The 144,179-nt window shown below is 40.9% G+C and overlaps 1 protein-coding gene across 1 annotated transcript; it reads right to left on the bottom strand.

Moving 5' to 3' along the window:
• On the bottom strand, window positions 58,157-142,379 carry PRELID2 (PRELI domain containing 2). Its single transcript, XM_005683091.3, has 7 exons — window positions 142,089-142,379; window positions 127,069-127,126; window positions 124,634-124,707; window positions 122,941-123,101; window positions 99,678-99,783; window positions 67,007-67,076; window positions 58,157-62,556 (listed from the first exon to the last, which is right to left on the bottom strand). Exons 1-6 carry the CDS (start codon window positions 142,161-142,163, stop codon window positions 67,017-67,019), a joined length of 534 nt encoding a protein of 177 aa, XP_005683148.1. The 5' UTR covers window positions 142,164-142,379; the 3' UTR covers window positions 58,157-62,556; window positions 67,007-67,016.

The raw sequence follows: 144,179 nt of genomic DNA, 5'->3' as shown, positions 1-144,179 counted from the left end.
ACCCCACCTAAAGGCAGCCTCCTAATCCCACTTTTGAAAGAGCAGAAGAAACGCTCATCTAGAGCTGAGAAAGCTGTGAAAAGGCAGAGTCATTTAGGGCTGGTTTGAAAAACAAATTTTTTTAACATCTGGACCAATTTTGAAATGTCCTTGAGTTTCAGTTCAAGAAATGGGAAGCAGAACAGGGGCTCAGAACACCAATTACTTACCCCTTTGTTTCTCCCATTTCTTTGAGAAAAGTGTATTGAGCTAACTCTAGCATGCCAATGTAATAATGTACTCAACATTTGGGTAAATTATAGATTAGCTGCAGCAACTCTTCAGCTTTTTAAAAGAATCTTCCAAATAATTTTTTTCAATTTTAGTGCATTTTGTACAATGTCCTACAGTTTTGAAAAATACATCATAACAGAACTGATAATGGTCGTATGCATTTTACCCCCATTTAGTCTAATTTTCTTCATGTTTTTCCCAACCACTCTATTAAAGCAGAACAACCTGAGAGATGAAGACAAAAAGAGAGGTAATAAAAGAATTACAGATTTAATTGTCACTCAAACCTGGAGATGGTAGATGACAACCAAGGAAGGTTTACCTGGGAGAAGGTGTTCTCTCTGGTTATCACCACTTTGGTATTGCTGTTATTTAACACCCTGGCTGTGTAAGCAAGGCTCTTCTGGGCGTGGAGCTCTGGGGTCTGACCTCCATGTTTCCTGGAAGCTTTTAAGAGGAAAGTGTACAAGATAGAGGGTCAGGCTAAGCCCTGCCATTTGTTGGCTGCACGGCCTTAAAAGGCACATTGTCAGGAAACAAGCAGACAAACCCAAATTGAGTCATTCCAAAAAACAACTGGTCAGGACTCTGCAAAAATGTCAATGTCGTGGAAGTCAGTAAAAGGCCGAGGAACTATTCTAAAGTAAAGGCAACTCAAGAGATGTGACAACTGAACTCAGTGAGTGATTCCAAACTGGGTCCTGGGTCAGGGAGAAAATGCTTAATTTATTAAACTAAATATTAAACCAGCTGACAAAATTATTATTCTTCTGTTTATTGATATGTTATTTTTTCAAATTATTTAGAAAACTGACCTAATTTTTGAGTCCAGCAAAACATTTACCCTGCCCTAAGTAGATCCCAAATGTTTCTCATTAGTATTTCCTAAATACCTGGTCTTTTTTTAGTTTTTTAAAATTTATTTTTAATTGAAGGATAATGGCTTTACAGTATTGTGTTGGTTTCTGCCATACAACAATGTGAATCAGCCATAGGTATACATATGTCCCCTCCCTCTTGAACCTCTCTCTCACTCCCCACCCCATCCCACCCCTCTAGGCTGTCATGCAGCAGGGAGTTGAGCTCCCTGTGTTATACAGCAACTTCCCACTAGCTATCTATTTTACATGGTAATGTATATGTTTCAATGCTGTTCTGTCAATTTGTCCCACCAGTGTTCGCAAGTCTGTTCTCTGTGTCTGTATCTCTATTCCTGCCCTGCAAATAGGTTCGCCAATAGAAAAAAAAATGTCCTTTTCTTTATGGAGCTTCTACTGGGAGATGAAAAATCTGAAAAGATTACACATCAATCAACAAAAGAATAATAATTTTGCCAGTTGATCCTCCAAGACTGAAGGCAGGAGGAGAAGGGGACAACAGAGGATAAGATGGTTGGGTGGCATCAAAGATTCAAAGGACATGAGTTTGAGCAAACTCTAGCAGATAGTGAAAGACAGGGAAACCTGCCATGCCACAGTCTGTGCAGTTGCAAAGAGTCAGACATAACTGAGCAACTGAACACCAATAATAAAACCTTTTTTTGAAAGCAAAGGACATTTTTAAAAAATTTTTTTCTTACAGATCACTAGTATTTAAGAGATGTTCAATGATGGTTTTTGAATAGATGAAATAAATGAATGAAGCTGAGGAATCAGTTTTGCCAATCTGATCATTTTCCACAAATTACCAATGGTGTCCAAAAGTTTTGGGCTCGAGTCTTTCAATTTCCTCAATTAGTTCTCTTCAAATAAATACAGTGAAATAAATGCTATCAGCTCCATTTTACAGGTTAAGGATCTCAACAAGGTCTGTGACTCCATTGGGAGTTAGGGGCAAAAATAAAGATTTGAACTAAGTTCTGACTCCAAAGTCTTTGTTCTTGCATCACATGGTGCAGCCTCAGGAAAGCAGGCACATTCAATCTTCTCTGATCTGACGCTGCTCATTAGCATCCTGAAATCATCTGTGTAAGGATTTGACAAGGCTTCATTTTCTTCCACCGCTTATCTCTGACACAACGCCTTCAGCAGCTGTGGGCGACGGGAAGGCTTTTAACCCGGTGCATCAATAGCTGATCCCTGTCTACCTCCATCACTGCAGTGACATGTGGCAGCTCAGAGTCATCTCAGGTCTTTAAGGCATCTTGTTTGTTGCCCTTAAGTCCCACTTTGGCAATTTTCACAACATTAGCTTGTCCTTTGACTGGGAGAAGAAACCCCTGGTAATCACTCAGCGTGTAACTTGCATCAGCAGTAATGTTAGCTGGAGGTTTGTCCTTGCTCCAAAAAAGTTAGAAGCGGCATTGAGATTGTTTTGTCAAATATTTATTAAGCAACCTTTCAAGTTCCAGGTACTGCTTTCAAGGAGCTTGCAGTCCAGTGGGGAAAACAGATAAACAATAAAATGCATGCCATCATAGGGATAGTCTAGGATGCCATGGGAAAGGGGAACAAATCAGTAAAGGCTTCCCAGTCCCAGTGACATCGCTGCTGGCTTCTAAAGGATAAGTGAGAGCTACCCGGACAAAAAGGTAAAAGGTATCAGTGTCCTTAGCACAAGAACCTGAAGGTGAGAGCATGGCGCATCAGAAGCATTAATGGATATCCCACATGCCTAGAGTATAGGTTCAAGGTTGGGACAGCAAGAGTTGGGGCGCTGCAGAGTTCCACCCATATCTCTCAGAAGAGGACGCTGCCCAGCTAATAATGCTGGTTTCTCAGAAGTTTAGAAGAACTGTCAGAGCTGGGACTTAGACTTCCAAGGAGAGAAGCCGGCTGGCAGGTGCTAGTATCTGAGAGGGTGCCATGAGGCAGGTTCTGATTATCAGAAAAACAAACTGCAACCAACTGCTGTAGTAGAAGCAAGTGCCACAGGCAAGGTTAAGAAGCATTGTGGGGTTACATAAACAGAAGGGAGAAAACTCTTCTTCCTCCTCCAGCTTCATAATTTCTTCTGGCTCCCCTGCCCCACTGACAGAGCCTAACAGGAGCCATGGGAGAAAGGTGATAAGCAGAGCAGCAGCAGCAGCAACCCCGGTTCAACACACATGCCCCCTGTCCCCCACCAAGCCTCAGACATAACCATGCTTATGTTTAGGTGTTTGTGAATATTAGCAAAAGGAACATTTAGCCAGCTAGAGACTTTCTCTCCCAGAATAGCACCATGCACCAATCAGAAGAGTCTGAGCTGAAACTTCAAGAGGTAACAATGTTCAGTGTTTTTACCCAAAGGATGACATTTTGTCTAATGATGTTCATTTTGCATCATACACACTTTACCAAAAAAAAAAAAAAAAATTAATGCCTGTCAGGTTGACAATTACAAATGGCAAAGGAGAGATAAATTAATTCTTGCAACAGTGAGTTTGAATTATCTAGAAGACAAGTATTTAAAAAACAATTTGACAGAGATGAATTAGGTCTGTGTCTTCATAAAGCATGATCTGTTGTTTGGCTCCAATTTGGCTCCAAATAAACTCCAATTTGCTTGTAGTGTTAAGTATACAGATTCAGCTTACTTGCTCAGTTTCTAACTGAATTTTCATTCTGAACTTTTCACTATCACTTGTAACTCTTGCCACAGTCATAGTATCTCAGTTTTACTTGTACACGGTTGGTTACCAAGGGGATTTTCAGATAAGACATACAGGTTAACCTCACTTAGAGAAACTCACAGCAGCCACTGCCTAATAGTCAGCCCACCAGGCTCCACCATCCCTGGGATTCTCCAGGCAAGAACACTGGAGTGGGTTGCCATTTCCTTCTCCAATGCATGAAAGTAAAAAGTGAAAGTGAAGTCGCTCAGTCATGTCCGACTCCCAGCCACCCCATGGACTGCAGCCTACCAGGCTCCTCCATCCACGGGACTTTCCAGGTAAGAGTACTGGAGTGGGGTGCCATTGTCTTCTCTTAGTCCAGATGTAGAAAACTACAAAATCATTGCTTTTCAAGACTGTTCCTCATAGATTCCTTGTTACATGATTTTGTTTATATACCATTGTGAGAAATTTAACCTAAGGAAGGTATCATATCAGTGTTCCTTCAAAGATTTACATCTTCAAGCTGCTTTATTGTAAAATTATTCATAGTAGGCAAGAAGGGAGGGAAGGGAAGCAGGAGGAGAAAACAAGGGAGGAATTAGTGAAAGAATGGAGGGAGGGATGTTTCCTAAAAGTTCTTTTAAACTAGAAGAATTAGAATAGTCAAGTACAAAAATACTATATAACCTTTAAAACTATGTTAGAGAACATGTAACAGTTGGAAAATGTTCTTAAACAGTGACAAGTTAGGGGGGAAAAAGCAAGCCACAAGCTATATTTGGAGCAGCCAAAAAAAAAAAAAAAAAGTGGTTAAGAGCATGGATTCTGGAGCCAGACTGTCTTGGTTCAAACCCCAGTTCTACCACTCATTAGCTATATGACTTCAAGCAAGCTAACCTCCCGGTCCCTTAGTTTCCGCATCTGTAAAATATGGGTAATACTAGGACCTATATCACAAGGTTGTTGTGATTAATAAATATAAATCAAGCACTTAAAACAGTGGCTAACAGGGAGCACAATATAAACATCAGCTCTTATTAACATTTACAGTATGCTTCTGCCTTTATACACAACATATGAAACTATTACACACAAGAAAAAGACTTAGAAGACTATGCCCCAAAATATTACCAACGATTATTTCCATGGAATTAAGGGCAATTCTTAAATTTTTTTTTCTTTCCCTTTTCTTTTCCTTTTCTAGAATAAAGTTGCAGCATTTTTGTAATTTTAAAAGTTAATTTTTAATCAGGTCAACTTTTATATGCTTTCTCTCTTAAAATACTTTATCACTAAAACACCCTTTTTAAAAGTAGACTATATGACCATATAATGCAATAGACACCTACAGATTTTACTCAAGTACAAATCCGTTGTAGTTGAATGATTTGAAGTCCATGAGATAAAGTAACATATGACTGCAGTTACACCTTGTTTTCTTTTGCTTTTAATGCTTTATTTCCTGGGATCAAAGATCCCTACATGGCATTTAAAAGTGTCATTCATTGTTTACTTAAATATTTTAAGTGCCTACAATGTGAACAGAATTCACGAAAATCTTTGCCCTCCTACAATTTAAATTCTAGTGGGGGAAAATAATAATATTTTAAAAAAACATACAAGTAAGTTATGTATCATGCTAGAAGCCAGTAATTGGGTATGAAATAAATCAAGCAGTGTGGCAGGTAAGAGGGCATGGAAGGAGGCTGTCCTAGTTTTTAAAAGAATGTATCACTGAGCAAGCACTGTATGCCCAAAGTGATAGAAACTCCTACGATAAATACAAATGTCCATCGACAGATGAATGGATAAAGAAGATGTGCTATGTGTATATAATGGAATATAAAGCCATAAAAAAGAATGAAATAATGCCATCTGCAGCAACATGGATAGACCTAAAGATTATCATATTAAGTGAAGTAACTTAGACAAAGAACAAATACCATGTGATATCACTTATATATGGAATCTAAAAAATAATATAAATGACTGTATATGCAAAACAGACTCAAAGATATGAAAAACAAACTTACAGTTACCAAAGGAGAAGGGAGACAGTGACAAACTAGGAATTCGAGATTAGCAGACATACACTACCATATAGAAAATAAACAAGGACCTACTGTATAGTACAGGGAACTATACTCAGTATCTTATAATAACCTATAATGGAAGAGAATGTAATAGAGACTTACATATGCATGTACAACTGAATCACTTTACACTTGAAACTAATAAATAAACTATATTTCAATCAAAATTTTAAGAATAAAAAATACAGACAAATATTCACTTCATCATTCCACAAAGAGCTGCTGAGCACTTAGAATTTGCCAGGTCCTGTGCTGGGTACTAACAAGGATGCAGGATCTAGGGAGTTGTGGTTCTTGCCCTATCTCACAAAGGGTGAAATCTTATGGTCACCATGGTCTTCTACAGAAAAAGTTTCCTAACCCCTGCTCTTCAACATTACCTTATCTGAAAAATTAATTTGACATTTTAGGGGAAGTAACTGCAGTCTGTTTAGACAAGAAAGTCTCTTGGGTGTGGTTGTGCCTGCTTAGTTTAGATCTACAACAAATTGGGATACACAAACTGTTCCTTTAAGGTTTAATGCAGTTAATGCTTGAGGAGAATTACAACAAGACATTCTGTGACATTTGAAGCTGTTTCGATTTCAGCTGCCTGTTATCTGACACTCCAAAATAAAATTACTACAAATTTGCAGCCTACTTACTTCAAAGTTCACATATGAGACCTGTGATTCTCCTGATGCCCCTCAAATATGAAAAACCATTTTAGAAATGTTATGGTTTGCAAAGCAATGAAAAATATAAATCCAAAACTTTGGGTATTATTATCTGAAAATACCATCTGTGCATCTTTGCAAGCTCCATTATATAAATGTCTATTATAAGTCTAGAGAAAGTTTAGATTCTAATTCCAATTCACAAAATCCAGTATTCACTTGTTTAACAATTTTTTACTGAGGACTTACTGTAAGCCAGGCATTACTATTGCTTACAGAACAGTTACTTCTGAGGTATCAGTAGTTGGTCCAGTATGAATACCTCTTTTAAGTGAGATGACATTTTCATCTTTCAATTATATGAAAAAATAAATATGTCCCTATTATTCTGTAGTGTGTAGTCTACTGGAAAAGAGAAAATCCAAATAAATTCAAATAATAAATATATATATATGATTACAATTGTGCAGAGTGCATGAAGAATAGCCGTCTAGAAAACAGAGTGACAAGCCACCTCATTCCCATTGTTACAGAGCTCCCTAGAGGAAGTGACATCTCCCAGAAGAGGAGCAGAGCAAAGCCAAGTGAATTTCATGGGAAGAGTATCTTTACCCCTACCACAAGGGTCACATGTTGAAATGCTAAGGATTTCGGGGAAGTGGGACCAGGAAATAATATTTAGCATATGCAAGTATCATTGTTGCTCTCCTATACACACACATACACACCAGCTTTTAAACAGGACCCCTCAGGCTGGGAGGACTGCTGATTCATCCTTATGCCAGCAGTAAATGGTGAATCTGGGGATCAGCTTCAGGCTGGTGCGGAGACCAGAGCTTCTCAGATGCCTCATCATGAGCATCTCTTCCCTGCTCTGTGACACTAAGGAAACCCAGAAACCTTTGCACCACTTCTAGCTCCCATTTCAGTTCATATGATACTGGGCTGTTTTAAGGAGGATCTGATTTCAAAGCCATGTGGTTTCACTTTAAGATTTTCAACTTCAGGGAGAAGAAATGTCAGATGCTGTCATTTAAGCTAAGCTCAGCCCCATCCTCTCCAGGACTCCAACAACCTGTTTGCCCCACCCTCGATAACAAACTTCTGCACAAATTATTTTTCTAGAAAGAAAACATCACCATCCCTTCTTTGGAGTCTTGGAGATTCTTTCAGAAACAGACCCTGGTGCTCTGGGACATACAATCTCTCTTCACTTGACTTCACCCTTAATGGGGTCCCTCATTTCCTGCAGATACAATATCAAGTTCAGGAAGCTGAGTGTAGGTACTGGACAGGAAACCATTTTTCTTTTAGAGCAAACACAGAAATGGACAGACACAGCCACACATCCCTGTGGTCATTTCATTCTCACTTGACAGGTGATGAAAATTGTTGCAGTGGAGTGACGTGAGTACTACAACTCTAATAACCATTTATATGCTTTTTCCAAAGAAGAATTGGAACTGAGGGGTGTTTCTGGTCATCAGTAGAGCCCCAAACATTCCCTCCCTTTTAGACATTAACCTGTAATGATTTCAGAACCGATATACCTGGATCCAGCGGAGCTATTTCAAACCCTAAAAGATGCTGCTGTGAAAGTGATGCACTCAATATGTCAGCAAATTTGGAAAACTCAGCAGGATTGGAAAAGGTCAGTTTTCATTCCAGTCCCAAACAAAGGAAATGCCAAAGAATGCCCAAACTACTGCACAATTGCACTCATCTCACATGCTAGTAAAGTAGCACTCAAAATTCTCCAAGCCAGGCTTCAGCAATATGTGACCCGTGAACTTCCAGATGTGCAAGCTGGTTTTAGAAAAGGCGGAGGAACCAGAGATCAAATTGCCAACATCTGCTGGATCATCGAAAAAGCAACCGAGTTCCAGAAAAACATGTATTTCTGCTTTATTGACTATGCCAAAGCCTTTGACTGTGTGGATCACAATAAACTGTGGAAAATTCTTCAAGAGAAGGGAATACCAGACCACCTGACATGCCTCTTGAGAAACCTATATGCAGGTCAGGAAGCAACAATTAGAACTGGACATGGAACAACAGACTGGTTCCAAATAGGAAAATGAGTATGTCAAGGCTATATATTGTCACCCTGCTTATTTAACTTATATGCAGGGTACATCATGAGAAACACTGGGCAGGATAAAGCACAAGCTGGAATTAATTCTGCCAGGAGAAATATCAATAACCTCAGATATGCAGATGACACCACCCTTATGGCAAAAAGTGAAGAATTAAAAAGAGTCTGGATGAAAGTGAAAGAGGAGAGTGAAAAAGTTGGCTTAAAGCTCAGCATTCAGAAAACGAAGATCATGGCATCCAGTCCCATCAGTTCATGGGAAATAGATGGGGAAACAGTGGAAACAGTGGGAGACTTCATTTTTTGGCAGGGAGGGGCCTCCAAAATCACTGCAGATGGTGATTGCAGCCATGAAATTAAAAGGATGCTTACTCCTTGGAAGGAAAGTTATGAACAACCTAGACAGCATATTAAAAGGCAGAGACATTACTTTGCCAACAAAGGTCCAACTAGTCAAGGCTATGGTTTTTCCAGTAGTCATGTATGGATGTGAGAGTTGGACTATAAAGAAAGCTGAGCGCCAAAGAATTGATGCTTTTGAACTGTGGTGTTGGAGTTGAGAGTCCCTTGGACAGCAAGGAGATACAACCAGTCCATCCTAAAGGAGATCAATCCCGGGTGTTCATTGGAAGGACTGTTGCTAAAGCTGAAACTCCAATACTTTGGCCACCTGATGCAAAGAGCTGATTCATTTGAAAAGACCCTGATGTTGGGAAAGATTGAAGGCAGGAGGAGAAGGGGATGACAGAGGATGAGATGGTTGGATGGCATCATCAACTCAATGGACATGAGTTTGGGTAGGCTCCGGGAGTTGGTGATGGACAGGGAGGCCTGGTGTACTGCAGCTCATGGAGTCACAAAGAGTCGGACATGACTGAGTGACTGAAATGAACTGAACTGAACTGATACCTGGATCCAAATTCTTCACACATTGGCTATGTGAACCAGGGCAACTTGACCAACATATCTGAGCCTTAGTTTACTAATACCATTAGTTCCAAAAACAATTAACTTACTTTCCTATATCCTAGTTTGACTGATATTCTAGTTTTCACAAACAGGATAGTAGCCCTTTATAAAATATCAAGTATTCTTTAGTTTTAATAAATAGGTGCTGCCTTGAGCTCTCAAAGGAAACCCTCTCCCATTACCCTGAGCAGTATAAGCATTAATAACTGGCACATCCACTACCACCAGAATCCCACAACTGCTATTCTTTTTGATTGGCTGATGCACAGGATAGTCAAAGTGCCCAATGTATCTGTACTTGCTCCCCACCATAGATTCTCCCAGTAATCTCCAAGGGTTAGCCCTGCTTTCTCCATGCACTCCTCGAGGCCCTGGGGATTGCCGGTCATCCTGAAAGCCACATTTAAGAGCAGCCAATTCACTCTGTTCTCATATACGAATATTTGCTCCACCTGCCAGAGTTTGTCCTGATTTGGCAGAAGTTGGGTAGGTGGGTGCCTTTGGTGGTATTGCTCACACCTGGTGGGCAAGCCCTCCATGGACAGAGGCTATCACTGCCCATCTTGAACCAGCACTCCCTACAATCATCTGTGTGGCCACTTGTGGAAAATGAAGCCACCATGAGCCAGGCCCTGAGAGAACCAGAGAAAGATGGGGACCACAGATGGTCAGGCCAGGAAACAGTAAGAGCCCCTACAGAAGAGGAGAGTACTTTTGGGGAGTAATTTATTACAAGTTTAATAATTACTATGATTTCTCCCATTTCATAGATAAGGGAACTGTGGTATGAAGAGGCTATTTAAACACAAATTGTTGTTGTTGATGTTCAGTCAGTAAGGCATGTCTTAGTGACCCCACGGCCTGCAGCACACCAGACCTCCCTAACCCTCACTATCTCCCAGAGTTTGCCCAAGTTCATGTCCATTGAGTCGGTGATGCTATCCAACAATCTCATCCTCTGCCACTCTCTTCTCCTTTTTCTCCACATAAGTGACAGAGTCCAAATATAAACCCAGGCACTTCAGTGACAGCGGGTGTGTACTTAACCTTCACACTCGCCTTCTCTGATTTGGACAAAGTATATTTTCAGCTTAATTAAAAATGACATTCCAGTAAGTGATTTCATGGCTTAGTTGATAGGAGATAATTTGACCATATAAAAATCTTTGGCAACATTATAAAATCTAGGAAAAAGTTTAATATAATTGCTTAGTTAAGCAGAAGTTGAAAAAATTCCTAGGACCATGAAAATTATTACTAATTTCTAAGAAATTCTCTACTTTTTAAGACTGCATACCACCTGACTATCAATTGAATGGAGAGCTGGATAGAAGAGGTGCATGTGATTCAATATCAAACCACATGGTGCTGGGACTTCCCTGGTGGTCTAGTGGTTAAGAATCTGCCTGCCAATGCAGATCTCTGGTCAGGGAAAGTTCCACATGCCACAGGGCAACTAAGTCCATGTGCCTCAACTACTGAAGCCTGCACACCCTACAGCCCATGCCCCACAGCAAGAGAAGCCACTGCAATAAGCCCTCTCAATGCAATTAGAGAAGAGCCCCCTCTCACCACAACTGGAGAAAGCCTGCAAGCAACAGTGAAAAACCCGTGTGCCACAACAAAGACCCAATGAAGCCAGGAATTATTTTTAAAACAATGACAACTGACTGAGAAACTATTTCAATTAATGTGATGGTTCAGTAAAATGTCATGTAAAAGAAGGATGCATAATAACATATAAGATTTCCTGCAAGAGTTGTATTGGAAGAAAGATTTGATTCCCAATAGCGAAAAAAAGAAAAAGTAAAATATTTTTAAAAAACACACATGGTACGTGTAACATGTGACAATCATACCCAAAAAGATCATACCAAGTGTTCTAAAAAAAATAATGAATAACCCATAAATCATCACTATAATTTTAGTGAATGGTGTGCACTACAACTTTTGTCACTTGGTAAGCAGTTTTGTAAGTTTAGTTCAGACAATAAAAAGAAATGCATGTTTAATTTTTTATGTATAGCCTGATTTACATATTAACCTGTATTACTGTAATGCCTCAAGTATTTTTAAATACCACCCCTGCATTCACTTATAAAAAGGATGTTTCATAAGTATAAACTAGAATGAGCTGGCAGATTTATGGTAATCCTAGTATAGTTCCAGCAACATGACTTTGCACAAAATGCCCCTCCAAATGTGGTAGTCACAGACAACCTTTGTCTGTGGCTGGTGTTAGAGCCATGCACAGAAATTCATGACATCTGGATAAATGTTAAGAGTCTACAGTATATGTACTTTTCTTTTATCTTCCTTCCTTCCTTCCCTCCTTCATTTCTTTCCTTCTTTTTCATTCTTCTTCTCTCTCTCTCTCTTTTTATTTTGGAGGGGATAGAGAGTGGTTCTTAGCATCCCTCCCTGGGAGAAACAATGCTCCCTTACTTTATGTGGTCCTGGCAGAATACATCAGGATGCTTCCTGTAACATAAATTAAAAAAGAAAAAGAGAGAGAGAAGAAAATAAAAAACCTACACCCATGGTGGATTCATGTGAATGTATGGCAAAACCAATACAGTATTGTAAAGTAAAATAAAGTAAAAATAAAAATTAAAAAAAAAAAAAACCTAACCACCAGCCTCTCCTAGTAAGACCACATTAAGAACCATGAGGTAACAATCTCACAACATGAGAACCCAGAAGGGAAAGCAATTCAATAACACCAAGGTTCTCTGTTATTCAAAGAGCTAAGGAATGTTCCCTAAAGCAATCTCAGCCCCAGCAGACTTCATTTCTGTCTCCTTGGCCAGAACTGAGCCACACATATCCTTCTAAGCCAAGTACTCCCATCAGTTCAGTTCAGTTCAGTTCAGTTCAGCTGCTCAGTGGGGTCTGACTCTTTGCAACCCATGAATCGCAGCACGCCAGACCTCTCTGTCCATCACCAACACCCGGAGTTCACTAAGACTCACATCCATCGAGTCAGTGATGCCATCCAGCCATCTCATCCTGGGTCGTCCCCTTCTCCTCCTGCCCCCAATCCCTCCCAGCATCAGAGTCTTTTCCAATGAGTCAACTCTTCTCATGAGGTGGCCAAAGTACTGGACTTTCAGCTTTAGCGTCATTCCTTCCAAAGAAATCCCAGGGCTGATCTCTTTCAGAATGGACTGGTTGGATCTCCTTGCAGTCCAAGGGACTCTCAAGAGTCTTCTCCAACACCACAGTTCAAAAGCATCAATTCTGCGGTGCTCAGCTTCCTTTGCAGTCCAACTCTCACATCCATGCATGACCACTGGAAAAACCATAGCCTTGACTAGACGGACCTTTGCTGGCAAAGTAATGTCTCTGCTTTTCAATATGCTATCTAGGTTGGTCATAACTTTTCTTCCAAGGAGTAAGCGTCTTTTAATTTCATGGCTGCAATCACCATCTGCAGTGATTTTGGAGCCCAAAAAATAAAGTCTGACACTGTTTCCACTGTTTCTCCATCTATTTCCCACGAAGTGACAAGACTGGATGCCATGATCTTCTTTTTCTGAATGTTGAGCTTTAAGCCAACTTTTTCACTCTCCTCTTTCACTTTCATCAAGAGGCTTTTTAGTTCCTCTTCACTTTCTGCCATAAGGGTGGTGTCATCTGCATATCTGAGGTGATTGATATTTCTCCCAGCAATCTTGATTCCAGCTTGTGCTTCATCCAGCCCAGTGTTTCTCATGATGTACCCTGCATATAAGTTAAATAACCAGGGTGACAATATACAGCCTTGACATACTCCTTTTCCTATTTGGAACCAGTCTGTTGTTCCATGTCCACTTCTAACTGTTGCTTCCTGACCTGCATATAGGTTTCTCAAGAGGCAGGTCAGGTGGTCTGGTATTCCCATCTCTTTCAGAATTTTCCCCAGTTTGTTGTGATCCACACAGTCAAAGGCTTTGGAATAATAGAGTTTTGCCAAGAAAATGCACTGGTGATAGCAAACACCCTCTTCCAACAACACACAAGAAGACTCTACACATGGACATCACCAGATGGTCAACACCAAAATCAGATTGATTATATTCTTTGCAGCCAAAGATGGAGAAGCTCTATACAGTCAGTAAAAACAAGACCAGGAGCTGAGTGTGGCTCAGATCATGAACTCCTTATTACCAAATTCAGATTTAAATTGAAGAAAGTAGGGAAAACTACTAGACCATTCAGGTATGACCTAAATCAAATCCCTTCTGATTATACAGTGGAAGTGCAAAATAGATTTAAGGGACTAGATCTAATAGATAGAGTGCCTGATGAACTATAGATGGAGGTTCGTGACATTGTACAGGAGACAGGGATCAAGACCATCCCCATGGAAAAGAAATGCAGAAAAGCAAAATGGCTGTCTGGGGAGGCCTTATTGTCTCAATGATGCAGATTCATCAATGACACTCCTGAGATTCCAGGGCACCCCTAATGAAACTTCATCAGCCAAAGGGCAGAGAAGTTATCACTTGGGCTTGAGTTCTATCAATGGATTCATTAGAAAAATTCCTAAAGGCATTGATCTATATTTCTGTCTTTGGGCCAGTACCATACTGTCTTGATGACTGTGGCTTTGTAGTAAAGACTGAAGTCAGGCAGGTTGATTCCTCCAGCTCCATTCTTCTTTCTCAAGATTGCTTTGGCTGTTCGAGGTTTTTTGTATTTCCATACGAATTGTGAAATTATTGGTTCTAGTTCTGTGAAAAATACCGTTGGTAGCTTGATAGGGATTGTATTGACTCTATAGATTGCTTTGGGTAGTATACTCATTTTCACTATATTGATTCTTCCAATCCATAAACATGGTGTATTTCTCCATCTATCTGTGTCCTCTTTGATTTCTTTCACCAGTGTTCTACAGTTATCTATATATAGATTTTTTTGTTTCTTTAGGTAGATATATTCCTAAGTATTTTATTCTTTTCATTGCAATGGTGAATGGAATTTTTTCCTTAATTTCTCTTTCTGTTTTCTCATTGTTAGTGTAAATCAAAACCACAATGAGGCACCATTTCATGCCAGTCAGAATGGCTGCTATCCAAAAGTCTACACGCAATAAATGCTGGAGAGGGTGTGGAGAAAAGGGAACCCTCTTACACTGTTGGTGGGAATGTAAACTAGTACAGCCACTTTGGAGAACAGTGTGGAGATTCCTTTAAAAACTGGAAACAGAACTGCCATATGACCCAGCAATCCCACTGCTGGGCATACACACTGAGGAAATCAGAATTGAGAGAGACACGTGTACCCCAATGTTCATCGCAGCACTGTTTATAATAGCCAGGACATGGAAGCAACCTAGATGTCCATCAGCAGATGAATGGATAAGAAAGCTGTGGTACATATACACAATGGAATATTACTCAGCCATTAAAAAGAATACATTTGAATCAGTTCTAATGAGGTGGATGAAATTGGAGCCTATTATACAGAGTGAAGTAAGCCAGAAAGAAATACACCAATATAGTATACTAATGCATATATATGGAATTTAGAAAGATGGTGACAATAACCCTGTATGCGAGACAGCAAAAGAGACACAGATGTATAGAACAGCCTTTTGGACTCTGTGGGAGAGGCAAGGGTGGGATGGTTTGGAAGAATGGCATTGAAACATGTATATTATCATATGTGAAATGAATCACCAATCTGGGTTTGATGCATAATACAGGGTGCTCGGGGCTGGTGCACTGTGATGACCTAGAGGGATGGGATGGGGAGGGAGGAGGGAAGGGGGTTCAGGATGGGGAACACATGTACACCTGTGGTGGATTCATGTCAATGTATGGCAAAACCAATACAATATTATAAAGTAATTAGCCTCCAATTAAATAAATTTATGTTAAAAAAAAGAAAACAATTGTCCTTCAATAAAAAAATAAATTAAAAAAAAAATCCTAAAGGCAAACTGTGGGAAGAAAGGGAGTCATTTAATAGACTGGTATATAATTTTTTCCTTTCTATGAAAAGAAGCCAAATATTGTCAAATAAAGCAATCACTCATCTCTCGACACTGACAAATGTACATTAGCCATGCCAACAGGAAGCTCGGAACAAACTGGAACTAGAAGTGCCATTCCTTTACCAGACTGCACAGCACCCATTGGCCACCAGGTAAGTGTGTTAAGTCTTTGGAAGAAGCCAAATAACCAAGCAAACATTGTCTATTCAAAGTATGCAATTGGTAGTACTACTTCTGGGAGGGATTGGGGGCAGGAGGAGAAGGGGACGACAGAGGATGAAATGGCTGGATGGCATCACCGACTCAATGGACGTGAGTTTGAGTGAACTCCAGGAGTTGGTGATGGACAGGGAGGCCTGGCGTGCTGCGATCCATGGGGTCTCAAAGAGTTGGACATGACTGTGTGACTGAACTGAACTACTTATATCTGATAGGAACTGTTTTTTAACACAAATGATTTTAAACTCAGCTCAGATGTCTCAAGCATTCCACTCAGTATGGCTTTCAATGAAGCTTGCTGATTTAGCAGCTCAGATATGATCACCAAGAACCCTTGGCGTCTAGTCTTCTGCTCTTAGCTCTGCCTCCCATGGGGTCAGCCTTATTATCAGACTCAAGATGACAGAAACAACCCACACACTGATTTACTCTTATGACAAAATGGCTGCTTCAATTTCAGGTCCCATATCTTTAACCTAAATAACATATGGAAAAGAAAATTCCTTTTCCAATAGCACATACCCTGTTCCTGGGATCTTTCATTGTCCTAAAATAAGTCATCTGACTGTATTCTCTCACATCTGATTCCCTGCCACCCCATGTACTGCAGCCCACCAGGCTCCTCTGTCCATGGAACTTTCCAGGCAAGAATACTGGAGTGGATTGCTATATCCTTCTCTAGGCGATCTTCCTGACCCAGGGGTCGAACCTGTGACTCTTGCATCTCTTGCATTGGCAGGCAGATTGTTTACCATGAGTACCACCTGGGATTGAACCCAAATTAATAACTGCAACCCGAGGAAAGAATACATAGGTTGGATTGGATCCACCATAGCCTATTTTCTGAACTGACTGTGGGATCAGTCCCACTCCAAAATCACACAGAAATGGCCTATGATCAGGGCATACTCAGAGGGAGAAGGGCAAAGAGAAGAATGGTAATTGGAGTGACAAATGACAAATCCCCACCATGCCTGACCTTCTCACTGGAGTTTCTCTAGATACAGGAATTATTCCAACAAGCCTCCAACCTCCCGGGCTGTTCCAGAGCTTTGTTTTATAAAACCAAATGGCTCATTTGACTCCTTCAACTTAAAATCATAAAAATCCATAAAACCATACCCTATTTTATTCAACAAGTGCCCCCAGAGTCACAGTCATGGCACCTGGGGAGTCTTCCTCGGCTGGCACAGGAGTGAGTTTTGTGGCCCATCGCTGATGAAACACCATGCCATGGCGGTTTTTGGATTTGTGTGCACTGGGCTGTAACTATTGCTAATTGAGCTTGGAGATTTAGTTGCTGGCATTAGACACAGAAATGTGAGATAAAAGGCAGGCTAAGGGATGAGATTCATAGGTTGGTATGTGCATTATTTTCACGCAATTTCCCTCTGTGGGTAGATCAAAGTACTCTGAGCACAGCAGTCACTTGGGATAAAATCTTAAAACCTGCCCTTGTCCATCCAGCTCCCAGCCTGGAGACAAAGTAAAAGACACCAAGGGAATTCCCAGCTTCCATTAATACATCAAACAATGAGATGAAAATGAGTGAACCACAACTTGCAGCCCAACAGGATGGTACTGTTGTAACATCCCAAGTGAAAAGCAGTTAAACAAGAGTAGTCTGTTGTACAGAACATGCCTGGGATTGGAGTCTGTAAATTTATATTTTAGCAATTATTTTGCTACTTGGGTAATTTACTTGATATCTCTAAAATTCAATTTTCTCCTCTATAAAATGGGACCAATTTAATGAAGTTGATAAATTTTGAAGTAGCTGCATAATTCACAATTGCCCCATCTAACTCTCCCCAATGTATGGGGGTGCGATTTTGTAAATGATTCCTCAGCAGCTGTTTTCTACAAAAGTTTTAGGTGACTGGACCAGGAGTAAAATCTGGCCAATTTCAAGCCAACTACATTTCTCTTCCTCAAAATATTTAGACTTGGGCCCAAAAGGAAACAGAGTCCTTCAGAGTAGTGGGGTGAGTAACTTGGAACCTCACACTGTTAGCAACTAGAGTCCACTTGTACTGACCAGCAGAGGAAGACAATCTATGCAAAGAGATTAGAAGGCAGACTGACAAAGGGGCTGAGGGGACCAAGAGACTATTTTCCAGGACCTTCCAGCTACAGCCCTGCTCAAAGGTTTCATGGGAAAGTTCCCATAATCTTAAATCAATCCTCCTCAATCCCTTTTTCTTGTTTAAAACATTTAAGTTAGTTTCTATTACTTGTAAGCAAATGATTTTAATGAACTCATAATGTCTGTCTCACTGGGAAGTGGTGAGAATTAAATGAGATAAGAATGCTTTGTAAATGGAAAGTACTTATAAAAACTAGTAAGGACAATAAATTTGGTGACTAAGACATAGATCTGCACAAAACAAATATACTGGTTTTTTTTAGTGAAAAACTAAAATTATTTTTGGAGAGGGTAATTTCTTGACATGAAAAGATGTTTAAGATATATCATTATTCAATACTCTGTAATAACCTATATGGAAAAAGAATCTGAAAAAGAAAAAATATATGTATAACTAAATTACTTTGCTGTACCCCTGAATCTAACACAAACTATAAATCAAATATACTCTGATATAAATTTTTTAAAAATAAAATAAAAAGATATATCATTAAACAGGCGATCAGGTTACCAACATAGAAATTATTTATATCAGAGGCTAGCAAACTTATGATAAAATGGCAGATAGTAAATACTTTATGCTTTGGGAGCTATACAATCTCTGTCACTATATCACTGTTGGAGATAAAGAAGCAGCCATAAATATTATGCTAACAACTGAGTATGATTGTGTTCTAATATGATTTTTTCATGAATGCTGAAATGTGAATTTCATATAAACTTCACATCACAAAGTCATATTTTTCTTCTGGTTTTTTAATCCTTAAAAATTATGAAGTGTAAAATATAGTCTTAGCTGTGCACTGTACACACACACATATACAACTTTGCATATATTACTTCAATAAAAGCAAAAACAAACAAAATGGGACCCAATTAAACTCAAAAGCTTTCGCACATCAAAGGAAACCATACACAAAATGAAAAGACAAACTACAGAATGGGGTTAGTCTCCAAAATTTACAAACAGTTCATGCAGCTCAATATCAAAAAAAAAAAAGAGACCTAATCAAAAAAATGGGCAGAAGACCTAAATAGACATTTCTCCAAAGAACGTATACAGACGGTCAAGAGGCACATGAAAAGATGCTCAATATCACATGAAAAGATGCAAACCAAAACTACAGTGAGATATCACCTCACACCAGTCAGAATGGCCATCATCAAAAAATCTACAAACAATAAATGATGGAAAGCATGTGGAGAAAGGGAGCCCTCTTACACTGTTGGTGGGAATATAAGTTGGCATAACTACTATGGAGAACAGTATGAAGGTTTCTTTAAAAACTAAAAATAGAGTTACCATATGATTCAATACAGGACTTTCCTTGTGGTCCAATGGTTAAGACTCTGCTTCCAAGGCAGGGGGCACAAGGTTTGATCCCTAGCCTGGGAAATAAAATCCCACCAGGTCACAGCACAGCCAAAAAGTAAAATTAAGGTATTCCCTGGTGGCTCAGGCTGGTAAAGAATCGGTCTGCAATGTGGGAGACCTGGGTTCAATCCCTGGGTTGGGAAGATCCCCTGGATGAGGACATGGCAACCCACTTCAATATTCTTGCCTGGAGAATCCCTATGGACAGAGGAGCCTGACGGGTTACAGTCCATGGGGTCACAAAGAGTTGGACACGACTGAGACACTAATCACAGCACAGCACATATGTTGGGATATTACTCAGACATTAAAAAGAATGAAGTAATGTCATTTGTGAAAACATAGATGGACTTGGAGATTGTCTAACTGAGTGAACTAAGTCAAACAGAGAAAGACAAATATCATATGATATCACTTATATGAGGAATCTTAAAAAAAATGATATAAATGAATTTATTTACAAAATAGAAACAGACTCACACACCTCGAACAAACTTATGATGACCAGAGGGGAAGTTTGGGACTGACAGGTACACACTGCTATATTTAAAGTAGATAACCAATAAGGACCTACTGTATACCACAGGGAACTCTGCTCAATGTTCTGTAATAACCTAAATGGGAAAAGAATTTGAAAAAATACAAAAAATAATAATATATATGTATAATTGAATCACTTTGCTATACAACTGAAACTAACACAACATCGTTAATTAACTATGCTCCAACATAAAATAAAAATTAAAAAAATAAAGTACTACTTTAAGCAGTTAACAGAAAAAAACTGTTAATAGAATTTACCTTAAGCTTTTGAGTTTCAGAGTTCTTTATTTTCTTCTTTGTGATCACCTATATTTTCTTCTTTGTGATCACCTATATTTTCTATTTTTCCAGCATAAACATACATGACTTATAAAATTAATTATTTATTTTAAATAGAAAATGGAGTCATAAAATACAGTTCATGAAATATCGGCAAAGAAGGAGGCTACAGAATGGCAAGGTTGGAGGCTCCCTGGAGCCCTAGCACTCTCCCTGGGAGCTAAACTGGACACATGCCTCTCTGTGAAGCATGACTGCACCGCTGGCACAGAGCAGAGCATCCTGTGTAAGAAGAACTCCCCCTTATCACAGAGCCACCTTACCAACCACACCAGCCTCAGCTTTCCTGGCCTCCAGTTTCAGAAGTTATAATAAGAAGCCCACAGCCTGGAATCACAGTGTTTTCCAGAAGAAATGAAACAAAAACTAGTGAGCATCACTCCTCCTTTTTAGACCCACATGATGAATGAGTAGCTGATTTTGCTTACAGAAGGGAGCCCAAGGGACCATCCACTCAAACTCTCACGAGAGCCTGAATGCCTCTAGCAGCAACTGTTCCTGGTTTTCAGCCAGTCTCTGCCAACAGGAACATCACACGTGCAGCGCAAGTCAACATCTGTGCTTTACCTCCCAAGTGCCAGGCAGTGGGCTAGGTTCTATTCAAAAGACATGCTCCTTCCACCTACAGCTGCAGGTCATGTTTTCAATGTCAGTGTTATTAGACTTTGGTTTAATATGTTTAAAATAAAATAGCAAAAACAGGAATGGTACTATATTCCTGGTACCCACTATCTCATTTTAAATCTTCACTGTACCTGCGATACATAATCACTCCAGTTGAGAAACTTATGTTCAGAAAGTTGAAGTGACTTGCGCAAGATCACCTAGCCAGGGATTGGCAAAGTAAGGATTCATTCACAGGACTGACTTCAAAGTAACAAATTATCCATGTCCCATGGCTTTGTTTGCAGTTACTACATAGAAATATGCTGTAAATGCAGACTTTCAATCCTCATCCCCAGACTTGCTGATTTAGGTTTTGCATTTTGACATAATCCCCAAGCAAGTCAGGTTCCCAATAAAGTTCAGTTCAGTCGCTCAGTCGTGTCCAGCTCTTTGCGACCCCATGAATCACAGCACGCCAGGCCTCTGTCCATTACCAACTCCTGGAGTTCACTCAGACTCACCTCCATCAGTCAGTGATACCATCCAGCCATCTCATCCTCTGTCGTCCCCTTCTCCTCCTGCCCCCAATCCCTCCCAGCATCAGAGCCTTTTCCAATGAGTCAACTCTTCACATGAGGTGGCCAAAGTACTGGAGTTTCAGCTTTAGCATCATTCCTTCCAAAGAAATCCCAGGGCTGATCTCCTTCAGAATGGACTGGTTGGATCTCCTTGCAGTCCAAGGGACTCTCAAGAGTCTTCTCCAACACCACAGTTCAAAAGCATCAATTCTTCGGTGCTCAGCCTTCTTCAGAGTCCAACTCTCACATCCATACATGACTACTGGAAAAACCATAGCCTTGACTAGAGGGACCTTAGTCGGCAAAGTAATATCTCTGCTTTTGAATATACTATCTAGGTTGGTCTTAACTTTTCTTCCAAGGAGTAAGCGTCTTTTAATTTCATGGCTGCAGTCACCATCTGCAGTGATTTTTGAGCCCCAAAATATAAAGTCTGACACTGTTTCCACTATTTCCCCATCTATTTCCCATGAAGTGATGGGACCGGATGCCATGATCCAGAGAAGGGAATGGCAAACCACTTCAGTATTCTTGCCTTGAGAACCCCATGAACAGTATGAAAAGGCAAAATGATAGGATACTGAAAGAGGAACTCCCTAGGTCAGTAGGTGCCCAATATGCTACTGGAGATCAGTGGAGAAATACCTCCAGAAAGAATGAAGGGATGGAGCCAAAGCAAAAACAATACGCAGCTGTGGATGCGACTGGTGATAGAAGCAAGGTCTGATGCTGTAAAGAGCAATATTGCATAGGAACCTGGAATGTCAGGTCCATGAATCAAGGCAAATTGGAAGTGGTCAAACAAGAGATGGCAAGAGTGAACGTCAACATTCTAGGAATCAGCAAACTAAAATGGACTGGAATGGGTGAATTTAACTCAGATGACCATTATATCTACTGCTGCGGGCAGGAATCCCTCAGAAGAAATGGAGTAACCATCATGGTCAACAAGAGAGTCTGAAATGCAGTACTTGGATGCGATCTCAAAAATAACAGAATGATCTCTGTTCGTCTCCAAGGCAAACCATTCAATATCGCGGTAATCCAAGTCTATGCCCCTACCAGTAACATTGAAGAAGCTGAAGTTGAACTGTTATGCCCAAGTAGCGAAATCTCCCAATGACCACCAGGGAGCCGATATCTGATGCAAAAGCAAGAGAGTTTTTATTACCAAGCTCGAGCTGGGGCTCCCACCATTACTGACTCAGAGGCTAAGGAGAGGAGCCCCGAGTTTTGGGTTACACTGCTTATATAGGGAATATTCAGGTGAAAGGGTAACAAAGGGGGTGTTCAGGCTGAAGGACTACTGATTGGTTACCCTCTTCTATAGGGTTGTGTGTGGATTTCTGATTGCTTTTTTCACTTCCACGGTAAATCATTACTTCCAAGGTAAATCACAAAGGTAAATCATTACTTCCAAGGTAAATCACAAATTCTTGAACTTAAAGTCAGGAGGTTTAACCTAAGGGCTGATTGGCTCATGCACAGTGGGGCAAGTTTAGGCAATATCCAAAGTCTAAGTCTGTTTGCCCGGTACCTTTGCAATATGGAGCTCTTTTACAAGATGGAGTAGCTTAGGCTCTTCAGAACGGTTCTATGAAGACCTACAAGACCTTTTAGAACTAACACCTAAAAAAGATATCCTTTTCATTTTAGAGGACTGGAATGCAAAAGTAGGAAGTCAAGAAACACCTGGAGTAACAGGCAAATTTGGCCTTGGAATGCAGAATGAAGCAGGGCAAAGACTAATAGAGTTTTGCCAAGAGAATGCACTGGTCATAGCAAACACCCTCTTCCAACAACACACGAGAAGACTCTACACATGGACATCACCAGATGGTCAACAACGAAATCAGATTGATTATATTCTTTGCAGCCGAAGATGGAGAAGCTCTATACAGTGAACAAAAACAAGACCAGGAGCTGACTGTGGCTCAGATCATGAACTCCTTACTACCAAATTCAGACTCAAATTGGAGAAAGTAGGGAAAACTGCTAGACCATTCAAGTATGACCTAAATCAAATCCCTTATGATTATACAGTGGAAGTGAGAAATAGATTTAAGGGCCTAGGTCTGATAGATAGAGTGCCTGATGAACTATGGACTGAGGTTCGTGACATTGTACAGGAGACAGGGATCAAGACCAATAAAGTTAATGTCCTACAAAATTTATTCTTCAGATTTAAAGGAAATGGAGGAAGGAAACAAGATGTATTATGCAACTATCTGTGGGCCAGGCTCTGTGTCATTTTAACAGGATTCTTTGCCTTTTAATCACACAATGACCCTGATTTCAAGCCCATCGTGTTAAAATATAGGTGAGGAGCCCGAGGCTCAAGGAAGTTGAATCACTTGCCCAAGATCCACAGTCAGTGCAGGACAAATTTGACCCCAGTGACACGAACACAGCTCTGTCTGCAGTTTTTGCTTTGTGTTGGATGCTAAAGAGAGGTAGAGGATCACATAGCCAACTTTCAAAAGGTTCCATTAACCTCTGGGACTTGAGTTTACTGCTAATGTCGAAAAGAGGGGGATTTTCTAATAAGCCAGGTTAGGGGACAATTTCCCCCAGAAATGTTTTGTTTTTGTTTTTTTAACCTCTGTTAAATTGAGATGTGTGGTTTTCTTACAAAGTTTGTCCCCAAAATGCTGAAATGGCAGCCTTAGGAATTGCCTCTAATATTAATAAAAGTATAAGAGAAATGAGTCTCAAGGCAACTTCTAAGCCGACTGTCAGAGAAACGGATGACTCTGAGTCAACCATGAGGAATGTTGGATATTCTTAGAAGAAAAACCAAACAGTTATTCTAATCAAGTCAGAAAAAAAGATATGACTTTCAGGGTGTTTTAGATCAAGTGTTGTCCCTGATTCAATGATTGGGGGTATCTAAAACTACACAGAAGAATAGAAAAGGCTGCCATGGGCCAGCAGGAGATGGAGCCCAGGAGAAATGGCTGCACATTATACCACTCTGTTTCCCCTGCACACATCCCCGCTTCCTTCTATCTGTTATGTTTAAGACTGTAAGCATTCCCTTCACCTCAAAAGGGGCCAGGCATGTATTAATAGAAAACATTCACTAAACAGTTGATGAATGAATAAATAAATGAGTGATAATAATCAAAGTTTGATTATGACATGTATCAAATGTTGTCAGAAGATCTGAGACATTCTCTAGGGGCATCTCCAAAGAATTCTGGGGGTCATTGAAAATGGGGAGAAGAGACCTGCAGCTCCCCCTCTCCACATGCTCCCATCCGACAAGGACATTCGTGTTTTATATGTTGGGCTTCTAAGTAAGATCTGACTTAACAGTCTCATGACTAAAAGGGGAAAAAAAAAAAGAAATGTGAAAATTCCCAGTATAATATAATCATATTAATCAAGAAAGAAAAAGATTCTGAGTCTTATCATTATTAGCCATGTGACCTTGAATGTGTGGCTTAACTTTTATGAACACCAGTTTCATCATTTATAAAATAGTTTGTTGAGTTTGGTTATTTTATTTCTAAGGTACCTTCCAGCTCTAATGTAATCTTAGTTCATCATTTTCATTACAATCCAATTTTTTTTCTTTCTTTGTATTTTTCCCGATCTGTTCTAATTTCTTTACAATGAGCATGTATTCTTCTGTCAGAAGAAAAGATTTATTTTCAAAGACATATAAATTAAATTAAACTTTTAAAAAAATCCCTCCCCAGTTTTCCCTGCATTTGCATTTGCTTTTAACAAAAGCTAGAAGAGATATTTTCCACATTTTCGCCTGGGGAGAACAGAATTTAAAGTCATGCTGCAGGGAGAGCTGGAGCCTTCAAAAGCAAGTAATGCTTAATCTGTTCTATTTCTGAAGCACAAAATGAAACCAAACAAAAAAGAAAAATAAGCTACTGCTTCACCATTGCCAAGTTTCCTCATGCATAAATAGAGATCCATCCAGAAAAACAGCCCTCTCAGTCGGGTGGGACAAATCCTTGTGTGCTTTTGTGGAAAATTCCCCAGCAAACTGGCATCAAGGACACTGCCTAAAGCTGCCTCTGGGTATGGCCAGAAAACCACACAAAGGTAGTGAGATGCTATAAGCTCTGCCGGGGCAAGTGCCTGAGTGACAAAGTTGCTCTGTCTTGGGCCCCATGGAATAAACATAGCTGACACGTTCCAAGTGGACTACAAGACCATCCTAAGCATAACTAGTGTAGGACAGGTCTGATTTTATACCTGCAGTCTCCATGTTTTTGGTGTCTTCTCCTGGCCCAAGAATACTCCACCCCCTTGCCTTCCCACCAACTGTGAACCTTCACTGTGCTCAGTTCTGCTTCCCCAGGGATGTATCGTGAACACTCTCTCCTCCCTCCTCATTAAAATCTTACTCCAGAAGGGACCCTAGTCACCATCATTCAAAAATAAAATGATGTGTCTTCCTGTCATCATCAGGAGCAGGAGGAGCTTCTGGGTCCCTTCTTTTCCTTCTTTAGCTACATACTCACTCTAGTGGAGCCCATCCAAACCCCTGGGTTTTTGTATGTTTTTGTTGTTGTTGTTTTAATATTTATTTATTTGGCTGCATCAGGTCTCAGTTGCCGCACACAAAATCTTCATTGTTTCATGTGGGATCTTTCTCTAGTTGGGGCACATGGACCTAGTTTCTCCACACCATGTGGGATCTTAGTTCCCCAACCAGGGAACTCACGTCCCCTGCATTGCAAGACAGATTCTTAACCACTGGACTACCAGGGAAGTCCCCAGTCCCCTGGTTTTAAATACCACATTTGTATTGAGGACTGACTTCCCTGGTGTTTCAGATGGTAAAGCGTCTGCCTACAATGCAGGAGACCAGGGTTGGACCCCTGGGTCAGGAAGATCCTCTGGAGAAGGAAATGGCAACCCACTCCAGTATTCTTGCCTGGAGAATCCCATGAACGGAGTAGCCGGGTGGGCTACAGTCCATGGGGTCGCAGAGTCGGACACGTCTGAGTGACTTCACTTTCTTTCACTTTCTCTGTGTTGAGGACTTCTGTATCTCTCCTGGGAGTCTACTCTCATATAATCAAGTCTCCATTTGTCATCTCTATTTGCATATTTAATAGGAATCTTTACAACAATCAAAAAAGAGTGTTTTTTCCCCCCCAGACAGTCCTCAGTTTCCTTCAAAGTGCATAGCATCACCATTCACCAGTTAGTTCAAGACAAAATCTAGGAGTTATCCTTGGCTCTTTTACTTCCTTCATGCCCCACAATTCAGTGGCAGATCCAGGTAATTCTATCTTCAAAAGAATCGCGATGACCATTTCTTCTCCACTGCTCCTACCCTACCCTGAGCCATTAGCATCTCTTGTCTAGACCGTTGCTGTACCTCCCAACTGATCACCCTGATTCCATTCTCCCTAAAATCCATTTCCCAAAGGGCAGTCATATATTTTTTTGAAACATAGATCCAAGGAAGTCACTCTCCTACTTAAAACCATCCAGTGTTTCACACACTTAGAATAAAATCCAAACTCCCTGCCCAGCTTACCAAGCTCCATGCAATCTGATGCCTGCCTTCCTCTCTTACTTCACTCTGCTCCCACTTCATGCATCACTATCCAGTCATATACTGGCTCATTTTCTATACTTCCCACCCACCAAGATGTTTTCTGCCCTAGAGCCTTCAGGCATTGTCATTGACTCTCCTGAAATGTTCTTCTCCAGGGTCTCCTCACAGGTGGCTCCTTCCTGTCATTTAGTTCTCAATAGTAAACCTCTCTGTAGAGAAATCTTTCTTCACTATCAATTCAAAGTAGTCCCCGTGTCAAAGATCACCGCAAACTGTATTGTAATTATCTGGATAGCACTTACGATGGATATTTTCTTATTTATTTGTTGGCCTAAGTCTAAGCCTTGTTTTCTAATACAGAACTCAAGAACTGCACCAGTGCTCACCATAGTCCACTAATGTCCATCTAGTACCTAGAACAGTGTCTAACACACAGTGGGCTCTCAAGTATCTACTGAATGAACAGATTGAGAGTGTTGATAATACTGGCTGGCTGCAACGCATATATCTATCAATAATGGGATGCTTAAATAAACTAAGATGCATCTGGTCTGTGAATGCTATATTGCTATTAAAAATAATTACATAGAAATATGTAAGATGATCTGGAAGAAATATAAAAAGAAAAAAGAATCTGAAAGATATGTTTATTGTGATCCGATTAAAAGAATTGATGCTTTTGAACTGTGGTGTTGGAGAAGACTCTTGAGAGTCCCTTGGACTGCAAAGAGATCCAACGAGTCCATTCTGAAGGAGATCAGCCCTGGGATTTCTTTGGAAGGAATGATGCTAAAGCTGAAACTCCAGTACTTTGGCCACCTCATGCGAAGAGTTGATTCACTGGAAAACACTGATGCTGGGAGGGATTGAGGGCAGGAGGAGAAGGGGACGACAGAGGATGAGATGGCTGGATGGCATCACGGACTCAATGGACGTGAGTCTGAGTGAACTTCGGGAGTTGGTGATGAACAGGGAGGCCTGGCGTGCTGCGATTCATGGGGTTGCAAAAGAGTCAGACACGACTGAGTGACTGAACTGAACTGAACTGATGTATATGTGTAACTGAATCACTTTATACATCAAAACTAACACAACATTGTAAATGAACTATATCAGTTCAGTTCAGTTGCTTAGTCGTGTCTCGCTCTTTGTGACCCCATGGACTGCAGCACGCCAGGCCTCCCTGTCCATCACCAACTCCCGGAGTTTACCCAAACTCATGTCCGTTAAGTCGGTGATGCCATCCAACCATCTCATCCTCTGTCATCCCCTTCTCCTCCTGCCTTCAATCTTTCCCAGCATCAGGGTCTTTTCAAATGAGTCAGTTCCTCGCATCAGGTAGCCAAAATATTGGAGTTTCAGCTTCACCATCAGTCCTTCCAATGAATATTCAGGACTGATTTCCTTTAGGATGGACCGGTTGGATCTCGTTGCAGTCCAAGGGACTCTCAAGAGTCTTCTCCAACACTTAAAACCGCTAGACCTTTCGGTAAATCAATCATACTCCAAAAAATTAATTTTTAAAAAAGATCAACAGATATCATACAAATGAAAGGATTTCAGAGGAATGTTTCTGCTCCTCAGTACATGTGACCTTCAGAGGCTGAATATTTTCTCTTCTGTGTTACAAAGAATGACTTTTTTGGATTCATAATGAGTTTTAACATAATACTACACATATATATGTATATGTATATTGAAAGAGAGTTGGGCAGCACCTATAAACATTTATATACACATACATATATATATATATCACAGTGCAAGTAAGAACAATTCAAGTTCATGGACAACAAAGAATAAATCTGACATTACTATATTTTCTTATTTTTATTTCACGCAAGTACAAAATAAAATGCTGAAAATGTAACAGTGAGAAAGCAGAAGCACTACTTATAGATTATATATAATTCTCTACTTGGAAAAACAAGCATAACCTGAAGACAAACTACTAGAAAAAAAATCAGAGTTTAGTCATGCTGTTAATATTGATTGACCTACAAAAATCAACAGTATTTCCCAATATCAGTAATAACCAACAGAGAATATAATGAGATAAGCAAGAAACATCAAATATTCATGAATTCAGCTAAGCAACAGTTTTCAATACCACTCTAAAATATAATTTTAAAATCTAATAAAGAACATAAAATGTGGTCGGAATAAATGACAATTATAATAATCTTCAAATTTAAACTTTCCCATCACTAATCTATAAATTCCCAATAAAATTTCAACTTAAACACCTTTGAGAAATTCATCACATTTACTCTAAAACAGGAAAGGTCAGTTCATAGCTAAGTCAAGTATAAAACAAAATTAAAAACTGTCCACTATAAATAAAGCTATGATACCAGAAAAAAAGACCAGTGGAACAGAATAAATATATCTCAAAAACACAGTCATCTGTACATGAATACCTCGTATATGACAAAATGCAGAAAATAAAAAAAGAAAAAATTGATTGCTCAAGAGAGAATATAAGGAGAACTTCCCTGGCGGCACAAGGATAGGAATCTGCCTGCCGACGCAGGGGACACAGGTGTGCTCTGTGACTGCGGGAAGATCCCACATGCTGAGGAGCAAGCAAACCCATGCACCTCAACCTCTGAGCCAGCGCCATAGAGCCCGCCTGCCACAGCTACTGAAGCCTGCGAGCCCCAGAACCTGTGCTCCACAACCAGAAGCCCCCGAAATGAGAAGCCCACACACCACGGCAAAGAGTAGCCCTCCTTGCCACATCTAGAGAAAGCCCATGCAAAGCAACAAAGGCCCAGAAGAGCCAAGAGTAAAATAAATGAATCAAAATTTTTTAAAAAAAAGAGAAAGAGTATAAGGAAAACTTATTTACTACATGGGGAAAAATAAAACCAAAATCTTTCATAACACCATATACAAAGGGAGAATCTTGATAGGTTTATGAAAAAAGGCAACAAATGGAGTATAATCTGCAAAAACAGTGAATCACTAAGCTGGAAACCTGAAACTAATATTGTAAATCAACTATACCACAGTTTTTAAAAGCTATAAAAGCAACAGAGCCATTAGGCTAACTGAAGAAAATATCTTGAATTTTACAAATTAATAACAAATTAAATTAAGGGCTATATTATGGAGGGGGGAAGTGATTTATTTTGGTTGCTGCACATTTAAGGATTTCTGTTCCTGAGTGGACTGAGGAAATTAGTGGCACCTTACTCAGTCACAAGGGGTTCTCTCCAAGAAAAAGGGCATCCCCAGGAAAAACAAATGCAAAAAAGCAAAATGGTTGTCTTGTGAGAAGGGCTTACAAATAGCTGAGAAAAGAAGAAGAGGTAACGGCAAAGGAGAAAAGGAAAGATATACACATTTAAATGAAGAGTTCCAAAGAATAGCATGGAGAGATAAGAAAGCCTTCCTCAGTGATCAACGCAAAGAAATAAAGGAAAACAATAGAATGGGAAAGACTAGAGCTATCCTTCAAGAAAATTAGTGATACCAAGGGAACATTTCATGCAAAGATGGGCACAATAAAGGTCAGAAGTGGTATGGACCTAACAGAAGCAGAAGATATTAAGAAGAGGTAGCAAATATACAAAGAACTATACAAAAAAGATTTTCATGACCCAGACAACCATGATGGCGTGATGACTCACCCAGAGCCAGACGTCCTGGAGTATGAAGTCAAGTGGGCCTTGGAAGCATCACTACAAACAAAGCTAGTGGAGGTGATGAAATTCCAGTTGAGCCATTTCAAATCCTAAAAGACGATGCTATGAAAGTGCTGCACTCAATATGCCAGCAAATTTGGAAAATCTACCAGTGGCTGCAGGACTGGAAAAGGTCAGTTTTCACTCCAATCCCAAAGAAATGCAATGCTAAAGAATTTTCAAACTACCATACAATTGCATTCATCTCACACGCTAGCAAAGTAATGCTCAAAAATCTCCAAGCCAGGCTTCAACAGTATGTGAACCATGAACTTCCAGGTGTTCAAGCTGGATTTTAAAAAGGCAGAGGAACTAGAGTTCAAATTGCCAACATCTGCTGGATCATTGAGAAACCAAGAGAGTTCCAGAAAAACATCTACTTCTGCTTTATTGACTATGCCAAAGCATTTGATTATGTGGATCACAACAAATTGTGGAAAATTCTTAAAGAGATGAGAATACCAGATCACCTGACCTGCCTCCTGAGAAATCTGTATGCAGGTCAAGAAGCAACAGTTAAAACTGGACATGGAACAACAGACTTGTTCCAAGTCAGAAAAGGGGTATGTCAAGGTTGTATATGGTCACCCTGCTTATTTAACTTATATACATAGCATATCATGCAAAATGCAGGGCTGGATGAAACACAAACTGGAATCAAGATTGCCAGGAGAAATATTAAAAACCTCAGATACACAGATGACACCACCCCTATGGCAGAAAGCAAAGAACTAAACAACCTCTTGATGAAAGTGAAAGAGGAGAGTGAAAAAGTTGGCTTAAAGCTCAACATTCAGAAAACAAAGATCATGGCATCTGGTCCCATCACTTCATGGCAAATAGATAGGAAAACAACGGAAACAGTAGCTGACTTTATTTTTCTGGGCTTCAGAATCACTGCAGACAGTGACTGCAGCCATGAAATTAAAAGATGCTTACTCCTTGAAATAAAAGCTAGACAGCATATTAAAAAGCAGAGACATTACTTTGCCAACAAAGGTCTGTCTAGTCAAAGCTATGGTTTTTCCAGTAGTCATGTATGGATGTGAGAGTTGAACTATAAAGAAAGCTGAGCACTGAGGAATTGATGCTTTTGAACTGTGGTATTCGAGAAGACTCCTGAGAGTCCCTTGGACTGCAAGGAGATCCAACCAGTCCATTCTAAAGGAGATCAGCCCTGGGTGTTCTTTGGAGGGAATGATGCTAAAGCTGAAACTAATATTTTGGCCACCTGATGTGAAAAACTGACTCATTTGAAAAGACCCTGATGCTGGGAAAGATTAAAGGCAGGAGAAGGGGACGACAGAGGGATGACTGAACTGCACAGCTCACTCACTCCGCAGTTCCCCTGAACAAATGACACAGATTCACCAGAAGAACAAGGGCAACCACAGAAAACCCATCCCTTCAGCACAACTAGAAGTGCCCACTGAAAACATTAGTTCAGTTCAGTCATTCAGTCGTGTCCAACTCTTTGCAACCCCTCGACCCACAGCACACCAGGCCTCCCTGTCCATCACCAACTCCCAGAGTTTACCCAAACTCATGTCCATTGAGTCGGTGATGCCATCAAGCCATCTCATCCTCTGTTGTCCCCTTCTCCTTCCACCTTCAATTTTTCCCAACACCAAGTTCTTTTCAAATGAGTCAGCTCTTTGCATCAGGTGGCCAAAATATTGGAGCTTCGGCTTCAACATCAGTCCTACCAATGAACACCCAGGACTGATATCTCCCAGGATGGACTGGTTGGATCTCCTTGCTATCCAAGAGACTCTCAAGAGTTTTCTCCAACACCACAGTTCAAAAGCATCAATTCTTTGGCACTCAGCTTTCTTTATAGTCCAGCTCTCACATTTATACGTGACTACTGGAAAAACCATAGCCTTGACTAGAGGGACCTTTGTTGACAAAGTCAGCAAAAGTCTCTCCTTTTTAATATTCTGTCTAGGTTGGTCAAACTTTCCTTCCAAGGAAAAAGCATTATTGGAGAGAGAGAAAAGTTCAGGGAAATTGTGGGGGAGAGAAAAGGAGTTGTTTTTCCACATCCTTGAGAATTCCCCTGAAATTCAAAACTGTCTGGGTACAGAACTTAACACATGAGGCTGTCCTGGGCAGTTGACATGATAAGATCTGCACACTCACCTTCCAGAACCTTAGAAGTGTATACAGAGGCTTAACTGGGTTCAGTCATGTGTACCATCCGGATGTTCTCCGCATAGTGAAGAGTATATTCCAGGGACAGTGGAGGGACAAGGCCCCTCCAGTTGTCTGGATCCAGCTTAAGGATCAGTTGGCAGCCTCATCCTCTTATCCCCCTACAAGGGTGAAATTCTCTAAAAGTGAATGAAGATCACCAGAAAGAGAATTTTGTTGTTTTTGTTTAGTCATTAAGTCATTTCTGACTCTTTTGCGATGTCATGGATGGGTAGCCCCACCATGCTCCTCTGTTCATGGGACTTTCCAGACAAAAATACTGGAGTGGGTTGCCATTTCTTTCTCCAGGGGATCTTCCTGAGTCAGGGATCAAACTCTGGGTCTCCTGTATTGCAGGCAGATTCTTTACCACTGTCCCAGAAAGAGAAAATCTGTACTAATTGTGACGAAACTTAGTAATAGGAATGCTTACAGGGAAGAGACTTAAAGGTGACAAGGACCCAAGATAGCAGCCTCAGAAGGGCACAAAATCTGAAGAGGAAGAAAAAATCACTTTACAGTCTGGGGTGGTAAGGATAAAAGCATGTCAAAGAAATTTGGCATCCTACCTGACAGAGGAAAATTTTAAAATATTTCAAATTGCAGTGCAGGGAAATACACTGCAACTTGGCCACTTTGATAAACAGACATTAGAGAAAATGTATCTCACTTCACAGACAGAAGAGGAAGCTCTTGAATTAAACACTTACACAATCTGAATTGCCAAGTAGGTCTACAAAATAAAGATTCAATACACACCACTGTATATAAAATTGATAATCAACAAAGACCTACTATATTAGCACAGGAATTCTACTCAATATTCTATAATAACCTATATGGGAGAAGAACCTGACAAAATGAATATATGTACTTGTATAACTGAATTACTTTACTATACATGTAAAATTAACACATTATAAATCAACTATATTCCAATATAAAATAAAACTTAAAAATATAAAAAAAAATCCGAAATGATGTACATCTTTTGCAAACTTGGAAGAATAAAACTGAAACTTAAAATTGAAACAGACTGGTAAAAATTCTCCCACACCACTCTAAAAGCAATAAACAAGTAGAAAAAAACTATAGCATAATGCATCAAACTAAATCCAGTATTTTCCAGCAAGCATGTGGAAATATGAAAAAAAAATACCTTGAGTCAGATAACCAAAATCTAAGGAAGAGAAATGGCCATAAAGCTGGAAGAAATATGGAAAGAAATGGGAAAAAATAATTGTCTCAGAAATGAACAATTAAATTACCAGTTTTCCTAGAAAGATTATATTCAAATGAACAATTAATAAGAGGAAACAGAGAAACAATCAAGATGATAAGAACATTTTTTAAAAGGGTAAAAAAGAAAGTAGTTTAAATGGAAGCTACACAAGGGAGATCCAATTACACAGAACTGGACTTTCGGGGGGAAAAGCAATGGAAGAGAACTAATATTTTAAAATATAATCCATGAAAAGGATCAGTAAATTATAGAATATCTAAACCCATATACTAAACAGGCTCAGTATGAATCTGGGAAAACTTACCCAGAATCATCAACCCTCAGATATATCCTAGTAAAAGTGTTAGATTTTCCAGATACAGAAAGAAATCTCAGATCTCAACAGCAAGAAAATTAAGCTGGTATCAAAATTTCCAAGCATGCCATACAAATCAAGGCAAGAAGGAAACAGGATGTGCAAGAAACTCAAGGGAGGGAAAGGTGAACCAAGGATTTTATATCCAGCTAAGCTGTTGTTCAATTTCAAGACATAAACAAAAAGTAACACACACATATACACATAAAACAGCTTTACACATTTAAGAACTTGGGGAATACTGTGTTCACAAGTCCTTGATCTGCTAAACGATAAATTTCATCCAGCCAAGTAATGACTGAGGAAATCTGGGCAAAAGGAGTAATGGTAAGGATTTAACATATTTAATTTAATCAGAATAATATAAAATGCTATATGTTTTGACAAAGTAAATATATGAATAAAAAGTACAAGGGAATGGAGAGGGGTAATGGAAAGAATAAATTCATTGATGTGGCACAAAGGAGTCCTCAAATCTTTTGACCTCCCAAGTCCTTGCACTTGTAAAATTTTTGAGAATCTCAGAAAGCTTTTATTCATTAAGTTATAGGAATCAATTTATTCTGCTTTACAAATTAAAACTGAGAAGGTATTTATTTAAAAATAATAAAAAAATAAGCCTATTATGGAAACATAAATAACACTTTTCATTAAAATAATACTTTCCCCCAAAAATATAGTGAGAAAAGTGGTACCTTTCACATTTTTGCAAATCCCAAGGTCTGGCTTAATAGCAGACACCTGGACTTTCATAGGGCTTCCCTCATAAGAATCCACCTGCAATGCAGGAAACACTGGTTCAGTTCCTGGGTTGGGAAGATCCTCTGGTGAAGGGATAGGCTACCTGCTCTAGTATTCTTGGGCTTCCCTTACATGTTCCACACATTTTAGTAGCTATCAAAGGGATAACAGGCTTCCTTGGTGGCTCATTGGTAAAGAATTCATCTGCCAATGCAGGAAACACAGGTTTAATCCCTGGATCAGGAAGATTTCCCCAGAGAAGGAAATGGCAACCCACTCCTGTACTCATGCCTAGAAAATTCCATGGACAGAGGACCCTGGCAGACTACAGTCCATGGGGTTGTAAAAGAGTCAGACAGGACTCAGCAACTTAACAACAACAAAGGGATAACATCATCAAGTATCATGTAGCCTCTGGATAATGTTTGTGTGCATTCGTAAGAAAGTAAAAGTAAAAAGGTCATGTAAAGTCTTACTTAGTACTATTATGAAAATGGTTTTGACATCACAGACTCTCTGAAGGTTTCAGAGCCTTCAGTGGATCACACTTTGAGAACATCTTTTGTACAGATAAAAAGGAGGAGTCAAACGTACATTAAAAACTGACATACTAGTTAATAAAGTTAACTAAGAAAACAGCAGAGAAGGGCAGTTTAAAAGGCGTAAGTACAGAGGTTTTCAATAGATACCTAATCCTAATATCAAAATTTTTTTCAATTAAAGACCAAAGCAAATGCATCTCCTAGAGAAACAGAAATTTTAATAAAATGAGATAGTAATTATACTTGAAATGACAGAGACCCAACATAAAAAGTACATTAATATATGTGAGTTAGCTTAACTCATCTTTTAAAAATATTTCCAAAGTGATTCCAAGAAATAACGAATCTTTGCTATACAAGAGCCGCATCTGGGGAAAGGGCGATTCTGAAAGGCTAAACATAAAAGGATTGGATCCAGGCATAACAGGCAAATGAAATCCATACAAAAACAGTGTTTGCACCTGACATCAAATTAGGATGCAAGCCAAAAAATAATAATAATAATGTGACAAAAAGGACACTATTAATGCTAAACGCTGCAATTCAAAATAGAGATATAACATTCAGAAATATCTATGCACCAATAACACAGCAGTCTTCTTTATATACAGCAGAAACTACAGGAGAAGCAAGTAGAAATACACAAAACACCCTGATAATAGATTTCATCAAACCACTCTAATTATGAAATAAGTATACAAAAATTATTAAGGCTACAGAATACTTAAACAACATTCTCAGTAAAATACAGTAGATCTCATGGAATCATCAAACATTAAACCCTGATAATGGAACATACATTTTCCTCTCAAGCAACATGGGACATTTACAAAACTAATCAACTTGTTAAGTTACAAAAAAAAGCATGAGTAAGTGGTATGGAGAAGAAATATTACAAACAACACTCCTTAATTATATTTGCAATAAAATAAGCAATAAATAACAATATCTAAAAATAAGAAAACTCCTGAAATTAAATTTTTTTCTTGTAAAAAAATACTAAGTGAAAGGAGAAATACAACCCCAAATTTAAAATGTAATAATGATGAAATACTACAGATTAAAATCTATGGGATACATTCAAGCACTAATCAGAGAAAGGATAATCAATTTATACACTTATTGCAACCTAAAAATACATCTTTTTAACTTTAAGTGAGCCCAGAACCCTCCACAATATTCTGAGGCTTACTTTCAAAAATTATTTTTTAAAAGAACAATAGAGTTAACAAAAATAAAGCACCAAGAAGAAAATAGATAAAAGTAAAAATTAATACAGTAGAGAAGAAAAATACAAGAAATCTGATTAATAAATAAAACTTTTTTAAATGATTAATAAACTAGACATATCACTAATTCACCTGATTAAGAAAAAAGAAGGTACACATATATGAAGAAATGATGAGAAATCACCAATGAGACCAAAAAAAGCTTTCAAATCATGAGATTAATTTACATATTTCTATGCAAATAAATTTGAAAACCTGTATTAAATGAAAAACATTTGATGAGATTAAAGCTTATCAAAACTGACTCAAGTAGAGTTAGAAAGCAATTTTTTTTTTTTTTTCGGTCACACTGAGTGGCTTGCAGGATCTTAGTTCCCCAACCAGGGACTGAACATGGGCCTTGGCAGGGTAAGTGCTGATCCCTAACCACTGAACCACCAGGAAATTCCCAGGAAGCATTTTAAATGGACCAATGCTCATAGAAGAAAAAAAGAGAGAGAGAAATTTAGTCAAAGCTAGACCTCATAGAAAAGTTCACCAGGCCCAGATGGTTTTAAAAAGAAATTTTACCAAACTGTCAATAACCAGATAGGTCCAGTGCTATAAAAACTGCTCCAAACCATAGAAAATGAAGGAAAACAACTTTTAAATCATTTTATAAAGAAATTATAATATTGATGCCCAAATATGATATAGTTCAACATTTTTAAAAATCAAATTACAAACATATAATTTATCAAAACTAGCACAAAATATATTTATTATTCATCACTATGCTATGAAAATAATATACGATAACCAAGCAGGATTTGTTCTAGAAATACCATGTGCACTCAATATAGGAAATCCATTACCATAAAATACCATAAATCTGAAAAAAAATTACTGTTATTACTTTGATGAATCCTAGAAACTTTTTAAAAATTCAACATCTATTCCCAGTATATTCACACACACACAGCATGATTCTGAAGCCCCAATCCTACTTACTGTAAAAACACTTTGGACATGTACTTCTGAGATGGTCCCAACAATCCCCATCTCCACATATTCACTTCTTTGAATAGACCCCACCACATTGAATAACACTGATCTGTTTGAAGTATACAAATTATGGAAATGATGTGTAATATCCAATACTAAATTATATTTTAAAAAATATAGTTTCTACCTCATTCTCTCTGTGGGATCTTTTGTCCAGTGGAAGCCAGTTGTTACCATGTTGTGAGGAAAGCACCGAGTGGTGAGAGGCTGTGGCCTCCAGCGAACAGCCAGCCCCAACTTGTCAGCCACATGAACAAGCCATTCTAGAAACACCAATGAAGCCTCAGGAATCTGCAGCTCCACAGCCACCATCTTGAATACTACCTCAAGAGGGACCCTCAAGCATCACCCCGCTAGACTACTCCTGAATTCTTGACCTATAGAAAACGTGTGCAATAACAAATGATGATGATTGTTTCAAGCTATTAAGTTTAGAGGTGATTTGTTATGCAGCAATAGATAACTAGTACTGTGTGTATGTGAAACCTTAAAAACACCACTGAAAGGCAAAAAGTTAGATTCTAACAAAGAAGAGCCCTTGTTCTTAGGAAAACTAAGTGTCAAAAGAAAGATCACTTCTTCTTACACTAATTTATAAATTTAAGGCAATAACAAAAATACCAATGAGCTTTTTTTCATGAAGCTGGATAAGTTGTAATGGAAGTTCATCCGAAAAAATAAACATGCATGAATAGCTAGGAAAACACTGAAAAAGCAAAGTTATGAAAAGGGACTAATCCTACCAGATACTAAAACATTGTAGCAAGCTTCCATAATTAAAACAGTATAATGCTGGCACATGAAGAGGCAGACAGACTGTGCAATAGGATAGAGTAAGATGCCCAGATAGAGAACCAAGTACATATGGAAATTTAATACATAATAAAGATGGTGTTCCAACTCCTGGGCAAAGACACACAATTTTTTTAAAAAGGTACTCAGATAACTGGGTAGTCTTTTGGAAAAAGATACAATTAAATCCATTATTCACATCATATGTAAAAATAAGCTCTAAATGTATCCAGGGATTTAAATGTGAAATATAAAACTATACAAATACTAGAAGAAAACATTGTTGAATTAATCCATAACATGGGTATAAAAAGAGAATTTCTAAATAGGACAAAATTAAGTTGAAAAAATTTTAAGACAAATTTTACTATATAAAAATTTTAAATGTTTCTCACGGGAAAAAAATACCACAATCAAAGTAAAATGGCAGAAGACAAAGTGGGGGGAAATTTTTGCAAAATGTACCACAGACAAGGAGATAGTCTTAATATATTTTAAAACTGTTAAAATAAAGGGGGAAATGACCAAAACTTCAAAAGAACAATGAATTAAAGGCCCAAGCAAATAATTCATGAAAAAGATATACAATGGTTCTTAGTCATAAACAACTATTTCAATTTTATCCATAATAAGAATAAAAGCAAATAAAATTACACTGGATACCATTTCTCTTCTATCAGGTTGGCAAAAAAGTAAAAAATCTTGGCAACACTTTCTGCTGGCAAGGCTACAAGGCAGTCTCTTTCACTGCTGATGGGAATGCAGCTAATATAACCCTTATGCTGGGGAATTTGGCAATCTCTAACAAAATTACATATGCATTTCCTTTTAATTTAGCAATCTCAGGTCTAAGAATTTAGCCTGAAGCTAACAAGAAAATACAACCACATTAGGTTATCCATTGCAGCATTATTTGTAAATACAAAATCACTGGAAACAACCTAAGTATCTATATATAGGAGACTGGTAGAAGAAATGATACACACACTGGTACGCTTTGTAATAAATAAAAGAGATCCCTATATGAGTTACATGAAGTGAGCTCAGCATACTTGATCAGTGACAAAGGCATAGTGCATATATATTTATATATCCATAGTCACAAAGTGTCTTCATGAAACTTGAAGGAGGAGAATGGTCACTGATAGAGTCACCTTAAGTAAGTGACCAGAGTTAACATTTTCAGTAATGGTAAAAATCAGTATCACGTACCTTCTGACATGATGCCCTGAGACATAATATTACCTTTGTAGTATTTCTACAAAAAATAATTATAATCATGAAAAAAATTATACAGAATTGGCAACAGTCTATAAAATAAAATGTTAAAGCCAAGAAAGATAAAGAATTCTGAGGCAGAGAAGGAAAGAAAGGAGGGAGAGGAGGAGAAGAGAAAGAGAAGGAAGGAAAAAGGAAAGGAAGAAAGAAAGATAGGAAATAAGAGACGAAACAGGCAGGATCCTGGACTAGAGGGAGAAAATAGTTATAAAGCTCAACTTTGAGAACACTGGCAAAATTTGAAGCTGGAGAGTGGACTAGTCAGTGTTCAACCTCCTGATTTAATGACTGTACTCTGGTTATAGTTTATTCCCATTCTTAGGAATGTGTGTGTGCTCAGTCCTATCTGACTGTTTGAGACCCATGGACTAGCCCTCCAGGCTCCTCTGTCCATGAGATTCTGCAGGCAAGAATACTCGAGTGCCCTCCTCCAGGGGATATCCCCGACTCAGGGATCAAATCCACATCTTTCGCATCTCCTACACTGGTAGGTGAGTTCTTCACCACTGCGCCATGGAAATAACTAAGGTAAAGAAATAGATGCTTGCAATTTACTTGTAACTGGTTCACTAAAAACAAACTATGGATTGTGTTTGTGTATGTGTGCATATACATATATATACATAAAACATACAAAGGAATAAGAATAATAAGCTAATGGAGCAAAATATTAAAATAAGTGCATCTGAGCAAATAACATTGAAGTTCGTATGTATTACTTTTGCAACTTTTCTGCAAGATTGAAGTTCAAAATAGTGTCTTAAATCTGGAATTCTGTTTGGTAAGTGACAACAATGACAAAGTTCACTTGTGGTTGCAAGCATGGGAAAAGATATTCGGAATGTCTGAAACTCACAAGGCCTTGACTGAATGAAAAGAATTCTGCAAAGCAACAAGAAAAACCAGAAACTCCAACAGAAAGCAATACAAAGGCTTTCTGACCAGACAATTCACAGAGGAGGAAATCCCCAAAACCCCAGAATCATGGGTAGTTTAAGATACGCAAATTTAAGAAAAAAACAAGGAGATATCACTTAACCCTAGCAATTCACAAATGTTAGAGTTCTAAACAAATTTAAGGGTTGGTAGAAATGTGGGGATGTAGGAACCCTTAGGAATTGCTACAGATACAAATATGGAAATATAAATGAAATGGTCATCCCACCCCTTGGAATAGAATGGCACTCCTTAAAACTTTACTGGACACTTGTTAAAAATGTCAAGGCTGACTTTATTACAACAGAGGAGAGAGACTGCACTCAACTCTGCTGAAATAAAAGGCAGGAGAATCTTCAACTGCTGACGTGAACTAATGGAAAGGGACTAAAGAACATTATGGGGAGGTTGGTTGATGTGACTGGGCCACCCATATTTCCTGTCACTTTTCAAAGTTAGGCTTCTACCCTCCCACTGGTACCCTTCCATGATTACATTTCAAAGAGATGACTCTCAGGTCCTAGAGAAAGATGTTTCTGGGTGGTAGAAATTTTACAAGTATCAGTTTTCTAAAATTGATGCCCTAAGGAAAGGGAGGAGGGGCCTCCAATCATGAACAAACTTGCCTCAGTTTTAGTGAAGCTAAAGGGAGTATTTGGGCAGTCTTGATCAACACCTATCAGCAACTCCACACCAGCAGATAGCTGACACATTGACAGAAAGATGGACAGACAGACAGACAAGCAGATATGTATGAGTATGTCTACTGGAGATTATATTTAGGATCAGGGAGTTGGAACCCAATATAATACCCAAGAGTAGATAGGTCAGCTATGGCATACACACGCACATATTTAGCAATCATTCTGCACCATATGCCCTTAGCCGAATTTTTACATCAGCTATCGCTTTTCACACTGACATCTCTCACCCTTCCACCTATTTTAGACAGGTTTTCTCCCAAGGAGTAGGAATTACTCTACCCACATAATGTCCGGGGACTGGAATGCAAAAGTAGGAAGTCAAGAAACACCTGGAGTAACAGGCAAATTTGGCCTTGGAATGCGGAATGAGGCAGGGCAAAGACTAGTAGAGTTTTGCCAAGAAAATGCACTGGTCATAGCAAACACCCTCTTCCAGCAACACAAGAGAAGACTCTACACATGGACATCACCAGATGGTCAAAACCGAAATCAGATTGCTTATATTCTTTGCAGCCAAAGATGGAGAAGGTCTATACAGTCAACAAAAACAAGACCAGGAGCTGACTGTGGCTCAGATCATGAACTCCTTATTACCAAATTCAGACTCAAATTGAAGAAAATAGGGAAAACCGCTAGACCATTCAGGTATGACCTAAATCAAATCCCTTATGATTATACAGTGGAAGTGAGAAATAGATTCAAGGGCCTAGATCTGATAGATAGAGTGCCTGATGAACTACGGAATGAGGTTTGTGACATTGTACAGGAGACAGGGATCAAGACCATCCCCATGGAAAAGAAATGCAAAAAAGCAAAATGGCTGTCTGGGGAGGCCTTACAAATAGCTGTGAAAAGAAGAGAAGTGAAAAGCAAAGGAGACAAGGAAAGATATAAGCATCTGAATGCAGAGTTCCAAAGAATAGCAAGAAGAGATAAAAAAGCCTTCCTCAGAAATCAATGCAAAGAAATAGAGGAAAACAACAGAATGGGAAAGACTAGAGATCTCTTCAAGAAAATTAGAGATACCAAGGGAACATTTCATGCAAAGATGTGTTCGATAAAGGACAGAAATGGTCTGGACCTAACAGAAGCAGAAGATATTAAGAAGAGGTGGCAAGAATACATGGAAGAATTGTACAAAAAAGATCTTCACGACCCAGATAATCATGATGATGTGATCGCTAATCTAGAGCCAGACATCTTGGAATGTGAAGTCAAGTGGGCCTTAGAAAGCATCACTACAAACAAAGCTAGTGGAGGTGATGGAATTCCAGTTGAGCTGTTTCAAATCCTGAAAGATGATGCTGTGAAAGTGCTGCACTCAATATGCCAGCAAATTTGGAAACCTCAGCAATGGCCACAGGACTGGAAAAGGTCAGTTTTCATTCCAATCCCAAAGAAAGGTAATGCCAAAGAATGCTCAAACTACCGCACAATTGCACTCATCTCACATGCTAACAAAGTAATGCTCAAAATTCTCCAAGCCAGGCTTCAGCAATACGTGAACGGTGAACTCCCTGATGTTCAAGCTGGTTTTAGAAAAGGCAGAGGAACCAGAGATCAAATTGCCAACATCCGCTCAATCATGGAAAAAGCAAGAGAGTTCCAGAAAAACATCTATTTCTGCTTGATTGACTATGCCAAAGCCTTTGACTGTGTGGATCACAATAAACTATGGAAAATTCTTCAAGAGAAGGGAATACCAGACCACCTGACCTGCCTCTTGAGAAATCTGTATGCAGGTCAGGAAGCAACAGTGAGAACTGGACATGGAACAACAGACTGGTTCCAAATAGGAAAAGGAGTACATCAAGGCTGTATATTGTCACCCTGCTTATTTCACTTCTATGCAGAGTACATCATGAGAAACGCTGGACTGGAAGAAACACAGCTGGAATCAAGATTGCTGGAAGAAATATCAATAACCTCAGATATGCAGATGATACCACCCTTATGGCAGAAAGTGAAGAGGAGCTAAAAAGCCTCTTGATGAAAGTGAAAGAGGAGAGCGAAAAAGTTGGATTAAAGCTCAGCATTCAGAAAACGAAGATCATGGCATCCGGTCCCATCACTTCATGGGAAATAGAGGGGGAAACAGTGACAACAGTGTCAGACTTTATTTTGGGGGGCTCCAAAATCACTGCAGATGGTGATTGCAGCCATGAAATTAAAAGATGCTTACTCCTTGGAAGAAAAGTTATGACCAACCTAGATAGTATATTCAAGAGCAGAGACATTACTTTGCCAACTAAGGTCCGTCTAGTCAAGGCTATGGTTTTTCCTGTGGTCATGTATGGATGTGAGAGTTGGACTGTGAAGAAGGCTGAGCACTGAAGAATTGATGATTTTGAATTGCGGTGATGGAGAAGACTCTTGAGAGTCCCTTGGACTGCAAGGAGATCCAACTAGTCCATTCTGAAGGAGATCAACCCTGGGATTTCTTTGGAAGGAATGGTGCTAAAGCTGAAACTCCAGTACTTTGGCCACCTCATGCAAAGATTTGACTCATTGGAAAAGACTCTGATGCTGGGAGGGATTGGGGGCAGGAGGAGAAGGGGACGACCCAGGATGAGATGGCTGGATGGCATCACGGACTCGATAGACGTGAGTCTGAGTGAACTCCGAGAGATGGTGATGGACAGGGAGGCCTGGCGTGCTGCGATTCATGGGGTCGCAAGGTGTCGGACACGACTGAGAAACTGAACTGAACTGAACATAGTATGCATTGGCGTTTGTCTGGAAGTGACTCAGGTCTCTTCCAATTATATTCCTCTGGCCAAAGAAATTCACTTGGTCATGATCAATTTCAAAGAGGGGAAGAGAAGTACAATTCTACCATATCCCCCAAAGGTAGAGAGCAAGTAACACCTATGAGTAGAACTAAGGACTAGCACACTCTCAAAATGCCCAACTGAGGTGGTTTTGGCTACTCTTTCTTTTTTTTTTTTTTTTTTGGTTTTGACTCTTATTGAATGACATAAAGATCCATGACAAGCAGTCATTTGCAGTTTTACTGAGCCATGATTTGAATCACATGTTAATGAGGGTTGGAGGTTGGTTGGAGTACCAAAGCAAGTCTCTTATCCGCAAATGAATCAAGCTAACTTCCCACCATTCATATCACATCACACTACAACTTCATTGTTCTGTTGTTGCAAGTGCACTAATGCTTAACGTACACTTAGGTTTCACAGGAGAATCTAACTGCTATACATTTGAGGACTATCAAAGTGCTTGAGGGGCTTCCCAGGTGGCAGTAGTAGTAAAGAACCCACTTGCCAGTGCAGGAGATATAAGAGATGCAGGTTTGACCCTCAGGAAGATCCCCTGGAGAAGGAAATGGCAACCCACTCCAGTATTCTTGCCTGGGGAATCCCATGGACAGAGGATCCTGGCAGGCTACAGTCCATGGGGTCGAAGAGTTGGACTTGACTGAAGCGCCTTAGCATACATGTACAGAGTGCTTGAGACAGGTCCACTCACTGATTTGTCGATCCTGTCTATTAATCATAGCAAATGTTCATGTCAACTACTATTCTCGGTCATAATGCCTCCCCACTTATAAGAGTCACAGTGACTAAGATGCATACTGACTGGAATTCAGTGAGTCCAGTGTTATCAGAGAGAGACAGTCATGCCTCAAAGTGGACTGGGTACAGTGGAGTTTTTATTCCAAAATGTGGAATGGGACTTTGGAAAGAGCACAAGATTTGGAGCACGGAGGCTCACGAGCTGTGTAATCACAGCCATGTGATTGAATCATTCTTAACTTCATTGTCTTTATTAGAAAATGAGGCTATAAAACAGAAAATATGACTTTCTTTCTTGCCTCACTTTTTTTCCTTCTACCCCTCCCTCCTGTTGAAACTATGCTGTGAGAAACTGTCAAATTTAGCAGAGAAGGGCTTGCTTGTTTCCATTGGGTTATAAATACCTGAGCCTCCTTCTATGAAAGGAGGCAAAGGTTCTAAGGGTCTTCCTTCCCCATCTCAGCAGAGGACCCCAGGTCCCTGCTACCAGGATGGAGCCACAGCCCAGGAGAGGAGCAAACAGAGAAGGAGATCCAAGAAAGTAGAAGCCTCTGAATGACCTGAAGGAAAGGTGGTTGAGTGATGTAGAAAAGATACAAAACCTATTGTACGTCACCTTCTCTGTTTTCCTACCTGCATGTCTGAGTGGATACTCCATGTATGACCAATGGGTACAATAATAACTCTGTCACTCAAGGCAGCTGTAAATAAACAGCCTTTCAAATTATAAAGTGTTGCATGTAAATATAACACTGAGCTACAAGGAAAGCACAAGAATACTGGAGTGGGTAGCCTATCCCTTCTCCAGTGGATCTTCCCAACCTAGGAATTGAACTGGGGTCTCCTGCATTGTAGGCAGATTCTTTACCAACTCTGCTATCAGGGAAGCCCATACCTGTAAATATGAGAGATGACAGTTTTGAGCTCAAGGATTATAGTGTGTGTCAGTATGGAATTCCTCCAGAGGGAACTGGGTAGGGGCATATTTGAAGTCCTTTAACATGCTGGATCTAGAACCATTACTTAAAGTTTTCATATTCGGAGCCTTTCTTTTGTCTTCTCTTTGTCAAGGACTGTCATTTGAGGAATTAGTTATTCCACACAAGCACAAAGGCACACTTGATACAGAAAATGTCTCCAACTAGAATAATCCACAGCATAGAACTGAGAGAGTTCTTATAGATCATTTAGGACAATGTTGTCCCATGGAACTTTATACAATGATGGACATGCTCTATATCTGCACTGTGCCATACAGGTGCAGCCTCTAGTCACATATGGCTATGAGGCACTTAAAATGTGGCTAGCACAACTGAGAAATTTCAACCGTACATAATCTTAATTTAAATTTGAATTTTGAGAACAGCCCTCAGAAGATGCATAAATTATTCTAAAATTATATGTGAAATATTGAGTTTGCAAAACAACACTATCTTCCAGTAACATAGTTATCCAAGAATAAGTATTAAATAAACTAGGAAGGGTATCTACAGGGAGGATGGTATAGGGGTGGGAATGAAAATGGTGATGAGAGGTGAAGGTAAAAACAAGAAGATAGCTTTGCACACAAAAATGAGAGTTGAACACAAACTGAAGGATTTAGTAAGTCTCTGTACCCAAAGTACTAGAATGAAAGGAAAAAAAAATGTCTGTGTGGATGTTTTTCAAGGTTAGACTTAGCATTCACCAAATTCTCAAAAAGGCTGAAGACTTCCACCAAAATGTCAAGAATCTCTGAGCTAGGGGAGAATAAGCTCCAAACAGATGGGACAGGAATGGAATGTGGACTGATTAAATAATAAAAAGACAATCTTTTAACTAACCATGCGGTTGACAGTTCTCTGGTTAACCAACAAAGGGAGACATTTTATCTTACAGTGGGAAAACATTAAAAAATAGTACTCAAACATTTTAAGGAGAAGGCAATGGCACCCCACTCCAGTACTCTCACCTGGAAAATCCCATGGACAGAGGAGCCTGGTAGGCTGCAGTCCATGGGGTCGCTAAGAGTCAGACACGAACGAAGTGACATAGCAGCAGCAGCAACAAACATTTTAAGTATCTCACTTCAACTTATATAAATTACATGTAAGTGCCTTTGCCAGTCTTCTTGTATGGAACCAAGGACTTTTCGTGAATGCATCCATTGACTAGATTTCTATATTACATTTCTCCCATAAATAAACATAATGCATTTTCTGATTCCCACTCTTTCTCTAAATGAAGCAAGAGCATAGGGACTCTTCAGAAGCAACCTGAGTCCAGAATCCTTCTTGACTTTCTATAGTATCTGCTGCTGCTGAGCTGCTAAGTCACTTCAGTCGTGTCCGACTCTGTGCGACCCCATAGATGGCCGCCCACTAGGCTCCCCCGTCCCTAGGATTCTCCAGGCAAGAACACTGGAGTGGGTTGCCATTTCCTTCTCCAGTACATGAAAGCGAAAAGTGAAAGTGAAGTCCCTCAGTCGTGTCTGACTCTGTGCGACCCCATGGACAGTAGCCTACCAGGCTCCTCCGCCCTTGGGATTTTCCAGGCAAGAGTACTGGAGTGGGGTGCCATTGCCTTCTCCGTATAGTATCTAGCCCACATCTAACTCAAAGGCAATCTTTTTTCAATTTAATGCAACTAGTCTTTCCAGTGGAAGAAATTAGGTTTCATAAAAACACCCCCTCTCTGCTCCCTAATGTTGATAGCTATGGGATGCAGAATAATGATCCCCCAAAGATGAACATGAGCTCCTCTGGTGGCTGAGTGGTAAAGAATCTGCCTGCCAATGCAGGATATGTGGGTTCAGTCCCTGCATGGGGATGACCCCCTGAAGTAAGAAATGGCAACCCATTCCAGTATTCTTGCCTGGGAAGTCCCATGGACAGAGGAGCCTGGCAGGATACCATAGGGTAGCAAAAGAATATGACTTGACTTAGCAACTCAACAACAACAGCAACAAAAATGACCATGCTCTAATTCTCAGAACCCATGAATATAATACTGTTTGGCAAAAGATGACAGCAGATGTGATTAAATCAAAGTTCTTGAGCTGGGGAGATTATGTCAGCTTACCCAGTGAACCCAGTGTAATCATAATGTTCCTTGTGAAAGAGAGAGGTGATGAGGCAGAGAGAAATTTGAAAATACTGTACTGGTGGCTACTATGGAGGAAGGAGCCAGTCACAAGCCAAGGAATGTAGGAGGCATTTGGAAATTGGAAAAGGCAAGGGAACAGGTTCTCCCTTTGGGCCTCAGGAAGGAATGGAGTCCTGCTGACAAGCCAGTGAAACTCATTTCAGATTGACCTCTAATGAGATAATAAATTTGTATTGTTTTACTTTGCCAACAAAGGTCCATCTAGACAAAGCTATGGTTTTTCCAGTAGTCATGTATGGATATGAGAGCTGGACTATAAAGAAGGCTGAGCGCCAAAATATTGATGCTTTTGAACTGTGGTGTTGGAGATTCTTGAGAGTCCTTTGGACTGCAAGGAGATCCAACCGGTCCATCCTAAAGGAAATCAGTCCTGAATATTCATTGGAAGGACTGATGCTGAAGCTGAAACTCCAATACTTTGGCCACTTGATGCAAAGAACTGACTTATTGGAAAAGACCCTGATACTGGGAAAGATTGAAGGCGAGAGAAGGGGATGACAAAGGATGAGATGGTTGGATGGCATCACCAACTCAATGGACATGAGTTTGAGTAAACTCCAGGAGTTGGTGATGGACAGAGAGGTCTGGCGTGCTGCAGTCCATGGAGTCACAAAGAGTCGGACATGACTGAGCGACGGAACTGAACTGAAGCCAATAGGTCTATGGTTATTTGTTAAAGCAGGAATGAGAAATGAATACACCTATTTACATATTTAATTAAATAGTCATAACTGCAATGAACATAAACTGCTTTGGGATAAAACAAGTCTTGCAAAACATGCAGTTCAATTTTTGAGAACAGAATTCTTAAAGTAAATGATTGAGGTATGCTAGCAGTGATTATTCAGGATACTGCAGACATCAGTCACCATGTTTTAGGGGAAAACAGAGAGTGTTCATTAAACCAGCCAACCAACCTCCTAATCTAGAAAGAAAGCTCACTTTTTTTGATTGGTCGCTAAATGCCAGGCACTGTGCTAATTACTTTACAACATTTCTGTCAGTAAATATAGTTTCCAATTACATTTCACCAATGAGAAAAAATTCAGAGTGCTTAAATAACTTGTCTCAGACTACGCAGTTAGTAAATGGAAGACTTACTAACTAACACTTGATCCATGATCCATCCAGTTTGACAGTTTAGGCTCTAAAATCCCCTTCTAAACATGAGTTTCTACATTCCCCAGATGCTAGCCCAAACAGCTTATTTTACTGGTGAAAAAACTACAATTAGTATAAGTAAGTCTGGCTCTATCACCATAGTAGTCAAAATCACAGCAAGAAACAATAGTCACACAGGGTAATTTGAAAGGAACTAAAAAAAGGCCTTTTCACAAGATGTGTTTTTATACACACTCAGAAACCATCACTGAGGCAAAGTGGAAGTTTATTCCACATCAAGGAAAGAAGGCAAATAAAATTCACATGAAAATGACATGACAAAATGCAAATAATAGTTTGTGATCAGGAAATATCAAGGGATATATAGACATTTCTCTTTGCTGTTTCTAGTGTCACATGGCATTATCAAGAAATGTCATTTGCAATATGATAAATATGTAGCCAAACAATGAATCCAATTGAGCCGCTTACTATCTATGGGCTCTCAGACAAGTCACTTACCCACCGAGAGCCTCCGGTTCTCATCTGAATGTCACCTCCTACCACCTTCACATGGCTGCTTCAGGGATTACGTGTGATAATGGATACGGAAGTGAATAAACTGACATGGCCTCTACAGATATGAGAGATGATTACAACATGTGAAATAAATGCAGTGGATGATCAGCATGACAAACTGTGTCATTAGATAACACGTGCCAACTCAGGCTCCCTCTGAAAAGAGTAGAACTTTAGCTCAGAGAAATGCTGGGTTTTGTTTAAAACCTTGTTGATGTCACAGGCTTTGTCATCCAGGACCTTTCATCACTGCCTCTGACATCTGAGAAATGCCAAATCGAATAATCATCCTTAAGTAAAGTAAGATGACAAATTAAAATCCAGGCAGGGTCCTTTGCAATTACAATCTACTACTGCAATTGGCCCTTGTTTAAAATGGTTTCATTAAATCCAACTGCTCAATTCCCTCTTGCAATGTATAGTATTAAACTGCTGCTACACAGTGAGGCCACACATTTATTATAAAAATAAAATGCCAAAAATCACAAACATTTTGGCCTTTATTTTTCAAAAAAAATGCTTTTACTGAGTGTACAATATAGTGACAAGTGAGCTGCTCAGACCTGTATTTTGAGAAAAACGCTTTTGTTTGAATGTATGAACTGCTGAGGCAGAATAGACGCTAAGTGAATTGTGAAATAGACTATCTTAACTTTACATTTCTCATACTCCTGAGCAAAATATTTGTTAAGTGAATGCTAAAAAAGAGGAGAGGGCAGCATGTGGATGACCAACTAATCTGGAGATGCAATTCACAAAAGATATGTAAATAATAATAATATGAAAAAATTTCAACTGCAAACTCCATGAGAGCAAAGTCTTTATTTTGTGAACTATTCTATCTCCAACACCTTCTTCCACCAAGTATGGAACACAGAAGATGGTTGACATTTACTGACAGGATGGATGAACTTCCCTGGTATCCAAATAAGTGCGTGCAACCTAAAACCATAGGAAGATGTCATTATTCATCTAACAGATGACCAAAATTTTCATTTTGCTTTTCATGAAAAACAAAACAATGTTGACAAAGCACAGAAGGAGAAGATTTCAGGTGTGATTTCTATTTTGGAAACAATTTGGGAGGAGGAGTCGGGGAAAAGGAGAGAGAGAAAATAGGGAGAGAAAAGGAGAGATGGAGGATCTCCAAGTTCATTGATTCCAACTCCCTCATTTTACAAATGATGATGTCACTCATTTATTCCAGTGGGACCAAGTCCTTTCCCTCAGAGCTGTCAAATGGAAGAGATAGACCTGAACAAGTTATCGGAAGAAGTGCAGTGTGCTACGTGAAAGGGTAATGGAGATCCCGCCTAGTGAGCTTCGGCTCCCTCACAGAGCTAGCTTAGGCTCTGAAGGAGCTTCCCGGAAATGCCACTTCAGCTGAGACTTGAAAGATAGGAAGGTTTGAAGCAAAGGAAGGGGCGCAATGACTTTGGACTTATTAAAAAAAAAAAAAAAAAGTCAGTGGTACTAAACTTAAATCCCTGAACATTACAGAAAAAACAAAGCAAGAATACTATGACAAGTGAAGGAAAGAAGATAAATCAACTAGGAAACTTGAGGCCCAAACAACTATATGACAATGAGTTTCCTTGTAACTCACATGTTTCAGACTGAGTGCTGAAGAAACCAGCAACCTGGAAATGCCAACAGGCACAGACCGAAAAAAAGCAAACCAAAGCAATAAACGCCCTCTCTCTCTAGGCAGGGGACCAGGAAAGGGGCAGCCTAGTAATCACTAAAAGAAGACGTTACCCAGAGAGTCACTCAGAAACGCCACATGATAAACCAAACAAATTTTCTAAAATGTGTTTGAATGACCCCAAGGAAGGCATCCCCCAAAACAGAACAAACAATTTTTTTTAAAAAAAGGAAGACTTAAGCCCTAGTAAGTCAATAATTGTATTAAATATAAGTGATAGAAATCACCAATTAAAAGTCAGAGAATGCAAAATAGATTTTAAAACATGACCCAACTGTATGTTATTTATAAGAAATGCACTTAAAATGTAACATTAATAAAAAAGAAATGTAGGCACTCCTATTAGAGGTACTCTAACTAAAAGAAACTTAGGGCAAAGGAAATTATAAAATGATAAAAGAGTAATCCAAAAAGAAGACATAGCAACCCTAAAAGTATACGTACAAAAGAACAGAGCTATAAAACATGTAAAGCAAAAATCTACAGACATAAAATGAGGAACAGACAAATCCACAATCGTAGTTGAAGAGCTCAATACCCTTCTCTCAACAATTGAGAGTACAGCTACATGGAGCATCAGATAGAATATAGAACAATTCAACACCACCATCAACCATTAGGATATAATCAACGTTTGTAGAACACTTCTCCTGCCTGCAAGGTTCAATCCCTGGGTCGGGAAGATCCCCTGGAGAAGGAAATGGCAACCCACTCCAGTATTCTTGCCTGGAAAATCCCATGGATGGAGGAGCCTGGTCGCAAAGAGTCGGACACGACTGAGCGACTTCACTTCACTTCACTTCCCCCAACAATAACATGAAACATATACCAAGATAGTTTATACATTCTGGGCCAGAAAAAAAAAAAAAAAAACAGTAAATTTAAAGAGTTGAAACCATTTGAGTGTGTTCTCCATCCATAGGGTAATGAAATTAAAATCAAAAGCAAAAAGATATCTACAAAATTCCCAACTGGAAGATTAAACAACACACTTCTAAATAATGAATGGGTCAACAAAAAGTCTTGAGATATATATTTTTTTAATATATTGAACTGAATAAAAATGAAAATGCACCATATTAAAATTTGTGGAACATAGTTAAAGCAATGCTTGGAGGGAAATTTATAGCACTAAATGTATACAACAGAAAAGAGAAAAAGTCTCAAATGAAGAATCTAAAATTCCTACCTCAAGACCTACAAAAGAAAAGCAAAATAATCCCAAAGCAAGCAGGAGACAGAAATAACAAAAACAGAAGTCCATAAAACACACCAGAAAAGCAATACAGAAAAATCAGTGAAACAAAGAGCTGGCTCTTTGGAAAGATCAATAAAATTGACAAACAGAGCATATGATTAAAGACCAGGCAAACATCAGAAAGATAATATGAAAATACTATGAACAACTCTACACACAAAAATTTGACAATTTATACAAATATGCAGCAATTCTCAAAAAACACAAGCTACAACAACTCACCCAGTATGAAATAGAACATTTGAAGAGCTCCATAACATAGATCACATTTGTAATTGAAAATCTCCCTAAAACAAAGATCTGCAGGCTTGGCAAATTCTACCAAATATTTAAAGAATTAATACCACAGTCTCTTCTAGAGATTGCTTGAGTATTTACTATGTGCCAGGCACTCTTCCATTCCAACTGGTTTTACATGTCTTGAACTCATTTAATCCTTTCAACAACCCTATAAAATAGGCCTCCATACTACTCCATCCTATATGAGGAAAATGAAGCCCAGAGTGCTTATTAGGCCCACAGCTAGCACAGAGCATAACTAGGATTCTAGTTTAAACCTCTGGGGTCTATTTGAAGCCAATCAGATTTCTTGTATTTTAATCTAATGCCAAATTTATTGTCAAATTTCACTTTTGTGAAGGGAAATTCAGATCTGACCAGGATGTGTTATTTCAACAAAGAAGTTAGGGTAATAGCAAAGCTGGCATTCTCAATAGAAACATGTGTTTTTTAAACAAAAATAAAGGTTATTCCTGCTAGCAGCTGCCATACAATTTCCATCTACATGACAGTTAAAATATATCTATAAACCAGAAAAGAGCTTTCTTATTGGAAATGATAAGAGCTCCATGATAGCAGAAACAGCCGCACCACTATAATTACAAGAATCAAAACACTGCTTCATTAGTTTTTCCCTGTGTTTGTTATTTTACCCCATCAAGACTAATTACACCCCTTCCCATTGATTTTAACAAGCACCCTGGGTTAAACACTATAGACAGCCCAGTTAGACAAAGCTGTGGTTTATAGCTGCATCTGAACTGCCTCTGTTTAGAAGAAAACAGAATGCTTAAAGCATTATATTGACAAATAAAATTTTCTTGACTTATGTTTTCTCTGAATAAAAGTGGAAACATGACTGCTCCCCTCAAAAAAAAATGCAGAGAAAAATAATTTAAATTTTAATAGTCAGTAAAGGCTCTTTCCACTTATGTACTTCCTTCTCAACCACCAAGAGCTCTACATTAACTCAGTCCTCAAAATAATCTGTGGTGCCCCTGAAGGCAAGCCTTGCCCCAGTTTCCTGGGTATTTGACACGTTTTCTATTACAAGACATTGGCAGGCAAAGGCCATGCTGCCGGGAGAGAAGGCCGACTCAGGGGCACAGCGGTTCTGGCAGTTTTGGGGGTCAGAGGTGGCTCCCATCAGGTTTCTCCAACTTTTCCAGAAAGGGACCTCTAACCAGCAGAACAGGGCCCTGCAGGATTTGTTGTTGTTTAGCCGCTAAGTCGTGTCCAACTCTATTGCCACTTCATGGACGATAGCCCACCAGGCTCCTGTGTCCATGGGATTTCCCAGGCAAGAATACTGGAGTGAGTAGCCACTTCCTTCTCTAGAGGATCTTTCAGAGTCAGAGAACGAACCCGCATCTCCTGTATTCGCAAGCGGTTTCTTTACCACTGGGACACCAAGCTTTGAGGATGTACTAATTGCAAGTGTTTCTATATGACTGAGCATATATAGCTGCCATCCTTCAGTATTTCCATTATATTCAACCTAACGTAACACCTGCTATGTACAATGCAGCTTGCGAAGCAGGGTCCCAAGCAAGACGTCTTTTATGTCTCCTTTTGTTAAAATTAAGAATCCATTGCAATCTCACACTCCATGAAGTTATACATTCAAGAAAAACGTTTTTCCTGCAAATCTTTGAGAGCAATTTGCTAAGAGGAGCATTTTGCCCATCTCTTTCAGCTCCACACATCCTTCAGAGAGATGGCCATATTTTCCCAGTACAAATACATACACTGCTTTGAGAATTGCTGGTGATACCCCTGGGAAGAGGTTTCAGAGGTAGATCAGAGGGACTGGCTGGCACTTTGCTATTTCCCATTTCTTGGCTGCAAAATCTTTGCCTTTAATAAGGCCCCCCAACCATTGTTACCATTTATTGTTTCAGGACAAAATGGTTCTCATAGCCCTTGACAGAACAATTAATACCTAAGGAAACAAGTTATAATGCTGGCTCTAACTTCACACAACTGAACTGAACTTCACACATACAAAAAGACTACTCTCCATACTGGAATGGTCCCAACTGTAATCTGATGCATAGTTTAATCCAATTTAAAACTGTAATTAAAAATCGTAGCCATCTAGTTTTAAAGCTTTAGATCCAACCACCAAGACACCAGAAGAGCTGTATTGAACTTTTTTCTGCTGTATCTGAGGATACGTTCAGAAATATTTTTAAACAAATGAATTAAGGCTCTAAACCTCCACGCTATATTCCCCAGCTTTAAAATGTCATTTGGGAAAGAAATTAAGACAGTAAAATTTTCCTTGTAGTCACCCTAACCTAATCAGTGACTGGTATGACCTTGTACATTTCTCCCCTCCTTGCCCCAAATTCTGTTTCCATTTACTATAATGTTACACTGGGATCATTCATTTATTGAATTTTTTCTGGTTGCTTTTTGGAGACTTCATGTCCTGAGGACCACAGAAAAAAAATTTTTGACCGATTGACAAGAATGACTTTCGTTTTGACTAATCACTCCATCCTTAAACTACACAAATAACAGAGGAGCTTCAGCCCAAAAAATAATTTCCCCTAAACCTCTAAAGGAACTGGCAATGCAATCATTTCAAAGTCTGAATAACTGATGGACTCCTGAATTTAAGGAGACACCTAAACTCAAAACAGGAAAACAAAAGCATACAACTGAACAGTTAGCATTTTCTCCTTTGTCATCGGATCTAAAAGTTCATCCTGGCACCGACACAAAGCAGTAATGATTCCATCAGCAGCTTAACAGATGGCAGGCACTAAATGGCTCTAACCTTCTCGTAGAATGCTGGAGAATAGCTCCATGGAGTTTAATTTAACAGGATGGTGACTGCTATTTTCTCTCTGCTGTCTCCTGCACAGCATGACTGTCCATAGCTTAGAGAGCTACATCTTAAGGTCCGGCAGTGCAGTCACTCAGTTTAACCCTTTAGGACAAGCAAGGGTCTTGAGTTGTTAGGGGATCCTTTTTCTGCATGGGATTCTGTTCCACCAAATACAACCCAAAGTTTTGAGTTAACAAAGCAGGCTGTGCATGCTGGCATATTTTTAGGCTCTCTTTTCTTCTATTAGCATTTAAGAGACACTAGATCATCTTTTTCTTAGACAATGAATTACATTTTTCTGAAGGACTAAAATCCCGGGTGGCACAGTGGTAAAGAATCTGCCTGCCCATGCAGGAGACACAAGAGACACGGGCTCAATCCCTGGGTAGGGAAAATGCCCTAGAGGAGGAAATGGCAAGCAAGTCCAGTTTCTTGCCTGGAAAATTCAATGGACAGAGAAGGCTGGTGGGCTACAAAGTCCATGGGATTGCAAAGAGTCAGACATGACCAAGCACACACACAGGCAAAATATTAGGAAAAAAAAGTTTTCATATTGCAAACTCCTTCTCCCAGCCAGCTTAAGGATAACCACATTACTTAGAATCCTGATAGAATCGCTGCAGCTGTTCATGATCAGCTGGGGAGCTTGATGCCACCCTGAGGCAGGGGCTGCAGCCTAGAATCTCTGGGGGTGGGATCCAGGCATCAGAATTTTTGAAGCTCCAAGGGGAACCCAATTGACAGTCGAGGAATGTAAGAAATATTGCATTTTAAGTTAAATCTCTCAAGTGTTTCTATAAGTTAATTTTTATTTGGAGTCCTCATCACACTGGGTCTGTCCTTCTTAGGACTCTACCCCTTTACCTGCCTCAGTCTCTCCGAGGCTTATGTGAAGGCTCCAGGGTTTTCAAGATGAGCCAGAATTAGTTAGTATGACCTACCCAGACATCAGGGAAACCAAATACTGAAACTGCAGCCCTGAATTCAGGGATGTCCTCAGAGCAGGTTGTAGTAGTTAGAAAGGTCTGAAAGCAAAAGCCTTCCGTGCTTCATATTGCTCCCTGCAGTTATGGTGCACTCCTGACCAGGGTAGGAAGTGGTCCCACACAGGGCAGCTCCACCTTTCTGTGTATAAGGCTGAGCCTGGAGAGAACTCATCTTCCAAAACATATGATGTGCCCTGCACCAATTCAGACACGATTACACAACCGTGCAAGCTGCTGGTGAGGCTGCGGGACCATCGAGCTGTACATTTTGTGCTGAGCTCTCCACTATGCATCCTGTGCTATTTTCTGCATCTTTTAATTAAATAAGCAATCATGGCGTGATTAACCCAAGTGATAAGTGTATCTGGTCTTACCATCAATTAGTGCCCCCCCTATTGTCCTCTCTTAGTAGAAGGAAGTGGTAAGCCTCTTGGAAATCCACTGATCAAGTCAAAAGAGAAGACAAATCCCGCCCTTCTATTGCACACAGTAGGTGTTCAATAAGTGCTGGATGAACCAATCAAGGACTCTACCCCACAAAGGCCCCAGGCTTTAACAAAAGGTCACCAACAGGACTTGGACAGGGCACTTTGGAAACAAAGCACTGAAATCTACTTGCATACATTCAAGTAAAAGGTGGACAAATACAAGGACAAAAGCCAATCTCATAAACAAAGTACAGAAAGTATAGCTGAGCCTCACAAACAGGTCAACAAGCAGCTGCTCTGTCTCTGCCTCCCCTTTAGGACCACATGACTTCATGTCTGCTCCTCATGCCTTCTTGCCCTGCAGAACCTTGCCCTTTGTTCCATTAGCACAGGACCCGTTTTCTCATCTGGTAAGAGCAGCCTCTGCTTGTTTCTGGGAGAAACAATGGCTCAGCTTGGGAGAGGCAGGGAACTAACATATCTGACTGGCCTAAAACTCTTCTCTGTGATTGCTAAAAAAGACTAGATTACTACATTAGATTATCATTGCTACAAATGAAACACACAAGCTCTGCCGGGTGGTGTGATTCCCTCAAGAAATTAAAATTCACACATAAATATTAGTTGTGACACCTTTATTTCAGGAGGACGACAGGATCAAATTTCAAAGGGATACAACTAATTTGTAGCTCTAAATCACAGTAACACTGAATCAAAAACACTTTATCCCAAACAGACAGTTGGCACAGAAAAGTTCATTTGTAATCTACTTACGTTTAACATTATAAAACTGTATATCTAAGAACACTAACACAGTTGGGGAGACAACAGAGTACAGATCTAAGGATATTGGTACCAATATTTCAGTTATCTTATGGTCACAGATCGACAACTGCAGTTGAGGATCAGGAAGTAAGTCAGAGGAAGTAGCAGAACCACTAAAATAACATAGCAGCACTGATCCACTTCACTGTTAGAAACGCCTCCCAAAGACTTGCTTGGCTCCTGTTTACTGTTACTTGACACAGTATGCAAATTAACAGCATTAGCCAACCCCAGGTAGCAATGGACAAGGAAGTTCATAGAGATACGCAGAGTTAAGGCAGCGAGACATGACAGGGAACACTGACAGAAAAGAAGAAACTTGGAAAACGGTGGTAAAACTCAAGGAGCAGAGCTGTTCAGCAGGGGGGTTTTAACAAACCTGAACAGAACCTGAAAGAAGTCAAAACATAAATGACCACCCAGAAGTGAAATTCCTATCTTCAACAGAGTCTGTTTACAAAAGCAGGGAAATCGATACTAAATTAAGAGTTCCACGTAAATGGCTGAATTAGAGCAAAAAAGATGTGCGACTTAAAAGAATAACCTTACTGAGAGAGTGGCATTGACATATAAACACTACCACATGTGAAACAGCCAGCCAGCTGGAAGTGCTACACACAAGGAGCTCAACTAAGTGCTGTGACGCCCTAAAGGGGTGGGATGGGAGGGCGGCTCAGAGGGAGGGGATATACGCATACATACGGCTGACTCACAATGCTGTACAGCAGAAACTCACCCAACATTGTAAAGCAATCATAGTCAATAAAAAACAAAGGATAACCTTGAGTCGGCTATACCATGTGCCCATGATGTCTGATAAATAAGATATTACTACACAATACTGCTTATAAAATACACAAAGCAATTTATATCAAAAGAATATAGCACCTTTTGTATCCACATAAAACCTGAAACCACAAAAGCTCACTCTTGGTGAAAGCACCTCAATCATGTAGGGATAGCCTAAGTCAGCCTCTCTGTGCGTGAGAGCTTGACACTGTGTCCTGAGTGATCACCTGTATAAATCAGTGGGCCCAATCGACTATAAAGCCTTCTTACATGATAGACACACAAGCCACAAACACTTCCCCTTTATCACTGTTTCTCAAAATCTGGTCTGTGGAACAGCACAACCAAATCTCTTGGTGAACTTGTTTTAAAATGCAGATCCCCGAGTCCCAGTTGAAATTTCATGAATCACTGGGGCAGACCCTCAGAACCTGCTGTTGAGCCCACCTCCTCAAGGATTTCTGGCACAAGCGGAAGCCTGAGAATCACTCTGATCCAGCCTCACCTTCACTTGGAGGTTCAGCAACCAGGCCAGGAGCAGACTGGCCAGGTCTGGGAGTTAACCCTGCCCACTCATGTTCCTAATGTGCCCACAAGGCTATACTCCTGGTTTTGACATTTAATAGACAGTCAGGTTAGATGTGGACTTCTAAATGTTGTATCACAGGAAAAGGGTTCTGACATATAATTTTTAAAAAATTAACAATCCCTAATTAATTTTAAAAAGAGCATAAGATTTCTAAGCCATATATGTAAGCTTGAAGTAATGGATGCCCACAGAGAAAAAAATAGTGAAGAAAAATGTCTGATGTGAGTTCAGAGGACTGCTCGGGAAAGGGGAGGAAAATACATGTGAAAGCAGTCTTGGAGGAGAGGTAGAGAGCAGCTTACATCCAGAATCAGGAAATGCAAATCTCTCAAAAATTGGCTGAGATGTTTAAGCTGGTCCTTAACACTTCTGAAGCAAAGGCTGGAAACTACCAGCAAACATGTTTTGTTTGGCTGGCACAATGTTTTAAACAATTCTGAATTCGTTGCCAATACATAAAAATTGGAAGTTTGTTGTTTTTTTTTTTTTTTTAATTTTATGCTTTCCCTGGAAATTGGAAGAACAAGAAAAACCAGCCACTTGGCAGCACTGTGCTGAGCTGGGTGGCTGCCACCCACCTTTGGCAAACCACATATTCCTGGGGTCTCCCTAGGGTCCACCAGCCTGCTTCATGCACCAGATCACTTGCCAGACCCTGCAGGCATTTGCATCAGCTGCCCCAGCTTTAAGGAATTAAGCCCAAAAGTCAGTCTCTCTGTGCTTTACTCTAACAGTAATTCCTGCTACAAAGATGCTTTCCTACCTTGGAGGTGTTAAAAAAGGAATCAGATAATACCTGCAAATCATCTAGAAATCCCTATAGAGTTCGTGTCCTTAGCTGTTCATTGGAACCACCTAGGGAGCTTTATTAAAAAAAAAAAAAAGCTGATGTTTAGGATCTACCCTGGAGACTCTGACTTATTGGTCTGGGATGAAACCCCCGCAATAGGATTGCAGAAAGCTCCCATGTGGTTCTAATGGACAGCCAAGGTTGAGAACTCCTGCCTTCAGGGAATGCAAGTTGTTGAATGTGAAGGGTTAGATTTATTCTTTTTTTTTTTTTTTCCCTGGCCAAACGGTGCAGCTTGCAGGACCTCAGTTCCCTGACCAGGGCCTGAACCCAAGCCATGGCAGTCAAGGCATGGAACCCTAACCACCAGGCCACTAGGGAACTCCCAAAGTAATGATTATTCTAACATCAACTTCCAAATACTGGTTTCCCACCTCTCACCTCCATGATAACTCACATTACCTTTTACTTTTGGAAATGTGCCATTATTCCAAAAACCTACATTTACAAACTGGAAAAGGAGGTCAAAGCATGTTCAGATTTCCACCATTCATTTTCCCTCTCAACCCAACCAAAGGATGAAACACTAAGGAAATGAAGGGAAATTTTCCTGAGATACAAAACTCAGGCAGCACAAACAGCTCAAATACCATAAGAGGAGCTCACAGTGGCTGGCTTGTATTTAAAAAAGAAGAAGAAAGAAAAATACAATTCCTCTGAAATTCATCAGTGCACTAAATGGAAAATTTTTTAATATTTTTTTAAAAAATGATTTGCCCAAGACTTTTCAGAAATGGCCCAATTTTTATCTTCAAATGAATTGCAAATTATTGCCTCTCTTCAAGCTTTCGTTTAGGTAGTGCATACTAACATTTCGGCTTCTGATCATAGGAAATGCAAACTACCATCATCTAATTTTCAAAGAGTAATACTACATTACATTACACTGGAAGAGCATATTTCCAAAACAGTATCACATAATAATAATAATGGCTTCTATTTACTTCTGTGTACCAAAAGCATGCTAGGCACTTAATCACATGTTGTCCAATTGTTACAACCTCGTAAGGTTAACTCTATAACCCCATTTTACAATTTTAAAAATGAGTATCAGAAAGACTTTAAACTACATACATGATCATGGAGCTGCTGGGAGCCGCACATACGTTCAAACTCGGCTCTGTCTGTTTGGCTCCCAGACCTGCGCTTTTTACACCAAACACCCTGGTTTAATCATCACGAGTAGAAAGATCTGTGCCCGATTATCCCTATTTGCCCAGTGAAAAGAACCAAGAGGTCACGTGATCTGCTCCACATCCCAGAATGAGTTAGAAGGAGCCAAGATGACAGCCCACAGCCCCCCTGCCCGCTCCAGGTTGTGTTAAGGACCAATCACAGTTCACATTATAAAAGCTATGCTGGTGGCAGGTACGTTGTATTGCTGGGTAGAGAAAATCAAGTGCTCCTGACTTCTGAGACTCTTCAACATTACTATGACTGTGGCTTAACTTCAACACAGGTCTGGTGTATTTCTTTCTGTTTCAGGCCACCTAAGAGTCAGGTATCGGGTTTAACTCCTTTATTTGCCTCAGCATCCTCTTGTGAATTCTATGAGCCATGATGCAGAGAACAAGCAGAAACACACATGATTTTCCAGGCCTCTGGCCCATCCCTTGCTGCCCTGACACCATCACCAGGCAATCAGCAGGATGTCCTGATGAAGGACGGACATCAGCTTCTCCAGGATTTTTTCTTTGGACATCACCTTCTCCGGGATTTTTTCTTTATTTGTAAAATTGCAGAGCTTGCGCCATAAGAATCAGCCAGAAGATGTCAGCCCCACAAGAGCCTCTCTCTGGGGCTGACTCCCAGGGGCATGGATCACGTCAAGTGCCAGCAGGAAAGTCTCCTCTTCTGTAAGCTGCCAACACCACATCCTTAAACCTGTATCTATAAACCTGTGTCTTTGGATGTGTTGTGTCCAAGGAAAGATTCTCGAGCAGAAGTTGACACAACACGGCTTCCCTGCAAGAGAAAGCAAACAGGCTTTATCACCTAATAAACATGTCTCAACAGTCAATACTTATTTGCCCGCTATTTCTGAAGCAACTCTTAAGAGTCACTTGAATTCTATCACTATGGATAATTCTTAAAGAAATTGCATTTCTGCCTCCTAATGATCTTCGAACAAAGCAAGCACCTCATTTTATTAAGTCCAGCTACCCAGAGGAGCTGGTTCAAAGGGAAGTTAAGATATAGCGAAAACTGAGGTCTTATTCATTTCGATGTGAAAGAAGGTGACTATGTTATCAAACCTCACCAGGCCCGGCCTCCCAACTGCCAGCAGCAAGAACAAACAGATGTCAGGGCTATTTGTTTTCTTCAAAAATGACAGGAAATCAAAAATCTATCAGATGGATGTGTCAGCAGCACACCGCAAGCAGACTGGTTAGTGAGATTTACGCACCTCCCTCTTGGCTCAGGACAAAATCACCTTCTAACTATTAACACCAACTAGAATACACGTGCCACTGAGATATGGAAGCATCGTTAGTGTGAGGTGGTAACCCTGCACAATGTGGTCAGGTTCTATGTGTGATTTTAAATTATGCACATTTGAAATGTATAATAGAATATAAAAATATTAAGCAACACCTCCTTGGACACATTTGTACAGACCCCATGGAATGCTTTTTTAAAACACTGTTAAGAACTGCAACATTCCAAAGCTCAAAATCTGAGTACACTGTAAATGGCACCTAAAGTATCGCCCCATCAGAGGGCTACTGCACCTGCTAAACAAAATGCCTATATTTCTACCCCACTATGTATGTGCACTAGAACTTTATGAAGCAATTTTAATGATCACTATTGCTGGTGTCTTAGCTTCATCACTGTGATCATTCTAATGCTTTTTCATGCCTTAAAATAACACCCTCCAACTGGTGGTCAGAGTTAACCCTCATGCTATTATTAACTTTGGACTAGAGGCAAGATGGGATCAAATGATACATTTAAAACAAAACAAAGACCATACCACCACCAGGAGGCCACCTCCTGTTAATTTAGGAGCCACCAAACTCTAATCCAGGGGAGAGACAAATTTTCTTAAAGGGCCAGATGGTAAAAGATATGTCACAGCTCTATGCTTCTGCTGTAGCTGGAACATGACCAGGAACAAAGCTGTGTTTCAATAAAACTATTTACAAAAGAGGCCACCGGTTAGATTTGACCTCTGGGTTACAGTTGGCTGACTTCTACTCTTTAGCTATGGAGCTAATCCCTACCCCTCACCTCCCCTCAGCCCTTTCTTTTAATGTAGCATTTTATTGCACATAAAAGGAAGTTTCCCTACCTACATTCTCCCACTCTGGCAAATGTCATTTTGAGAAAATAAAAAGTTCCATTAAGATAGGCATATTTCAAACTTGCCAGAATTTTGTAAAAATAGTCCAAAAAATAAGCTAAAAGGTGGGAGCAATAAGCTGGCAACAGCACTACAGGAACAGCAATGCCTCAAAACGTTCCATATCGTGTTTTTCATGATGCTTACATAGCTGTATACATTTTGTTAGGTAAAGACGACCAGGACACCAAAAAGAGTGGCTAACAGGCTTTTAATGGGGAAGCGCTCCCGGGCGGGGTTCCCAGACCCAAACGAGGCAGGTGGAGGAAGTCCGCGCCCAGACGGACCGTGTTGGGGGAGGCTTTTATACGTTCCTTGCGAGGGATGGTCAGGCTAGATGGACGGGGGTTCAGATAGGTCGCCAGGCCAAGGCGTCGCGGGCTCACAGGTCCTTCTAAGTGGCTGGGGTGGGGCGGTTTTAGCCGGGGAAGTGTGCTGCCATTGGTCCCCGGGATCTGGGAGGACCCTTCCGTTAGGGACCTTCTCGCTGGTGGGAGAGAGGAGGGGCAGCTCATCATGGCAGCCGGCAAAGTGTCCTATCATTGGTCCCCGGGATCTGGGAGGCGCCTTCCGTTAGCTGGCGGGAGGGAAAGGAGGGGCGGCCCGTCATGGCCCCGCGGTCTGGCCTTACACATTTTGTCAAAACTTACGGAGTCATACACTGAAATTAGTCAATTTAATTGTGCTGATGAAGGCAATTTAACTGAGCAATGAAGCCAGTTTTGAAAAAAACATAAAGCCTTGGCCATAGCCCCTAATTTGCAGTGACTGTAGACCCCTGTGGTAAGAGTATACAGTCCTTAATTCATATTTGCTCCTGAGAGAACTGGTCATAAATGATGACAGTCTGAACTATGTAAATCCTTCAGGAACTCTGTTGCATTAAAGGCATTAAATGCAGCTCTCCTGCACCCAACTCCTCATGGCATCCAGACCTCAAATTCTTCACTTCAGGGAGGAGAACTCGTTGCTTTTTAGAAACAACAAAAAGCCTCGGGATCATGACTTAGCTTTCCACCACAGTAAAACCAAAACCAAAAAACAAGAACATGGATCATTTAAGATGGGAGGTAATGCTTATTAAATTTCCGCTTTTTCACTATAACCCTTTAAATTAAAACCACAAGCTGATGATTTCAAACACGAGGTGTTGTTGAGTCTCAACCCTTTTCAGTCATCTTTGCTCCACTGTGAAGCCTGTCAACCTTCAAGGAAGGGGAAGGAAAGATAAAAGTGGCAAACAGGAAGAGGCTGAGATGCTAAAATCAGGGAAAAGCCACACACAGATTACTCCTCCTCTGATTAAAGTTGATGGAAGGTCTACACAATAATTTCAAAATGCCAGCTATCAGCTTTTGCAGGATCCTTGCATTTCAGCTGTCTCCAACTCCAAGATGGGAACTTATTTAAAGCAATCATTCTTAAAGTGTGGTCCCTGGACCAGACTCACCAGCATCCCCTGGACTCTGGTCAGAAGCACAAAGCCCCAGGCTCCGCCCAGACCTCCTGAATCAGGAACTCAGGGTGGGACTCACCACTCTGTGTTTACCAAATTCTCCACCTGATTCTGACACTCACTAAAGTTTCCAAATAGCTGATTTAAAGTCTGAAAACCGATATATACTTGTAAGAGGAGTTCCTCATTCTCTAATTAACCTGACTTTAGATTCCACCCTGCAGGGTAAGATGGGCTCTGTGCCAAGTGCACAAGCACCAGAGGTCCTTGGTAAGCCTCACAAAGAGGCCAGTCTGGAAAAACAGGGGGATGTGGCTGAGTTACTCTCCACAACGTTCCCAAGAACAGAGCAGATGTGGGAGCACACCACATGTTGATTCCTTGCCAACATTTTTTGAGCACCTGCCATGTGCCAGGCTTTCACTAGATGAAATTATCTTGCTTAGCCCTTCCAGTAATAAATAGATGTATCAGTATGTGTTAAGTATACAGAGGTTTAATATTCATCAGAATGGAGTCAAACTTGCTAACAAGCAGAAACCCTTTATAATTCTCCAATCCTCATGCCCAGGCCTGGCCAGCATGCTTTGAATGCTGAGGTTCTTGTATACAAATATTCATTTTGCTTCTTCTTTGGTTAACTGTTCTCAAACTTTATTGGATATCAAAGTTAGAGACCAGGTCATTTATACAAGACCATGTATACTCTAGTTTAAAGCCAACATAAGGAACTTTGAGGTAATTCTGAATTACCCATGACAATGTTTGTTCTACTCAAAGGTTTTACCTTCTCTCAGATGTTAAAAACTGAAGTCAGATAAAGTGTGTAACATGTAAATCCACTAACTTATATTAGGCTTTTAGTCTCTCAGATAACTTTGTTCTGCCCTTCCCAGCAAGCATGTCATTCTCCTTGATGTAGATAATAAAAACTTAAGGAACTGAAAAGGAAATGCTTCTGGAATCCCCCTGCTTATCTGTTAACCCAACATCACTTGCCCTGAAAGTGGCGTGCGCTCCAGCACAAGTACTATCTCTTCCGTCTTCTGCCCACGGCAGGCATTGCTAATCAATCACAACACTCTCATCCAGAGCCCGAGGTTATTCTCCAGGCCTTGGAATCCTCCTCAATAGCATCTCAGACAGCCATCCCCAATCGGCAGGAGTATACATGACTGATGAAATATCTGTATTTTACTGATCAATCAACATGCCCCTTTCTTATTTTTTTCCTACTCCAAATACAGCTTTAAACCCCTGCTTTCACTGTTCTTGGGACAATAAAATTAAGCGTCAGTTAATTGTGAACTGCAGTCTCTACAACCTATGCTATCTTGAGGGTGGCAATCACAGCGGATTGTATTGAGCAGTTTAAACAATCTAAGAGCAGTTGTAACCCAGCACGTAGTAGAAAACTGCTCTGAAAATCAAAGAACCAAGCAAATAAAGGTATATGGAACAGATAACAAAAACACTTGCAAGAAGCATCCTGTGAGTATAACTGGGAAACATACGGCAAGAATAGCCCAGGGAGGCTGAAGCATAATACTTGGGCTTATAAGCATGAAGACATGGCTTGAGTAAATAATTCTGATTTTGCTTTTGGTACTCACTGGTGATTCTTTATTCGGCTAAGGGGGCACCACACTGTTCCTCTAGCAGCATCTCCATTATTCTAATTCCCTATGGAGAGAAGAAAGAAACATCAAAATGCCACATTTCATGGACAAGCACTTTACATTTATCACAACCTTTCCCTTCAAGGAATCCAAGCAATGGCCATGTATTCATTTCAGAAAAGTAGGCTTGCAGTCATATCTCACATTTTCATAATATTCCATTCAGCAATTTTATATACATTATCTCCACATGTGCTCAGAACTACCTGGGGAAACAGAGCAGAGCCGTGAATCTTCCATTTTAAACATAAGAAAGCAATTCAAGCGACTTACTGTGATCCAGCTACTAAGTGGCAGTGCCAGAGCTGGAATAATCATGGTGATAGTTAACACTACACTAGTGACATCAGAGATCACAGATCACCGTAACAGGTATAATGACGACGAACAGTCAGAAATTACTGAAATGTGACACAGAGACACGGAATGAACAGATGCTGTTGGGAAAATGATGCCAAAAGACTTGCCTGGGGATTTCCCTGGTGGTCCAGTGATTAAGAATTTGCCTTCCAATGCAGGGGACATGGGTTTGATCCCTGGTCAGAGAACTAAGATCCCACAAGCCACAACCAGAGAAGCTGACATGCCACAACAAAGACCCAGCATGGCCAAAAAAATAAACTTGCTTGATGTAGGGTGGCCACGAGCCTTCAGTCTGTAAAATGTGCAATATCTGTGAGGTGTGATTAAAGGAGCTATGCCTGTGTTTACTCAATACTTACACAAGTGCTAGACTCGCTGCTAAGGTCTGCATGGGTGTTATCTGGTCCACCGTTATCTGGCGGTGGGTACAAGGTGCATTACAGAGATCCTCCCCCTCTGCCAGCACCACAGGCTGCTGCCAGCACACAGCCACTTTCAGCCAAAGGGAGCTGCGGTACCCGAGGTCATGCCCCTCTCCAGGAGTGGCCCACATCGGATGGCTGGCCAGTATAAGGTAGAAAGACCCAGTCCCCTGTGTAAATTTGGGACAACTCGGAAGGGCATCCCATTGCCACAGTTCCCCACGGGATGAGACCTTCATCACACCTGCACTGCAGTTCACGGTTACCTTCTTTCTGCCTGCTTCCCTCATTCCCTCACAAGCATTGTTCCCAAGAGCCCACTCCAACAACCCTCTGCACAAAAATCCCCATCTGAGCCTGTGTCAGAGAGCCCAGCCTTGTTTAATACACACAAAATTCCTGAACAGACACCCTCATTTTACAGATGAAGAAAATAGAAATTCAAAGAGGGTTTAGTAATTCCCCCCACATTATACAGCTATTAAATAATAAAGCCAGAGGAAGAACACAGACGCTGAATTCTGGTTTCAGGGGCACCCCTTAACATCACAAGGCTCACACCAAGGCTGAACACATCAAGTTGCCAGCCCACCCACCTCAGCTGGTCAAGTTCTACCCTGAAGGAAAGAAGAGAGCAGGTACTCCCTCTTTCCTTCTTGAAGGACAAGTTCTATAGATCAGAGGCTAAACCTTAGATGGAAAGGCAGGGTTTTGATGTATGAAATGGAGTGTTAAGGAATTCAAAACTGGGTTATCAGAAATGGGACACACTGCACTCGGGGACAGGACAGAGGATAACAATGCTAACTTAAATTGCAGGCCTCAGGCCCCACGCAGTAAGGCTTTGATTTCAGAGGACTCTAGTGGACCCCCCAGTGCTGTATTTTTAACTGGTGCTTCCCACAGTCCAGCAGGGCTAGGAAACACTGAGTGGACCTACAGGAGACAGTAGGGACTTCCTACCCGGGGTTTGTTCTGAGCCACAGGCGGGGAAAGCATCTCTAGAGAAGACAGCACACTATACTGAGTACTAAAGTACACTGAGGGCTTCCCTGGTGGCTCAGTAGTAAAGAACCCACCTGCAATGAAGGAGACATGAGTTCAATCCTCAGGTCGAGAAGATCCCCTGGAGAAGGAAATGGCAACCTACTCCAGTATTCTTGCCTGGAGAATCCCATGGACAGAGGAACCTGGTGGGCTACAGTCCATTGGGTCGCAAAAGAGTAGGACACAACTTAATAACTAAACACCACCACCAAAGCACACTAAACAAAAGTTAACATTTCCTTGAGGCTCCTTGAGGTTTCCAAAGATCCTTCAGATTTCCAGCTGTTGCTGTTGTTCAGTCACCCAGTCATGTTCAACTCTTTGCAATTCCATGGACTGCAGCACGCCGGGCCTCCCGTCCCTCACCATCTCCCAGTGTTTGCCCAAGTTCATGTTCATTGCTTCAGTGATGCTATGCAGCCTTCTCATCCTCTGATGCCCTCTTCTCCTTCTGCCCTCAATCTTTCCCAGCATCAGGAACTTCTCCAATGACTCAGCTGTTTGCATCAGATGACCAAAATACTGGAGTTTCAGCTTCAGCATCAGTCCTTCCAATGAGTATTCAGGGTTGAATTCCCTTAAGATTGACTGGTTTGATCTCCTTACTGTCCAAGGGACTCTCTGGAGTCTTTCCCAGCACCACAAATATAGCCACTATCTTGAAAGGAAGAAATATTAACTAAAGGATCTTGTTGATGCCAAGAAGCATGGACTATGGGGCGAACCAAAACATCAGACTATAGGGCCAGGCACCCTGCTGAGTATCCTGCTGGGTACCTCGGGCTCCTCACTTTTACCAAGGCATCACTTAGACCAGAGAGTTCAGGGCACCCAGAGGCTGACTAAACAGTGCAACTGCACACCAGAATTACTAGGGGAACCCACAAAAGCAAATAGATTCCCAGCCCTACCCGGACCCCTACAATCGGAACTTCCAAGGCTGGAGCGTGGAGTCTGCAGACAGCCCTCTTGTGGTTCTGAAGCACGACCTGTTCAAGTATGAGAATTTGTTTTAAAAGAAAAAGCAGCTGGATACCACCTCCGGACACTGATGAAACAACTGTCCTTAATCATTTCGGAAGATACAGCACATACTCTTAGAGCTATTTACCATTTTAATTAGACAGGAAAGGAGGAGTTGGGAATGAAACAAGTGGAATGACATTTAAACTAATTCTGCTCTCACTCATTCAACAACAGAACCAGTTCACAAATATTTACTGGGCACCTGCCCATGTGCACTGGAGAGTAAATGGTGAACAAATCTAAATCCTTGCCTGCGTGGAACATATGGACTAGTAGATTTCATTCCCCTTGTCTCTTTTTTTTTTTTTTTCTTTTCCCTTTGGTTCAACAAACCCCTGGGCAATAATTAAATGCCTTCCTTCTCTTTTCAGAATGAATAAAAACAGCCATGTTAATTCTGTTGCAAGCTTCTTTTTATAGAGTGGGCCCCAAACTCTAGTCAGTATGTCTTTAAAACCAGAAAAGCAGACTCCTTCCTTAGAAGTGAGCACCAGTGAACTCTTTCCATCTGTCTAAATTAAGAACGCCACCATTTACTGAGCCGAGAGCTAGCTGATGTAAGTGAAGACTTTGGGGTTTGCCTTGGGAATTGAAAGACATTATTTATTGAATCAATTAAGCTTACAATGTGACAGTTGATTTTCTTTCCCTTTTACCCCCTCTTTCACATCACTTCAGTCTTTTTAAGTAGAACAGTTAGAAATAGAAGGTGGAGAACAAGGGCAAATAGAGAGACCCATAAAATGAATTTAAAACAAAAAAAAGGCCTACCAGGGAGGCCCAGCCATTATTTAGTACTCTCTTTGGTAAGGAGGAACCAAATCAAAACCCCAATCGATAGAGTCCTTTCAAATAAAGTCTCTTAAAATCCAACTCCCAAGAGATCAGGCTTAAAGGGGCTAAATTTACACCACTTATCACACAATGATGCCTGAAATGCAAAACAAACATTACTTGGATCCACCTTTATAGATAGAGCTTAACTCAAAAGCTTTCTGGACTGAGAAGCCATAAAGCAACTGGATTTTATTATTTCCTTCCCTCTGAGCATTTTTCCCCCGGTTTCCAAGTCACCTTTCTCTATTTGCCAATGTACAGACATGGGAGCCCTCCCACTCTCATCTCCTTCATTCCAGGGCTAAGCTGGCCAGATGGGTCCCCAATGAGGAGACCCAGAGTCGCATTTTTCAAATTCAAAACAGTTCACAAATTCCCCCATTCTCAGAGCATATGAGAAAGCTAATTATTACAGAAAATGAAAAGCTTGCCTGAAAAGGAGGCAGAGAAAGTTATTAAAGGTGGCTAGATCCAGACAGTATATTTATTTTATTATCAAACAGATGCTTCCTTAAGAAGCTCTGACTTAAATCCAGGAAGTCCTGAGGAGCCTGGCATGAAGAAGGACTGTAGAAGCTGCAGTTTGAGTAAGACCCAAGCCTGGCTGTGAGTGTGACATACAGAGAGAGGAATATCAGACCTTACAAAAATTACAAAGTCCTTAGGGAATTCCCTGGTGGTCCAGTGTTTAGGATTCTGCACTTCCATTGACAGAGGCCTGGGTGTGATCCCTGGTCAGGGAACTAAGATCACACCAGCTAAAAAAAAAATTACAAAGTTCCAAAGCAGTTCTAAAAGACACATCTGTAGAGCGCTCTTAACAAAAGAGCTGCTCACCTAATTATCACAATAATACAAGATCGGTCATAATTAGATGAAGAATAACTATTTGAGTACTTAGTGTTTAACCAGAAGCTAGGTATTGTGATAACCAGCTTAAGCACTGGAAGACTTCTCCTACTGTGGAAAAGAAAGCTTTCTTGTGCATCATGGCTTTGGAATAAGTACCAGAGACAATATTAGCGCCCACTGTGTATAAAAGACTGCACTGATGCTGTGAGGAACAAGATGCATGTAAGGCATGATGCTTCTGTTCAAGGGGTCGTCGATTTCTTGGGAGGAATTACAAGGAATGCAAAATAAAAACTGAAAAACAAGACAGCCTCTGAGAAGCATTATCATGTTTGAAAAAAAAAAAGTTCAATGGAAGAAGGGAAGTACAGACTGATCCTGCATGAAGGGAGGACCTAGGGAAGCTGCTGGAAGATGAATGGTTTGAACAAGACCCAAGCCTGGCTGTGAATGTGACATAAAGAGCGAGGGGAATGTCAAGCGGAGCGGGGACTAACAACAGGCATGGGGGTGGGAACATCAGTGCTTGTGCGGTTAAGCGGCCGCCTTCCTGAAGGGGGAGGAAGCGGACTGGATGCAGCAGGAATGAGAGTATTACACTTCCCGTGTTTCCACGCCCCCCACCGCCACCTGCTCACACACACCCTTCCTCCCACCTCAGCTCTGCTCTTTCCTAGAAGAGACAAAAGCACATGCAACATCCCACAAATAGCCCTGTAATTATGCAACAACACTCAGATTTAGGGCTGAGTCCAATTTAACTGTGAAAGTTTGGGCTTTTTACTTAGATTCTCTAATCATCAACTATCTCATCTTTGAAGGGAGATGTAGTAACATAGGCCTTTCGTAAGAATCAGTCCAAATAATGTTTTATCTGGTTACCAGAGTACCCAGCTTCTGGTAAATACTCAGTAAATAAATAGTTGTACATCTAAATCTCTTTCCTGATCATCTAATCTCACTAGAATGCAAATTCCATAAGGCTGGGAGCCTTGTCTGTCTTGTACAAGTTGTGACCCCTAGAAGAACAATGTCCAGTACACAGAAGGCCTGCAGTGAATGTCTACTGAATGAATGAATCTAACATTCAACCAATTAATCATCGGTTTACAAGGCTACCACATTAGATGAGAAGGTGCTCAGAGATAGGGAACAACAGTTACTTACATTTGAATCCTTACTATCTAGTGCAGAATTTGGCACAAAACACATGCTCAATATTTATGAATCATAAGGCTGATCAACTGATTAGTTCTGAATGCCAGGCTGATGAGTGTTAGTTTTGGAATTACAGTGCGATCGGCCCAGTAGTTAGCAACCTAGAAAGTGTGGTAAAAGGTCAGGATAATACAAGTTGCCATAGGAAATGAAAAAAAACAAAGAAAGAATAGAAGTATGAACGATGAAAGGGAGGGAATGTTGTGGAAAGAGCTGACAGTAGAGTGGGGGGACTGAAAATGGGACCAAAACCATCCGGACCAGCCAAGAGGAGCTAGAAAGCGAGGTCGTCCCAGGTGCCGAGCGTACATTATAAAACCACTCACCTCCTGATAAGAACGTATGCAGCAAGTTTACTTTAAAAACCTCACTTCTTTTGATTCACAACTTTTTTAAGTTGGTTTACATAAAACTTCCCCAGAATCTTTTTATTTACTTTATGTAGAATCATAACAGTACCCATAAGAGGCAGAATAAGAAAATGTTGCTTTCCCTGCTTCAGTGTTCCACTGCTTTTATAGCAAAATTCACCTTCTTTACCATGGTTAGAAGGCTCCAAGTGACCTGCCTCTAGCCCACTTCAACTGTAGAGAGGAAGGAAGGAATGAGGAAGCGGAATGGGGAGGGAGGGAGAGACAGAAAGGGAGGAATCCACACTCAGGAAGAGAAACACTGCTCAATGCTTCTCGAGGAAAAGATCTTTTCCACAATAAAGTGTCTTTTATTCTGAGGCTTTTATATCTGGCATCTCTCATTTATTAAACTGGGATAACACCAGACTACAGTAAGAGTTAAAATGTCCTGGCACATACTGTGTGCCAGGCACTGTGCTGAGTGTTTTATCTGCATTGGCTTATTTTACCCTCCTATCTGCCTTAGAGATGATTTTTTTTTTTTGGATGAGCCCCAAGGCTCATCTTGATTTCACCCAAGACAATCAGGATTAACTCTGAATATTCATTAGAAGGACTGACACTGATGCTTCAGCTTCAGTGCAATACTTTGGCCACCTGCCGCAAAGAACCGACTCACTGGAAAGACCCTGATGCTGGGAAAGGTTGAGGGCAGTAGAAGAAGGGGGTGACAGAGGATGAGATGGTTGGATGGCATCACTGCTTCAATGGACATGAGTTTGAGTAAACTCTGGGAGATAGCGAAGGACAGGGAAACCTGGTGAGCTGCAGTCCATTGGGATGCAAAGAGTCAGACACGATTTAGTAACTAAACTACAACAACAATCAGGATTAAGAGTCCAGGATTCAGGTCCCTAGAACACGGGAGGGCGGTAGGGTTTTAATGAGACTGCATGCATTAAAGCACCTAGTGTGACGTTGGGTACACAGCAAGAGTTTTTTTTCCTTTCCGTATTGATCTGCTCAAAAAGCCTGATATATATATAAATCAGATATTTCAGCCCTGCACCCAAACTAAGTGACAAGATTCTTAATATACAAATCAATATTTAATCACATCTACAAATTATTTTAAATACAACACTTTTCAAGTAGGAATATCCTAACAGACTGTATGACTTCAGTATCATTTTCCCACAGGGGCTAATAAACTCTTGAGTAAGATTCATTTTTATTTTGATAAGTAACTCAAAATTCTTAGGTGTAACTGCAGAACATTAAATTGATTCAATAATTCAGATGTCTCTGCTTCACATTATAAATCTTCCTCTCTTCTTCAGTAGAATATTTAATCTTAGATTTGTAAAGGAAAAGAATATATCCCCAAATAACAAAAATCTAAAAACTTGCAAAGGACACTGTATTATTTAGTCCAGATAAGAAACTCTCAGGAAAGAATGAAAGTGGCCCATCCAGTTTAGGGAGTTGTCCTGGGATCAAATATCACAATGAAAGATGACAGAACCTATTCCATATTGCCAGTTTGAAATGATCCTTGACTTGAAATCAACCTTTTAGTGGCTAAAGGCCTTTAGTCACTGGTCTCCCACAATCCAATGTGACCCAGTAAGTGTATTTTCTTTTTTAATTTTTTTAAATGTGACTTGTAGCAGTAACTTTTTACTTAGTTGTGTTCGACTCTGAGACCCCGTGGACTGTAGTCCACCAGGGTCCTCTGTCCACAGGATTTTTCAGGCAAGAATACTGGAGTGGGTTGCCATTTCCTCCTCTAGGGGATTTTCCAGACCCAGGGATCAAACCTGCATCTCCTGTGTCTCCAGCACTGCAGGTGGATTCTTTACCTGCTGAGACATCAGGGAAGCCGCGATTTTTTCAAACATCAGGCTACCCTCCCATCCAGTGCCACATCCACCTATGACATTTCTGACAACTGATCATCTTGCTTAGAAACCTCCATTGATGGGATGCTCTGTACTCCTTATTCCTTCTATCTCAGGCCTCACTACAACACAATCTTCCTTACATTGAAGCAGCACTGGCTTGGTGCCTGGCACCAAAGGGTCCCAGTACCAAGTCTTGTGTCAACTCTTATCCTACCAAACTAAAAGACAACAGGGTTCCTATCAATTCCCTTTATTAGCTTTTTTTTTTTTTTTTTGGTATTCATCAGGTTTTTTGCTCAGTCATAATTTCCTCTTGTTTTTCCCCCATTCTGAGAGAGACAATGGCTAACAGCATGCCTGCACATTTAATCAGTGAACTGTCCCTAAAAGAATAAATAAATCCGTCGCCTAGATAATAGATAAATCCAATGGATGCCCAGACAATTTTCTTTTAATCTTTTATCTCACTCTTCTCCTTCCCCTAAATTCTCAAATTTCTATAATAGCCTTCTTTACAAGCAGGGCCAGTCTGCTGACTTTGAATTATGTATTTTCTTTGAACAAAATATAATTTTCCAAAGCCTTATTTTGGTCAAAACCATATCTCACCAAAGCCTGTGATTTCCCTGGTGGTCCAGTGGTTAAGAATCCACCTTGCAATGCAGGGGACATGGGTTCCACCTCTGGTTGGGTAACTAAGATCCCACAAACTGTGGAGTGACTAAGCCCACTCACTGCAACTACTGAACCTATGCACCCCAATGGAAGATCCCCATGACATAATGAAGACCCCTTGTGCTGCAGCTAAGACTTGACACAGCCAAAAAAAAAAAAAAAAAAAAACCAACCCATCCCACCAGACCTCAACAATACTGAGGCTAACAGTTTATCTGGGGCATACTCAATGCTGCGGGGCTTTGCCTACATTATCACATTTAATCCTCTCAACAGTCCTACAAAGTGATATTTTTACTCTCATCATTACAGGTAAGGAAACTAGGCCTGAACACGTTGCTCAAAGTCACATGGGTAGTAAGCAGCCACCCTGGGATTTAAACCTGGATCTCTCCCACTTTTTCCACAGTGGGTACTCACAGTGCATCTGTGTCTGTGAAATGGGAGGAGGGAAGAGAACACGAACACATACACACACACACACACACACACACACACACATATCCTTGTAGGATCGCTGTGAGGATTCAAAGAGGCAAGACACAAAGCTGCTGACACATGACGGTGTCATTAAGCATTACTTTTCATTCTCCCTATGGCCCGGAAAGTAGCTACCGATCTCTTTATGGACCTAAGTCTGACTGGAGGGCCTCACATGTGCACCTGGTGTTGTGGGACGCCCACGACAAGGGACCCTCCTTCAGTTGGTGGTCAGTGACCTGGAGGAACCGTAAGCAGGGGTTCACCTGGTGCTTGTTCATATTTTATGAACACAGAGCATATTTCACTTGCCCCCAACATCACCTCTAAGAGTTAGTAATACTGCTGCCTGATAATACTGAGCTCAGCAGGGCAAACCAGCCTTCCTAGGTCACAGAAGTCGTCTGCAATAGAGACAGAACTAGGTAGAATCTGAGCCTTTTGACAGAACTTATCTCTGAGAGGCTTGGGCCCAGCGGGCTGTGCCGAGCACTTCACAGGCCTTGTCTTATTTAACCCTCAAACCCAACCTATGAAACAGAAATGTGTGTACTTGTGCTCAGTTGCTCCGTCACGACCGACTCTTTTTGACCCCATGGAATGCAGCCCACCAGGCTCCTCTGTCCATGTGATTTTCCAGGTATGAATACTGGAGTGGGTTGCCATTTCCTTTTCAGGGCATCCTCCTGAACCAGGGATCGAACCCACATCACCTGCATTGGCAGGCAGATTCTTCGCTGCTGAGCCACCTGAGAAGCCCTGAGGAAAGCGAAATTCAGACGGGGGCAGAAACTTGATCAAAGGCTCCCAGCTAGTAAGTGCGGAGTCCAGAGTCACGGCCAGGTTGCGGCTCTAAGCCCTAAACACACCGCCTCCCTAGAGAGATCTGCTAGCTTTCCTGTTTGTCCTCTCTCACCTTGGGCATAGTCCTTCCTGCCATCACGGAGTTATTTCTATCTGAATCTGGGTGGTTCTAATCTTACAAATTTAGGGGAGGCAGGTGAAAACAAATTACATACAGTTCTTGGAACTGTCCTAAGAATAAAAGCACCTCACCACAGCTCCAAATCCATTTCGTGTTCTGTTGACAGCAAGTGAAGCTCCTTCATGCACCCTGCAGAAATCAGAGGACACACTTGGGCACTGGAAGCGCTTCTTTTCAGCACAGCATTTGCTGATTAGAACTCCTTGCTTGATTGTCAAATGTCAATCCGGAGAGCCCTTACTTCCCCTGAAAGGCCTTTCAGTGCTAATCATGATCATTGCTTCTTGGGGACAAAACCGGAGGAGGGCGAATGAGGAATCAAGTTACAACTTGGCCAGCGTCCAAGGGAACATGAGCAACAGAGATGTAACAGCTCACCTTCACTGCCCATCCTTCACATAGCCTGGGGAGTGACAACACAGATGCTTTTTTTAAAAGCATTTAATTTCACAAAACAAGAGCAACCAGGACAAAAGCTACATATACAACCCTAAAAGAGAAAAATCTCTATACACACAAAAAAAAACAATCTAAAGATAAACCACCTGCTGTTTTTTAAGCATCAATCATTTGCAGAGGTGGGGGGAAAAATACTGGGTAGCACTTACAGATGCAAAAGTTCTTTAAAATTCCCAAGCCCTGTAATGAAATGATGTGGGGAAAAGAGAGACTGAAGAAATGGAAGTAATAACATAGCTGATACTTTTAAAAGTTGCTCTAATATTTCAACTGCTAACTAAACAGGGCTGCTGCTGCTGCTAAGTCACTTCAGTCATGTCTGACTCTGTGCGACCCCACAGACGGCAGCCCACCAGGCTCCCCCGTCCCTGGGATTCTCCAGGCAAGAACACTGGAGTGGGTTGCCATTTCCTTCTCCAATGCATGAAAGTGAAAAGTGAAAGTGAAGTCACTAAGTCGCGTCTGACTCTTCAAGACCCCATGGACTGCAGCCTACCAGGCTCCTCCACCCATGGGATTTTCCAGGCAAGAGTACTGGAGTGGGGTGCCATCGCCTTCTCCATTATTGGTTAATCCTTAGGCTCATACCTTTTTTACTGTTCGGTCCCAGATACTCCTGTGTGGATTAATAACCCCCATGTGGATAATGTTCTAACTCTAACAGCTGTCTTGAATGTTAATAAAATCTAATAAAATTCTTCCCTTCAATTAAAAAATCTGAGGCTTGTAAAAAAATATATTCAAACACCCTTCACTCGGTGAACTGCAAGGGTAGTATTCCTCTTAAATAAGCAGGGTGGTAAGTAATTCTGCTTCTTGTTCTGAGGCTGATGCAAAATGCTCAGGGCTGAGGGGCAACTCTGATTCACACCTTGTTTGAGATTTGGTCAACAAAGTCAGGCTCCTTGGGAAATCATTTGTTAGACTGGCTGGAGTGTAAAACGGTACACTGTGGAAAAAGTAAGATTAGCAGGAATATGCCTGGAGAATCCCAGGGATAGGGGAGCCTGGTGGGCTGCCATCTATGGGGTCGCACAGAGTCAAACACAATTGAAGTGACTTAGCAGCAGCAGCAGCAACCTAGTCATCCAGTGTTCAGGCTCAGGGTCCAACTGCCTGCTTTGAACAAGGATTCTACCACTCACTAGCTGTGTGATCTTTGGCAAGTCAACTCACTTCTCTGAGCCTGCTCATCTATAAAAATCATACTTATCTCAGAGAATCGTTGAGCAATTGGGAGGAGCCAGTGCATGTAATGTATTAAGTATGATGGCCAGGGCAAGAACATGTTCAACAAAATATTACTTGCTACTGTTTTCTTTCCTGTTGCCCTAAGAGATAAAAGCTTCTCTGCTTTTAAGATTTTTTAAAAGATAATACAATGGAAATATTAAGCAGTCTTACTACTTTTGGAAAATAATACACTAGCATATACATTTGTTCACTAATTCACTAAATATTTATTGGGCACTCACTGTGTGCTAGATACTGAAGATAATGTGGTAAGATCCACTCAGAAGCCTATTGTTCAGTGAGGGAGACAAAAAATATATTCAAAGAGTCAGGAAAATACTCACAAACCAATATGGATAAAAAAAATATGGCACATATATATAGTGGGATATTACTCAGCCATAAAAAGGGAATGAAATTGTGCCACTTGCAGAGATATGGAGGGACCCAGAGACTATTATACAGAGTGAATTAAGTCAGAAAAACAAATATTAGCATATATATATAGAATTAGAAAAATACTATGGATGAACCTATTTGCAAAAGCCGAAATAGAGACGCAGACACACAGAGAACAAACGTATGGACACAAAGGGGGAAGAGGAGGGCCTGGGATGAACTGAGAGACTTGGACTGACGTATATAGACATAGACTATTGACGCTATGTCTAAAGTAGATGACTAATGAGAACCTGCTGTATGGCACAGAGAACTCTACTCAGTGCTTGTGGTGACCTAAATGGGAAAGAAATCCAAAAAGGGGCGATACATGTAAACACATTGATTCACTGTGCTGTACAGCAGAAACTAGCACAACACTGTAAAGCAGCTGTTTTGTTGTTCGTGTAATCACTAAGCCATGGACCTCTCATGGTCTCTTTTGAGACCCCATGGACTGTAGCCAGCCAGGCTCTTCTGTCCAGGGACTTTTCAAGGAAAGTATAGTGGAGTGGGTTGCCATTTCCTTCTCCCTGGATATGGGAAGGAAATCCAAAAAACAGGTGATAAATGTAAACATATCTGATTCACTTTGCTGTTCAGCAGACATTAACACAACATTGTAAAGCAACTATACGCCAATAAAAATTAACTTAAAAAAAAGTGAATGCAAAGAGATGATACCCTCATCTTTCAACTGTACAATTCAATAATAAACCTTATTCTAATGGTTTTATAAAAAAGAAAAAAAAAGAAAATACTTACATACCAGTAACATTTAGGGAATTTTTCTAAGGTAATGACATAAAGTAGGAAGGACTCTGTATAAAGATGTTTCACATGGCCTTGTTTACAATGGTAGGATGCAGAAAGAACTTTAGGGCTCAATACTAAAGAAATGGTGAAATCAATTGTTATACAACTACTTAATGAAATATTATGCAGTTATTTTGGGGGGCTCCAAAATCACTGCAGATGGTGACTGTAGCCATGAATTTAAAAAAATCTTGCTCCTTGGAAGAAAAGTTATGACCAACCTAGATAGCATATTAAAAAGCAGTGACATTACTTTGCCAACAAAGGTCCATCTAGTCAAAGCTATGGTTTTTCCAGTAGTCATGTATGGATGTGAGAGCTGGACTATAAAGAAAGCTGAGTGCCAATGAACTGATGCTTTGGAACTGTAGCATTGGAGAAGACTCTTGAGAGTCCCTTAGACTGCAAGGAGATCCAACCAGTCCATCCTAAAGGGAATCAGTCCTGAATATTCATTGGAAGGACTGATGCTGAAGCTGACACTTCAATACTGTCTGAAAAGACCCTGATGCTGGGAAAGATTGAAGGCAGGAGAAGGAGAAGACAGGGGATGAGATGGTTGGATGGCATCAACCATCCATTGGTTGGATGACTCAATGGATATGAGTTTGAATAAACTCCGGGAGTTGGTGATGGACAGGGAGGCCTGGTGTGCTGCAGTCCGTGGGGTCACAAAGAATAGGACACGACTGAGCAACTGAACTGAACTGAATACAGTCGTTAAAATGATGGCTTCACTGAGAGCTCTAAGCTGTGCACTGCAACTACTGAAGCCCTGGCAACCCAGAGCCCGTGCTTCACAAGAGAAGCCACCTCGATGAGAAGCCTGCACACTGCAACTGGAAAATAGCCACCGCTCGCCGCAACTAGAGAAAGCCCACACAAAGTAACAAAGACTCAGAGTAGCCAAAAATAAAGTAAACAAATCAGCCTATAAGATATAAAGAATGAGTTATATTTTCCAATGAGGCTATGTTATGAAACCATGAAATGTAATACTCTAGAATTCATTGAAAAGAAATGTTTCTGTTAAAGGTCAGAGGATATATTAAAATTGCTATAAGCAAAACATATATTAAAAAATGATGGCTTCAAAGTTTGTGTAGTTACTGTGAAATGCATTTGTGATAAAACAGTACTTGAAAAAAAGCAAGACATGAAATTGTACTTATACTATAATTATGAGTGCTTGAAATCTGCACATAAAAGACTGGAAGGAAATATGCCAATTTGGGTTATAATGGAAAGATAACAGTTATCATTTATGGAGTATTTATTGTGTGGGAAGGTATTTTGAGCACCTGTTTATGCTATTTCCCTTAATTCTCCTACTCACAAGGTAGGTACTACTTTGATACTTTACCTGGAGGTTAAATTCGTAACCACCCTATAAGGGAGGGCACAGACATTTAAACACAGGTTGAGTTGAGCAAAAACAGGCTCATCGTAACCCCTAAACATTTGTCTATCGTGTCATAATGAAAATTTCAGTTTTTGCCTATAAAATCCTTGCATTTTTCTTTTTAAATAGTAATAACAACTGATCATCTACTGTATTCCAAGTCCTCTCCTAAGCATTTTATGTACATAACTCATTCACCTTTCACAAGTACTATCTGAAGTAGGTTCCTACATTATCCTCATTTTACAGATGACAAAAATAAGACTCAGAAAATGAAGTGGTGTGCCTAAGGTCACACAGCTGGTCAATACAAGGTATGCTGCTGCTTTCAAAGAAAGCCAGGGCAAAAGAACATAAATGCCTCTGCTGGAAATATGGTTTAAAACATTTATGCGCAGGTAATACTTACTCAAAACATTTTACATAAAATGTTTTTTAAAATTTTGTTTAAAAACTGTAAGTGTCTTCTGGAGGGAGTGCAGCAGTTTTTTAAATTATGAAATATTTCAAACATATCAAGAAGTGCAGAGAGTATAGAAACTAGTGGGCTTTCACAAACATTCATGTCTTAAAAGTAATAAAAGCTACATCCTCACCAAAGGTGAGTGATCGAGAGAAATTTTAATTATAGTCTTTTAAATTTCTTAAACCGGGTGTCAACATGAAAGGAGTTAATTAACTCTCAAAAACCCACCATTTCTCTTTACCAAGGAAATTCAGAGAAAAGCTGTTTAGCTAGAATCTAAGAAAGAAAGCTAGACAAAGAATAAGGCAGCAAATCCCAAGCAGCAAATGCAATGCCAAGGCAATTGAAAGAAATATCACCACAATAAACCTGGGTTTCTGAGATACAAGCTTCCTTTTCTCCTTAACAGGCAGACACCCCAGCCTGTCCCCCAACATCTACCTCGGGTTCTGCCTGATGTCCCCAGGCCCACAAAGGGTGGGCACACCACAAGGAGCCGTCAGCAAGAGATGACATTCTACTGCAGAGTGAGATAAAATAAGAAATGACCACCGACAGGGGGATAGAGAATGATCAAGATGAACAGCTGGACACATTGGAGCACTCAAGGGGCATTTAATTATCACACTCCAGGACCTGAGCACAAAAAAAATTTCACTATTAGATGTACCTTCAAGAAATTAACTCATCTTTGCAATTCAAGTTATTCTACAGAGAATTCTGTATTAACCCCTGATCTGAGATGCCTGAGTGACCTTTTCCTGGCCTTGTTGGTCAGAGAGGCTTAATTTAGCACGAAGAATCTGGCTGAATCCATTCCCGATTCTACAGCAGACTTGATCCACCAAAGATCGGCAGCTAAAATGCACTCAGTCCACACATGCTGTGGGGGCAGCCCCTAGTTTCCGGTATTCCAACACAGCCCGGTCAGAGCTGTTTCAGTTTTCAATTCTGCCCCTATCTTAGGTGTACACAGTGTATGTAGAGATTGACAGTGGCCACCAATTCCTATTTTCTCACTGTCTCTGAACTCACCACAACAGAGTCTGAGAACAGACTCAGAAAAGTAATAGATTGGTTGGAAATTCCAACCAGAACAGTGAGGAGAACAAGACTTCAAAATCTCCAAAGATTCTGGTTGGGTGTGAGCATAAAAGAGCAACAGAAAAACAAGTGCCGTAGTGCACAGTTTAAGGTTTAAGTTTCTAGTTCAGAGTCAGGTGTGTACCAAGCTCTGGATACTGGCTGATGACACTGTGCATGCAATTTAATCTCCATGTGCCTCTGTTCCTTCATCTGTAAACTAGTAACTGGCAATAACAACACCTCTCTCTTAGAGGATTATTGGGAGAACTCAATGTTCATAAGACAGGGTAGGACCTGCCTCCTGATGAACACTCAACTAATTACAGTTACTAGTATTATTATTGTATCTGGCTTTCTCCAAATTTTCCAGAAAAGTCTGTGTTTATAGAGGCATGGACTGAACACAAGCCAGCATATCTATCCCTGGATACCAATACTCAAAGACAGATAAAAGGGGACTTTCCTGGGGGTCCAGCAGTTTAAGAAACTGCCTTGCAATGCAAGGGACATGAGTTTGATCCCTGGATAGGGAACTAAGATCCCACATGCTGTACAGCAATTAAACCCAAGCGCTACAACTACTGAGCTAGTGTGCCACAACTAAAGAGTCCATGCCCTGCAACAAAGGATCCCACATGACAGACACAACAAACATCTTGCATGCTGCAACTAAGACCTGACACAACCAAATAAATATTCTTAAAAAGATAAATATTTATAATATGCAGTGCATTTAGCTCACATGAATAAGATTATAAAATGACATTGCAACATCCCTACCACAAGCTTACCACCCTCTCTTGCCAATTAGTATTTCTAAAAAGCGCCTTATTTTTAGGTCTTCCCTGGCGGCTCAGTGGTATAAGAACATGCCCGTCACACAGGAGACACAGGTTCGATCCCTGGTCCAAGAAGACCCCACATGCTGCAGAACTGAGTCTGTGCACGCCAACAACTAAGCCTGCGCTCTAGAGCTCTAGAGCTGCAACTACTGAGCCCACATGCCACATCCTGAAGCCTGTGTACCCTAGAGCCTGTGCTCAGCAACAAGAGAAGCCACTTGATGATGGCCCACACACCAGTAGCCCCTGCTCACAACTACAGAAAAGCCTGTGCAGCAACGAAGACCCAGCACAGCCAAAAATAAAATCAATAAATAAAAATGTTAAAAAAATTAAAAAGTATTTTATCTTTAAATATTTTATTGTTGTCACCTCAACCCTCAACTCTCACTGCATGAATCATCTCTGAAGTTCTTAGGTCTCTACTTGGCTTCAACTCCTGAATTTTTATGCAGACTTCAGGACTATTTGTCAGACAAATTTTAAATTCTTGGTATTTACACACTGGGGGGGGAAAGGAAGTGTGAAACTGTTAGGCACTCAGTCATGTCCAACTCTCTGTGACCCCATGGTCTGTCCATGAAATTCTCCAGGCAAGAATACTGGAGTGGGTTGCCATTCCCTTCTCCAAGGGATGTTCCTGACCCAGGAATCAAACCCAGGTCTCTTGCATTGCAGGTCAATTCTTTACCATCTGAGCTACCAGGGAGACCAGGGGAAAGGAGGGAGGGCTAAAAAAACAAACAAAAAACCATACAATGTCAGAACTGAAAATAACCTCCTAGTCTAATCCCTGATTTTACAAAAAAAAAAAATATAGATAGATAGATAGATAGATAGACAGATAGATATATATATAATAGTGAAGTTCAGAGGAACTAGTCCAAGCACATGGCCAAGAAAGAGCAGTCAAAGCAGGGCTGGAGCCCAGGTTCCTGATTCCTGGCCCCTGGGCTCCATACTGCACTGTGCAGAGACATGACTTCCAATCACTGCAAATAATGACACAGTGAAGCATCCTGAGCTCAGGAACCCACTTTCTATCATTTCAGGAAAGAGCTTAACTTCCCAGGTTTCATTTAGTTTCACAGACAGTAAAACCCCAGAATTCCGGCTGGCTGATTCAAGGGATTCCCAAAAGCTTTACCACTGAGTAGTCTATTACAACCCCAGTGAATTCAAATGAGCCATGGAGGGATTTCTGAATTCCTTAGTCTCACAGTCAAGGTAGAGGCATGGATTTAAACTCCAGAGAAGGAACAAAAACTGCATCAATGACAGAATACTTATTTTCACTAAGATGTTTTCACTGAGAAGGTTACATTTCTTGGAACTAAAACACCAAAGGTAAGAGCAGGCTGAGAGGAGTTGGTGGGGAGGGGGTATACAAGGAGAGTGCAGTTACCATTATTTAACTGATCTAGAAATAAGTGGCTAAAAATCAGAATCCTGGCAATATTCTCACACCATCTAATGAATAAATATCAAGTAAATCAATCTATCTGAGCACTCAAGAGTGGGATTAAAAAGTATTATCAACAGATTTAAATTGAAAGCTGGGAAATAAGATGGTCAGAATATATTTCATCAGTTCTTCAAGTGATTCCAATAATGCAAAGAATCTTAAAAGAATTCACATAATCAAGTGGGAAATACATGTTTCCCATATAGTCAGCAGAACATTACACTAGGGTTCTTGTTTTATTTGTTAGTTTATACTTTAGAATGACAGTTTTATTTGCTCTCTTCTATCTTGGAATCATTATTGGGTTTGGAAATGGTCATTCTTTTTTAGGACTGTGACTACCATGCATGTGTGGATAGGAATTGAGCAGTTCAGGGCAACTCGCCCAAAGACACAATTCAAACCTTGGAGAACTGAGCTCACACAACTAGTTAGTGACAGAAGCATTAACTCTCACTGTCTTTAGAGTAAGAATTAAAAGACTGGAACTAACAATTTCATTTCTTCTTCACAACAATCCTATGAGGGTGGACCAATTAGCCCTGCTTTCCTACTAACAAATGGAACTTCTAAGAAGCTGTCCTTCATTCAAGTCATACAGAAAGAAAAATGATAATACCCAGAGCCAGCTCATAGTGGAAGCTAAAAATAGGCAGAGTTCTTCTGGAAGCAAACTGGTGATACACATCAAAAGTCTTTAAGCTGTGCACACTCATTAGCATAGAAAGTGATCAGAAATAAATATAAGCATTTACATTTATGGATTCATTACAATATTATTAACAACACGGAAAAAAACAGAAACCAACAATAAGGGCTATTATGCCAGTGACATATTATGAAAGCATCAAAAATCATGTTTTCACAGAATATGGAAAATGTGTCATGATATAGAGAAGTGTTCACAGTATCTCCAAGGTCAGAATAATCTCAATTTTGTTTCTCAAAGAAACACGTATACATACATATGTAAATATACACAAAGACACATGGAAGGATCCATATCAAAAGTTAAATGTAGATACACTGAAAAATATAATTATGAATCTTAATATCATTGAAATATGTGCATTACCATATGTAAAACAATGACCAGTGCAAGTTTGATGCATGAACCAGGGAACTCAAAGCTGGTGCTCTGTGACAACCCAGAAGGATAGGGTGGGGAGAAAGGTGGTAGTGGGGGTTCAGGGCGGGTGGGGCACGTGTATACCTGAGGCTGATTCATGTTGATGTATGGCAAAAACCATCACAATATTGTAAAGTAATTATTCTCCAATTCAAATAAATTAATTAAAAATAAATAAAATAGATAACCAACAAGGACCAACTGAATAGCACAGGGAACTCTATTCAATATTTTGTAATAACATAAAAGGGAAAAGAATTTGAAGAAGAGAAATCACAGCCTTGCAATGAGTAACTGAATCACTATGCTGTATACTTGAAACTAACAAAACACTGTAAATCAACTATACTCCATTATAAAATAAAAAATTTAAACACTCAAATGAAGAGACACATAATGAAAAACTTTCCTGGGAATTTACCATAAAAAATAAATAAATTTACATACCAAAAAAATGATTGCAAAATAGTATTTAAAGAAACAAAACCTTACCCATACTGCTGCTATCTAAAATTTTTGTTTGGATAAATATTTTAAGGACTTTCCTGGTGGTACAGTGGATAGGAGTCTACTTGCCAATGCAGGGGACATGGGTTCGATCCCTAGTCTGGGAAGGTTTCACATGCTGTGAAGCAACTAAGTCGGTGCACCATAACTCAGCTCGTGCTCTAGAACCCAAGAGCTGTAACTATTGAGCCATGCAGGCCCTAGAGCCCAGGCTCCTCAACAGAAGACGCCACTGCAATGAGAAGCCCTTGAATTGCAACAAAGAGTAGCCTCCACTCGCTGCAACTTGAGAAAGCTCATGCCCAAAATGAACATCCAGTGCAGCCAAAAACACATAAATAAAATTCTAAAAAATATGTAAAAGGCTATTTACTTATAAAAATATACTTCTTATCAGAGAATTTCTCTTAATGCTAGTAATTATTTAAGCTTTTCTATGTGGCAGGTATGTTTCATATATATGCACTCAAACCTTAAAATAACCCCATGTAGAACTATTATCACTCCATTTTAGAGGTGAGAAAATTGAACATCTAAGATGTCAAATGTGACATCTGAGAAATAAGAAAACCATTTACTAAGGGGCAATTCTCTAAAGCTTAACATTTGTTACATACACACACAAAACCTTGTTTCACACCAAATAATCTTTCTAAAGGCAGAACATACTAGGTTTTTAGTTCAGGAGTTGGCATCCTGAACACGATTATTAGGATGTCTATAATTTGCTTCAAAATATTTCGGCATGTGCAGCATAATATTATGGTGCATGTGTTATTCAAGTTACACACCAGGTAGTAAGTTGCCCTATCTCAGGCTTCACCCTCCAGGCGTTGGCTATGAGTGTTCTAATCAGCAATCTCACTCTGCAGAAACCTCAGTTACCTTTATCTGAAAACACCAGAGGCTTTGATAATTAGCAAAAGAAATGTTACATCTGAGAATTTTCACTGTTAACATTAGTGGCTTACTAACTAGCATGATGGATGTTAGAAACGGACTTCATTAACTCAATTAATAGAACTTGAGATGTGGGGATTAGCTCAAAACTCTAGAGAGACACTCAATGTTGCAACGAGGATTTGAGACTATTTAGCAAGGCCTTCACCAGCCAACCTTAGGGATGGCACCCACAGTTTATGTCTAAATGGCCCTGTAGCCAGACACTGGGTTAAAGATTCTGGCTACCTGATGTTATCTGTAAAACAGCTGAATCTTGCCTTAGGAATATCATCAGCTCCATCTTCAGGGAACGAAGCACCCAGGACAGAGATGTAATAAAACTTACAGAACAGGTAAAGTTACTTGGAGCTTACTTGTAAATGATTAACAAAGGGTCTGCACGTACTACAGAACTTTTTTATAAGCTGGTAGCACAACTGTGAGGGTGCAGCTGACCCTCACCAATCATCTATTTCCAATAGGTACCAAAGAGACCTTAATTGTACATACAAATCATTGAAATGACTTCAAATGCCCATCTGGACTGCATATATAGTACCTCAGTATACTATACTATATACATACACACACACACACACACACACGTGTGTGGTTTGTATCTGTATATATGTGTGCATATATATATACACACACACACGTGTATATATATATATATACACATACACACAACTATATAGTATACAACAGGCTTTCCAGGTGGCACAAGAGGTAAAGAATCCATATGCCAATGCAGGAGACAAAAGAGATGCAAGTTCAATTGCTGGGTTGGGAAGATCCCCTGGAGTAGGAAATGGCAACATGCTCCAGTATTCTCGCCTGGAAAATTCCCTGGACAGAGAAGCTTGGTGGGCTCCAGCCCATGGGGCTGCAGAGGGTCGGACAGGACTGAGTGACTAACCACACCCACGTAGTGGACAGTGTATCAGTTCAGTTCAGTTGCTCAGTCATGTCCGACTCTGCGACCCCATGAATTGCAGCACGCCAGGCCTCCCTGTTCATCACCATCCCCCGGAGTTCACTCAGACTCATGTCCATTGAGTCCGTGATGCCATCCAGACATCTCAGCCTCGGTCGTCCCTTTCCCCTACTGCCCCCGATCCCTCCCAGCATCAGAGTCTTTTCCAATGAGTCAACTCTTCGCATGAGGTGGCCAAAGTACTGGAGTTTCAGCTTCAGCATCATTCCTTCCAAAGAAATCCCAGGGCTGATCTCCTTCAGAATGGACTGGTTGGATCTCCTTGCAGTCCAAGGGACTCTCAAGAGTCTTCTCCAACACCACAGTTCAAAAGCATGAATTCTTCGGCGCTCAGCCTTCTTCACAGTCCAACTCTCACATCCATACATGACTACTGGAAAAACCATAGCCTTGACTAGATGGACCTTAGTCGGCAAAGTAATGTCTCTGCTTTTGAATATGCTATCTAGGTTGGTCATAACTTTTCTTCCAAGGAGTAAGCGTCTTTTAATTTCATGGCTGCAGTCACCATCTGCAGTGATTTTGGAGCCCCAAAATATAAAGTTTGACATTGTTTCCACTGTTTCCCCATCTATTTCCCATGAAGTGATGGGACCGGATGCCATGACCTTAGTTTTCTGAATGTTGAGCTTTAAGCCAACTTTTTCGCTGTTCTCTTTCACTTTCATCAAGAGGTTTTTTAGTTCCTCTTCACTTTCTGCCATAAGGATGGTGTCATCTGCATATCTGAGGACAGTGTATAGTGTGCGTATATATATAGATTGTGTATGTATCCATACATAAAACAAAAAATATATATACACACCAGTGTATACAGTATACCAGATCTGTGGTCTCAGAGAATTATTTTCCACTACTGAAATGGATTTTGTAAGGCTCAAATAAGCTCACACCCTGAGGAAGCCACATATTCAGATCTCTTCAGCTGTAGCATGCCTAGTCCAGACCTTCTTCAAAACGACGCACAAATTGTTTGACTTGCCCACATTGTTTCAGTGGCAACTATTTCACAGGCTTTTGAATTCTACCTCTCTCTGCTTCAGCCTCCCGATCAACACAGTAAGAATAATGATGGAACCAATAATGGGGCCTTGCCAGGAGAGTGGCTAAAATGACTAATTATTTTATCACGTAGTGAAAATGTATTTCACAAACTTTTAAAAAAAAAAAAACCACCTCTGTGCGGGTGCATAATGAAGGCCCTGCATCTCACAGCATTCGTATCACCCTACAGCACTCAGACGACTGGTCTAGAAAAGAAACTGTGCGTGACAACACTGTCATCTCCTGTATGACCTCCTGCGCCTCTCCCAGAAGAGTGGGATTTACAAGAACCACGTGGGAGTTCACTGAAAAGTCCCCTTGATTTTTGTTTGGAATTGGAGGGGTTTGTGGGGAGGGGGCGTTCAGAGGGTGGGAGTGGGGAGTGGGGGAGAACTGGTGATTGTTTTGTTTTGATTCGGAGAGATGGAGGCAAAAACTACAAAAGGTAGTTACACTCACTGCAGTACAAAGTATGCTTTCTCAATGGGGACAATACTGAAATAATTTGTTCATGGGAGTGAATAAAAAATATCTTACACTTATTAAATATCTAGCAAAGATATAATACAATACATACAGAGATCATTAGGATACCTATGGTAGTAACATTTCATGAAGTGAGAGACAACTAGGAAGAAAACGCCTGAAAAGGATTAGATGGGGCTGACAACAGAATGAAGACTGAGCAACGCTGGCGGAGGGATGCCTTCTCAGGGCTGAGGATCACCTGCAGAGCCATGCCTGCCCCAGGGAATACCCTTATCTCTGCTTCCTGTTCTGAGGATACCTGAGGTTGAACTTGACTGGCCGGGGTTACTTCCAGCTCTGTGTCACAGTTGCTGGCCATTCCCCTAGGCAGCAGAAATGTGTATGAAGACTTACAAGTGTCCCAGATTCCCACCAGCCCCTATTTTCCCTCAGACCTTCCTGTTTCCTCGGTGTTTTGAGTGTGCTTGCTTCCCTGGAGGCATATGTATTTGGCATGCAGCATACTGCCTGTCCGTGGCACTTTCTCAACACTTCCGGCCCATCCTCTGTTGGCCATCTTGGGCCAAAATTCTCCACCAGAAGAGACAGAAACAATGGCAGAGTCAAGAGACAGGTGAGCGCCCTCCAGAGTGAAGGAGGTACCAGCATGGCATGCTTGCTACTGTCATCGGCCAAGAGTGTAGTATAAAGAGCACTCACTTTCCTGAGAAAAACACAGTAATGGTGCAGACTACTGCTGTCATGGATGAAGACATATGGCAAAACCAATACAGTATTATAAAGTGAAATGAATAAATAAATAAATAGTTAAAAGAAATAAAACTTTTAAATAAATTAATTAAATAAAAAAAAGATAGACTGCTATCTCACAAAGAAACTTTCAAGCAGTTTCTTGACAAATTAAACCTAGAATTACCATATACTCTGGCAAAGAACTGAAAGCAGAGATTTGAACAAATATTCACTTGCCTTTGTTCACAGCAGCATTTGTGTCAGAAAGGCACCCCCCAATTTCAGATCTCAAGGTGGTGAAGGGAAGAGAGAAAAGATATCAAACAAGTGCCCAGAGGCAGAAAGAAAAAAAGAGACCTCATCTTGGGGGTGCATATCTAGTACTAGGTTTTAATTTATATACACAGAGATATATACTTCATGAGCACCTAGTTTTTCTCTTTCTGGAGGAAAAAGAAAAATCCCACCTTCACCGTTGTTACCATGTTTGTTAGCCTCAAGCTCTAGCCCACCCTCTTCCTTGAAGAAAGATAAATGCTATCTTTGTCTTACAGGAAACCACCAGAACAGAAAAACAAGAGGCCAACAGAATTGGTTAGAATCAGCCAAACCCAAGATGGCAGAAGACCAGCCCTCCAGTAGACCCCGAGCCTCATGATATGCTTGTGGTAACATCAGCATGCTCAACGACACACCTACTCGTGCCACGGCAGGGATTACCAGACCACAGAAGGAAGAAAAAGAAGTGACACCCCAGTTGCAGGAAGAAACTCACCCTTTCCCGAAAAACCAGTGCATGCGCTCCCTCTACCATTAACCCTGCCTTTAAAAATCTTGCTTTGATCATCCTCCACTCCCAGAAGTTGATTTGTGAACTAATTTCCCGCTTCTCCATTCTCTGGCCATCAAAGAGTTTGTGCTGTTTCAGTCTCAGCATCAGTTTTGTTATTGGCTGTGTGAATCCAAATGGAAAAAGACCCTTCACCACTGAGGCAGGGGATTTCCAACAAGCTAGGGTCCAACAGGGAGTCCATACAACCAATTTGCAAACACCACCACAAACCAGCCTCAGGAATAGTTATAAAGGGAAAATTAGTTACCTAAAACACTCTAATGATGACTTCTACAGAAGCCTTTTATGCTGGCTCAGCTGTGAAGGTTTATCAGGAAGACAGGCTGATATGGGAAAACATCACTACTTGGATAAAAGACATTTAACCATGAGTGGATCTTAGAACTGAAAAGCTAACTAATTAAACTAAGCCTCTTTTTAAAAGTCCAAAAAGGCAAAAGCCAGCAGGAAAAATACACTTTTACTTTTGGGCATAATGAGAGGGAATTCAGAGGAACCACTTGGTTCCTCACTTTAAAAATGTAAAGTCACTTGACTTCTAGATAACAGTCCAGAAGCCAGCTGTGCACCTCCCAATGCATTCTATTGCCTTTTCACTCATTTACGTACAGATGCACTGAGCACTGGCCAAGGTACCATGGTCAGGGAGGACTGGGTTTAAGGTGAATGAAGGAGTCGCTCTGCCAAGTGTCTAGTACTACTGTGAGCACTGCCATCAAATGGCAGAAGCCTTGGGAGTATTCACCCATTCTACCATCCCCTTCCCTGGGAAATGACTCTCCAACCATGATCCATGCAGTCATGACAGAGGATTAGCCATAGTTACCCAACCTGGCTTCGACCCTCCTGGCCATGCATGACCCATAGAAGGTCAATGACAGTCTCTTCCAGAGAATCTGGAAATGAAGAAATAAGCAGATAGCCTTTCTATCAAGCCAGAAATCTACATAAGAGGTACACTTGGACTGTGGAGGCCCATGTTACCCTATACAGCCGATGAAGCAGAGAAAGCCAGACTACAAAGGAACAGAATCAAACAGATGCACAGACTTAAGGGCAAGAGCTAAAGAAGGAATATCACCTGGTTCCTGGCAGCTCTCAGTTCCAGTGCAGACCATTCTGAACGCTGCCAGCCTCACCACCCTTGTTGCTCTGTATTGAGCTAGCCTAACATAAGTTTCTATTATTCAAAACCAAGGGGCTCTAATAAATACACAGGGAATAGAACAAAACACAATTCATCTAATACACAACACAGTGCTGAGCAGGCCATGTTCTGCTCCGTTCATCTCAACACATTTTGTATAGTAAGTGGCAAGGGGTAAGACTTGTTGATACAAGATGGAAATTTGCGTCCCAGTCAGGCAGTGCACTGGTAAACAATCTGCTTGCCAATGAAGGAGATGCATGAGACACAGGTTCGATCCCTGTGTTGGGAAGATCCCCTTGAGGAGGAAATGGCAACCTGCTAGAGAATTTCTGCCTGGAAAATTCCATGGACAGAGGAGCCTGGTGGGCCACCGTCCATGGCGTCTCAAAGAGTTGGACATGACTGGTCAACTGAGCATAGCACACTCCACCCTTTGCTAGTTCTGTGATCTTGAGTAAGTTCATTCAACCCACACTCAACACAGTTTCTGCCACAAAACAGGTGCTCAATGTATATATGCTGCTGATGCTGCTGCTAAGTCGCTTCAGTCGTGTCCGACTCTGTGCGACCCCATAGATGGCAGCCCACCGGGCTCCCCCATCCCTGGGATTCTCCAGGCAAGAATACTGGAGTGGGTTGCCATTTCCTTCTCCAATGCGTGAAAGTGAAAAGTGAAAGTGAAGTCGCTCAGTTGTGTCCGACTCTTAGCGACCCCATGGACTCCAGCCCACCAGGCTCCTCCATCCATTGGATTTTCCAGGCAAGAGTACTGGACTGGGGTGCCATTGCCTTCTCCGAATGTATATACATACATATACATATATATGTATATATGCAAAAGTAAGGAACATGGGCAAGCAGCCACCTACACGCTAGGTGCACTTACCTCTTCAAAATAATTCTCATCAATAAAGTGGGGATAATAATGTCTACTTTATGTGTCTCACAGGATTACAGTATATGCAATCACTCTATCAGTCAGTTTAGTTGCTCAGTTGCATCCAACTCTTTGGGACCCCATGGACTGCAGCATGTCAGGCTTCCCAGTCCATCACCAACTCCCGAGGCCTGCTCAAATTCATGTCCATCAAGTTGGTGATACCATCCAACCACCACATCCTCTGTTATCCCCTTCTCCTCCTGCCTTCAGTCTTTCCCAGCATCAGGGTCTTTTCCAATCAGTCAGTTCTTTGCATCAGGTGGCCAAAGTATTGGAGTTTCACCTTCAGCATCAGTACTTCCAATGAATATTCAGGACTGATTTCCTGTAGGACTGACTGGTTGGATTTCCTTGCTGTCCAAGGGGCTCTCAAGAGTCTTCTTCAACACCACAATTCAAAAGCATCAATTCTTCGGAGTTCAGCTTTCTTTATAGTCCAACTCTCACATCTGTACATGACTACTGGAAAAACCATAGCTTTGACTATATGGAACTTTGCTGGCAAAGTAATGTCTCTGCTTTTTAATATGCTGTCTAAGTTAGTCTTAGCTTTTCTTCCAAGGAGCAAGCATCTTTTAATTTCATGGCTGCAGTCACCATTAACAGTGATTTTGGAGCCAAGAAAAACTAAGTCTGTCACTGTTTTCCGATCTATTTGCCATGAAGTGATGGGACGAGATGTCATGATCTTTATTTTCTGAATGTTGAGTTTTAAGCCAACGTTTTCACTCTCCTCACTGTATGATTAGGTTTTTAATAGGCTCAGAATGATGGGTGGGTCAAATAGAGACTCACGTAGAATAACCAAACAGTATTTATTTATCTAAAGCAAGGGCTGGTAAACTATAGCCCACAGGACAAATCCAGTCATGACCTGTGCTTGCATGGTCCACAAAAGTAAGAATTGTTTTTATAAATGAACATTTGCAACCAATTTCATTGTAGGGAACATTAATTTTTAACCTCAACTCAGGTAAACAGCAAATTTGCCAGCAAATTTGGAAAACTCAGCAATGTTCCCAGAACTAGAAAAGGTCAGTTTTCATTCCAATTCCAAAGTAAGGCAATGCCAAAGAATGCTCAAACTACCACACAATTGCACTCATCTCACACACCAGTAAAGTAATGCTCAAAATTCTCCAAGCCAGGCTTCAGCAATACATGAACCGTGAACTTCCTGATGTTCAAGCTGGTTTTAGAAAAGGCAGAGAAACCAAAGATCAAATTGCCAACATCCCCTGGGTCATGGAAAAAGCAAGAGAGTTCCAGAAAAACATCTATTTCTGCTTTATTGACTATGCCAAAGGCTTTGACTGTGTGGATCACAATAAACTGTGGAAAATTCTGAAAGAGATGGGAATACCAGACCACCTAACCTAACCTCTTGAGAAATCTGTATGCAGGTCAGGAAGCAACAGTGAGAACTGGACATGGAACAACAGACTGGTTCTAAACAGGAAAAGGAGTACGTCAAGGCTGTATATTGTCACCCTGCTTATTTAACTTACATGCAAAGTACATCACGAGAAACGTTGGACTAGAAGAAACACAAGCTGGAATCAAGATTGCTGGAAGAAATATCAATAACCTCAGATATGCAGATGACACCACCCTTATGGCAGAAAGTGAAGAGGAGCTAAAAAACCTCTTGATGAAAGTGAAAGAGGAGAGTGAAAAAGTTGGCTTAAAGCTCAACATTCAGAAAACAAAGATCATGTCATCCGGTCCCATCACTTCATGGGAAATCGATGGGGAAACAGTGGAAACAGTGTCAGATTTTATTTTGGGGGGCTCCAAAATCACTGCAGATGGTGATTGCAGCCATGAAATTAAAAGACGCTTACTCCTTGGAAGAAAAGTTATAACCAACCTAGAGAGCATATTCAAAAGCAGAGACATTACTTTGCCGACTAAGGTCCATCTAGTCAAGGCTATGATTTTTCCTGTGGTCATGTATGGATGTGAGAGTTGGACTGTGAAGAAGGATAAGCACCGAAGAATTGATGCTTTTGAACTGTGGTGTTGGAGAAGACTCTTGAGAGTCTCTTGGACAGCAAGGAGATCCAACCAGTCCATTCTAAAGGAGATCAGCCCTGGGATTTCTTTGGAAGGAATGATGCTAAAGCTGAAGCTCCAGTAGTTTGCCACCTCATGCGAAGAGTTGACTCACTGGAAAAGACTCTGATGCTGGGAGGGATTGGGGGCAGGAGGAGAAGGGGACAACAGAGGATGAGATGGCTGGATGGCATCACGGACTCGATGGACATGAGTCTGAGTGAACTCCGGGAGATGGTGATGAACAGGGAGGCCTGGCGTGCTGCGATTCATGGGGTCGCAAAGAGTCAGACAGGACTGAGTGACTGAACTGAACTGAACAGGTAAACAGACTGGATCCAAATAGGGAAAGAAGTATGTCAAGGCTGTATATTGTCACCCTGCTTATTTAACTTATATGCAGAGTGAGTGAGTTCCTCAGTCATGCCTGACTATTTGCAACCCTAGGACTATAGGCTGCCAGGGTCCTCTGTCCATGGAATTCTCTAGGCACGTTCACTGGAGTGGGTTGCCATTTCCTTCTCCATATATGCAGAGTACACTGTGCAAAATGCCAGGTTGGGTAAAACACAAACTGGAATCAATATTGCTGGGAGAAATATCAATAACCTCAGATATGCAGATGACACCACCCTTATGGCAGAAAGCAAAGAAGAACTAGAGAGACCCTTGATGAAAGCAAAAGAGGAGAGTAAAAAATTGGTCCCATCATTTCATGGGAAATAGATGCAGTAACAGTGGAAACAGTGTCAGACTTTATTTTGGGGGACTCCAAAATCACTGCAGATGGTGATTGCAGCCATGAAATTAAAAGACACTTGCTCTTTGGAAGAAAAGCTAAGACAAACCTAGACAGCATATTAAAAAGCAGAGACATTACTTTGCCTACAAAGGTCTGTCTAGCTAAAGTTATGGTTTTCCAGTAGTCATGTACAGATGTGAGAGTTGGACGATAAAGAAAGCTATAACTCCGAAGAATTGATGCTTTTGAATTGTGGTTTTGAAGAAGACTCTTGAGAGTCCCTTGGATAGCAAGAAGATCCAACCAGTCGATCCTAAAGGAAATCAGTCTTGAATATTCATTGGAAGAACTGATGCTGAAGCTGAAACTCCAATACTTTGGCCACTTGAAGCGAAGAACTGATTCATTGGAAAAGACCCTGATGCTGGGAAAGACTGAAGGCAGGAGGAGAAGGGGATAACAGAGGATGTGATGGTTGGATGGCATCACCAACTCGATAGACATGAGTTTGAGTAAGCTCCGGGAGCTGGTGTTGGACAGGGAAGCTGGCATGCTGCAATCCATGGGGTTGCAAAGAGTCAGACACAACTGAGCGACTGAACTGAACGGGTAAATATTATCTCTCCCAAAAAATAGTTCCATTTTTTTAAGAATTATATGCTTAGTAGACTTGTATTACAAAAACTATACTCAATTACCATCATTATATTTTAATGTTTTCAATTAAAAATATGTGCAAATTTATTTCTCTTGTTACAAAGCACCTACACAGTATTTTGATGTTGCCTCATGGCCCATAAAGTCTTAACATGTTGACTATCTGGCTCTTTACAGAAATGAATTAGGAAAAGGTGACCCACTCTAGTCTTCTTGCCTGGAAAATTCCATGGCCAGAGGAGCTTGGCAGGCTACAGTGCATAGGGTCCCATAGAGTTGGACAGGACTCGGCACACATGCACTTTACAGAAAAAGTCTGCCACTTCTAATCTAAACACTGTCCAAGAAGTCAACTCAGCCAGAGACACGGCAACAAAGTTATTTTTCTCATCAGCACTATTATTCTTAGAGAGCAATTTTGGAGAACATGGAGCTGTTTACAAATGCATTATTTTGCAGTATAGCAGGAAAAATCTGCCATAATGTCTGCCAAAATGCCATAATGTCATAATAATCACAACAGCCCTTCCAGAAGCTCAACTACCTGCTTCAAGCCCAGGCTTAAAAAGGCAGGGCCAGTCTGGCCATGTGCTCACCAGGGTCAGGAACACATCATTAATCTCAACAGTATGTCTGTGTAGTATACAGTACAGTACCAAATACTCATTCATCACCCTCAGCCTCTCAGACTAACACGTTGTGGTCCAGGTTCATTACTGAACCTGGATCTGCAAAACAAAAACAAGGTTCATTACCCAGAAATTCTCTGGGGTCATAATGATAGATCTGTAGACCAGCCATTAAGTCTGCCCCAAAAACAAAACTAGGCAACATGCGTCAGACCTGAGCAAACCCTGGAAATAAGTAATTATGTCCATCATCATAATTAATAATAATAATGACAATTAAACAATTTTTAATATAATAAGGGCTTCAGATGGCAGAGACCCTTGCAATGCAGGAGACCCAGGTTCAATCCCTGGGTCAGGAAGATTCCCTGGAGGAGGGAATAGCTACCCACCCCAATATCCCTGCCTGGAAAATTTCATGGACAGAGGAGCCTGGTGGGCTAAATAATAATAAAGCAATTCTAAACTATTTACACCTGCAGTAGGCATGTAAAGGTGCATGAGAAACGGACTTTCCTAGGCAAGAAAATAGGATATAGCAATCTTAGCTGTAATGCTATACAGAACAGGTGAAAAACACAATAGTTCAGGACTTCCCTGGTGGGCCAGTGGTTAAGACTTTGCCTTCCAATGCAGGGGGTGTGGATTCGATCCCCGGCTGGGGAATGAGATCCCACATGCAGCAGGGTGTGGCCAAAAATTAAAATATAAATAAATATATGAATACAACATTGTAAATCAACCAAGAAAATTAAAAACAGAATTGTTCTACTTAAAACAGGGTAACACAGGACCACAGATCTCCAAGGTGGCCTCTGAACACCATTCATGGACACCTAAACTCACACAGGTATAGGGCTTGAAAACCATAATAAAAGATAATCAGGAGCTCCAGAGGTACATCTTCTTCATCCACAACATCAGGACAAGAATAACAGCTATTTCCAAAATTTGCAAGCATTAAGTGAATTAATGATTAAATATTCTTTTTAGTGAGTAGCACATGGTAAGCACCCCATAAATATTAGGTATTATTTTCTTTTTTACTAAACAGTTGTCATCATATTATATATACTGTAAACATAATTATTCACTTTGATTTATTTCTCTTCATTAGACTGTAAGTATTCCCATATTATTACATATTCTTCATTGGCATATTTTTAATTTAATGAGACACAAATGGCACTTTAGTTTCACTTTGATTTGGATTCGTGTAATAATTAGTGAGGGTAATTATCTTTGTATATATTTATTTATTAACTATATTTTTTCTTGTTATGTCTGTTCAGGAATCTTGTTCAAGAACCCAATGGGAAACTGTATAATTTCTTAAAATTAATATTGATTAAGAGTGAAAGGAAGCTTACCTTCTGGACACCCTGTCTTAAAAATGCACTAGCAAAAGACTCCAAAACGCAGTTGAGAAAACCAGCCCCTGTGATTGAAATCCTGCCTTTCTGAATGAACTCTGTCCTGCAAAAAACAAAAATATAAACCCTTGGTGTCATTTCTATATTTGAGTATTTAAATTACAGGCATTTCCAACAGCATAATTATCATTTATAATCAACACAAAATAATATCCATAGTAATTCAATAATTGCCTATTAGGACAAAAGATCTTATTAAAAAGAGACTTACAGTTTATATAACATAAGCAATGTATTATACTCAAATTAAAAACTATTCATTTCAAATCGCTAAGAAAGTATATCTTTAAAGTCTTCACTATGCACACACAAAAAAAACTGTCACTATGTGAGGTAATGGATGTGTTAACTAACCTTATTGTGATTATTTTGTAATATATACATATTTCAAATCATTACACCATACATTTTAAACTTACACAATATTACATGCCAATTGCATCTCAATAAAGTTGGAAAGAAGAGAAAATAAATGGGTACATTATTCTGATTATAAAACCTATATAAAACATAAGTTTTATTTATACCTAACAAATCAAACAATGCTTACTCCTTGGAAGAAAAGTTATGACCAACCTAGATAGCATATTCAAAAGCAGAGACATTACTTTGCCAATTAAGGTCCATCTAGTCAAGGCTATGGTTTCTCCTGTGGTCATGTATGGATGTAAGAGTTGGACTGTGAAGAAGGATGAGCACCGAAGAATTCATGCGTTTGAACTGTGGTGTTGGAGAAGACTCTTGAGAGTCCCTTGGACTGCAAGGAGATCCAACCAGTCCATTCTGAAGGAGATCAGCCCTGGGATTTCTTTGGAAGGAATGATGCTAAAGCTGAAACTCCAGTACTTTGGCCACCTCATGTGAAGAGTTGACTCACTGGAAAAGACTCTGATGCTGGGAGGGATTGGGGTCAGGAGGAGAAGGGGACAACAGAAGATGAGATGGCTGGATGGCATCACTGACTCGATGGACGTGAGTCTGAGTGAACTCCGGGAGTTGGTGATGGACAGGGAGACCTGGCGTGCAGTGATACATGGGGTCGCAAAGAGCTGGACACGACTGAGCGACTGAACTGAACTAAACTGAACAAATCATATCTGACAGGACAGTCAAAAAGCTTTAAGAATCTCTATTACAATAAATTTGACTGATTCTAAGTAAATATATCATGGAATGTGAAGTCAAGTGGGCCTTAGGAAGCATCACTATGAACAAAGCTAGTGGAGGTGATGGAATTCCAATTGAGCTATTTCAAATCCTAAAAGATGCTGCTGTGAAAGTGCTGCACTCAAAATGCCAGAAAATTTGGAAAACTCAGCAGTGTTCACAGAACTGGAAAAGGTCAGTTTTCATTCCAATCCCAAAGAAAGGCAATGCCAAAGAATGCTCAAACTATCACACAATTGTACTCATCTCACATGCTAACAAAGTAATGCTCAAAACTCTCCAAGCCAGGCTTCAGCAATACATGAACCATGAACTTCCAGATGTTCAATCTGGATTTAGAAAAGGCAGAGGAACCAGAGATCAAATTGCCAACATCTGTTGAATCATCGAAAAAGCAAGAGAGTTTCAGAAAAACATTTACCTCTGTTTTATTGACTAGGCCAAAGGCTTTGACTGTGTGGATCACAATAAACTGTGGAAAATTCTGAGAGAGATGGGAATACCAGACCACCTGACCTGCCTCCTGAGAAATCTGTATGCAGGTCAAGAAGCAACGGTTAGAATAGGACATGGAAAAACAGACTGGTTCTAAATTGGGAAAGGAGTACATTAAGGCTGTATATTTATTTAACTTCTATGCAGAGTACATCATGTGAAATGCTGAGCTGGATGAAGCACAAGCTGGAATCAAGATTGCCAGGAGAAATATCAATAACCTCAGATATGCAAATGATACCACTCTTATGGCAGAAAGCGAAGAAAAGCTAAAAAGCCCCTTGATGAAAGTGAAAGAGGAGAGTGAAAAAGTTGGCTTAGAACTCAACATTCAGAAAACTAAGATCATGGCATCCAGTCCCAACACTTCATGGCAAATAGATGGGGAAACAGTGGCAACAGTGTCAGACTTTATTTTGAGGGGCTCCAAAATCACTGCAGATAGTGACTGCAGCCATGAAATTAAAAGACTGGCTCCTTGGGAGAAAAGTTGTAACTAACCTAGACAGCTTATTCAAAAGCAGAGACATTACTTTGCCAACAAAGGTCCATTTAGTCAAGGCTATGGTTTTTCCAGTGGTCATGTATGGATGTGAGAGTTGGACTATAAAGAAAGCTGAGCTCCGAAGAATTGATGCTTTTGAATTGTGGTGTTGGAGAAGACTCTTGAGAGTCCTTTGGACTGCAAGGAGACCCAACCAGTCCATCCTAAAGGAAATCAGTCCTAAATATTCATTGGAATGACTGATGCTGAAGGTGAAACTCCAATAGTTTGGCCACCTGATGCAAATAACTGACTCATTGTAAAAGACCCTGATGCTGGGAAAGATTGAAGGCGGGAGGACAAAGGGACGACAGACGATGAGATTGTCGGAAGGCATCACTGACTCAATGGACGTGAGTCTGAGTAAACTCCAGGAGTTGGTGATGGACAGGAGAGGCCTGGTGTGCTGCAGTTCATGGGGTCACAAAGAGTCTAACACAACTGAGCAACTAAACTGAACTGACTGAAGTAAATATATATACATATCCTCATCCCATGCTACAAAATGTCTTGCAAAAATTAAGTCTGAGACAATTATTAGCTTGAGTAGATCACTTAGATTCTCTTAACTCAGTATCCTCCCCATATAAACTGGAAATAATTATAGCATCTTACATTTACAACCAGTGCCAGAAATAAACACATACATACAACAGGAACATGAACAGCTCCTGACACATAGTAAAGAACTTATTAAATGTTAGGCAGCCACCATTCCTAACAGACAGAAATAGGAAAAGAGCCTGGAATGACTTATTTAATCTTTGATTAGAAAAGGAGGTGAGGGACTTCCCTGGAGGTCAGCAGCTAACATTCTGTGCTCCCATGCAGGAGGCCTAGGTTCAATCCCTGGTCAGGGAACTAGATCACCCACACTGCACCTAAAGATCCCACATGCCACAACTAAGACCCAGGAGAGCCAAAAAAAATTATAAAAAAAGGAGGTGAGACAGATTATATATGCCACTGATCTATTTAAAGTCTTACCAATATCATCTCCATTTCATAAAATAAAGATCTAAACAACACTTGAGAGTCATATCAGAAAGATGACAGAATGGTAAGCCCCAGGCCCCCATTTCCTCATCAAGAACCCAACTTAACAACATATGAGTGAATTCTCCTTTGTAAGAAGTCCATAGACCAGTGAAAAGACTACAGCACCCATGTGAATATGAAGCCAAGCAGAGCCACATCAGAGTGAATAATAATGTGCTGCACTGACCTACTCGTAGCCCCATGCATCCAGCACAGTGCAGCACAATCAGGAGAAAGCTCTTAACTCCTGGCTTCTCTGGGAGAAAAGGAAAGAGCGGAATGTATGGCTAACATTCAGGCTTTATGGGTGTGCTGTCTGAAGAACTGGTTTCTGTCTTGCCTGACTCAGAATGCTGAAGGGAACAGCAGCATATTCTGGATATCAGGGGGCTGCTAAGAATAAAACCAAGGTGGCTTCTTATAGCACCAGAGAATCTGTAGTACCACAGACAGACACTGTGAGCACATATTCACCAAGAGAATATGAGCTCTTGAAAACAGGAGCAGACCTTCTAACTAGGGAATTAAACACACAAGCCTAAAAAAGAAACATCCTAAGACTTGAGAGGGCCCCCCACCCCAAATCCCTATTCAGGCTGATGAGTGAAAGTGTTCCCCTGTGCAAAGCAAACATGCAGGTGTTGGGAGAGTTGGCTGTCTCCTCAAATGCCCAAGTCTCAACAAAAGGTCACAAAGTAAACAAACAAGGAAATAGGCGTAACCAAAATAACAAAATAAATCTCTAGAAACCAATCCTAAAAAAACAGAAATTATGAATTACCTGACAAATTCAAAACAATCACCTTAAAGATGCTTGATAAGCTAAAAGAGAATAGAAGTGGACAACTAAATGAAATCAGGAAATGAGGCATGGACAAAATGAGACTATCCAAAAAAAGATAGAAACTAGAAAATAAAAATAAGGGGGCAGGAGGTCAGGAATCAGGAGCTAAAGAATAAAATACTTGAAAACTTCACTAGCACAGTTAACACCAGATTTGATCAAGCAGAAGAATGAATTAGCGAACCTGAGGATATATCATTTGAAATTACTAAATCAGTAGAGAGAGAATGGGGGAAAAAGGAAGTGAAGACAGCCTTGTGGACTTATGGAACACCATTGAGTGGTCAATGTATACATTATGGAAGTGCCAGAAGGAGAAGAAAGAGAGAAAGGAGCAAAGAGCCTATTTAAAGAAACAATGGCAGAAAACGTTCCAAATCTGAGGGAGAAAATGGATATCCAAATTTAGGAAACTCAGTGATTCCAAATAGGATAAATCCTAAAGAGACTCACATCAAGACTTTTATAATCAAATTATCAAGTCACAGAAAATGAGAGAGAATCTTAAAAGCAGCAAGAAATATAAAACAAAGGAGCCCCCATAAAGTTTTCAATGATTTCTTAGGAGAAACTAAGAAGGCCAGAAGAAATTGGGATGATATATTCAAAGGGCTCCCTGGTAAAGGAAATGCCAACCCACTCCAGTATTCTTGCCTAGAGAATCCCATGGATGGAGGAGCCTGGCAGGTTAGTCCATGGGGTCTCAAGAGTCAGACATGACTTAACGACTACAGGGAGAAAGATACAAAGGGCTAAAGAAAAAAAAGAAAAAAAAAAAAACAAAAACACCTGAAAACCAAAGATATCATATTTGGTAAAATTATCCTTCAAAAGTAAAGGCGAAATTAAGGTTTCCCACATAAACAAAAGCTGAGGGAGTTCACCACCACAAGAGACTGGACTCTGCCTCATTCATTCATTTGTTTAACACACACTGACAGTGTGGTTACAATACGCTGAGCACCTTACTGGGTGCAAGAGTCACACAGGGAAGGACAGTATCTGTCCTCCAGGATCCCACTGACTAGTGGGAAAGAGAGACAAGATGGTGAGTGTCACCCAGCAAATGGAGGCAGAGTTCCACCAGCAGAAAACTACAAGGATCCAGACAAGGTGTGAAGGAGCAGAGAATGTCTGAAGAGCTAGTTATCGGAAAATACCCAGTACTTAGTGAGGGGCTGATAAATTATTTCCATAAAAAAGTATAAGGTAGGCATGGGAGACGCTAGGAGATAAGGCTATCAGGGCAGATGGAGACCAGATTGCAAATGGTCTTCCCAGATTGAGGAGTTTAGACTTTACATTGAAGACAAGGATTTATCTGAGGCCACCAAATAATAGGTACAGATTAACAGTTACATGTGCACCAAAAAAAAAAGGCTTGATGCCTTTGCTTAATGCTTTTAGATGAGCCCATATCCTCCATTTTCAGCACACTGCCTACACTCAGTGAGTTCAATGAGTATTTGCTAAATGGATAAACATTTAATTTCTTTACAATCAAAACTATTCAAGGGTTTCCCTGGTGGTCCAGTGGGTACGATTCCATGCTTCCCAATCCCTGGTCAGGGAACTAGATCCCATATGTTGCAACAAAGATCAAAGATTTCGTGTGTCACAACTAAGACCAGGCAGGCAAATAAATAAACAAAAATAAATACTAAAAAAATATTGCCCCTACTTTCTTATATCTCTAAGAAAAGGAAATGGGAGCCGGATCTCCCATAGGTATACTTGGGAGTGTGTGTATATGTATATATAAGCACATTCACTAAGAAACATATTAAGAAAATTATGAAACCAAAAAGCTGTGATTTGGGTAAAAATAGTTACTATAACCCTTAATTAGATCTCTCTAAATGTCTAATAGCAGTAGCCTCCACATTTAGATGATGCAGACTAAAAGGAAACCTTCAGAACACTTCTCTCCCCGTCCCGCCCTCCATCTCTCCCTCCTCCTCTCTCTCACATACATGCACAGCTATCCTAGCCAATCTCACAAATATTCTAGGCAAAGCAGCTTCCACCTCTTAGATCTAAGCCTATTTAGAATGATTTGCCCATGTAAAACTATATGCTAGTGACATTAATCTTTCCTGTCTTTGTTCCAGATTAAGTCAGAGTAGAATTTTAGTGATTTTAATATTTAAAAATGAAAAGTTGAGCAGTCCTACACTCTAGGGAGAAATGTACTCTTCAGTCTGCAAGGAAAATGTAGGTGAGGGATTAATATAAGTCTCACTTACATCATATTCTAACCAATATTTCTTTCCACCACTTTTGGGAGAAGTAAATGCTCAGAAAAGCACTCTCAGGCTTATCCACATATCAGAGAATAACAGGGCAGTAAAGCAGGGTCATGCCCTTGCCATCAGTGAGATGCAAGCTTATCCTATTATATTTTAAGACTTTCATAGAAGGAACTGCCGTATTTTCTCTCAATAACTCATTGGCAAAGCATATCAGATATATTCTTCTTAATACACATAGCTAATCTAAATCCCTCATGCTAGGTAAGCCTCCATTTAAGTTCCAACACAAAACACAGTAGCTTACACAACAACTTATGGTTTAATTTCAGCTCTTTAAAAAAAGAGAGAGAGAAGATGGATGGATGAGCATATGAACAGACAAGTGGACAGAGCTAAAATATGAACAGACTCTCTGGGCATTAGAATTATAGGTGCTATGTATTTACTTTGTTCTTTTTACTAATTTTCTGCAATAAAGATGTGTTACTCGGCAATCAACAAAAATATTACTAAATAATCCTTAAGCATCATTTTCATATAAACAGTCATCTTTAACAGGCTCTGTGCAACCATGAACCATTTTCAGCATAGGGACATGCTAACTTCTGACTTAACTCCTTCATTTAAAGTCTCATTAAGTCAAGTCTCAGCTTTCCTTTTCCCACACTACATAACTCCAGTTCTTTGTGCTTTTTGTCCTATGACTTTCTCCTTGACCCCAAGCTTAAAGCATCTGATGTTTGACTCAAGAGATATAAAGATGATTCAAGTTTTCCTACACCTGTCTCTATTCAGCCTAAAGGAATGACTGCATCCATTCACAATGTTATATACTCAGGGTCACACGCACTCTTCAAAAAACTGTACAGTAAAATTGTGTATTACATATCAGACACAGTATTATCTTCTAAGGTTGTCACTCTTAATATGTTTTCTTTCTTTTACACATGAGGAAACGGTGGTAGAAGTTAAATAACTTGCCTGAGATCATAGCCTGGCATCATGTAGACACACATATACAGGCTCAAAACCCTAGCCCTGCCCCTATCTCAGTGAAGGAGACAACCATCGTCCCAGGCTATGAGATTAGAAATCTCAGCAACAGGTTACATGGCTCTTTTTTCTAATCCATCCAAACATGCACTCAGTCCCCAGACTGTGCTTATTTTACTTCTCAAGTTCCTCAACAGTCCATTCCATTCTCTCTCTTGCTGCTGCTACTGCCTGAGTTTAGCACAGCACTGTCTCTTCAGGACCACAACTGCCTCCTGATGGGGTTCCTGCCTTCAGCATGGGCTCCCCATAATTCACACTGCCCCGTCAGCTTCCTAAGCACATCCTGATCTTATTTCTGTTCACCAAGGCACAGAGAATAAAACTTACTTGCTTAGTGGAGATGCACCCATACTGTTACATGAAGCTGTTGTTAGTTTTCACTGCTGTATACTGTTCTATTGCTTGAAAATACTCCCGATTATCTATCCGCTCTCCCAAAGATGGACATATAATATGGACTCAGTTTGGAGTTTTGTAAAGGAAACACTTATAACATATCCAGTTACACACATACACAAGGGTCTCTAGAGTGTCTTTGCTGTTGTTCAGTCGCTCAGTTATGTCTGACACTTTGTGACTCCATGGACTACAACATGCCAGGCTTCCCTGTCCTTCACCATGTCCTGGAGCTTACTCAAACTGATGTCCATTGAGCCAGTGATGCCATCCAACTATCTTAGCCTCGGTTCATTCCTTTCTCCTCCCGCCTTCAAACTTTTCCAGCATCAGGATCCTTTCCAATGAGTTGGCTCCTCACATCAGATGGCCAAAATATTGGAGCTTTAGCCTCAGCATCAGTCCGTCCAATCAGTCCTTCCAGGATGCCCACTGACTCTGACTTCACTCTTCCCCCAGGAAGCTGATGCACATCGCCTTCAACAACATGAACCCCTTTCCCATGAAACAGCTGCACCAGCTATGAGCAGCCCACCAGGAGCAGCTGGAGGCCGAGCTGAACATACTAGAGCAAGGCCGAGTACCTGGAAACCGCCAGGTCTGATTTTATTTAGGATTGACTGGTTTGATCTCCTTGCAGTCCAAGGAACTGTCAGGAGTCTTCTCCAACACCACAGTGGGAAAGCATCAATTCTTTGGTACTCAGCCTTCTTTATGATCCAACTCTCACATCCACACATGACTACTATAAAAACCATAGCTTTGACTATACGGATCTTTATCAGCAAAGTAATCTCTCTGCTTTTTAATATGTTACCTAGCTTTTAATATGTTGCCATAGCTTTTCTTCCAAGGAGTAAGTATCTTTTAATTTCATGGCTACAGTCACTGTCCACAGTGATTTTGGAGCCCAAGAAAATAAAGTATGTCACTGTTTCCATTGATTTCCCATCTATTTGCCTAGTGGTCAAATACCTGGGTCACTGGACATGTACAGTTTCAATTTTTTTTTAAAAAATACCATGGTTTTCTAAATGGTTGGACTGGGTTGGTCAAAAAGTCCATTCAGGGTTTTCTTCATGATGATATGGCAAAATCCAAATGAACTTTTTGGCCAACCCAATATCTATATGTATTTTTTTCTTTATTGTATCATTTCCAATTGCAATGACTAGCACATGGTAGGAAATCAATAATGCATCAGGAACAGAAGAATGGAGAGGAGGAGGGAGGGTAAGGAAGAAGTAGGGAAGAAGCAAAAGAAGGAGAAATTTATAGTACATCTCAATAATTTGGTCAGGGAAATTGAATCAAATGTCTCAGGAGCTCACCTGTAGTTGTCAGGAGGAGGCAGCCTTTACCTGGCTGAGAGTTCAGCTAGCCTGATATCTGGAAACTTGTTTAAAAAGGAGGCTCACTCACTCATAGGACAAACATATGCTATGCTAAGCCGCTTCAGTCGCATACAACTCTGTGGAACCCAAAAACGGCAGCCCACCAGGCTCCGCCGTCCCTGGGATTTTCCAGGCAAGAGTAATGGAGTGGGGTGCCATATATAACTGAGCAGTAAAGAAGCCGCCTGCTAACGCAGGTGACGCGGTTGGATCCCTGGGTCTGCAAGACACACTGGAGAATGAAATGGCAACCCACTCCAGCATTCTTGCCTGGAAAACCCCATGGACAGAGGACCCTGCTAGGCTACTGCCCATGGGGTCATAAAGACTCAAACACGACTTAAGAAACTGAGCACGCACGAACCTGAGTCCCATCTATTGCTCTGTCCACTGGCAAACAGAATTCTACACAGAGCACACTGGAATCGTGACAGGGAGCACACAGCTCAAAGGTCGCAACTCCTCTGTGACAGTGAATGACAGTATATACCATCAGTCTCCAAGGTTGGGGTCATGTAAAAATGTGGTTCCTTCTGAACTGGAGAAAATGAAATAGTTCAGAGGAAATATGGATCAGGAATTAATCCCCAGGGTGTGCAGCCACCAGCAAGGAATACATAAAATGGCTGTTTCCAGGAAAGCAAAAGCTCATAATGAGATCCTGTCCCTGAGTTACTGACTGGCTGGGTATGGCAAATCTGGCCTAATTATTTTCACAATGGGAATTTAATTGAAGTGTCTTTGATGAGAAAAAAAAGATTCCATGGATACGCTTGTGATGACATCTCAGTTCTAACTGAGATGCTTGTGACATTCTGTAACCAACACAGAGGGGTGGCCCAAGGGACAAGCAGAGTCTGAGGGTCAGGTTGCCTGCCCACGCCCTCCTAACCCCCTGGGCCCAACACTGCTGCAGAGACTGTCCTGCATTCCACCACGAGGACACGTGGTCCCCTCAAAGTCTTACCAAATCCACCAACAAAACCGTGCTTCCTCAGGGCCCCAGTTCAACTTACAGGGTTCTCAGTAAGTACTAAGCAGTTTTTAACCTTACCACAACCCACATAATTTTATACACACTGCTTACATTTTATATCTGTATGTGTATTAAATATATATATATACATGCATATTTATATATATTTATACAGGACATGGATGAGGCATGTGGCTCCTTCAGTCAGATGGCTTGGATTCATATCTCCTCTCTATCACAGAATGCGACTCGTCCACATAGGTAAGTTCCTGAAGCACCGTCTCCTCTGTAAAACGGGGTTAATCACACCTACTCAGAGGTTGTTCCAAAGGTGAATAAGATAATATGTAAGGTAATACTCAAGGCAATATGGTAAACATTCAATACAAGTTAGTTAATCACACTAACACTGGTAGTAATAATGCTATTAAACTGCTACCACATTTGCAGAAAGAGGGGCACAATGTCTTGGAAAGTAAATGCCCACAGAAGAAATCCAGCGCCAGTAAACTCCAAAGTATTTCCAGTCCATTAGCATCTAGGTGGCACTCAATCCTCATAAACCACCTGGCAGGGACTCCCTCCCTCCCTGTGCTGGCATTCAAGGCCCTCAGAGCTCCAGACCCTCCATCTTTCCAGCCTTTTCTCCCATGCTGCTGCTGCTGCTGAGTCACTTCATTCATGTCCAACTCTGTGTGATGCTATGGACTGTAGCCCACCAAGTTCCTCTGTCCGTGGAATTCTCCCAGCAAGAATGCTGGAGTGGGTCGCCATGCCCTCCTCCAGGAGATCTTCTCAACCCAGGGATCGAACCTGGGTCTTCTGCATTATGGTCAGATTCTTTACCACTGAGCCACAGGGAAGCCCTCTTATCACATATCAAATGCCAGCTCAGCGGTCACAGAGACCAAACAGTCTGCTGGCCTCTACAACCTCCACTCCTAAAGTCTTTCCCCCTGAGCTGCTCTCTTTTAACCTGTTCTAGGAATCAATGGGTTGCTATCTAAGTGATTAGCCATGAGCAGCAGCAGGGAGTAAGTAACAGTGGATTGCAGGAGTGGGTATATATTACAGGCAGAGTGACTCAGCCTCTTAAAATACAGCATTAATTTTCACAGTCTGTCTTATTAATAGCCTGCTGTGGAGAAGCACTGTATTAAAACTTCGATACACATGTCTTTCAATTCTCACCATCTATCTTAGGACATAGATAATATTAACCCCATTTTACAGACGAAAACACTGAGGCGCAGAGAGGTGAACTGGCTAAGGTGACACAAAAGTAAGCACATGGCCACTTTTTGAATCCACACAGTTAACATCTGTTCCCACATCTCTTCCCACAACCGTGCGACCTAGGAAGGTGCCTATTCAGTGCAAGTTGACTGGCATCCTGAGTGATGGGCAAAGCTTGACAGTGTACAAGTTTGTGGACTGGTCTACTGGAGGCTTGTCTTGGAATACTGGGCCCACCATCACGTGCATCCCACTCAGGCTGGCGTCAAGGCTATGTGCTCCACAGGGTGGCACAGTCTTCCGCCATCAGAAGGGCTACGCCTTTAGCTGAATGCGCCACTGTCACTGTTTCAAAGCTCCTAACTCTTTTTTACCAGGGGACTCTGCCTTTTCATTTGGGACTGGCTCCTGCAAATTATGTAGCCGTTCCTGATCCCATTTCAAACGTTGGTCTGTACAGCACTACCAAGCCCCTGGGAAGTTTTCTGAGATGCTTAGACATTCATACTTTAGTTTAGCAGTACCTAATAAAACCCTCTAACACATGTAAACCTTTGGACCCATAATATCTACCTCTAACAATGGGCTCTGAGCAAAAAAATCTTAGATGAGGGTATAGACCAGCCTACAAAGATTCTCATCACATGATTATCTACAAGAGCAAATAATGTAATTCCCAATAATTAAACACATTAGAATAATTTCATCCAATAAACTGAACAAGCCATTTTAAAAAATCATTTTAAAGTGACACATTTAATAAGGAAAGACAGTCCCAAAGGTAATGTTAAATTAATGTAGAAGTCAGAATACCACGTACAGCATGTTACATGTCTGTAAAAATGATCTGTTCTGCAGAATAAGTAAATGAATTATAGCAACTGCAGTACTCGCCTACCACAGAATGCTCCAGGGTAATGGGAAAAGCACAAACTGCTGATCCCTAAAGTCTACCAGGTGGACTGCCATCAGGTTCCTGGCTACAGCCCCAAAAGACCTTTAGGTGGTTCTGCATAGCGTCAATTCTTGGTTGATATTAATGAAACACTGTAATTTTTAACACCAAACTTTTTTATTTACTAGAGGAGAATGGAGGAAGGGTAAGGAGGAAAGAAAGGAAAAGAAAGGAAGGGAAAGGAAGGAAAGGGATAAAGATAAAAAGAAGAGAAAGAGATGAAGGAAGGGAGAGGAAGGGAGGAGGGAAGAAATTGAACTGGCACCTCTGTTCCATAAGAGATTTCAGAGGAGTTCATTCAAATTTCGCTAAACTTTTCAACAGGGTGTTTCTGCCAAAAAGTGTTAACTGTCTGCTGGAGAGCCAGATTATCAACTGGTCCTGCTGTATAAGATTAACAGGAACTATGCAGAAAACAGAGCTGCAAAACGAGTGCCAGCTGTATGTCTGCTTTCCACTGGAACCACAGGACACTGACGAGTTACTACGGGTTCTTAAATCTAGAGGCTCCACAGCCTTACCTGGAAAACGTTAAATATACTAATTCCCAGGCCCAGGCCAGCAAAACAAGATCACAATGAATCCACATGTTTAAACACCCCTCAATGCTGCACTAATATACAACACAAAACCAAAGGGCAAAGGAGGAGGGGAGGAAAAATAATCAATAGGCCTTCACTAAGATATTTCAAAAGCCCTTGCTCGTAAATGGCATAGAGTGCTCTCCTGGCTAAACACCATTGTTTCCAGTTCAGTCATCACCTCCATTTTCAATAAAACACTTACTGCACTTGTCAAAGTTAGTACCTTTAAGGCACCACACCACTCTGAAAACAGCATTTATTCACCATTACAACCTATATTATCTAGTGCTTTATACTCTCCAAGTGAAGAGCATTCCCATTTATTATCTTATTAAATCTCCACATTACTCTTGTGAGGGCATCCCTGGTGGCTCAGCTGGTAAAGAATCGCCTTCAATGCAGGAGACCTGGGTTTGATCCTTGGGTTGGGAAGATCCCCTGGAGAAGGGAAAGGCTACCCACTCCAGTATTCTGGTCTGGAGAATGCTATGGACTGTACAGTCCATGGGGTCGCAAAGAGTCGGACACGACTGAGCGACTTTGACTCACTCTTGTGAGGGAGCTCAGGCCAGCTTGAGCCCTTTTCCTGGAGTCCAACGGCAAGTAAATGACTAAGCAGGAAAAGGCGGAAGAGAAGTATTCTGTATTACTGAGCTCAACATTCCCTCTACACCGAATTTCCCAACAAACCCTTTGAGGCTTCCCTGATCTGCACGTGTCCCTCCTGCCAGTGCCCTTTTTACTCCTCCTCATGTCCCCTTTTCAGCTCATAAGAAGGATTATCTGGCATTCATTCAACAAATGGCTACAGAGCCATCTCTGTGAGCCCTGCACTGTGCCAGAGGTGGGGGTTCAGCAGGATGGGAAAGTAGAGAAGACCCTGATCATATGGATGACAATTATATCTATTGCAGGGGATTCTTACTGAGTGAAAAATAAGGCTCCTGTCCAGATGCTATATTTACAGAAAAGGCCTTGGTTTTCCATGTTCAATAACTAGCAGCTCATTCTGCTAATTGTCTCATCACTCACTGATACATGGGAAATTAAGATCAATATAATCAGAGGCATCTTGTTTGGGAGCATGAATACAGTGGGGTTTTTTGTTTTATTGTTTATTAGATAACAATACCCTCAAGCCCTTTATCATCACAATCAAGTCTTAGAAATAATTCCTAAGTAAAGTTGACAAAATCAGAATATTTTAATATATTTCAGTGAAAACAAGTTTGGAGGTCAACTAAAAAGGCCACTGTCAGACAAACACAAGGAAGTTACCTGTCAAATTTTCTCCTTGGGGGGGAAAAATACATCTGAGTAGGGAAAAAATAGATACACAACAAGAAATGCCCAACAATTAGTCCCTAGAAACATGCAAATTAATTATACTATTTGTATAATTATTCATTTGAATCACCAAATGAATACTTGAGACTTGGGATGTTTTAATCCAGAAACTTAAAAAGTAAAAATATTATATACCTTATTTAACAGCATGAAGAGTAACTTCAATAGTAACAAAAACTTATTGAACTAAGAATGCTACTCATCTCAGTCATTTAATCTGTGTTTAAAGTTTTGATTTGGGCTTTTTAGTTTCTTTTACTATATTCCAGGAGTGAAATTTTGGATATTTTATAAATGGTGAGTCAACATAACCAATGTTATTAACACACATGCTACTAGGCTGAAATCTCCGTATCTCAGAAATAAGGTTTGCAAGCATCAGTGGACAAGCCAAAGTTCTTAGACATGGACAGGTGAAGACATGGGCCATCACGATGCTTGATGCTGAGTATGGGATTATGGTCTTGTCACTCAAAAGCAAAAGAAACCCAGCTCTATACTATCAGGAACAGCATGAGTCTCCACTGACAGTGATAACTTAAATTCTGCTTCACGATAACAGGGACTTTTTATTTACCACCCAACACACACCGTTACGCTGAAAGCGCAAAGCCCAAGAAAATAGTTTTACAAGATGATTCTTTTAGAATTACATTACTTGGATAAAGTAAATGTTATTAAAACCAAATCTTGTGCATATCAATTACATTTCCACATGGTACAATAAAAATCTGTTAATAATAAGAACCAGAAATTGACGGAAATACATTTTAAAGTCTAGAGGCAAACACAAATTAGCAAGAAATTAATAAGTTTATCCTGGAATGGAAGGTTTCAGAGGGCAGAAACCATGACCTTTCATTCTGAAAAATCATACAGAGTGAAGTAAGTCAGAAAGAGAAAAACAAATACTGTATATTAATGCAATGCGGAAGCTAGAAAAATGGTACAGTATGGACACCAAGGAGGTGAAAGAAAGGGTGGGGTGAACTGGGGTTGAATCAGATACACTACCGTGTACAAAACAGCCAACTAGTGAGAACCTACCGTACAGCGCAGGGAATGCTACTCAGCGCTCTGGGGTCTTCCAAACGGGACAGAAATACGAAACAGAGGGACACATGTGTATGTACAGCTGATTCACTATTCTGCACAGCAGAAACTATACAGCACTGCAAAGCAATTATACGCCAATAACACTTTAAGTTAAAAAAAAATCTAAAACAAAACACTCCATTCTCCACTTCCAAGAGTAAATAAACGCCTTTGCCTGCTTGCTGGGTCACTTCAGTCATGGCCAACTCTTTTGCAGCCCCATGAACTGTATAGTCCACCAGGATCTTCTGTCCATGGCATTCTCCAGGTAAGAATACCAGAGTGGGCTGCCACGCCCTCCTCCACGGGATCATCCCAACCCAGGGGTCAAACTCACATCTCTCATTTCTCCTACACTGGCAGGTGGGTTCTTTACCACTAGTGCCACCTGGGAAGCCAGTAAATGCCTGTATCCTACTTCATATAATAAAGTACATTCCCACAAAAGTTGACTTTTTTTATCTTGGGTGGATTCGTTTTTCTATTCTCTGATGTGGCCCAAGTGTCACAAGCTGTGCAGTGCATTGCCCCCAGTATCTCTGACTCTGAAAATCCGGGCAGTTCCTTAGAGCACAATGCAGCCTTGGATCTACAGCAGATGGGGTCACAGCATATGCCAAGAAGAGAACCCCAAATCCAGGGCAATTCAGTTCGAGTCAAACGCCTGTGGGCTTCCCAGATGGCTCAGTGGATAAAGAATCTGCCTGCAACACAGGTTTGGTCCCTGAGTCGGGAAGATCCCCCGGAGTAGAGCATGGCAACTTACTCCAGTATTCTTGCCTGGAGAATCCCACGGACAGAGGAGCCTGGCGGGCTGGCATCCACAGGGTCGCAAAGAGTTGGACATGCGTGAAGTGACAGAGCATGCACACACACGTACAAACGCCTGCACCGACCCCTGCATGTTATGCTCTTCACTGCTTCAATCTCACGCTGGAGCTAAAAGACAAGGGTTCCTACTCCCATGACTCTCGAATTGAGGGACTTAATAGCCCCAGAGATGGTGAGCCTGCAGAATGCAAAATCACAACATGAAATACCTCCCCAAAACATAATGGGAAACAACCATAATGTTTCAACATTAAAACAGTACACGCTCAGGATTAGAATCAAAAGTTTCATGAATTTTTAAGAAGATGAGGATAATGGCAGCAATAAAAGTCATGATGTTGAGCACTAATATTTAGTGACCATTATTGGCAGGCATGGGTTTCCCTGCTATCTCAGACGGTAAAGAATCAGCTTGCAATGCAGGAGACACAGGTTGAATCCCTGGGTCAGGAAGATCCCCTGGAGGAGGAAATGGTAACCCACTCCAGGATTATTGCCCGGGAGGAACTTTCCTGGTGCTCCAGTGGTAAAGAATCTGCCTTCAGTGTAGAGGATGCAGGTTCCATCCCTGATCAGAGGACTAAGATCCCACATGCTGTGGGGCTACTGAGCGTGTGCTCTGGAGTCCTCATGCCAGAACGAAGACCCACTCTAGTATTCTTGCCTGAAAAGTCTCTCAGAGGAGCCCAGAGGGCTACAGTCCATGGGGTCACAAAGAGTCAGACATGACTTAGCAAGTAACACTTTCACTTTCACTTCACTTTCATAGGCAAGCATTACTCTAGCTCTCTGTGTGTATAATCTCATTTGATCCTCACAGCAGCCCTCTGAGATAAGGATATTATCCCCAACACACAGATGAAGAAACTGAGGCTTAGAGCAGCGAAGTACATTTTGCAAGGACATATATTTTGTTTCCAAGGTTGTTTCTAACCCCAGAATCGAGTCATTCACTGTGACTCAGGACAGGAAAGACCCTGCACAGGCCTGGAGGAGCCAGGCTGGTTGTGCAATGAAGCAGATCTATAGTATGAACAAAGGAGCCAGGTATGGAAAGACGAGAGGCTGTGAGGGTGCCTTAGAGCTTGCTTTCCAGCTCCTGGTTCCTGTCTCTTGGGAGGCCTGATGACTGACTGGTACAGAGCTACCTCTGTATTCACTTACTGAAGCATGTTTCCATCACTTCCCAAAGCCTAACGGAGACAATGGGTACCATGTTGAAGAGGAAACGTGAAGAGGAGAAAAGGTGTGCTGTGGTCTTTCTTACTACATCCTGTGGTGTGCGTGCAGGCGCCCTTCCGTCTTCTACGCAGCTCATGTGTTTCAGAGGGAAGAGGACACCCCCTCCCCAACACCCACACTGCAGCTCTAGGGGCAGATGCTGACTGACGAGGGACAGTCAGCCCGTATCAGCCTCTGACCACTCTTATTGGTCCAGGAAGGAGCGGGTGATCAAGGCTGACTCAGAGACTCAGAGAAAGGCCGTTTTCCCCATGGTTGGGATGGGTTCTCTTGCGTTCACAGGTCTCTTTCCCTCACTTAAATGAGAACAAATGTATGCCTGTGGTGGATTCATGTGTGTGGCAGATACACACAATACAATATTGTAAAGTAAAATAATAATAATAATAAAATAAATAAATTTTTTTAAAAATAAAAATAAATTAAGACATGAGTCAGAAGCACCCACAAAAAAAAAAAAAAAATGAGGACAAATAAGTGTGTGACCCTAGTTGCTCCTGACAGCTAAGAGCTAACCCAACTTGGAAAAAAATTAGATATACAGGGAAAGGTGGAGCCCAAAGAACAACTATGAAACTGCAGCCCATCTGGTTACAAGATAACAGAGCTCCTTACTGAGAGGAAGGGTAGTGTCATTGCCAGCAGCATAAATTCGAGGGCCAAAAAGCCTGGATTTGAAGCTGATTCTCACACTTACTGGTCATATTAGCTAGTATAAGTTACTTAACTTCTCTAAGCCTCAGGTTGTAAAGGGGGATAAGAATAGTTCTAACCTCATGGAGTTTCTCTGAGGATTAAGTGAATTAACATATATAAATTCATAAATACATACATACATCAAGCACTTAAAACAGAGCCTGGCATATAACAAAAGTATACAAGTGATGGCTGAGTGAGTCAGGGTGTCTGTAATTTACTGTGGAAGGCACCCTGATTAGAAGAGGGGACAGAATAAGTAAAGAGTAAGTATAAGAGGACATCTCTGAGGCCTGCAGTGCTAAGCTGGACTCTGGAAAAACTGAGATGAATGCAAAATATCACATCACTCCAGGCTCTGGAAAGGATGCCAATTCCATTCCATAAAAACTGCAGGAAGAAAATGTCTTACAAGTTAACAAAGGAAGAAAGCATATTAGAAATACCCAGTTGTGCGATACACAGACAGGGAAAGACTGATGGAGCTCTGCCCCAGAAGATGCCACAACTGCAGAGACATCAGCAGGAGGCCAAAACTGGATTTACGTAGAGAGACACGGAGCAAGGCTTAGCCAGAGTCTACGGGAGACTCACTGTGCGCCGTCTCTGAATTGAGCCGATAGGCCATGCATAGGACAGAATGACATCTGGTTTCCCATCACACGCCCACACCTGCTACCTAACACACAGCTTGAAGGTCTAATTTTAGACTCAGCAGCCGTGACAGCCTCTTTTTTTTCTTTATAAAAGGACTGTCCACATTTCATCCTCTGGGCGCACTGACTAGTCACTACTCACACACTCTGCCAAGGAGGGGAATGGAAGTAATACTGGGTCCTTCTTTCTTTGATGTGCCCCCCTGCCCCCACCAAGATTATCCAGTCATTCAGAATGTCTGCCTAAAACACCCTTCTAAATCCACATCAAGACCTAAGAAAATGTAAGTTTCCCAGAGCCTGGATCACAGCTATCATCAGCCCTGCTCAGAAACCTTTGTGTGACCACTTGTTGCCAAAGGAACAAAACCCATTCTCCATAACTTGGAACCTAAAGCAACCTACAGTTTGAGATTAAGTCCATCCTTTTATAATTATCCATATTCCTGCCCCACCACTTGGGGTCGTATCTTACCTCCGTGACTTAGTGATGCTATCACTTTAGGTAAGTTATTTAACCTGAGCTCCAAAACACTACAGGCGAAGGATCTAGCTCTGACCTTGACATAGTCAGAGTCAGTAACCAAAAAGAGTGTTTTGCAGAGGACAAGAGCATAAAAAACCAAAGAAAGGAGAAAGTATAGTTGGCCAAAGCTTTTTTAGAGAGGAATCTGATAATATGAATCAAAATATAAAATGTACATAATCTTTGACCCAGAAATCCCACTTGCTCCATCTACTCTAAAAGGTCATTGAATAAGTGCAGAAATATGTAAGTACAATGAATTCATCAGGGCTTCCTAGGTGGCTCAGTGGTTAAAAAAAAATCTCCCTGCAATGCAGAAGATGCAGGAGACTCAACTTGGGTTCGATCCCTGTGTCAGGAAGATCCCCTGGAGGAGGAAATGGTAACTAATTCCAGTATTCCTGCCTGGAAAGGCCATAGACAGAGGAGCCTGGCAGGCTACAGTCCATAAGGTTGCAAAGAGTCGGACAAGACTTAGCAAGGAAACAACAACAAAGTAATTTTATCACACCACTGTTTATAACAGCAAAAAATTCAGAAACAATCTAAATGCCAATTAGGATTGGACAAAGAAAATTATGCAAATAGGCACAACTGTTAGATGATGAAAACTGCTTCTTTTTCTCTTGAATTGCTTAGTATTTTTTACAAGATACATGTATCATTTTTTTCCAGAATCAGACTATTTAAAAAAAAAGAAAACAATTTTTAAAAACACACAAAGGAAAAAGGTCCTGAAGGATGTTCTCCCTGGATTATCTGGGCCAATTTTCATTTTATAAAGAATTGATGAAGCTTTAGTAAAGATTTTCAGACTCCGTAGCCCAGAGAGCTGATAACATGAGGCTGAGATACTAATTTATGAAATGAAAGACCTCTGTATTTTTTACATAAAATCAGCCAACTCTGTCCTTTTACTACTTCTACCAAAAAAAAAAGTGGGGGAGCTCTATTCTTTATCTATAATTTTTATAGTTAGTCCCAAACATCTATGACTTGCATGAAGTTCCTGGCATGTGGGAGACTGACAGGAAAAAGGCAAAAAAGCCAGTGGGTGGTTCAGAGTAAACCCACCTGAGATGCTAATAAGACTTAGCATTCATAATCAGTGTGCTGCTGGAGCATTCTAGAATTGTCACTACAGGACCAAAATTATGGGGAGCAGAAATGATGTGCACAAGTGACGGGGTTTCAGATGGATCTTAGACTTCTGTTTTTAATAGTTATTTGGGTTTGGAGGCTTTACTTGCCAATCATACAGAATAGCAAAACATGCAGTAAATTATCCTCTGAAATCAGTGCACAGCAATCATCACTATTAACATTTGGTGCTTGTTATAGTTTGTTTTTGTTTGTAAACCTACCTCAAAGGAATTAATCATTTCTCACCTGTTATACTGGCAAAAAATAAAAAAGTATGTTAAGTCCTGGCAATGTTATAGGAAATGAGCTTTCATGTGCTGTTGATGTGAGTGTAAACACATTAACATACTGGTCATAGGAACTTCCCCTGTGGTCCAGTATTAAGAACCCACTTTGCAATGCAGGAGATGCAGGTTCAAACCCTGATCAAGGAACTAAGACTCCACATGCTGCAGGGAAACTAAGCCCATGTCACAACTAGAGTCCTCACAACTCAACAAAGACTCTGCAACCAAGACCCAGCTCAGCCAAATAAATATTTTTTAAAAGCCATATTGGTGACATAATCTACATAAACCTAAAATATGCATACCCTGAGAACCCGTCACATAACTTTCTTTTATTGAGGAATAATTCATATACCATAATGTACCCCTTTAAGGTATATAGTTCAGTGGTTTTAGTATACTCAAGAGTTACACAACCATCAACACTAGTTCCAGAATATTTTTATCATCCCCCAGAAAATTCCATCTCCTGTCCTCCTTGCCTATGGCAAACACTAAAACTACTTTCTGTCTCTATGAATCTGCCTGTTGCGGACTTTTAAAATAAACTGATTCGAACAATATATGGCCTTTTGTAACTGGCTTCTTTCACTGAAAATAGTGTGTTCAAGCTTTATCCATGTAACATGAATCATTACTCCATTTCTTTTTAAGGCTGAATAATATTCCATTGTATGGATATATCATTTTTGGTTATATATTCATCAGATGGTGGACGTTTGACTTGTTTCTACATTCTGCCTATTAGGAATAATGGTGCTACGAACATTCCTGCAAATCTTTGTGGACAATACAGTGTAGAACTGCTGGGTCAAGTGATAACTCTGTTTAACTATTTGAGGCACTGAAAAACCATCTTCCACGGCAGCTATGCCACTGACATTCCTTTCAGCAGTGTGTGTGGCTTCCAGTTCCTCTACACCCTTTCCAGCACTTGCTATTGTGTCTTTTTTATTGCAGCCATCGTAGTAGGCTCAAAATGGGATCTCACTGTGGTTTTAACTTGCATTTTCCTAAACGCTAAAGATGCTGAATATCTTTTCATATGCTTATTGGCCATCTGTATACCTTTTTGGATAAATATCTACTCAAATGTCTTAGCCATTTTTTAAGTGAGTTGTCTTTTTATTACTGAGTTATAATAGTCCTCTATATATTCTGGATACAAACTGAACTGAAACGCTTATCAGATTTTGCAAATACTTTCTCCCATTCGCTGGACTGTCTTTTCACCTTCTTGGTGTCCTTTGAAGCAGAAAAGTTTCAATTTTGATGAAGTCAAATTTATCTTTTTTTTTTCTTTTGTTCCTCGGGCTTCTGGTGCCATACTAAAAAACGATTGCCTAATTCAAGATCACAAAGATTTACCCCTATTTTTTTTCTAAGAGTTTTATAGTCTTAACTCTTTGATTTAGGTCTTTGATCCATTTTGAGTTAATTCTGTATTTGACATGAGGCAAAGGTCCATCTTTTTTCTTCTGAAGGTGGATATCCAGTTGTGCAAGAATACTCTGTCCACATCGAATTATCCTGGCATATAGCTCTTCAAAATCTACCTGAAGCTTGATTGTGACAGTGGTTACACAACTGTATACGTGTGTGTTTGCTAAAACTCATTGAACTGTATGCTAAGAACTTTATTGTTTGTAAATAATAATTCAATAAACCTGACAATTAAAAATTCTCCTTTAACATAATACTGTATGTCAACTATATTTCAATAAAGAAATCAATTTTCCTTCAGAGAAACATTCACATATAGCATATTCAAGGATCATACACTTCACAAATATTATAGTACTGTTTATAATAAAGAGTAGTACTGCTTATAATCAAGAGTAATTAGAAATCATCTGAACATCTGTCAAAAAGGAAAAAAGCTAAAGAGAATGTAGTATAATGATAGGATTGAACATTATGCAACAGTTTAAAGGAAAAAAATCTGGGTTTCACAGATATCAAATTGATAAGGCTTAGAAATGAAAATGAAAAAGATAAGTACAAAATGATTTGAGCAGAATGAACGCATGTATGTAAAAAGGATAAACAAAACTATATTATACAGGTTTTATGAGTATCTAAAGTTATCTCTTAAGGGTCTAGAATACTCAATGCACTGAAAACATTCACTTCCTCTGGAGAAGGCAAAAGGGCACCAGGATTAGACAGGACAATCAGAAAGGAGTTGAGCTGTCATTTTTCCCCCCAAAGGGAAACCTATTTACTGATTACTTGTGTGATTAAAAATCAATACTATATAATTTATGTGAGTTTTAAGCAAAGGTTGTAAGAATAAAATCACAGCTCTTTAATATGTGTGCTCATTTGTGCTTCCCTGCACCCTACCTACACATACACAAACGCACACACACATACGCAAATGCACATGTGTGTGCACACGTGCATACACACGTGAGCACACACACACACATGATCTTACCAATTTGGATTTTCCATACTTTCCCTGAAGACAGACTCTTCTTTCATGGATGCATATTGTGTCCATGTAAGGCAGTGACTCCTTATAGCCATGTTCCTTTCCTGAGGATTGAACCATGATTCCTCTTCTAACTGGATATTAGGTACCTTTAAAATGTTCACCTGTCCAAAAGAGGGAGAACGGCTTTCTGAATTTAGGAAGAGCAAGCTATTAATGTATAAAGACTCTGTCCAGAGTTGCTTCCAATCTTGGGGAATTAAGAGGACAAGCGATCCTGATATATGGATGATGGTTCACCAATGGCTATAAGTCCCTGATAATCAAACATACAATGACCTTACTAAAGGCTGATAGGGACATGCAAATGGCCTAGAATTTATGCAGGCTATACAGTCTCTGGCCGAATTTCCCTAACAGCTAAACACTAAGCAAATTATCAGCCTCCCTCATGTCTCCTCTAGGGCTGGTTATGGCCTTCTTAAATTGACGGATTCTAACTGGGCCCACTTACGGACTCACATGCAGGATAAAATATTTTCTTCATTTTAAACTCTGTCCAATATCTAGAAATGTATGCTTTCCTGGGTGGAGGAAACATGGAAAACTACAAAGGCAGAATCGTACAAGTCAGAGGTGTCCTTAAATTATTTAAGAATAGAGATACAAGACAAAGTTGAATGCCTTTTTAAATAATAGATTCAAAGCGTGTATATAGGGCAAAGGGAGGGTACACACTCTGTGAAAAAAGCCAGCAATAATTTGCTGCATATACTGCAATATACTGCTATCCGGAAAATAAAAGTTCATTTTCACCGTCATATCAGTCTTCTTTCCAGTAAAGAAAGTGACAGTCTTCATCCATGTTTAGAAAGTGATGGAAGCTGCCATGTTTTCTATATACAGCACAGCTAAACAATTTGCAAGCTACCTGGCAGGAGTCTTGGGTTTTACATCACACATACAATCACTTCCGGGTTGAAAAGATCACATGAAACATGTTTTAAAATGTGCATCAAGATGTTCTCCTCATATTCCCTAATGATTCTAAGGATTTTTGTCATAATCACTCTATGGTTAAAGCAATGTGATTAAAATTTTCCACTCACCTTTTTCCAGCAATCATCAGAGTGCTTAAGGATTTCAAAGAGAAAAAACAATTTGCTATCATGAAGAGTTCATCATCAACACCATTACGTTATAGAAACACACACAAAAAGACTTACAGAGGGTGCTGAGAACATTATACTACCAAAACCATTCTCTCTGACAGTGAAATGGAAACTGAAGCTTTTCTCTTCCTTACTGAAGATCAGATGAAATATTTACCACCTGCCCAGTTCTGATCATTCTTACCTAAGAGTCGTTATCTAACAATGGACAGATCAGAAAAGATGGTCACTTCATGCAAAATAGCCAAAGTATCTTTTAAAATAATTGCAGTCCATCTCTATGTACACTAAGCGCCCTCCACAAAAGAGAGGCAAAACATACAGGAAAAAACACTATCTCTGGTAGCACCTATCAAAACTGAGGTTGGAGAGGAGACAGATGTCTTCCTTTGAAAGGCTAGGAGACAGGAGAACTGGGAAATTTCTAACACTTTTTTACATCAGAAAATGCTATTTCTTTTCATGACTGTTTGAAAATCACCCAGTGTTACACAAAATCTGAGTAAATTTTGAAATGTGTTTACCTTCCTTAAAATTTCTGGAACCACATTCTGACAGACTGCAATCCTCTTTCTATAGATGATCCCTGTTGACACATCTAGAAACAGAAAATGTTTACACTCAAAAAAAAAAAAACTGAAGGAAATGTATTTTTATTTTAATGTCAATAAAATGTTTAATGTCAATCTCAATTTTCTATATGGCGAATTCCTAAAAAAAATGTTTAACTCAAAACCCAGCTTCCCTGACCACTTTCCTTGACCAAATCCCTCCAAATATCTGTGAACCCACCCAGCTCCTCTGTCCATGGGATTCTCCAAGCAAGAACACTGGAGTGGGTTGCCATGCTCTCCTCCAAGGGAATCTCCCCGACCCAGGGATTGAACCCAGGTCTCCTGCATTGCAGGCGGATTGTTTCCCGTCTGAGCCACCAGCGAAGCACATTCTAAAGTCAAGGACAAAAGAACTGCAAATGGGACTTCCCCAGCAGTCCAGTGGCTATGACTCCTGCCAATGCAGGCGGCGCGGGTTCTATCCCTGGTCTGGGAACTAAGGCCCAACATGCCGCAGGGTACAGCCAAAAGAAAGGTTTTAAAATAATAAAATAAGAAAGTCCATTTCTGAAGTCTCCAATGAGACTTTTAAAAAGACAAATTTTTCACTGCTCTGGGCTATCAATGTCAACACTCCAGTGGCCACAGCCAATGAGCCTTCTGCTCAGCAACAGCGAATGTTTAACATGTTTTAACAAAACAATGGAGGATCTAATTCTGCCACCTTCTGCACCAAATGAGTTTTCAAGCACCAATTTCTGGCTATGAATTTAAACCTATTATTAATTACACTGGGCACACTCTTCTATCATAGAGAAGCAGACTCTCTGTGGCTGGAACTACTCTGTTCTGGAAAAAAGTTTACCGAGTAGCATTAAAGGCATTAAAAAAAAATGTGATAAATTTGAGTTGAAAAAAAGGAAAGTGAATCAGAGAAAAATATAAACTCTGAAGTGTTGTCTTTTGCTCTGTGAATTACACGACTCAGCCAAGTTCCTTCACGGTTTCTCAAAGCTTGGACTATAACACTATAACAGTCCTGAACCTTGGTGCAAACACCCTGAACACTCTGAAGTTGTTGGGAGGATGAAACATTGGTTCATCTCCTCTGCCCACTGGCACCCTTTGGCCATCTCATCCAAAGTCTGCAGCACACATAGAGAAAATGGATGAGCCACTCCTGGAGGCGAAGATGTCCCTGTCAATGGCAGAAATTATAATTAACCACTTTGGAATATGCATGCTGTTCTATTGCTTGATTCTTCTCAACAACCTAAAGACAGACTGTTTGTTATTACTTCCCCATTTGAAAGATGAAGAAATAGAGCCTCCAAGAAGTTAAGTCATGTAGATAGGAACGAAATCAGGACCTGAAATCAAACTTCTCTAATACCATGTAAAACCTTTCTCCCATGAGTGCAGGTACATGAGAAAATCATTTTTCATCGTATTTACAGAGCTATAGAAATGCAGAAAAGACCCTCACAAAGATAGTTCTCTCTTCACCAAGCAGAGAGAAGGCCTCAGAGTCACGAAATGAAGAGCAGCATCTCATGTTTTCCTAGAAGAGGTTCAAGAGCCTGGTAGACCGGACCTGGCTGTCTCCAAAGGTTTATACTTTGACAATGAGCACCATTATAGCATCCTTCATTGCCCAACTCTCGAGTTCAAACACTGAGAGTGAAAACACTTCTGCCAGAGATGTGAATGCCAGAACAGGAAAGACCCCTACACTCCAGTCCAGCAGTCAATAAACATCTTCTGTAGAGTGCCAGATAATAAATAAATATGTTAGGTTTTGTGAGCCATACAGTCTCTTACAAATCTACTGTTATGATAAGGAAAGAGGCACAGATAACACATTAAAAAATGGGCATAGCTGGGTGCCAATAAAACTTTATTTACAACAGGCAACACAAAGATAATTTGTCAAGCCAGTCAATACTGAACCATATTGTTAAGCACAGTTCTGACTCCATAATCCAATCACTTTACAGTCACATCTCATATATGTTCTATTAGTCACACCTTTTTTGTCATAAAATGATATGTGAATATATTAAAGGACGTAGCCATGTAACCTCAGTTAAGTTACTTACTCTCTCTATACCTTGGTTTCTTCACTCATTAAAAAGGAATTATATCGTTCTGAGGATGAAGTTAATAAAAATAAAAGTGCCTGGTACACATTAAGTATTGAAAAATGTTAACTGTCACAGCTTGTCGTCAATTCTTAACGGAGAAGATGACAAGAATGAATGGCAAGTCTTCTGTTGCTGGAAAGGCTGGGTGCTCTTTCCGATCAGCCACCTCGAATACAGAGCTATATCTGTTAATAGATGTTTAAAATATCACAGGCGGCACACACACAGACACACATCTTTACAAAACTCAGTAATACTTACCTTTTCTTTCCTCCACAATTTTTACGGAGATGACATTTTTATCCATGGGGTTTGGATACTAAATAAAAACACACAAAGAAAAATTACCATTCATTTTTTGGCAAAATGAATTACTTTATAGCAACCACTTATTTGCACGAACTGTAAATCTTTTCCAAGCAATCTCTAGGGGCTTCCCAGGTGGCGCTAGTGATATAGAACCTGCTTGCCAATGCAGGAGACCCAGGAGACGCAGGTTCGATCCCTGGGTTGGGAAGATCACCTGGAGAAGTGAATGGATACCCATTCCAGTATTCTTGTCTGAAGAATTCCATGGACAGAAGAACCTGGTGGGCTACAGTCCATGGGGCCGCAGAGCCTGATGCAACTGAAGTGACTTCACATACATGCACAAGCAATCTCTAAGGCCAGTTTGCAATCAAATTTCTTAATTTTACTATTTCAGAATAGATAAGTGAGATGCTGTTATCGATTGTACCTGTATGAAATCTAGAGAAACCGTCTTTGGAGTCAGCCTAGCTCTGGGTGGAGAAGGGAAGGTTAGGTTAGGTTAAGCTTAATAATACTGGGCTTCCCTAGTAGCGCAGACGGTAAAGAGTCTGGCATCCCCTGGAGAAGGGAATGGCAACCCACTCCAGTACTCTTGCCTAGGGAATTCCGTGGATAGACCAAGGGGTCGCAAAGAGTCAGACATGACTGAGCACTAAACAGCAACAATAATAATACTATAATCTTGAACCAGCCTTACATAACTCAGGAGCATTCCTTGCACGAGGCACTGTGCTAAACGCTTTACTTGCATGATCTTTTTTAAAATCAGCCTCTCTGTTGTGACTGGGTCACAGAATATCACTGTCTTTCGGAAACTAAATGGAAGCTAAAGAAAATCAGAAAACTTAAGGTCACCCAGCTGGTTAACAGCAGAGCCAAAGAATTAAACCTGGCCTGAAACACAATGCGTTCCTTCACTACTGTCCTTTACTGTCGCCTGGTGGGCTGGGTCAGCATCACAGGAATGTAATCACAGGATTCTATGCCAGGTCCTCAACAAATAAGCGTATACATGTGCACGGCTGAATCAGTGTGCTGCACAGCAGAAACTGGCACAGCACTGTAAATCAACTATATTTCAATAAAGAAAAAAATGCAAAATGGATACCTTATTTATGGATTAAATTCCCCTGAAACACAATGTGGATGTTAAAAGAGCTGATAATAGCTACCATTTTTGTCCTAGGCAGCTTAATACATTATTTCAGTTTAATTTTCAAAACTATTCCTTGAGTTACATGCTGGGGTGTTTTTTTTTTTCTCCCTTCCACCTGTGAGAAATAAGACTTGGATAAACTAGGTAATTTGCTTAAAATCAGTTAATGAGCATCAAGACTCTAATTTAGCTGCAGATACTTTCCTTTGCCTTCAAGGCCTGCCCACCTAACCTATTTTCAAACATCTCAGTCACTCAAATCCCACCCTTTCCATGCCTCGGATGCAAAAAAAGAGACTCGGACTGTAGAAGTCCTCAAAGCTGTAGAACAAGCAGGCTGTCCACCAGGCCTGCTAAGCGCCTCTCAGGTTCTGTTCCCAGAGGCATACTGCTTCATCGTGAGATCTAATCCAAAAGGAAAATTACATGCAAGTCTCATCCAAAGCAGCATAAGGTGCTGAGGGGGAGACCAGAGCAGCAGACAGGTGCGGGCACGGGTAGGAGACAGGGCCCTCCACTTGGTAAGCTTGAGCTGTAAGCCTTCTGAACCCAGGAAATGGTAAAGGAAATTCAGTGAGCAGGGTTCTCCCCAACCCTGCAGCAGCTGTGTGCCTGTGAGCATCCATGTGTGTATGTACGTGTATATAAGAGGTTGACTGATTTTCAGGGAAAAGGGTCCATCACTTTCACACATTCTTAAAGATATCTGTGGCCCCAAAAGACGAGGGGTTAGAATACAGACTCTGAAAGAGCAGGGCTTCTCTACCTCCACCACCTAGCAGTGCCTGGCATGTAGTAGGCACTCAGTGAATATCTGCTGAATGAATGAACCATCTAGAAGATAAACCTCACTGACCTCCAGGATCAATGTGGAAACTAAACCTTACCCCCTTCAGGGACAAAGGGCACCAGTTTATGAAGAGGGCAGTGGGCTCCATTCTCAGCATCCTCAGAGCCAAACCAGACCTCAGGCCGTAAACTCTGCCAGTCACACTTCCATCCGGAGAACTGGAATCTTGAGAACTAATCAACAACACTTTTTTTGGGCGGGGGGAGGGGGGGTGGGAGGGTGGGGGGGGCGCCACACCACAAGACTTTCAGTATCTTAGTTCTGTGACCAAGGATCAAACCCAACCCTGGCACTGAAAGCATCAAGTTCTAACCACTGGACAACCAAGGAATTCCCCAACATGGCTTTTTAAATATTTATCTATTCATTCATTCATTCATGTTTGCCACAGGAAAAAAAAATGCTCAAAATTACGATGCCTGTTTTCTTGAAGTTTAACTTTCAGTGTTTTTTTGAAGATAATGTTCACCACAGGGATCAGGTTTAACTATTGTGTTTCTCAGGAAGGGGGCCTCACCAACACCCTTGAAGTTAGCAAGATATCTGAGACTCACACAGATGCCCTTAATTTTTAAGTGTGTGTGTATGTATACATCAGAACTTTTCTACTAAGGTAAAATCAAAGCATGAGAATACTGCCTCTACTCTAATTCTAGTTTACACATTGTCTTGTATTCATCAATATACCCTGACTGATGAATATTAGAAATACACTGTAAATAGCAGGAAGATGACTGAACTAAATTACAAAAGAAGCTGTAAATGTAATCACCAGAGAAGGCTAATGATAAAAATTTCCCAAGTTCTGATTACTGCACAAAATTAGCAATGAAATTCCTAAAGACTACAAACTCAAAGAAGAGCCGATTTTTTGAGACCCTGATGCTAGGAAAGATTAAAGGTAAAAGCAGAAGGGGCAGAAGACGATGAGAGGGTTAGACAGCATCACTGACTCAACAGACATGAGTCTGAGCAAATTCCAGGAGATAGTGGAGGACAGGGAAGCCTGCTGTGCTGCAATCCGTGGGGTTGCAAAGAGTCAGACACGACTGAGCGAATGAAAAACAACAAACTCAAATGCTCTATTTATGCTTTTCTATAACTTTAATATTTGCTTATTAAGGTAAAGGTGAAGTTGCTCAGTCGTGTCTGACTCTTTGTGACCCCATGGACTGTAGCCCACCAGGCTCCTCCATCCATGGAATTTTCTAGGCAAGAGTACTGGAGTGGGTTGCCATTTCCTTCTCCAGGGGATCTTCCCAACCCAGGGATCGAACCCAGGTCTCCCGCATTGCAGGCAGACGCTTTACTGTCTGAGCCACCAGGGAATCCCCTAAGGTAAAGGGTATCGATTTGCTGCTGCTAAGTCACTTCGGTTGTGTCCAACTCTGTGCAACCCGAGACGGCAGCCCACCAGGCTCCCCCGTCCCTGGGATTCTCCAGGCAAGAATACTGGAATGGGTTGCCATTGCCTTCTCGATTTAAATAATAGCAAAAATATTCTTCATTTAACAATTTTCTTGACTATGCAGGCACTCTTCCGTGCACTAAGGATAAAGGAATAAAACAAACAAAACTGTAGATTCTTAGAAAATTTACATGTTAGAAAAATAAATAAAATAATGAGAAAATAAATCAGACTACGGGATAATAGGATGGGAATTATGAAGAGGGGCCATTGTAAAATATTTGTGCTTAGTCACTTCGGTCATGTCCAACTCTATACGACCCCATGGACTGTAGCCCGCCAGGCTCCTCTGTCCATAGGGATTCTCCAGGCGAGAACACTGGAGTAGGTAGCCACGCCCTCCTCTAGGTAAAATGCTTAAGGGTCACTAACTAGACAATTCTTATACATTACAAAGTAATATGGAAGTTGTCTCAGTCAAACACAAGAAACCCCAGACTATTCACTTCAGTAAACTCATTTACAAGTCTCAGGTCATTTTCCTGTGCAACTACTTTTGCAGTTGAATAGATATGGAGCCTCAAGTTCCCTTCCATAGAAGAATGGGAAAAGAAATCAGAGGTCTATTGACAAAAGCTAAATACTGTGACATGAAAGGCATATATTTTAAGTTTCTTTAAAGATTTATTGTGCTGAGGCTCCCCCTACCTGGCATCACTTGAAATGATCTGACACCATCTTGTGGTAACTTGAACATTCATGATTTAACTCACAAACATTTATCTGAAGTCAGATAACAAAGGACCCAGAGAGGGAAGCCAGCTCAGAGAAGGTCACCACCAGGAATACCAATTTGGGAAGACAGGAAGCAGGTGACCAGGTTTCTCTGGACACCTCTACAAGCACAGTGTGACAGTGGAAAGGATCAAGCTAGCTCGTGACCGAGCGCATCAAAGACTTACTGAGCATCTCCTATCTGTGCAGAGGTCGCCATATGTATTATACCTCATTTCATCCTCCTCAAAACAAGTAGATCTATTAAAATGCATTAAGATAAGGAGTCTCATGTTGAAAACATAATGGCATATGGGACTTCTCTGAAAGTCCAATGGCGAAGACTTTGCTCTCCAAGGCAGGAGGTGCTTGTTCGATCCCCCGTCGGGGAACTAAGATCCCACATGATTCACAGCCAAAAAACAGAAGCAGTATTGTTACAAATTCAATAAAGGCTTGAAAATAAGTGGTTCACATTTTTAAAAAAAAGAATCTTTAAAATAAAACAGAAACAAACAAACAAAAAACCATAACGGCATAAAGCCTGAACATGTGCGGGGCAACCCTGGGATCTTCCGGTTTCTACTTCACACTAATGACATTCATGGAAGCAAAGCGGTCTGATGACCCAGATATCAGCCAAGAACCCTTACCGTCCTTGGACCTGGTACATCCAATGGACCACAGACTGCAGTGGCTAAGAACTACCACACAGAGATTTGCACATTTGCCAAACTCTCTAGGTGACACGAGGGATTTTTCAAGGTATATTTGAGATCATTTTGAATTTACTTACAATTTTTACTTTCTTCACAGAATATATAAACTAGTCCTTACTTTTTCTTAAGATATAAATGTATTGCAAATATCATTGCTTATATTATATGTATGTAAGTCAAGACTCTGATGCTGGGAGGGATCGGGGGAGGAGGAGAAGGGGACGACAGAGGATGAGATGCCTGGATAGCATCACGGACTTGATGGACGTGAGTCTGAGTGAACTCCGCAAGATGGTGATGGACAGGGAGGCCTGGCGTGCTGCAGTTCATGGGGTCGCAAAGAGTTGGACACAACTGAGCAACTGAACTGAACTGAACTGAAGTCTAACAAGGGTAAAATGTAGATTTCTCCTACACTGTCATATACTTTGCTTTCATTTGTTTTTACATATTAAAAGGCAAGAAGCCAAAAACTGCAAAATAAGAGGTAAAAAACACAATAAACATTAAAACAAACACCTAGCTATAAAGAGTGAGAGGCCAAGAAAGAGTATCTAACTACAGGAACAACAGTCAATATACTTCTGGGAGCAGATTCATGAAGATAGGGTATATTTACCTTTCTTATTTACATGAGGGAGAAATATAATAAGCTTTCATAAAGCTCACTCTTAAGAGAGTGGAGCTATTATAATATCAACTTTCGGGACTTCCCTAGTGGTCCAAATTAAGAATCCGCCTTCCAATGCAGGGAACATGAGTTCGATCCCTCGCCAGGGGACTAAGATCCCACATGGCACCAGGCAAGTAAGCCGGCAGGCCATAGCTAGAGGGAGCCTACATGCTGCAACAAAGACTCAGCGCAGTCAAAAAATTTTCTTAATAAATATCTAAATAAAATGCCAACTTCCCCAAAAAGTCAGAAGTCAGTGCCTGCCTTTTATAAAACTCGCACTGAAAAAAGTCAATGACCTCCAAAGGAGACATTGTTTACCAACTTGCAAACAGCATTATCCAAGACAGCACAAGCACAAGGAAGCAGTTAGCTGATATATCTGTATTAGTCCTGCAAAGAAGGCCATAGGGACCTAAAATCAGTCTGGGATGTTAACATATTACTTTTATAAGCATTAAGGGAATCTTTGCTACCCAGGCTGCTGCCAAATGCATGCATGCAGAGGGACAGAGCTGCTGAAAGAGATTTGGCATTTAGTTACACAAAGAAATCACCATGGGCTGTGCCAAACTCCCTTTACGAGCTACATGCAATAGTCTATCTTAGAAGAAAAGCACAGTTGATTGTAAAATAAAATATCATAAAATACCAAGATCAAGTGATTAATCAAAATGTCAATATCAAAGACTACACATAGTGAAGTCAACAGACACTTCAAATGGTTGTTCACTGGCCTTTTCAGTAGGAGGATGAAGTAGAAAGAACAAAGGACAAGAAGCCAGGACCTGCAGACCACGATGCTGTCACCTGTGAACACCGGCCGATGGACCACCAGATGATCCTCAAAGGCCCTCCTGGTAGGACAAGCTCTGATTCTAAACAATGGCCAGCCACCCTCATCCATGCCAAAATGTCCCAGTGATGGGCAACGACATAATGAAATTCTTTAGAAAGAATCATTTATACAATTGTACAAAGGAAAATCTTCTTCCCTAAACATTAGAGGCATACACAAACCCAGCGCATTTAGAGATACAATGTCTACAAAATAACTGATAGGTACTGTTCGAAAGCAACCATGATTCAGGAAAGCACTCAGAACTGAGGAGGAGACAAAGACACAACTAAACGCAATGTGGGATCCTAGATCCCACAGCATAGGATTGAATCCTATACTGAAAAAAAAGTCATATTAGTAAACAAGCGCCAATAGTTGAATAATGTCTGTTATAAGAGTTAACATGGTATCAGTGATAATTCCCTCATTTTATAAACTATACAGTAGTTTGGGGAAGTTAAGGATACTGGAATTTTCTGGTTCTGCAACACTTTGTAAGCTGATGAAAGCTTAAGAAACAAACAAAATTAAAATAAAGACACTCTGGAAAACAGAAAGGATTTCAGAATCCAAGAGACCTGAGTTGAAGCCCACCTATGGGAATCTCAGAAAAATTACTTTATCTCAGTCTGCCTTCGTTTCTTCATCTGTGAAATTAGAAAATGAAACAAAACAAAAAGTCCATACCTCAAAGAGCTGTTATAGGAATTCAAGGAAATGACTTTATGTAAAGTGTGACACTGGGCACCTTACTGGTTTGCTACTACAAAAAGAATCAATATTTTTGAAAACTTCCTTTCAAGACTTCAGTCTTTATCTTGTAATTTACTGTGGTGTGATATTAAGTATATTATTAGTATCCATTTGCAATCCAGATATATTTAAAAGATTATTCAAAAGTTAACAGATGTTTCTTATATTTCTAGATTAGTAAAACCTTACAAGCTCATGCTTTAACCAATTCATAATTTGTATGAGTACTCCCAGATACTTTCCTGCCCACAAGCATGAAGGAAAGCACCGCAGTGGAGCAGAGAGTACTCTGTACTCTAAAAGCTCTTGTAGATTTGTAATTAAACATCAGTCTTGCCCTACAGGGTATGTCTGTGATATGCCCTTAAGAAGGCACTTATCACAAAAAATACAAAATAACATCTCCCTTTATCCCCTGTAACAGTAAGCTCCTTGAGGCCAGGGCTATGTTTTACTTAGCTTTTCATCTCCCAGAAGCCAAATGATACACAGATCCATTGTGAATTTCTATTAGAAAACATATAAAGAATGTTTAACTATTAGTTCTTTGACAGTTAAAAATCTCCTATCTTTCAGGCACTGATTAAGCCATAATCTCTACTAGGTGACTTACTAAGTATGCTTTGATACCATTTAAATGCCAATTTAAAAATTAATCATAATTCAAGTGCACACCTTTATTCATGCTCACTACTGACTTCCCTGGTGGCTCACTCAGTAAAGAGTCTGCCTGCAGTGTGGGAGACCCAGGCTCAATCCTTGCGTTGTGAAGATCTCCTGGAGAAGGAAATGGCAACCCACTCCAGTATTCTTGCCTGGAGAATTTCATGGACAGAGGAACCTGGTGGGCTCCAGTCCATGGGGTCACAAAAAGTCGGACATGACTGAATGACTGAACACTTCCACTTTCTCCCTTTTATTACTCCAAGTTAGTAAATATCTCTGCAGAGATACTGTGTGGCACCTACCATGTGGCTACTTTAAACTATGAATATTGTATGCACTGTGTTCATTATCTAACTTACTTCCTCCCAATGACTCCAGAAGATATTACTATTATTATTTTGCAGATGAGGAAACTGAGGCATAGAAAAGTGAACTGACTTAACCAAACTCACGACTACAAGCTCCCGGACCCCAGCTGATGTCAGAGCCCATGCTCTTCCTTTCTGTAACTTCTCCTTCCCGTTGTGCTTAATTTTCTAACAGAATTGAGGAGAGGAAGTTAAAAGCGAAGAAGGACTATCACAGTGTGAACCAAAAGATAAATAACCACATGTTAACCCAGGCCTATCATTTGTCAGATCACTTATTTTGGAAATACAGGTCCACCTCAAATATTTCAGGAACTCTGCACAGAGAGATGTTCCACACATTTAAGTGCCAGATTTGCAAGGGAGAAAAGACAGGATCAGAAATGGAAACATTATTAATTACCCAATCAACTTTCTACTCTAAATGGAAATAGCCATTCATAAATCTCCTTTATGAGTTTAAGGGTAAACATTCAAACCATTTTGTTCAGAACATCAGGATCCTGGCTAGAATAAATAAAACCTGAAGCCACTGTGTTGAAGCAAAGAAATTATTTTACTCTGTCCATTTTGTTACAGTTCCCAAAGTAAGGACATGCTACTGAATCGCACACCAACTTCAGCCTGAAATTGCATAAGGCTAAATCCCAGAAGAGAATATTTCTCTCATTCATTCAATAAGGATTTGCTAACTATCTACTAAGTTGCAGGATCTCTTTGGATATTTGAGATACATCAAGAACAGATGATAAAACCTCCACGCATGAAGCTTATACTCTATTCACAATGGCTCTTTTCTGCCTATAGCGTTAACAAGAAAATCAACCTGAAGGGCTTCCTTGGCAGTTCAGTGGTTAAGACTCCACACCTCTGATTCAGGGGGGTGAAGGTTCCACCCCTGGTCCAGGAACTATTAAGATCCCATATGCCACATGGCATGGCCAAACAATTAAACAGAAAAGAAACACAGACAATGAACCTGAACAACTCGATGGCGAGAAAAACCGTAACTTCTCTGCTTTCATTTGAGAATAAACAAGAAAAATCCAGGCACAATCAATGCTCTCTGAGTCCTTCTTTATGACTTTCAATTCCAAGTAGACAAAATTTAGGACATCTTTTAGAAAAAAACTTTTAAAAAATATAGGAATCCAGTTCACCATGCAAGGCAAGCCCATGAAAGAGCCCACATGAGGTTTCAAAGCTGGGGCAGCCTAGCAGCTGCCATATGTGCCTATACAGTAGTGTGCTGTTTCTGGGTGTTTTAAGTAAAAGAAAGGGAGCAGCTATAAATGATGAGAAGTACAAAGCTGAGAGTCATACAAAGAAACAAACCAAAACACACTGTCAAGAGCACTGACACTGTAGTTCACAAGAAGCACAGTTTAGCATCTGATGAATAAACCATTTTGGTTTTCACAGCATTCCTCCATGAAGAGTTCATTGAGACATATTACACTCCACGAACAAAGAGTATTGAGGTGTTTGTTTTCAAGGTGCCACTTAACTTTGAAAGCATGTAGCTAATATATTGCCTGTGGTATCCAACAGGCAGGTGCAAGAAGAGCAAACATTCCTAAGGTTTTAAAAATAGTAGGATATTATAACTTGGAAAGCAAGCTCTAACGTACCAAAAGCCAGAGATCAGTCAACTCCGTTTAAAATAGAATTTCCTCACTGCTGTAGCGCCTTCAAACATACCATTGTGCAAAATCAGATTAAATGCTTCCCAGAGATCCTCAGATGATTGTCCCTTCTGCCAAGCACTTTCTTTTGAATCAAAAAATACATAAAGACTAAAAGAAAAAGAAAACTGTATTACACCAAAAGGATCATTCTTACTACCTTATGCTTAAAAAAAATTCTTGTCAACTGTTAGACATTTGATTCTCACAAAAATACTGGGAGATTGGTAGGGTACATAGCATAACATTTCACATATAAGAAATTAAGACAGTAGGGTTGACTCACACAGTTGTGCATGTTGCTCACTGCACAAGGTTTTCCAGCCAAGCAGGCCAGTGAGCACAGGGCTACAACCACATAGAAGGAGCACTTTTTTCTAACGTGCATTAACAGCCCCATATACTTCCCACTAGTCCCATTTACTGCGAGCTTATGGGGTAAACCACCGCAATGATGCCTCTTTCTAATTTGCACAAGGGCACAGTATAGAATGGTGGAAACTCTTTCCCAAGGCCACCCAAAACTGCTCGTATTGAAGGAAGCACAATGACTGGAATCGAGGTCTACTGACTTCCAGCTCATGACTTTAAATGAAGGTAAAAATTCTCACAGCAAACGAATTTCCTACTTCCTAGAGAGAGTCACTTAGCGCCATCCAGGGATCCCTGGAAGGACTGCTTTGTGACTAGAAGAGTGTAGTGTCCACTGTGCTAGAAGCGCACTGACCATCTCTAGATGCGTGTTCTTTTCTTCAGGTGCTCTTCTCCTCTTCCCCTGGCCTTACCTTTCAAATATCTTCCTCAGTCTTTATTTACTATGTGCCAGGCACTTTGCTAAGTATTTTATAAGAATTCTTTCCAGGACTTGCCTGGGGGTCCAGTGGTTAAGACTCTGAGTTGTCTTCCGAAACAAGAGAAGCCCAAATGAGAAGCCCATCAATGCAACTAGAGAAAGTCTGGGCGCAGCAATGAAAACCCCGCACAGTCAAAAATAAACAAATTAATTAATTTTAAAACAGAATCCTTCCAGATCTTAACTGAACCCAGCTAGATTAAGTGACCACAGCTACAACACAAGGCACCTAGAAACCACCCACCTGAGCCCAGTCAATCCACAGAAACATACGTGAGAATTAAAAGCTTACCATTGGTTTAGGCCAATAAAACATTTTAGGGTGATTGGTTACACAGCAAGAGATAATCGCAAGAAGCAACAGTTAAAACCAGACATGGAACAACTGACTGGTTCAAAATTGGAAAAGAAGTACAACAAGGCTGTATATTGTCACCCTGCTTGTTTAACATCTATGCAGAGTACAGCATGCAAAATGCCAGGCTGGATGAAGCACAAGCTGGAATCAAGATTGCCAGGAGGAATATCAACAACCTCAGATATGCAGGTGATACCATTCTAATGGCAGAAAGTAGTGAGAAACTAAAGAGCCTCTTGAAAGTAAAATAGGAGAGTAAAAAAGCCAGTTTAAAACTCAAAATTCAAAAAACTAAGATCATGGCATCCAGTCCCATCACTTCATGGCAAACAGATGGGGAAAAAAATGCAAACAGTGACAGATTTTATTTTTGTGGGCCCCCAAATCACTGCGAATGATGACTGCAGCCATGAAATTAAAAGATGCTTGCTCCTTGGAAGAAAAGCTATGATAAACCTAGACAGCATATTAAAAAGCAGAGACATCACTTTGCCACTAAAAGTGCATATGGTCAAAGCTATGTTTTTTCCAGTGTCATGTACAGATGTGAACGTCAGACCATAAAGAAGGCAGACCACCAAAGAATTGATGCTTTCAACCTGTGGTGCTGGAGAAGACTCTTGAGAGTCCCTTGGACAGCAAGGAGATCAAACCAGTCAATCTAAAAGAAATCAACCCTGAATATTCACTGATGCTGAAGCTGAAGCTCCAATACTTTGGCCATCTGATTAGAAGAGCTGACTCACTGGAAGAGACCCTGATGCTGGGAAAGATTGAGGGCAGCAGGAGAAGGGGATGAGATGGTTGGATGACATCACTGACTTGATGGACGTAAGTTTGAGCAAACACTGGGAGATGGTGAGGGACATGGAAGCCTGGCGTGCTGCAGTCCATGGGGTCACAAAGAGTAGGACTAGGACATATTTGACCAAACAACAACAAAGAGATAACTGAAACAATGTATTTTCTCCCCCCTTATCTTCAAAGCTATACCCTTAAACCAGGCATAAGGGGTCCACAGAGATGAATAAACCCTGAGTGCAGATTGCAGGCAAAGAGAAACTGTGGCTGGATACAGGGCACAGCAAAGCTGAGTCTGCAACACTGTATTCCCTCAATGATTATCTGAGTACCTACTATGTGCAAGGTAGCTCAGTCTAGTGATAGCAGTATGGGCTTGGATTCAGATGTGTTGAAATCCTTGTTCTCCCACTTGCTAGCTACAAGAACTTGGAAAAGTTACTTAAACTTCTCTGAACCTCAGCTTTTCCAGACAATGGAATGGAAGTCAACCATAACTACTTCCAGAAGCTGCTGGGAGGAATAAACAGGGTAATGTAGGGAAGCACTTTCTCCCCCTACCCCTAGGAAACTAGGAAACTCCTCTCATGCCTTGGCCATAACTTCACAAACGCCACTTTCTCGAGGAAGCCTTCCCTAATGGCACTCTCCAAACTTCACAACACCGGTGTACTTTCCCTGTGTAAACACACATCATCAGCTGGAGTTATCTGTTCGCTTGTTAATCATTTATTCGTGTTAGTCACACCCACTAGAGACCATCAGCTCCCTGAGAAGAGGGTCTGTCTATGGTGCCCCATACCCAGAACAGAGCCTGCCACCCAGAAGAAAAGTGTCTTTAAACACCTGCTGAATGCAAGAGAAGCATTTAGCCCAGAAGCCTGACTCATGCCAAGTATTCTCTAAATGAGTCTGGCCCTGTGCTATGTGCTTCTGCAGTAAGCTTCCTTCCACTAAATAAGCTTCCTACCCTGAGGAAGCTTATTAGAGTCTAATGAGGAAAAAGACACATGCAGAACTATCCAACACTGTCAAAGATGGTCACTGAGGCCCAACGTGTCCCTCCAGCTCTGACAAAGCAGAGATTACCTGGTGATGGGGACAACCCAGAAAGGCTTTCCAAAGGAGCAGTGGCATTGGAGAACTCATATTTCAAAGTGCCAGTCCTAACAAAAAATGGGTGGTGGCTTTTTCTCTTTAGGGCCCAGAAGCCTAGTCTAAGGCAACATCTACATCAGATCAATAAATACTTGTTTATTCATTCATCACTCATCAGATGTATACTGAGAACCTAGGAAGTGCCAGGTACTATTTTAGATATGAGATCAATTAACAATGTCAACAAGCTGGCATTCCACCCCCAAAAGGCCTCCATAGCAACCCCATCATAACCAGGGTCCCACTCACTCCTCTGTGATCTGGGCCCCCAACAGTATGACCTCTTCTAATGGAGGTCAGATCTTATCTCTTTTAAAAAAATATACATCTCCAGGAACTTCCCTAGTGGTCCAGTGGCTCAGACTCTAGGCTCCCAATGCAGCGGCCCTGGGTTCCTTCCCTGGTCAGGGAACTAGACCTCACATGCCACAACTAAAAAGGATCCCACAGGCCACAACTATGACTGGATGCAGTCAAGTAATTTTTTTTTTAATATTTAAAAACCCATCTCCAGGCTTCCAGAGAGTAGTGCCAGTGGCGGCTGCGCAAGATAAAATACAATTCTTGCAAATCTTCCTTAAGATGCCTAAGCTGAAAGGTCTTCTGATACAACACTCTCATCTGTGGACAAAGAATGTCACCTGCCATTTCAGTAAACACACAATGTTGTGGCATAAAAATCCTTCAGCCTCTGAGGCCATCCCTGAGGGTGCTCCCTGAAGGCATTCAGGACGGAGAAAAACAGGATAAAGGCCCTAGACAGTTAAGGAACCTATCAAAGGAATTTCAATTGAGTCCAGATTCTTGAATTATTCCATACACAGAAAAGCATTGATTACATTAACTTGAGATGTCTGGTTTTCTTTCAATAGCAGTAATCTTTGGACAGTCAACTATCTTTTTCTTTGTTTGAATTTATATATTCTGGCTCCTCCCTAACCTCTTCTGGCCAATCCCTCAGAGCTATCTGAGCGACTATATCCAGGCTTAAGTCCTCAGCAAGTCTGTCCAATAAAAATCTAATTCTCAGCTCTTAGGCTGTGCTTTTTTCTTTTAATAGATGAAGAAACTGAAGCCTCAAGAGAGAAGACGACCCTTGACCAACGTCATCAAGTGAACTAACTAAAAGTGGAACCAGACTAGAACCCAGGGGTCCCACATCCCAGGTCCGGATGCTTGATTTTTTCAAAGAATTTCCTATTCTACCGGTACAAGCCACAGTTCCAAGAAAAGCCCTTGAGATAAAGAGGGCCACTGACTACTGAGACTAGAGGGGACAGTTACAGTAGCGCGAATAACCATAACCTTTCAAAGAATTTACTAGGCAAGTATCAGTCACCGTGATAAGCACTCTGTAGGAAGTATTTCACTTGAATCTTCACAACTCCTAAGTTGGTACTATTATTTTTCCCATTTTAGAGATTACAAAACTAAGGCATGGAGGCGCCCAAAGTCCCACAGCTGTTAATAAAAGAGAAAGGGGTGACGTGGTAGAACGACAGTGCTGAGTAAACTAGGATGGCGGCATCAACGGCCCCCACTAGCTTTGACTCAGTAAATGATGTATTTACTGGAGACATCGAAAAGCCCTGTGCAACTTCAACGGGGTCAAGAACCTGGGCTCCCCGCGTCTCTCCCTCCAGCTGCGGCAGGGTGTGAACGTGATGCCAAGCACCGAGCCTTTCCCTCATCCTGGAGGGGGAGCCTTTGAGGAAATCCACCCCCGCCCTCGCCCGGCACATCCCAGAGGCAAAGCCCGCAGCTGGATGCGGACCTCCGCGCGGGCAGCAGGGAGCCGAACCGAGGAGGGGAACTTCGGACGACGCTGCCTGGGGCGCAGACGGCCTGGCCACAGGGGCAGCGCGGGAAGACGCGAGCCCCGGCCAAGACCGAGCGGGCAGAATACCTTTCGAAGGAAGCTGGCGACCACCTGCTCGAAGGGGTACTTGAACACCTCGTGCACGTCCACGGTGACCCCCATCCCGGCGCGCCGACCACGCCTCCGCCAGCACACTACCGCTAGAGCTCCGTCTGAGCCCGGCCGCAGGCGTCCAAGCCCGGGAAGCCTAAGGGGCGTGGGGATTTTTTCTCTTCCTTTTTCAAACTTCCGAAACTTTATTGTCCACTCGGAAAAACAGACAGTTGGCACACCCCCTTTCCCTTCCCCGTCCACTTCCGCCAGTCTGGGCTGCTGGCGAGGGAGGTGCTGGGCCCCCGGGCGGTGTCGGCTGGAGGCGTCAGAAGCGGCCCCGCCCCGCCCTGGCTCCGGCTCCGCCCTTCCCCGGTCTGATCACACCTCGCCCACGCCACGCCACGCCCCATGGCCTCGCCACGCCCCCACGGCCTCGCCACGCGCACCTCTGCGGACCCAAGGTTCCACCTCAACGCTGGGAAGTCTTGAACCTTGCAGCTGGGGTTTTTGTCATCACCCCGCCTGGAGCCTTACTTAAGCCGCTACTGGCAGCACTAAAAAGATGTAATAAATACATAAACTACCCTCCCTCCGAGTTTAGGGACTGTAATATAACCCTCCTCAGTGTTGCCCAGCTCAGTGTGGCAGAGGCCAACGACTGCATTCCTCGCAGGACCTGGGCAGTTGCCTCTGAGGCTCTAGGTTGCGTCTCAAGTACTTAAAAATTGCCTGTGTCTGCGTGTGACTCCATAAAGAAATTCCTACACTCATGAAAGGTTAAACACCATGGGAGGAGGAAACAAGGGATACAAAAAGAATTTTGAATGGTCTTCACTCGACTGTACAGATTTTACAGAAACAAGCCAATGAATCCATTAATCCAATACCTTATTTAACATATGAATTCCTGATCACCTACTATGTGCAAAGCGCAGTGCAGTAGGAAAGCACAGTCCCTTCTGTCATGTGGGATGAGTCAATCAGATGATTTAACACCCAGTAAGTAAAATAGATTGTTGGATGGCATCACCGACTCAATGGACATGAGTGTGAGCAACCTCCAGGAGACAGTAATGGACAGGAAAGGCTGGCATGCTGCATGGCATGCAGTTCATGGGGTGGCAGAGTCTGATACGACTCAGCGACTGAACAACAACAAACAGAAAAAGAAATAAGATATTAGGTCAAAGTTACAGGTGACATAATTTTAGCTAGGATGAATCAGAGAGGTCTCTGAGGTAGCGAATTTTACATTATAATTGTGTAATCTTGCTTACCCCTGACACACTGATCTGGCAAGTTCAGTTCAGTTCAGTTCAGTCACTCAGTCATGTCCGACTCTTTGCAACCCCATGAACCACAGCACACCAGGCCTCCCTGTCCATCACCAACTCCCGGAGTTCACTCAGACTCACGTCCATCGAGTCAGTGATGCCATCCAACCATCTCATCCTCTGTTGTCACCTTCTCCTCCTGCTCTCAATCTTTCCCAGCATCAGGGTCTTTTCCAACGAGTGAGCTCTTCACATCAGGCCAAACTATTGGAGTTTCAGCTTCAGCATCAGTCCTTCCGATGAACACCCAGGACTGATCTCCTTTAGGATGGACTGGTTGAATTTCCTTGCAGTCCAAGGGACTCTCAAGAGTCTTCTCCAACACCACTGTTCAAAAGCATCAATTCTTCTGCCCTCAGCTTTCCTTATGGTCCAACTCTCACATCCATACATGACTACTGGAAAAACCATAGCCTTGACTAGGCGGACCTTTGTTGGCAAAGTAATGTCTCTGCTTTTGAATATGCTGTCTAGGTTGGTCATAACTTTCCTTCCAAAGAGTAAGCATCTCTTAAGTTCATGGCTGCAATCACCATCTGCAGTGATTTTGGAGCCCCAAAAGATAAAATGAGCCACTGGTTCCCCATCTATTTCCCATGAAGTGATGGGACCAGATGCCATGATCTTCGTTTTCTGAATGTTGAGCTTTAAGCCAACTTTTTCACTCTCCTCTTTCACTTTCATTGGGCTTCCCTGGTGGCTCAGAGGTTAAAGGGTCTGCCTCCAATGCGGGAGACCCAGGTTTGATCCC

Source organism: Capra hircus, chromosome 7 (genome assembly GCF_001704415.2).
Source record: "Capra hircus breed San Clemente chromosome 7, ASM170441v1, whole genome shotgun sequence".
Lineage (NCBI taxonomy): Eukaryota > Metazoa > Chordata > Mammalia > Artiodactyla > Bovidae > Capra > Capra hircus.
This window is presented reverse-complemented; position numbering and strand designations above follow the sequence as displayed.

What these genes read in the sequence shown, in the direction of transcription:
- PRELID2 (XM_005683091.3), bottom strand. Translation starts at nt 142,163, where the DNA reads ATGGGGGTCACCGTGGACGTGCACGAGGTGTTCAAGTACCCCTTCGAG. An exon ending in AATTGTGGAGGAAAGAAAAG is followed by an intron (nt 124,708 to 127,068) that starts GTAAGTATTACT and finishes TTCTGTTTCTAG; the next exon opens with ATGTGTCAACAGGGATCATC. An exon ending in TAAGACAGGGTGTCCAGAAG is followed by an intron (nt 67,077 to 99,677) that starts GTAAGCTTCCTT and finishes TTCTCTCCATAG; the next exon opens with GGAATTAGAATAATGGAGAT.